The sequence below is a fragment of the Mycena indigotica genome, assembly GCF_014461135.1.
Source record: "Mycena indigotica strain 171206Taipei chromosome Unknown Mind.scaff0008, whole genome shotgun sequence".
NCBI classification, from domain to species: domain Eukaryota; kingdom Fungi; phylum Basidiomycota; class Agaricomycetes; order Agaricales; family Mycenaceae; genus Mycena; species Mycena indigotica.
Window position 1 is genome coordinate 2,898,348 of NW_023503007.1, and position 129,029 is coordinate 3,027,376.

Here is a 129,029-nt window from a genome sequence, read left to right on the forward strand (position 1 = left end):
CGTGTGTTAGTACAGTAGCGCCATACAATTGTTTGAGACAGAGCTGGGACGATGCCTGCTGCTGGCGCAACGAGGAAAGTCGTAGTCGTCAAACTGTGAGTGGATTCTGAACTTGATGCTCAGCTTGATATCCAACAGCGACAGGGGTTGAAGACGCGCACTCTCCCAAGTCGTCATCGAGTAGGTTCATGGTCGTCGCGGTGGAAGAGATGGCTGGCACATAGGTGGTGGAGCTCTGGAGAGTCCAAAGGCTGTGGATGGGGTGCTAGTATGAAAGAGCATACATGTGCAAAGTGTTGTATGCCATGTATTATACTCATTGCGGGTCAATGTAATGTAATTGCAGCAAATGGAGGATTTGATTAAGTATGCCGACTGATTGCCTTCATAGCTAACTTGTATGCCAGTGTTATATCCCGTGCATCTTCGGACGCTCCGAGGGTTATCCTTGGAGCGCAACAGGGTTTTTACGCGATGAAGGTATCTGAGCGTTTCCCTTCAAACAGTTAATCTGCACGCAGACTCTCTCGGACCTGTTCGGACCCTCCGACCATCAACTCGGATCTTTACCCATTTGGACTTGCGTTTGTTTACTTATATCCTTTAGGCGTTCGCCTTGTTTCCTTTGCCTCGTGTATGTCTTCTCGTTCCCCTTACTTACTATGCCTTTGTACTTAACCCGCAGGGAGATCCTGCGGACCACATCGGATCTCCCTGCGAGGTCATATGCTTTATGTTTACCACTTAGTATAAATACTCGTACTCTACGATCCTGTACTTCAGTTTCGTTATTAACGTTTCTTGCCTCGCTCTCCGCTCTCGTCCGACTCCTCCCCGCGTTCTAAGCCTTATCGCCTTCGGCTTCTCCGAACGTATCCGTAGGAGTTCACGTATTTGTTCAGACTTGCTTTCGGCCTGCAAGACGTGTAGTCGCTCACTCCGATATAGTGTTGTGATAGCCACTCGGTTCTACTTCCGGACCTTCCGTTACTTCCTTTCGGTTCTTGCATGGCACTTAACAGCCAGAGAAAATGTCATTGCTCGGATCACAGATCCGAGGGCTACATTTTCTGAAAAATTTCTGTGGCAGAAGATTAGAAATCTTCTGACACGGAAAATTTCCAGAAGATTCTCAGAAGATTGATGGAAAATTCCAAATTTTCCATGACAGAAAATCCTCGGAAAATCTTCAGAAGATCTTCAGAACATTTCAAATTTTCTGTGCATTTTCTGGGGCGGAAAATACATCAATGTCCGTAGTGTTATCGCTCAGGCAGAACGACTATTTGTTGTTTTGTTGTTGGGTTTTAGTTGTGTAGTGTCGGTCTCATCTCCGGTCTCCCCACCCGTCATCCACCCTCATCAACGCCCCGCAGGTACCTTGGTCCCGAATAGCGTGCCGACTTCGGGTATGGCAGCGCATATCAATCGATCTGATCGTGCAACTACCGGAGTCTTCCGGATACAACGCAATCCTCGTGATCGTCGACAGATTGGGTAAAGGGATACGTGTACTCCCGTGCACGGGGAACATCTCTGGGGAAGGAGTCGCTCGGCTATATCGTGATCACGTCTGGAAGGATTACGGATTTCCGGAGGAAGTAACCAGCGACCGGGGCCAGCAATTCATCGGGCATTTCATGAGCGACTTGAGCAAATTGCTGGGAATCAAGGTTCGATCGTCATCGGCGTACCACCCCGCAGACGGACGGGCAAACAGAGCGTGTGAATATGGAGGTCGAGCAATACCTTCGAACATTCTGCAACTTCCAGCAGAGTGACTGGTCTGACTGGCTTTCCCTAGCGGAATTTGCGTTCAACGATAAAGTTAACTCCTCAACGGGATTCTCGCCCTTCTTCCTCACGTTGGGATTTCACCCGAGGAAGGGGTCCGAAGCCCGCAAGAGGTCCCGACCGAAGCCGCTACAGTTTTTGCCGAACGGATGAAAGAAGCTTGGGCCGGCGGCCGAAGCCATGAAAGAAGCACAGGAGACGATGAAGAAGTACTACGACCGGAGCGCTCTCTCGGACCCGAATTACACTGAAGGGGACAAAGTTTACCTTCAGGGGACGAATTTGACCAGCGATAGACCCTCAAAAAAACTGGACGACAAAAGATTCGGGCCGTTCGAAGTCAAACGCAAAGTTGGTAAAACATCCTACGAGCTGGTCCTACCCCCAACTTGGCGCGTGAGCCCCGTATTCCACACGGCACTATTATGACCGTGGAACGCCCCAGTAGCGGATCACCAACGGGCCGCCCCGCCACCCCCGGCAGAGATGCGGGACGGCGAGCCTCACTACGAAGTCGAGGCCATTTCCCGCACGCAAGCAAGGTCGACATCGCCTGAGGTACCTAATTCAGTGGAAAGGTTACCCTCGAGAAGAGTGGACGTGGGAACTGCGGGACAAACTGGAAGGCGCAGAAGAGGCACTCGAGGATTTCTATATTCTTAACCCGTTCGCACCCCGCGAAGAACTCATAAACGGCCGATGGAAGATCCGAAAACAAGACCAGGGGACACGGACCCATAGGGCGTCGAGGCGCCGCCCACAACGGAGGGGGTGATGTCACGGTTCGGGTCGGGCCGTCCGGGCCATAAGGCCCGCACGGGCCCGAACGGGCCCGCATACCGCCGCCCCTTCGACAATCCCCCATTCCTTCAACCCCTTCCCTTCGCCCCTGCGGCCCTACGCAGCGCCCATCCGATCCGCCCTGGGACCTGGCGCCCATCCGATCCATCCCTAATATCGTAGCATATAAAAACCGTACTTACAAGATGTAGTCGCTAGGCTAATATCGTCTATTCTCCGGGCGAATACCCATCTCTCGTGCTCCCAGACCCCTTCGAAGTCGGTTCCCCCGACGCCCCGATACGGCCCGAGCCCGACGTTGACAGAGAGCATCTTTCAGCCACCCCAACCAGGCGTCGCCCCGGCTTTCCCACTCTTTTGGATCAAGTTTCTTGAAGACCAGTCTGAGGAATGGCAAGAGTGCAGATGTTGGGGGGCCCCGTTGTTTGAATTGAATCTTGCCACCAGTTTGGTGAAGTTGGAATGCAATCTCCAATGCACGACTACCAGCAGCAAAAGCTCCTCCGTCTTCGAGGATTTCAGCATCAAGATGGAAACGATAGGCATCCGGATCATCGAGGGACTTGTTTGGAAGAGTATCAGGAAGTTGCTTTAGCAGGTCGCCAATGTATTCGACATGCTCCACAATTGATTGCTTGGTTCCAGTTGATGGCCGGCTGTGGGCCGCTCGTTTAGGCATGGTCAAAATTGTATGATAAGATTGACTGCTTGTTAAGTGTATTTATTTACAAGCAACCACAAATGGACAATACGTGGCAGGTGCATGACTGAAAATTTCTCACAGTGACCGACAAACGACACTTGAGACTGTTTCAAGCATCACATGCCTGTAACAGGCAACAAAGTGAGTGTTTCCTGTTTCACTTCCCTTGCTGCCCGTAACGGTCTCCCCACTGTTTCACCCCTACAGAATGGGTCAGTAGACAGTGATGCTTGTTTGTCTATCCAGCCATAGGCCCTTTCTAGTTGCCCCATCAGTCGCAACATGTGATGATATTGCAGGCCTGCTTCCATCCTAATCAACTTGTTGTGTAGATCGTGGAACCATGCAGGCGCATCAGTTGGGGGAAGAGGTTGATTTCCAATGGGAGGATGTGGTTGCGAGCCGACAGGAGGAATTGGAGACGGTGGTTGCATGCCAATAGGAGGAGGAACAACAACAGGAGGAATTGGGGCCGGTTGTGAGCCGACAGGAGGAATTGGAGGCGGCGGTTGCATGCCAATAGGAGGAGGAACAGCTGGATTTTCAACAGGCGGTTGCGAATCCGGCATTATAGATTTCCCCTTTTTCTTCTCCCTCCGAGCTCTATTAGCAGCCAACGATTGCGACGACTCAATGTCGGAACCTTCAGAGGTCTCGATATCACTACCTGACTGCTGTTGTTTCCTTTTCTTGGAAGTAGTGGCTGATTTGACCTGGGCCTCGCCCAGCGATGCCGCGCTTTCATTGGCTTTTTTGACAGTTGGCGCCTTCCTCGAGGTTGAAGCTTTGGCTTTTGTCGAGGGTGTTGGCTTCTCTTGAGCCTTCTCCTTCTCCTTTGCCTTCTCTTTTGCCTTCTCCTTCCCCTTCCCCTCCTTTGCCTTCTCCTTCCCCTTCTCCTTTGCCTTGACATCACGCTTTTTACAAAGGCTGAACGTGACTTCATCATCACCTGTTATATCCGTGCCGACTCCGGCATTCCGTCTCCGATATCAATTCCAGTATTTGGTTTTTACGCAATGAAGATTTACTGAGCGTTTCCAATTACCCCGACTTATAATCATCTATGCCTTGTTCCTCGTATGCAACTCCTCTTCTACTTTACTTGACTTTGTTCTAATCTCGTGACTTACTTTGTTATCCCTTATTCCGTTTCCATTACTTCTCGTACTATAAATACTTTGATGTATTACTACATACTTCAGTTTGTAAATTAACGTTGCTGGTCTCTATCTCCCAGCGTCGTCTCGACTCCGCTCTTCTCTTCTTGTCTTGTCTTGGTCAACTGGAAGCCCCGGTCACCCAATCATCCTTCTGTGGTGTTCTGCCCCCAAGTGCTCTCTCCGACTTCGATTCCGTTTCCGACTTCGACTCCGTCTCCGGTCCTTTGGTCGACACGGCACTTAACAGTATTTACAAACTCACTTCCTTTTGACCATGTCAAATGTACGCCTCTCTTCTGACAACATTGACCCCGCCAATACTGGTCAACGGCGTTCATCCCGCTTCTACGAGCAAATGGTTCCTCTCACTTCGCCTATGGCAAACTTCACCTACAACGCTGGCGCTCCTGTCACTTCGGTTCCTGTTCCCGTTCCTCGGACACCTACTGGCACGACCAACCCTTTCCGGCCTGGTTTTGTTATGTCTCCGCAGGATCCTGATCCAAGTACTATTCCTATGCCAACGACTCCGCATCCAAACACGGGTCGTTTTTCTAGCGTCAGTTCCCCTCCCGTCTCTCCTACTTTTTCGTTACCGACCCCTCACTCCCACACGCCTTCACGACATCGAAGAAGAAAGCAAGCCAGTTCCGATGTATCAGCACGCTTTTAGCAGGCCCATGAGTCCTGCTCAAGGTCGCTCCGGAAACGGAAACGATTCTGGTCAAGGTCAACCAAACCGCAACCCCTCTCCGACTCTTAGTGGCAAGCCGAGTCCATTCTTGACCTTGCCAACTAGTTGATCTACGACCCCTTCTGGTTTCCCTGGAGGTGGACCTCCTGGCAGTGGTGGACCTGGTGGACCTGGTGGTCCTGGTGGCAGCCCTGGTGGATCTGGAAATCCATTCTGGGGTCCCCCTAGAGGTGGTGGTGGCGGAGGAGGTGGAGATGAAGGTGGTGGTGCCGGAGTCCCTCGAGCTGGCTCTCCGGGCCATGATCTTCAACACGCTATGATTGGCGCTCTCCAAAATTTCCACTAGACGTGTCCAATGGGTGGTTCTTCACCATCAACAGTCTTGATCTTGAGATCAAACTTGCGATGGGGCGGAAGGTTGAACACCTGCTAAGCCCAATTATCTACTCTAATTAGAATGAAGAGCCTACTGGGGTCTTCATTCTAATTAGAAGAGAACATATGAAAATGCCTATGCTGCAGTAAAGCTCACAATAAATCTTCTATAACTGCAATAATTTCACAGCATAAGATGATACTGACCCTAAGTGTCTATGCTGCAAATATTATGACTATACTATATTTACTACAAGACAAGAAGCCTTAAGCTGCAACTAGAGTACTTATGCTGCAAGAAAACTGCAATGATTTCTAGCTATATGACATAGTAACTTCTAAGTTAGTGGCTGCTACATATGCTGCAGTAAGTCCCAGACATTTACTCAAGTATGTAAGTCCAGCTCTATCTAATCGTAAACTACCTGAAAAGGAAATTCCTAATCGTCAGTAAAATTTCAGCACCTGTGCAGGCCAATACCTACCAGCTCTGTACATGCTGTTACAGAATGTGACACAAGGTCACAAGTGTGACATAATTCCCCAAAAGGAAATTTCTCAGTTTAACAGCAGGATGACTAGAGAATGTCACAGATCGTCACAAATCAAAGTTGTGCATTTTTACTATACAAACAACTTTTATCAAGTGACCTATAGTTACAGCTCAATAGCTAGGTTAAAACTGTCCAATCACTGGCCAATAGATAACTGATAGGCCTCTATCTCCATAGATACCTAAGCTAAACATATGGATCAAGTACTAGGTAGAAGGTTCTGAAAGGTATCATTGATCAATGAGATATTTTCATCATCATGATTTGATATAATTACCATATTCACCATTCATTCATAAAAAATGGAATATCTCAAAATTAAAACATGTAAGGTGGCTGGATTGTAGATGTAGATACTATAGACTGAGGCTCTAGTGTGTGTCAGGGGAACCTCCCTTTCGGCCCCTCGGAGACGCCTCCGATTCCGGTCCGACTCCGGTTCCGTCTCCGGTCCGGCCCTCCATCTCGCCCGCACAATCACCGATCCGTCAACGCCCTCCCGACGGTCGCCCTGGGACCTCGCCTGCGACGCCGCCCAAGCCTTCTGTGCCCGACAGCGGCAGCTACGGACAAGCAGTATATAGTCAGCTACCTAGCAGGCGGACCCTTAGAGTTTCTTCTCTTTGGATCCTCCCCTGCTAGGTCAGCTTCATTTGTATTCGCTTACCAATGTTCACGCTTTGGATCCTCCCCTGCTAGGACCTTGATCTCAGGCCTCCGGGGTTGCCCTTACAGCAGAAGAAACTCTCTACGGGATCAACCGGACAAGATTGCCAGGTTCGGCGCTGACTCAGGCTCGGAGTACGAGTCCGTTCCGCCCTCGTCACCGCCCCTGCCACTTGTCCCCTCCTCCTCTACTCCTGTGGTCCCCGCACCCGTCATGCCGTCCGGAGTCACTCCTACCGCAGACGCCCGGCTGGACTCACTCGAGGCGAAAATCGATAGCCTAACTGAGGCCCTTGCTTTACTCACCAACCAGGCTTCCGCTGCCGCTGCCGCCGCTAATAATGCTGGCGGACCCCAAACACCATCGCCGGAGACGTCGATTCCGACTCCGACTCCGGTCCAGGGCGACTCGAAGCCCTTTTTGGCGACATCAACCTCGCCTCAAAATTGGTCTTGCGACCAAAACCCCCGTTCACCTTCAACGGCGACCGGAAACGCGGCCGCGCGTTCCTCTACGCGGTCCGCACCTCGCCCGCCTTGCCCCTGAGGCCTTCGTGGTCAACGGAGAGGCGGCGAGGAAAAGGCTGTCCGCTATCCCATGTCGTTTATGGCAGAAGGACCCGGTCAGCAATGGGCGGAGCGCCACGGAAGCAAAGCCCCGTTTCCGTTTCCGTCCTGGGGCTCGTTCGTTTCGAGTTTCGACTCCGGTTCGTCGAGGAGAATGAGCAAGATCACGCTCTCTCCAAGCTGGAGACTTCCGCCTATCACATGGGTACAAAGGATGTCTACCAGTACACCGACGACTTCGAGGACCTGATGGACCTCGCCGGATTCGAAGACGCGCTGGTCAAGGTGACCAAGTTCCGCCACGGACTTGACCCCCCTGATCAATAACGGAATCACGTCCTCGAACGACCCCCCGGACCTCCGGGATTACCTTAGCTGGCGCACCCGGGCCTTCCGTCAATACGAGGCCCTGGTCCGGGCCAAGCTGATCAAGTCAGCCGCCCCCAAGACGCCTGGCGGTTTGATTCGGACTCCGTTTCCGGTCAACCGCATCCCGGCTCCGGCCCCTTTCCGCCCGGTGGCTCGGTCGTGCCACCCGCGGCCCGCGCCCCGCTCCGGTGCCTCCAGCTCCCGTCCCTATGGAGTTGGATCGCACCAGGGCTCGGGGTGCCCCTCGTCGCGCCTGCTTCAGGTGCGGCGACCCAAACCATCTCGCCGGGATTGCCCCCTCCCCGCCGATGTCCGCTCAATGGACATCCTCGACGAGGTGATCCAACAACTCGGTGACGAGATGTTAGCGGAGTTGATCGCCCGCTACACGGACACAGCTGCCCTGCCGGAGACGGCAGCGGAGTCGATGGCCGGAGAGGATTTTGTCCCCGCGACGAGTGACTGGTGTGCCCTCGTTCGCGTCTATAAATCGTTTTGCCTCTTTGTATGATGAATGCAGTTCCTTGCCCTACAATGAGCCCGAAACGAAAGACACACCCTCTCCTGCCCCCCGTCTCGACTCCGTCTCCGACTCCGCCCGCGACTCCGGTCATCGTCCTCCGCCGCCTCACTGCCTGGGAAAAGAAACTGCCCAAGCAGTACACCGTTGCCGCTGCCCCTGGGGCGAACTCCCTCCACCTCCCGTTAGAGCTCGAGTCCACCACCAGCGCTGAAGCTCTCACTCTCTGGGCTTGTCGACTGTGGTGCCACCTCCGACTTCATTGACATGAACTATGTTGCTCGGAATGGCATTCCGGTCCGCACCCTCGATCAGCCGATTCCGGTTTTCAATGTCGATGGCACCCCCAATGACGCTGGCTCCATCAAACAGATCGCGGACTTGGTCCTGCGCTACAAGGGCCATGCCGAACGAGTTCAGCTGGCCGTCACCCATCTTGGCAAGCAAGACCTCATCCTGGGGTATTCCTGGTTGCGGAAACATAACCCAGAGATCAATTGGGAAACCAAGGAGGTCAAGATGACACGGTGCCCCCGCAATTGCTCGACCTGCCGTGAGGAAGAGCGGGTCGAACGGACCGAGTTGCGGCGACTCCGGTCGCTTCAGAAGCGTCTCCGCTCCGGCCCGTTCCCCTCGGTCTGCGCCATGGACCTTTCTGGGTCTGATGACGGAGACGATTCCGTCTCCGGTGACGACTCCGGCCTGCCTGATCTGACGCCGGACTCCGACGACGACGATGACGATGGTCAGCTTGAAGATGGTGACCGCATCTTCTACACCTCGTTCCGCCCCTCGGAGGAGATACGCTGGCAGTACTGTCTCGCAACGCCTGGCCGAAGCCTTCACCAGGAACTCCGCCCCTCCGCCCTCCGAGATCCCGGACTGGGCTAAGGAGTTCCAGGACGTCTTCAACAAGGAGTCCTTCGACACGCTACCGGAGCGGAGAGCCTGGGACCACGCCATTGAACTCGTCCCCGACGCTAAGCCCACCAACTGCAAGGTGTACCCCATCTCGCCCCTCGAGCAACGCGAGCTCGACGCGCGTTCATCGAGGAAGGGCTTTCGACGGGCCGGATTCGCCCCTCCAAGTCTCCGATGGCATCTCCGGTCTTCTTCGTCAAGAAGAAGGACGGCGGACTCCGCTTCGTCCAGGACTACCGTGCTCTCAACGCGATGACTGTCAAAAACCGGTACCCCCTTCCGCTGATCAACGACCTCATCAACCGGCTCAAAGGCGCTCGTTACTTCACCAAACTCGACGTCCGTTGGGGCTTCAACAACGTCCGGATCAAGGAAGGTGACGAGTGGAAAGCGGCTTTCCGGACTAACCGAGGCCTGTTCGAGCCCTTGGTGATGTATTTCGGCCTGACAAACTCTCCCGCGACGTTCCAAACGATGATGAATGACATTTTTCAGGACCTCATCCTCTCCGGAGACGTCATGATCTACCTTGACGACATCTTGATCGCCCATTCCGACCTCCGGAAACACCGGCAGATTGTCCAGGAGGTCTTACGGCGACTCCGGGAGCACAAGTTGTACCTTCGAGCGGAGAAGTGCGACTTTGAAAAATCGTCAATCGAGTACCTCGGAGTCATCATCTCCCACAACCACGTCGAAATGGACCCCATCAAGGTCGCAGGCGTCTCCGCTTGGCCGACTCCGGAAAACAAGAAGGACATTCAGCAGTTCCTCGGGTTCGCTAACTTCTACCGCAGGTTCATTCGGGACTTCTCGACCCTTGCGCGCCCTCTTTTCGTGCTCACCAAGAAGGACCAGCAATGGACTTGGGGCGACGCGGAGGCCTCCGCGTTCCAAGCGATCAAGGACGCGGTCACCTCGGAACCGGTCCTGGCGATTCCGGACGACACACGGCCTTTCCGACTCGAGGCGGACAGCTCTGATTATGCGACGGGGCGGTTCTTTCACAATCCGCCCCGGACGGGAAGTGGCACCCTGTAGCATTCTATTCCAAAAGCTTAAATGATGTCCAGCGCAACTACGAAATCCACGACAAGGAGATGCTCGCGATCATCCGCGCACTCGAGGAGTATAGACACTTCCTCGAGGGCACCGCGCACCCTGTCGAGATTTGGACTGACCATAAGAATTTGGAGTACTTCAGGAAGACGCAACACCTCAACCGGAGACAGGCCCGGTGGTCTCTGTACCTCTCCCGGTTCGACTTCACGCTGCACCACAAGCCTGGCCGCGATATGGGTCGGCCTGACGCCCTCTCCCGGAGACCCGACCACGGAGTCGATTCCGACAACTCCGACGTCGTCCTTCTGCGGCCTGAACTCTTCCACGTCCGCGCACTCTCGGGCGTTTCCGTTTCGGTCCCGGCTCTGAACTCCTCCGTGACATCCGTGATGCCCTCTCCGGTGAGCCTGACCTGGAGGAGCCCGTCGCACTAGCGGCCCGGCAACTTCTTAAGGTTCAAGGTCAAGCTCGAGGCCCCCGCTCCTCACGTTCTGACGAGTGGGCTGTCTCCGGCGGTCTTCTCCATTTCCGAGGAAAGATCGTCGTACCAAAAGACAAGGACCTCCGGAGACGCATCATCGAGCTCTGCCATGACACCCGAGTCGCCGGACACGCAGGTTGTTTCAAGACCTTGGAGTTGGTCTCCCGGAACTACTGGTGGCCTCAGATGTCTCGCCATATCGGCCGGTATGTTGCGACCTGTGACTTGTGCTGTCGCACCAAGGCACTCCGGAGACTGCCCCACGGAGAGCTGCACCCCACGGAAACGCTCCCGGAACGCTGGCATACCGTCTCCGTCGACTTCATCGTAGAGCTTCCCGAAGCCCATGGGTACGACGCGATCATGGTCGTCGTTGACACCCTCGGAAAGCGCGCCCACTTCTCAGAGTGTCATACGACGGTCGATGCAGTAGGGGCAGCTCGCCTCTACTACCGGAATGTCTGGCGCCATCACGGGACTCCGGAGAAGTACGTCTCCGACCGCGGCTCGCAGTTCATCGCGGACTTCACCCGAGAACTTTGGCGTCTAATCGGCATCAAGCCCGCCACGTCCACCGCGTACCACCCGCAGACAGACGGTCAGACAGAGCGCGTCAACCAGGAGCTGGAGCAGTACTTGCGGATCTTCACCAACTACCAGCAGGACGACTGGGATGAGCTGATTCCGGCCGCGGAGTTCGCCTACAACAACCACGTTCACTCCTCCACGCAGCAGGTCCCCTTCATGACGGACACGGGACGGCTCCCGCGCATGGGCTTCGAACCCGGAGTCCGTTCCGCCATGGAGTCAGTGAACGAGTTCCGCGACCGGATCGCCACTGGTGTTGCTGAAGCCAAGGCCGCGCTCACTAAGGCCAAAGAGGAGTACAAACGCTACTACGACCAGAGACGCACTCCATCTCCGGAGTTTAAGGTTGGCGACCGTGTTTGGCTGGATGCCTCTGACATCAGGACGACTCGCCCCTCGGAAAAGTTCTCCCATCGCCGCCTTGGACCGTTCAAGATAGTCGCGGAGATCAGCAAAGGTGCCTACAAGCTCGACCTCCCTCCGCGCTACTCGAAGCTCCACCCGGTCTTCCCCGTCGTCAAACTCGAGCTCGCCCAAGACGACCCCTTCGACGGACGCCCCGGCTACGACCAGCCCCCTCCGGACCTCGAGGACGGAGTCCCGGAGTGGGAAGTAGAGGAAATCCTGGACGCAAGGGTGAGGTATAAACGGCTGAATTACTTCGTCAGATGGAAAGGCTACGACGCGTCGCATGACCAGTGGGTCCGCTTCGACCGCGTCTTCGCCCCGGAGAAAATCGCGGAGTTCTATCGTAAGTACCCTGGCAAACCACGGCACATCGCCTCTGCAACCTTCGACTCGATTCCATTCCGGTCTATGCGTCGGGACGCCGCATTCAAAGGGGGGGGTGATGTCAGGGGAACCTCCCTTTCGGCCCCTCGGAGACGCCTCCGATTCCGGTCCGACTCCGGTTCCGTCTCCGGTCCGGCCCTCCATCTCGCCCGCACAATCACCGATCCGTCAACGCCCTCCCGACGGTCGCCCTGGGACCTCGCCTGCGACGCCGCCCAAGCCTTCTGTGCCCGACAGCGGCAGCTACGGACAAGCAGTATATAGTCAGCTACCTAGCAGGCGGACCCTTAGAGTTTCTTCTCTTTGGATCCTCCCCTGCTAGGTCAGCTTCATTTGTATTCGCTTACCAATGTTCACGCTTTGGATCCTCCCCTGCTAGGACCTTGATCTCAGGCCTCCGGGGTTGCCCTTACAGTGTGTGACTTCCTAATCCACAGTGAATATGGCACTGAGAATACAATGCATTTGCTCATCAGTGGTATTTGACCTCCATCAACTGTGAAAGATAAGCATGGATCTTCAGCTAGCCTTGGAGGATAAAGCTGGGAGAGAGCTCATTTGAAAGGTATAACATGTCACCATTTCCTGACCCATCCAGTCATATCATCTGTCACCATCACCTTAATCTGTCAACTGCCAAGTATGACTGAATACTGAGGTGAGGAGCATTTTGCTGATATCTTGGGCCCTCATGCATATAATCTCATGATCCAAGTTGATCCAGCTACAGAGGATAGTCCACTATAATCCCACTGATTAGTGACCCCACAGGAAGTGTTGAGGTCACTGAATTTCTAGAGACCCTAGGTGCAATATAACCTGAGATAGAGATATGCTAGAGGGGCAGGGGTACCAGTTTCTGGGAGGTATACTATACCCCTACTATTATATATACTCACACTACGGACATTAATGCATTTTCCGCCCCAGAGAAAATGCACAGAAAATTTGAAATTTTCTGAAGATCTTCTGAAGATTTTCCGAGGATTTTCTGTCACGGAAAATTTGGAATTTTCCATCAATCTTCTGAGAATCTTCTGGAAATTTTCCGGGTCAGAAGATTTCCAATTTTCTGTCACAGAAGATTTTCAGAAAATGTAGCACTCGGATCCGTGATCCGGCCGATGAGATCTTTTCCGGCATATAAATTGGCCATCAAGGCAATCAGTCGGACCCAATCCTCCATTTGCTGCAATTAGATTACATGAATATGGTATACGATACATATATGCTACTTGATACTAATTATTGTCTGCACAGCCTCAACACGCTGGCTATGGCATTAAGTGGGGCCCCCAGCAAGCACTACTACGCTGGTGGTCCCGTTTCCCAAGGGCAGCATTCAACCCTGTTGCTCGCTGTCGTCGACGTCAACAGCCGAGTATAATATCTCCAATAACGGTGAGCATTGACCTCTACCACTTCAAATAGCACTTACTGTCAGGCAGATCACGACAACCGACAACTACAAGCTTGTCTGTTGACTGCAGTTGTGGGTGGTTTTGCGCTGGGTAAAGAAAGTTAGAAGGATAGGAGATGGAACAATAACACACACATTTTAAAAAGCCAGCTGCTCCACCTGGTAAGCGATTTATGCCCCCAAAGCCCTCCGCTGATTCTCCAGCTCCTGCTCGTGGCTAAAGACATTCTTGATATTTGCAGCATGGGTAGGCACCACAGCAGCCGTTTCGTTGGTGTTTCACATCCATCTCCCACATAAAAACCAAAAAGCATGGAAGAAAAAGGGAGCCTAAAAGCCTCTCACCGCCCTCAAATTCTCTATCTCCTCACACCTCAATCCCACGCTTCCCCGTATTCGCTTATCCTCGACACCCAAAACGACCTCAAATGCGCCGACGCCATCCCAAGTCCCATGCCCAAATCCCAAACTATCACACATGCCCAACGGAACCCGCCATGCGCAGACTGTGTGTTGCAACGAGCGCCGAATGGACTATGCGGTCGAGGGGAAAGGATAAACGAGGTTGGTGCCACATCCGTACAATGGCGCTGCGGTTGGTGCCATTGGTATCATGAATACCCTTCGAAGGGATTGCGCTGGTGGGGAGCCGCAGTAGACACTAGCGACCAACTGGGTGACAGATGAGGCGGAGACCCGCCAAAGCCCGTATATGCTTAGTTGGCAATGTCGCGCACGATACGAGACCACGACCCCGATTTCTGGACCCGCTCTTGTTTAATGGTGCACTTGTGACTCGCATTGAGTGTAACGAGAAGGACGAAAGCAGGAGAAACGCCGAAAGCGGGGATATAGGAGGGGGAGAGGATAAATGGGTGGCGCGACAAGTCCGGACAGTTGCGCGGAGACTGTCGCATATACGATAAAAAGACCATATTGGTTGCTGGGGAATTGGTGTTGGCGTTGCAAGGAGCTGTCGACAGAGAGGTAAATGGCCTTGGCGTTGTTGGCGTCATTAGAGGAAGAAACCGCCGATAACGGCGCGCGAGGAAGTAAATGGTGGTGGTGTATAATAACGCGACACCCGCGGATGTTGGAGTATAACGCGCCGTGACAATTGAGATGAGCGCAACATGCACAAAGTACACGTGCGAAGAGGACGATGGCACCTTGAGCAATGGGCCCGGTAGATGGTTCCTGAGACAACATGCATGATAGCGTTAGCGGACATGTACTCGGGCTAGACGTTGCTTGAGGATCGAAGGCCACGGAGCGATAGGAAAACCATTGAGGCCATAGGGAAAATATTGTCGGTTACAAGAACCCGCAATGCAACTCGGTGACAGTTTTCGCCGTCGCATCCGTCTCTGGGAACCTCGGACAAGGTCCAGTTATCATCCGAGGGCGACTAGATGCCGAGAGACCGGATTGATGTATGTATGAGGAGAGGAGGGCTATGACGACCACGACGACAACACTTTGGAATGGTTCTTGTGCGACGGCGGGTGATATAATAGCGCTAGCACATGCGCGGAAGGCGTCTTTCGAGGGATTTGAAGGAGAACGAGGGGAGGAATGCGTCATGGGGATGTTGGCGCCATATTTAGGGTAGAGCACGGGTCAGGGTCAACTCGCAGGGTTTCAGGGTAGGGTCGGTCAGGGTCAGGGTCAGGGTACACCGATTTCTGAACCCGGCCAAACCCGGACCCTTTCAGGGTCAACCCGGAGGGTCTAATAAGCTGTTGTGATGGGACAATTCCCTATCTAAACATGATTTTTGTGAGTTTTTAACAGATAAAAAAAAATCATATGTCACTCAAGTCACTCATGTGACATGTGAGATAGGAGTAAGTCAGATTAAATATGCTCAAAATCTTGAGGAAAAGGTTACATATGCTATATGTAAGCCAATATCATATAGCAAAATGTATATTATGTCAAAATTATTGTCCCAAATACATCTTCTGCTTCCATGTCTGCAACCCGTGGGTCAACCCGGACCCGGTTGGACCCGTACCCGGAAGGGTCAGGGTTAGTCAGGGTCAGGGTCAGGGTCAGCCTTCTGAGACCCGGACCCGGACCCGTGCTCCACCCTAGCCATATTTGACGACAAGCCGCAACATTAGTCTTATGCGGGCTTGTCTGCTGTAGCCAACAGGCAAGATGGTGTGCGCAGAGTCGGTGCAGGGTTTAGGCCCGACAGACACAAGGCCGGCCGCAGCACTGGTGCCATTTTCGGCTCCCTTCTCAAGTATAAGCATAGAGACAGAAATACTAGAGTAAAAACGCACCGCTGACGCTCGAAATGTCTTTTCCGAGTCTTTTCGAAGTCGCAGAGTTGCTCCCATTCTGCGCGCAAATGCTGCTGTGGCGTTCTCCCAGCCAAAATGAAAAGTTTCGACCTGGCACAGTCCCAGCGTGTACCCGTGCATCCTTTGCATGCCGCGGGTGCTGAAAAAAAAAGGCAGAGGATGGTGGTTGAACTTGTAGCACTTGTAATGCCGCCAAATAGTTGGTGGTAACTGAGAAGAATGATAGTGTCAGTACTGAGCAAGGCCAGCCAGCTTGAACGCACCATTATAGCGGGTCTGGCTACCCGTTATCGGCCTCCAAAGCCCCAGCGTATCGTGTTCTGCCGCGGCCTTCTGTCCCGCTCGACCCTTCTGTTCCTCCTCCGATCCGCCCTTGGGCCATGTCATCGACATTCTCCCTTCGTCTTAAGCTCTATCGAGTCGCTGGGTGTCTTGTGCCGGCTGGGAAAAAAGTGGCGGGGTGCAAAGCGGGTGGCAGACCAGTTGACGACATGAAGGACAAGAAGAAGGAGTGATTGCCTTTTCTGCTCGAGGGCGAAGCATCATTTCCAATGACCGCTTTCTCTTATGCTGATTTATACAGTTATCTCTTTTCCTCCCAAGAGCGCAGACGTCGACACCGTGTCTTGCTTGGAGTGGGAACACGACAATGGTATTGTAGGTATTTTGTACGTGTCGAGGACTGGGAAATAATATGTAACTTGAAGTTGCTCGAGAAAATCAATCCGAGATAAGTACTGCAATGTAGGTATTCGTAGGGAAGTATCGCGCGGGGAATGACAGAAACCGAAAGTATATGTGCCATGCAAACAAATTCATGTCAACTCAGACAAAAAGCCCCAAAACCGACATCCTAGATCGGCCCCATCATCATTCCTCGTATTGCAGCCCATACGCCATCTCCCTCAACTCCACGCTGATCTCACAGACAAACGTTAGCATTTGTCATCCGAGATAGGACACCACAGTGTTGTTGCGAAGGTGGCTCTCTGGCTAATACCCGATCCGCTATGTCATCAGAAGCAAACGGCATATTTGCCTTTTGCTCCCCACAGAACGAGCTCGGATAGAGTCTAGACAGTGCTCATGACCTGGCCCAGCAAGTAAATTTGGAATGGGGCCATGATCTCGTTCGTGGGCTCTGGCGGGGAACACAGCAGAGTATTGCGTGTTGTTCAGAGCAGTTGGTCGCGTTGGTGGCTCTGGTGGGAGTGATGGGCTGGTTGCCGCGGTCATCGCCGAAAGCGAGCGTGTTCTTGGTTGAGACTCAAGTCAGAGCCTATATACAACCCGCTGACCTTTTCGCGCTTGTCGTTGCAGCAATCGAGCATGACGGTCGCGTCGCTGCCGGTCGTTCTCGGCAGGAAGTTGGTGTCGCAGGAAGTTGGTGTCGCAAGCCATATTTGTTGGTGCAGACTGTAATGTACTTCGGTAGCCGGCGCGGGGCTGCCGCATGCTTGAAAGTGTAGGCTACTGTGTAGCCCGGAGACGGCAACTTGGATGCGAGGACACGTAGAAGTTGTAAGGGTTGAATTTCCTGCTCAGGCTCTTCTTAAACTCGAGCTGACCTTAATCCAGTTCTTTGCCCAAGCGGATGAGGGCGATGTCGACGATGACCATGCATGCCGCAACTTGAACGCGCTCGAAGGACGCTATCATCTGGGGGGTAAGTCTTGGTGCTTCTTTTGCGTATTAGACAAAAGCTGACCTTAATCCTTGCCTCCAGGCCACATTGTCGTCACCTGGCGCTTGGTGAGTTGTCGTTCAAGTTGTTGGTTCCGGACTTGCTTATCAGCAGAATGCCGTCGGTTGTCGCCTTACATAGATGGGTAGACTGCCGCAGAATGGTGACACGAGTTTTTCGTGGTGAGATTGGGACTTTAAGTTGACCGTAGTTGTCGCATACGAAATCCCGATTTGACCCGTTTCCCATCTCCACAGCCCACTAGCAACAAGAGTGTGGTTGGCGCCGAATGCAAGGTCGAGTAAATGATGGCCGGAAGGACTCTGTTTGGGAGAGTCAACACCGTTGTTGAAGTTGACGCCAGCAGACACGAGTTGATCATGAAGGGACAAGTCACGCTGCGATCAACTCTCGGTCCGATCAACTCTCGGTCCGGCACCCGTCCACGGTATTTCTCTTCCCTCTATGGCGCATGTACAAGCTGGCTGCGAGGATCTTCTGGCCTGCATTTTCCATTCCTAGCATTCGCCTCGTGCTGTTGTGAGCTGCGTTCACTCAGAGGAAATGCCCTGTTGATACCTTTAGAGCGTCGAGAAAGGCCGCGTTGACGAACTTGGTGTCCGCCACGGACAAAACGATAGAGCGACCAGCCGTCATGTCGAATGCGCATCCACGAATAGAGTTTCTTGGAGCAACGCGCAATCTTGCCTTGGCCCCGCTTGTCGAGACCGGAGGCTATGATGTCGTTTTGTTCAGCAACGGTCGTTGTGAACGAAAGCTACCATGATGGAGATGTCGCTCTGTCCGTATAGTGGCACTAGAAAATAGTTAAGTGGTTTTCTACGCCATAAACAGGTAACATTACGCTGCTGGTCGTCGCCAATAAACGCCATCTTCTTGAGAGTTGTCGAGAACAGCGATATCAAGGGAGCATATTGGCCCATTTCAATCTGACAACAAAACTCAGTAAACCACACGTCACCGGGCAGGTCATTCGAATTACCTGGCTCGCTTCATCCACAATGACTGTCTGCACCAGAACCAGCTGTGTAATAACACCGAAGTTGGGATTCGATAGCATACTGAGTGTGCATGGAATGACCTTGGCGCCGAGAAGCTGTCTCTCAACGCCGACAATATTCTTTCTTCTCCAGCTGGTCCATCCTGATTAGGTTCGGGCTCACTTTGTGCCTGCATCTCATGAGAGCGAAAACAATGGGTTTATTGAAAAGACCAACCAGTCATAATGGAAATCTGTCAATAAATTGTTACAATTTGTTAGTTGCATGGCTCAAAACTGAATTCAAAGAAAAGACGCACCTTTCGAAATGATCAGTTTGAAGTCAAGGAAATCTAATGATGCCACGATATTCTTGACCGCGACGTTGCTCTGTGCCACAAGATAGACATTCTGCTTTTGGGAGATGAGCAGCGCATGTATGCTCATGACTGCCGCCGCTATAACTGTTGTTTTCCCGGTTCCCGACAAATAGCAACTTCCTGATCAATCTTGTTCACCCACTGAGTGGCGGCACCGTCAAATGCGAGCGCGTGTTAGTGATGCACCCAAGGAAATGCAAGCCGTTGACCCCGCCAGGATCAAACTACAACGGCGCACTCAGGTTGGCATGACAGTCCCGTCAGCCGCAAACCCTTGAACAATGCCAGTGCACACGCACAAATTTGAAAACTCAATTCTCTCTTGCTCTTCCGGGCCCCGGCACGGCCCGGGCGGCACCCATCGAAGAAGACGACCGTGAGGTTGACTCTGGATTCTGGAAGTATCGTGAGTCGTCTCGTTCTTTGCCAGTCAGCGTTAGCGGACTAACTTTGGACTGACTAGTCTGAGAACCCTGCTCGAAATCACCAGCCCACACGCACCACTAGCGGGGGCCGAGTCTGCACAGATAGTAAGTAAGTAGATGAGCAGCTTGAAACTGTACCGCTGCAGCGATGATTCACCTCGCGCATACCAAAGTGTCAACTTGCTTTTTGCGGCGGAAACATGTATGTGACAGTGTTACACTGTCTTGGAACACTGATTATATAAGGAAGTAGGGACTCCGGCTGACACCGGGCAACCGGGCAACCGGGCGGACAGCGGACCCTGGCAAGATCTGAGCGAGCGGTACGGCCAGCACAACCATCGAGATCTGGCGCCGTTTCCATCCCCCTGCCCCAAGCCATTTACCAGCGCTCTTCACGTCTTCTTCCCTAACGATCAGCTACATATCATCAGCTGTCACGTCACTTGGCGCCAGTGCTAACTTAACTCTCCTTCGCTCGTCTCGAAAGCCGCCCGCCACGAACTCCTCCATGGCGTGTCCCCATTGACCGGTCACAAAACAGCCTCGCGACAAAAAGACAGCGCGACAAGGCACATTCAACCCCCCGCGAGCTTGTTTTCGATATAGATATGACCGATTACGATCCTATCCGAACGTGCTGCTCATCAGCGGAAATATGCAAACGCTGTTGGGCCTTTATTGCCGCTGCCGTACGCATTCTGGACGAGGCCATCCGAGAACAATTTGGCTACGAACACCTGCTATGAGTCTACTCCGGTCGCCGAGGAATACATTTGTGGATCTCAGACCCAGAGGCAATGGTGCTAACCGACGAGCAACGCAAAGCGATCGTCAACTGGCTCTCGGTAGTGCAAAAGGACGAAAGCAAGCGACCGAATATCCGCTTTGGCTCCCGTCCACTGCCTGCCTCTTTGAAGTTGGTAACTCATTGTTCATTTGCCATCAACTTATGTAGTGTCTAGACCTGCACTTGACCACCTTGCCTACGTTTTTGCCGACCTTATTCTGACCGACCAAGATTGCTTCCTTTCAGAAAAGGGCTCTGAAGCGCTTCTGCGGCTAATACCGGACACGCGCATCGTCGAGACTCTGCGGAACGACTGGGCAGGCGAGTCCTCGGGCTCTGCAGCAAAGTGGCAAGCCTTCAAAGCCCAAATCAAGACCTACAAGAAGGATTCGTCAGCACGTGTGCGTTGCCACAATACTAGGAGCGTCCGAAATTCTAAACACCCAACAGGCGCAATTAATTGCTGCGATGGAAGACATCATTCTCCGATACACTTACCCACGGCTCGACGAGAACGTGTCGAAGAAACGAAACCATTTGCTCAAAGCGCCCTTCTGTGTCCATCCAAAGACTGGTCGTACCAATAATCGGTTCATCGACAAGAAGTTCTCTGAAAGTCGAAAGCCGCGCAACCGGAGAGAGCAGCCTAACGACAAGGAGTTGCGCGAGCTCGGGATTGACATTGACTGGTGGGCAGAGCTGCAGAAGGACAACACTTCAAAGAATGTGTTGCGCGATATTTTGCGAGAGCAGCGAATATTGGTTGCGAATGGCGGGAAAGCCCCGACTCCTCCGACCCGGAAGGAGCACAAGCCGAAGAAATATGTTCCGCGTCCAGATTTATGTCGTTATCCACTGCCCCAAGCAAAATATCCCGACCTTCCTCGACTTGCGCAGCGGGTTCACAACGAGGACAAGCCCAAAAAGACCAAGGCCTTCTTCAAAGAAACGGACGACGTCCAAAACCTCGTTGAAGACTGGGTGGACTCGTTCAAAAATTTCCCTCCTGAGGCCCAGGACATTGAATACGTGAGCAAGTTCCTGACGAAAGCGATGGATAGCAAACAGTTCACAGACACGAGCGTTGAGCGGACAATTGCGGTAGTCAAGTGGTGGCTGGAGCTGTTGCGGCGGTGAGTTTTATGTGCGGAGGCTGGATGAACAGGAGGAGGGCGAGGTTGCAGAGGCGTGGTGGAAGGCTTTTCGTGATGTGAAGGAGCAACTGGATATTATTGCACGGAAGAAGTGGGGTGGGCGGTTGGCTATACGATGAGCCGTATTTGCTGTATCTTTATTATTTCTGTATTTACCTGAGCGGACTTCCAATATCGGGTTCATGGCGGAGAAGCGGCGCGTGAATGTGATGTTGACAAGGTGCGAAGTCGGGTTGAAAAATGTTATGAACAAGACCTTGGTCGGCGGCAAGGCGCAGAAGACTTACAAAACTGGCACTCTCGCTTGGGAAGGACGCGTGGAGGCCGTTTGCCTCTTCGTTGAAACAACTCTCTCATCGAGGCGGCTTTCCATCTGCCCTGCATCCCACCTGCGCCTATTTCTTGCTCGTGGCGAGGAGCTGATGCAGCAAGGCCTTTTGACATGTTATATAGTGCTGTCTATGATACGGCCTGACTTCCTTCCACTCCCTTGCTACTGGGTGGGAGAAGAGGGACAAAGGCTGTGTATGGGGCGCAGAGGATGAGTACATGGGTAAAGCCTTTTGTATAATGTATGATACTTATGTGCAATTGCAACAAATTGGAGTGGATTAATATTGTGGTCCGACTGATTGCCTTGATAACCTATCTGTATGCCGGGAAAAAATGTGATAGGCCGGATCACAGATCCGAGTACTACATTTTCTGAAAATTTTCTGTGGCAGAAAATTGGAAATCTTCTGTTCCAGAAAATTTCCAGAAGATTCTCAGAAGATTGATGGAAAATTCCAAATTTTCCGTGACAGAAGATCCTCGGAAAATCTTCAGAAGATCTTCAGAAAATTTCAAATTTTCTGTGCATTTTCTGGGGGGGAAAATACATTAATGTCCGTAGTGTCAGATTCCTCAGATTCACAAAGGTTATACCATGGTGAACTCATCATTATTGGAATAGATAATATTGATAATGGTCCTGTACAAGATCCAGAATAGCTATGAGGTTGATTCAAGTGCTGTACAGGTTTATTTGAAGTTCTATACAATCCTAAGTTCAAGTCTTTCATCATACTTGAAATTAATTTCTGACCAGTTGTAATAGCGAAGACACTCTTTTTTACTCTATAGGTACCTACCCTCTCTTCAGCTACCTTTAGTAGCACAGTCCAGAACCACAACTGATTCTGGTATAGGGTCCTAGTAGACATTCAAATATCTTCATACACCCACCTCAAGGTCCAACACTCAGTTTATAGACCTCACAAATCCTGTAAACCAGTCTTTGCACTTTCCCAGTAGTTGAATGTCTGCCCCAATTCACCATCCAAGAGCATACACTCATGAATCAGAGTATGCGGGTATATGTATATACCTTATTGACTGAACTTGACATATTTTGATCCATAATCAACTAACAGATCATGGCTATATTGCCAATATGATGTATACTAGCAGTCATGTGTATAATGGACATTTACCAGAGATTTCATGAATAAAACAAGATGGGAGGTATTCCATCTCTTAGGGAGACCCACTGTATGCTTATTGCCCTTATTCCATTGGGTACCCCTCACTTCTAAGTGAGTTATTAGGAGATTATAGTAATGAGATATCCACCATATATAAAGGTGAATATGATGCCTAAAATATGGAGGGTTCTCATACCTATGAAAGATATCGAGTAGACCAGAATGCAACTTAGATCAAGCTTATCCATAAATTCCTCATCAAGATATCAAGTGATCATTGTGCTTGATCAAATTCAATAGAGAAAAACTACAGAAAAGTGGTATAACAGTATAGTCTAAAAGTATGAGACCAAACCCATATCAGAACATGTCTACACTAGGTTATTATCTACCTACCAGTATAACAATCATCTGACTTGATACAGTATTGGTGAAGATATTGCTGCATCAAGGTGTGTGATGAATAATCATGAGATGTTCTACATTTATTAATAATATTGTATTGTGAAGGATATTAATATTATCTTGTGAGTACACTTTGTAGTGCTTAAATCATCTCTATAAGTTGTCTACTTAGTGAGATATCACTACATCAGGTGGAGATTAGCAAATGATTAGCCATTACTGAATAATTATGACTATAGGTCACCTAATGAAAGTTGTTTGTATAGTTAAAATGCATAGCTTTGATTTGTGACAATGTGTGACAATCTCTGGTAATCCTGATGTTGAACCGCGGAAATTTCCTTTTTTTGGAACCATGTCACACTTGTCTTGCAACATTTATGTCACATTAATATAGCAGACTGTATGGAGCTGGTAGGTATTGGCCTGCTGCTGGAATTTTACTGAAGATTAGAACTTTATGTAAATCTCCTTTTCAGGTAGTCTATGATTGGATAGAACTGGACTTACCTACTTGGGTAAATGTCTGGAATTTACTGCAGCATATGTAGCAGCGCTGACTTGGAAGTTACTCCATCATATAGCTAGAAATTATTGCAGTTTTCTTGCAGCATAAGTACTCTAGTTGCAGCTTAAGGCTTCTTGTCTTGTAGTAAATATAGCATAGATATTTGCAGCATAGACACTTAGGGTCAGTATCATCTTATGCTGTGAAATTATTGCAGTCATAGAAGATTTATTGTGAGCTTTACTGCAGCATAGGCATTTTCATATGTTCTCTTCTAATTAGAATGAAGACCCCAGTGGGCTCTTCATTCTAATTAGAGTAGATAATTGGGCTTAGCAGGTGAGGTTGAAGGCTTCCGTTTCCGAGAACACATCGGCATAGTCTTGATACTCGGGTGGATGGGACGTCTACCCAAAAGAGGGGGATAAGTCCTATGGAAAATTGAATCCGCAAAATTTTCACCCTATTTTCATGTCTGAACAACTCAACGCCTCTCTCCGTGCTACCTTCCTTGAAGAACCTGTGCTTCGTGCCTCCATCATTCTGGATGTCAAGAAGCTTTACGACGACATCCGCGCTCATATCAATGATGATCCCGCTGCCGTCTCCGGCCTTGCTGCCGCGAAATCTGGCAATTCCTCGCGCTGGAAACTTGATGACACTGGTCTCTTACGCTATGATGATCGAATCTGGGTACCACTCGTCTCCGGTACGTCTCCGGAGTTGCGACTTACTGTACTCTGATACCATCACGACCATATCCTCTCTGGTCACTTTGGCCAAAATCGTACTCTCGCTCTTGTTCGACGCGAATACACTTGGCCAGAACTCAGAACCTTCGTCAAGGACTACTGTGCATCTTGTATTACATGCAAGCGCAACAAGAAGCCAAGGCATCGACCTTATGGTTTGCTAAAGCCTCTCCCCGTTCCTCTCCGTCCTTGGGATTCTATCTCTATGGACTTCATTGAGCAGCTCCCTACATCTGGTGAATTCGATACCATTCTAGTCATTGTTGATCGTGCCTCAAAACAGGTCATTTTGATTCCGTGCCACACTCATATTTCGTCTCCGGAGTTCGCTCGACTTTTCCTCATTCACATCTTCTCGAAACACGGAGTCCCATCCCACGTCACTTCTGACCGCGGAAAGGAATTTGTGTTCTCTTTCTTCCGTTCCCTTGGAGAACTACTCAACATGGAACTCCACTACACTTCGGGTTATCATCCTTCTGCTGATGGGCAAACGGAGCGCATGAACCAAACTGTTGAGCAATATATTCGCATCTATTGTTCTTACCAATAGGATGATTGGCACGAGTTACTGCCGATCACAGAGTTCACACTCAATAATGCTCCTAACGCTTCTACTGGCATATCACCCTTCTTCGCAAAACAAAGGCTACGATCCCTCTATTACGATTCATCCAGAGCGTGATGTGGCTAATGTTTATGCTAAGGACTACGTTGTCGGTCTCCAAGAGCTGCACAAGTTCCTCAAGGAACAGATCAAGTACGCTCAGGAGCAATACAAAGAGACTGCAGACCGGAAACGCATTCCGGATCTGTCTCCGTCTATTGGTGACGAAGTTTTTATCTCGACCAAGTACATCAAGACCAAGTGTCCGACTCCGAAGTTCTCGGAAACACATTTTGGTCCCTTCGAGATCATTGGAAAGCCCAGTGCTGCATCCTATCAAGTCCGTCGCCCGAAATCCCTTTCTCAAGTTCATTCCGTCTTTCACGTTTCCCAAATCGAAATCCACACTGTAAGGGGAGCATGTGATGTGACAGCTGTGACTGATCACGTGACTGGTCCGTGCGCAGATAGCCCTGTACTTAAGTAGTTGGCTGTGGGGCTGTTCCCCCGGCTTTGGTATCAACTAGGCACCTGGACCCTCATCCCCTGACAGCATACCAAAGCCTCTACATCGACTCTGGCACTCTTCTAGCCCCAGTTGATCCTCTCTATCTCCTATATTCGTCCTCACCCTACTGTGCTTGCCTTCTCTCCTCCAATGACGACTCCTGGCGTCCCTGTCGACCTGTATTCGTACTGCCTGCTCCTGCAGAGCGAAATTACTCGCCTCACCGACCGTATCGACCGTCTTGAGTATGGTACGCCTGCTCCACCCCCTGCTCCCCCTCCCCTGGTCCTACATTCCACGGTGTCTGGGACGGCAGTCGCTGGGTTCTTCCAACAATCCCGGCCCCTACCCCCGCCGTCATCGCTGCGGCCCACACTTCCATACCACTTGCCGAAACCTTCCCCCCTACTGCGCCCGACACTGTCACGCGCTTCTCTTGTACGCTTGTGGTGCCTGACTCGGCTGTCGGGCATATCGTGGGTCGTGGCGGCAAGGGTCTCCACCAAGCTCATGACACTTCTGGTGCTCAGTTGCGCGCGTACTCTGATCGCGCTGCGCCTGGCGAGCGCCGGGTCTCTATCCGGGGAACCGACCAGCAAATCGGTGAAGCGCTTATTGCGCTTGGGAAACGGTTCATGCGTAAGCGTGTCCGTGCGAAGAAGCAACGTCAGCCACCGTCTGCTGAGGGACCTGCTCCCCCTCCTCCTGTCGCGCCTGTGCCTGCGTCCCACGCCACTAAGATGGATGTCGACCGTGCTCCGCACCGCTCGTCCACTGTGCCCCGTGGCCAGTCTCAGGTGCCCCGCGCCCCCACTGCCGCACGTCCTGCCGCTCATCCGAGGGCTTCGACTGCCGCCGGCGGGCCAGCTGGGCATTCGCGACTGTCTTCTCCCCTCTTCCCGTCTACCCTACCCCGTCAGCCCCGCCGCCACTACCCAACCTATACGGGCCGCGGCTTCCACTCTCCCTACTCCCCAGCCTAACCCTACTCCCTTCGCACCCTCGGTGGCTATGGGAACTCCGTCGACGTTTACCCGAGTCTCGCATACCCAAGGCACCTCTCCCATGCGGATGGATACCAGTGTGGCTTCCACTCCCATGCAGATTGACGCGGTAGCGCACGGTCGGGCAGCGCAATCGACAGACGGCCCAACGAGGGGGCGTACCTGCGCAATCATCGCGTGTTATAGGCGACAACCTCTATTTCCCTGGCGACCCCGAATACGAGTTTGCAGAACCCTACACTCCGCCTATCCGTCGAGGCGACGGATCTTGAGGAGGGGTTGGTGTAAGGGGAGCATGTGATGTGACAGCTGTGACTGATCACGTGACTGGTCCGTGCGCAGATAGCCCTGTACTTAAGTAGTTGGCTGTGGGGCTGTTCCCCCGGCTTTGGTATCAACTAGGCACCTGGACCCTCATCCCCTGACACACACACTCAACAAATTCCCTAGTTGCGAAGATCCACCACCTGCGGCAATTGAAGTCGATGGAGAAGAACACTTTGAAATCAAACAAATCGTTGACTCCAAGATTGATCGCCGTTTCAAGGGTCCGGCTCGACTCCACTACCTGGTCGAATGGCTTGGTTACGAGAACACTGACGAACAATTCACTTGGGTTGGTGCACCTGACTTGGAAGCAGAAGAGTATATCGAATCCTTCCATCGTCAATACCCCAACAAGCCTAAGTTGGATTAACGTCACTCGACTCATTCTCACTCTGTTCCGGATCTTCGAGATAAGGAAATTATAATTCTAACTACATTTATACTTCTAATTACGACTTCTTTCAATTCCGCCCCGAGGCGTCTCCGACTCCGCTACTCGGCTCTTCCCTTCCCCTTGTCAACCTTTGCCAGAGGCTCCTCGTCCACATCCATCATGTCATCTTCCTCGACCTTCTCTTCGTATGGCTCGCCCTCTGCGTCCACCAACTCCGAGTCCGCCCTGTCCCGAGTCTGCCATCGTTGGCCTTCCTCCTGAATGAACACATCCCAGTGATCGAGGGTATTCTCGATACCCTGTACGTGTTCAGCCACCCCATGCGCCGTTGTTGCCGAATTGATTCCGCCAATGTTGTGACGAATCTCACGCCCAAGGTTCTGCAACAGCCAGCCAAGTTGCTCGTGATCTTGGCTTTGACGTACCAACAGGTCGGCCAGTACCGAGGAAAGCGCCGCGTTGCTGAGCGTCAGAATCGACGACTCCGTGTTTATCTCCGCGGGCACCTCCTCCTCGGCTACTTTTGGCACCACTCGGACCTTCGATGGCCCCGCAGCCGTCTTTTTCTTCGCCTTCTCTTTGGTCATCCCGGCCTCCTTCTTGTCCTTGCGGAAACGCAGGGGCGGGGTACCATCTTCACAGCGTGCCTTGAGCTTGCAGCATCTTTCGCACAACATCTTGCCATGCCAGTAATGAGCTGTCATTATGACCACCATATGAATAATAACATATGGACACCATAAATTCATTTTCATGCACAATAGCTATGGAACATATGGAGAATCTCAGAATAAATGTTGCAAACCTTTGAATCAAATCTATATACACCCGGCCACAAGGCCTAGGCCTGCTCTAGGCCAGGGACTGATCTAGACTCTGAACCGAACCAAGGGTAACATGTCCATATTTAGCAAGTCTGACCCAGGACCTATATTAGAACTTTCCAGAAGCCTGGACTAGAACATTCTAGAACCGGATCAGCGGATCAGGTCACATTGTCACGGATTATGTAATTAATTTGAGAGTAGTATATAAGGAGCCCTGTAAATCCCTAGATTAATAAGAAAGACCCCCCTGGCGGACCTGCTGATTGTGACAGCTACCAGCGTCACATCAGTTAGGTTTAGAGGGGGGATTTCAAACCAATATCAACGTCAGGTTAGGTTAAGTCAAGTTAGGTTAAGTCAAGTCAAGTCAAGTCAAGTCAAGTTAAGGTTAAGGACAAGGTTAAGGTTCAAGGTTAAGGTCAAGTCAAGGTTAAGGTCAAGGTTAAGGTTAAGGTTAAGGGAGAGTTGAGCCATACTGCTCCTCTCAAATCTCAAAACTCTACAACACTGCTCTTCTGTTCATCTAAAGTGAAAACAGTCAAACACAGTTAAAACAACATTCCAAATTCAACTGATATTAATAAGAACATCTGAATCCGTTAGCCGTTTCCTGCGGCCCGAACCCCGAACACAAACCGCACAAAATTAGGATTTGATTAGTTGAGTTGAAGGTCCTGGTGATCTCCTTGATTGCTCATTTTCTACGTGTATTACCAGGTAGTATTGGCCTTCGGCACGCCGCCATATGCACGAGACGCCAGCCTTGACACATTTGAGGCATTTCTCTGCCAAAACGGGTTAGGATTATAATTCAAAATCAATTTTGGCACTTACTTTCGCCTTCTTCATCGTCTCCCGCAATTGACCCATCGGTCTGGGCTTCCTCGGCGTTCTCGGGATTCTCGCCTCGAGCCTCGACTTGGCTAATAATCTGGGCCTCGGCGGCCTCGCGATCACCACGTGTAAGTGGGCCTAGACCCTGGCATAGCCTAGCCTGTACTCGGCCTCGGGCTTGCTCGGCTCGGCGCCTCTGTTTCGCCGCTTTCGCTTCCTCTTTCCGTCTCCACCTAGCCTCGGCCCGTTCCTGCTCCTCGGCTCGACGCTGATGCTCACGGTAACCCAGTGAGATCTGCTCGGCCATCTCCTCCTCGTTGTATTGCAATGGTGCCACGATTGACCCGCGCTCGGATGACGACTCCGATATGCGCTTGTGATTTGCTGGGTCTTTTGGGTCATACGCAAGGCGACTCCCCATCCTGTGTTGGTGGCACAGGCGCGGTAACGGAGAACCTCGTTCTCTCTCCGGAGCGCATCCATCTGCTCCCGCATCTCTACCTGTGGGCCTAGCGTCCCATCAGGCAGGACGTCAGCCAGAGCCTGCCCAAACTCCTCATCCACCCAGTCTCCGACCCTCTCCGTCTCCAAGATCATCGACACGGCTTTGACGTCTTCTGCGAACAGGTTTGGGACGTATTCGATGTCATCGCTGCTTTGCGACATGGTGGTGTGGGTAAAGATGAAGAGATTGATGTCAATCCGGTGACGTGCTTCTTGTCACCCCTTTCCTTTTCCGTCCATCTTGCTATTATCACGTTCTCACCGGCTTCCCAGCTCATATAGCTGTATCTATGCAAAAAATATGGGCAGTGTCCCAGGGGGCTAATGCAAAAGATGAGGGCAACTGCCCAAGAATAAAATGAAATAATATTCTTTGACTGTTTTTGCCTGCTATATCAAGGTATTAGTGATGGGATCAATGGCATACAGGTATGTTGATCAATGTGGAACGATTTTTGATTGCCATCAGAGCTTTTGATGACTATATCTTGCTACATCAACCTTACTTAATCGATTATCAATTTTTTGGTTCCTGGGCTTATAAGTCCCAAATATTACATTGCGACTCATCGGCCTGAAGAAATAGTAATTTCTCTTACTATATATATTTTTGTATTAGTCATATCTTTTGATTCCACTGAGAAATTCATGAAATACATCTGTCTTAACATCTTTTGCATTAGAGCCTTGGGACAGTGCCCATATCTTTTGCATAGATACAGCTATATGTACTGGGCTTCCTCGGTGATCTCGGCCTTTTCAGCTTTCGACTCAAAATTTTCACAAGTCCAACTCTGACTCCGACTCTCTCTGATTCCGACTCCTACCTCTACGACCATTGCTCCTGTTTCTTGTGGGCAAGAAACTTGTGTTGCATTGTCTGTCAGTCGCAGTGTGATTTGTTAAGGAATACGAGTGTCTTGGGCGGGTAGAGGTCACCAATAAGTGCCTGGAATGTTGTCCGTTTGTCCTTGTTGCACTCCCATGCAATACGCGAGACCTAATCTTAAGTTAAGCTGAATCCAGCAGCCTACATAGCACACACCTGTTTGCAACTGAAACCCCGCCGCATCAGAGTTCTACGGATTGTCGACTCGTCCAAATCAATACCCATTCCAACAGCAAGATCGTCTCGCAGCTCCCGCAACATCGAATCTGGTCTACGCTTCAAGCCTTCTAGATACTATGTCACACTTAAATATCAGCGGCCAGTCGACTGAAGAGCATCTGGTACTCACAAATTCGTCCAAGCCCATCGCTGCCCGTGGTCGCCCAACTTGCCCTTTCCTCGGAGGAATGACATCACCCATACTCTTTGGTTGCTGAGGGCACGACGCACAGTCTGCGAGCCCATGCTGGTGAGTTCAGCAATCTGTGTGTTCTTGGGCTCTGTTTGCTTGATAATTGGAAGGACCCTTTTTTGCTCAGGGTGGATGTAGTGGTAAGACATAGTGGCCAAGGGTTGTTGTCATGAGTGGAGCAAACAAGAAAATTGTATTGACATCTCGGCTTAGTAATTACATGATGAAATTTGGAGTGGCCTAGGATTCACCTGTTTAGCCCAAAACCCGCTGTATATTATCAGTGGCAACCTGCACGCTTGCCACTGATAAGCCCCAGGCTTATCACAAATCTACTGAGGGGTGAATAATTGGTGGTGAAGGGGGTGAATAATTGTGAAGTTCAAGGCAAATTTTTCGCCAAGTCCAGTATATAGGGGGGTGAATAAAGGTGAATAATATAACATAGGCCATCTAGGCCAAGTCTCCCAGAGTCACGCTATGTGACATGTAAAAGGGAACTCTCATCACTAGACACTAGAGCTGGTAGTTTTAGTGCTTATGTGATATGGTTATATACTGTAACATAGAGGTATACATATGACAAAATTTCCAGAAAAGGCAATTATTACCGTGTGAGGATACAATCGTCACACAATGTCACAGATCGTCACAAACCAAAGTTGTCTATATTGTCTATATAAACAACCTTCATTAAGTAACCTATAGTGGTAGCTAAATAGTTATGCCAGTACTTGCCTTTTACTATCAGATCTATAACTCATAAGCCCTTATGTCCATAACTACTTAATGGAAATAAATGATTTAAGTACTGTTAGGAAGATTATCAAGAGTATAATCAATAGTCTTTGGCTCCTGATCATCATCATATGATAACATCACTGTAATTACTATTTAGTCATATAAAAGGGAATATCTGGTACTCCAACATTATGAGGTAGATGACCTATATTCCCAGAGACTCTAAACTAAGACTTCAGTGTGTCCACTTGCAGTCCCAAGTGAATTTAACACTGAGAAGGCAAGGTATTCCCTCATCAGCAGTATTTGATCTCCATCAACCCTGAAAGATAACCATGGATATTTAGCTAGCCTGGGTGGATAAGGCTGGGAGGGAGCTCATTTGATGGGTATACCATCCTACCTTGATATTGTCCATCTACCCCACTCATCATGTACCATCACATTAATCTATTGACTGCCAAGTATCACTGAATATAGAGTTAAGGAGTATTTTGCTGATATCTTGGGCCCCCATGCATGGAATTGCATGATGCAAGTTGATATACTTCCACCGGATGGTCTACTATAATCCTACCCATTGGCAACCATGCAGCAAGTGTTAGAGTCAGCCAATTCCTAGAGACCCTTGGTGCTATTTAACTCAGGATTGGGATATGCTAGAGGGACAGGGGCACCACTTTCTAAGAGGTGGACCATACCCCTACTGGTCTATATGCTTTGATCTCGCAGATTCATAAAGGCCATGGCATGGTAAACTCATCATCTTTGAAATAGATAACACTGATAATGGTACTGTGAGGGATCCAGAATAGCTATGAGGTTGATTTAAGTGCTGGACAGGTTCATTTGAAGGTCCATACCATCCTATGTTCAAGTCTTGTATCATACTTGAAATTAATTTCTGACCAGTTGTAATAGTGAAGACACTCTCTTTTGCTCTATGGGTACCTACCCTCTCTTCAGCTACCTTTGGTAACACATACCAGAACGACAACTAATTACAGTACAGGGTCCTAGTAGATATCCAGACACCCCCATACATGCATCTCAATGTCCAGTACTCAGTCTATAGACCCCACTATTCATGTAAACCAGTTTCACATATAACTGGTCTTTGAATGTCCATCTAAATTCATCCTCCATAAGCATTCAGAGATCAATCAAAGTATGTGGGGATCTGCATATACCTTACTGACTCAACTTGACATATTTTGATCTATAATCACCTAGCAGATCATGACTATATCCTCAATATCATGTGCAACAGTAGTTATATATGTATAATGGAGAAGAACAAGCAATTTCATGGATAAAGGATCATGGGGAGCATACCACCTCCTAGGGGGACCCTCTTTATGCTTCCTACCTTCATCTCATCAGTGATCCTGTACCTCTAAGTAAATTATTGGGAGATCGGAACAACAGGATATATGCCATATATACAGGTATGTAGGGTATCTAAAAATATGTGTGTCTTTCAGAGCTATAATGGATGTCTAACAGACCATAACACAACTTAGATCATGGTTATCCATACATTCCTCACCCAGATATCAGGGCATCATTGTGCTTCATCAAATTTAAAAGAGAAAAACCCACAGAAAAATAATATAACAGTATATTTCAAAGGTATGAGACTATGGTCATATAAGACCATATCAAGACAATATGACCACTTACCTACTAAAGCAACAATCATCTGAATACATACAGAAATAGCAGAAATATAGCTGGATTAAGAAGTCTGATGCACAATCATTAGATAGTATGGATATAGTAATAAGATCATATTGACAGGGATATTGACCCTACCAGTCAGGTATACTTAGTAGAACTTCAATCAGCTCTGTAGCTACTCTAGTTGTTGAGATATCATTTTATCAGTGATAGATCAGCTAGTGATTGGCTAGTCTGGACACAACCAATCAGATGCCACTATAGGTTACTTAATGAAGGTTGTTTATATAGACAATATAGAGAACTTTGGTTTTGTGACGATCTGTGACATTCTGTAATAGTTGCATTGTCAAATTGCGGAAATTTCCTTTTTTGGAAACTTGTCATATATATCAGGTTATGTTACAGTATATAACCGCATGATACGGTCACTGAAACTACCAGCTCTAGTGTCTAGTGATGAGAGTTCCCTTTTACATGTCACATACGGTGACTCTGGGAGACTTGGCCTAGATGGCCTATGTTATATTATTCACCTTTATTCACCCCCCTATATACTGGACTTAGCGAAAAATTTGCGTTGAACTTCACAATTATTCACCCCCTTCAACCACCACCAATTATTCACCCCTCAGTAGATTTGTGATAAGCCTGGGGCTTATCAGGTGGCAAGCGTGCAGGTTGCCACTGATAATATACAGTGGGTTTTGGGCTAAACAGGTGCTAGGATTTTGCCAACAGCTGGAAGAAGCTGATGCTTCTGGGTTGGCCGAGTTTTTGATGGCATCTGATTATCAATCACAATGTGATGATAAATTTCCAACTAAGGAAATTATTTTCAGTGTCATTTTGATCGGAAATTATCTAAATCAATCATATCTGATTGATCCGATGATCGGATCACTTCTGAGCATCGGCCAGTATAGAATAGAAGCTCCCTTATATAGGCAGGCTTCTTCAACTTTTTCTTAACTTTTTCCGCACTAGAAAAAGACTTTTTTTCCAATCTGGAAAAAGTTGAGAAAATAATAGGAAAAAGATGAGAAAAAAATTATTTTCTGGCCTGGAAAATAGCAGAAAAATAGCTAGACAATAATTATTTTTCTCAACTTTTTCTTCTCTTTTTCTGGGCTGGAAAAAGACAATTTGCCCCCAGTGTCAAGACCCAGCATGCAGTTTTCTCTGGTGCACTCCCCATTCATCTAGACAGATTGATAGAGTTGGGCTATGTTTGGCAAAGGATAGCTGACTTTGAGAAGCTTGTCAACAAGATTCCAGATCTTATTAGCTTTCCTTATGGACACAAGTCATTCTCAGAGGTGTTGGATGTAAGTATATCTTTTTGACTATTATTATAAGACTCTAAAATACTTTATAGATTATTTTACTTGATATGGCAGCAGAAACTACTGAGTCTCAGTTTACACCTGCATGGCTACACAAATATCTAGGTCAAATGATCGGTGCCTTTGATCATGTCAGACAGGGAGGGACTCTGAAGAGCTATTAATCAGAAACAAAATCACAAGGGGAGAAGAAGCTCAGTGAACATCTGGCTAAAGGAGAAGACTTTCTTGCATTTTTGACTTAGACAAGAGAGAAGGAAGGGGGGAAAGCACCTTTGATGGTCTTCAACAACCTTCCCCCTAGAGCAACTCCAGAACCAGAACTTATTCCAGAACTGGCAGATTCTCCACTTGCTCCAGAATCAGAAGATCATGTTTCTCATGCTTCTTCACCTCTCAGTCTACCACCAGATAAAGAACTAACTATACATCCTACTCTAAGTGGTAAATTCTCTTCTGCTACTTGACAATATCAAATTTATTTTTTACTTCTAGAATTAGCTGATCAGAATGATCATAAGCAAGAAGACATTGTAGATACATTCATGGAGAACTACATGAGTAAGTAAGCCATACAATATATCATATAAAACTAACCAAATTCAGATTTTCCTGTAGAACCAAATGTTGCACAGAGTCTTGCTGAGCAGTTCAACAAGGCAACTGATCATAATACCTTAGACTACAGTGTCATGTTAAGATCAGAGTTATTAACATGTGCTTGGAAGACAAGTTTTTGGAGCACATGACTGATTGATTATATAATTGACATATATCTGTCTTTTACACTCACTCAACAGCTTTAAGTATGTCAGACCTTGCTTTTACCAGGTTAGAGACAGGCTTTAAGAATATGATTCTGCTTATAAATACTCTGACTTAGCACCCAACTTGAACATACCACAAATTCTCCATTATTGGAAAAACTTCCATTTCCAATTGATGGTTTGGATAATGAGACCTGGCTACAGTGGAGGTCTAATCCAGAGTTCAATCAGACAGTCCAAAATATGTCATCTGTGGTAAGAAGACATAATGTCCTGTATGACCCCTTTACTTATCATTTGATTAGACTATTGATTTTGCAGCTACTGCTGTAAGATATTGGCTATCAATTTCTTATCTAGAAAATATGATTGAAAATCTCGCAAAACATATAGTGTCCTCTCACACCCACCTGCTAAGCCCAATTGTCTACTCTAATTACAGTGGGGTCTTCATTCTAATTAGAAGAGAACATATGAAAATGCCTATGCTGCAGTAAAGCTCACAATAAATCTTCTATGACTGCAATAATTTCACAGCATAAGATGATACTGACCCTAAGTGTCTATGCTGCAAATATCTATGCTATATTTACTACAAGACAAGAAGCCTTAAGCTGCAACTAGAGTACTTATGCTGCAAGAAAACTGCAATAATTTCTAGCTATATGATGGAGTAACTTCCAAGTCAGCGCTGCTACATATGCTGCAGTAAATTCCAGACATTTACCCAAGTAGGTAAGTCCAGTTCTATCCAATCATAGACTACCTGAAAAGGAGATTTACATAAAGTTCTAATCTTCAGTAAAATTCCAGCAGCAGGCCAATACCTACCAGCTCCATACAGTCTGCTATATTAATGTGACATAAATGTTGCAAGACAAGTGTGACATGGTTCCAAAAAAAGGAAATTTCCGCGGTTCAACATCAGGATTACCAGAGATTGTCACACATTGTCACAAATCAAAGCTATGCATTTTAACTATACAAACAACTTTCATTAGGTGACCTATAGTCATAATTATTCAGTAATGGCTAATCATTTGCTAATCTCCACCTGATGTAGTGATATCTCACTAAGTAGACAACTTATAGAGATGATTTAAGCACTACAAAGTGTACTCACAAGATAATATTAATATCCTTCACAATACAATATTATTAATAAATGTAGAACATCTCATGATTATTCATCACACACCTTGATGCAGCAATATCTTCACCAATACTGTATCAAGTCAGATGATTGTTATACTGGTAGGTAGATAATAACCTAGTGTAGACATGTTCTGATATGGGTTTGGTCTCATACTTTTAGACTATACTGTTATACCACTTTTCTGTAGTTTTTCTCTATTGAATTTGATCAAGCACAATGATCACTTGATATCTTGATGAGGAATTTATGGATAAGCTTGATCTAAGTTGCATTCTGGTCTACTCGATATCTTTCATAGGTATGAGAACCCTCCATATTTTAGGCATCATATTCACCTTTATATATGGTGGATATCTCATTACTATAATCTCCTAATAACTCACTTAGAAGTGAGGGGTACCCAATGGAATAAGGGCAATAAGCATACAGTGGGTCTCCCTAAGAGATGGAATACCTCCCATCTTGTTTTATTCATGAAATCTCTGGTAAATGTCCATTATACACATGACTGCTAGTATACATCATATTGGCAATATAGCCATGATCTGTTAGTTGATTATGGATCAAAATATGTCAAGTTCAGTCAATAAGGTATATACATATACCCGCATACTCTGATTCATGAGTGTATGCTCTTGGATGGTGAATTGGGGCAGACATTCAACTACTGGGAAAGTGCAAAGACTGGTTTACAGGATTTGTGAGGTCTATAAACTGAGTGTTGGACCTTGAGGTGGGTGTATGAAGATATTTGAATGTCTACTAGGACCCTATACCAGAATCAGTTGTGGTTCTGGACTGTGCTACTAAAGGTAGCTGAAGAGAGGGTAGGTACCTATAGAGTAAAAAAGAGTGTCTTCGCTATTACAACTGGTCAGAAATTAATTTCAAGTATGATGAAAGACTTGAACTTAGGATTGTATAGAACTTCAAATAAACCTGTACAGCACTTGAATCAACCTCATAGCTATTCTGGATCTTGTACAGGACCATTATCAATATTATCTATTCCAATAATGATGAGTTCACCATGGTATAACCTTTGTGAATCTGAGGAATCTGAGTATATATAATAGTAGGGGTATAGTATACCTCCCAGAAACTGGTACCCCTGCCCCTCTAGCATATCTCTATCTCAGGTTATATTGCACCTAGGGTCTCTAGAAATTCAGTGACCTCAACACTTCCTGTGGGGTCACTAATCAGTGGGATTATAGTGGACTATCCTCTGTAGCTGGATCAACTTGGATCATGAGATTATATGCATGAGGGCCCAAGATATCAGCAAAATGCTCCTCACCTCAGTATTCAGTCATACTTGGCAGTTGACAGATTAAGGTGATGGTGACAGATGATATGACTGGATGGGTCAGGAAATGGTGACATGTTATACCTTTCAAATGAGCTCTCTCCCAGCTTTATCCTCCAAGGCTAGCTGAAGATCCATGCTTATCTTTCACAGTTGATGGAGGTCAAATACCACTGATGAGCAAATGCATTGTATTCTCAGTGCCATATTCACTGTGGATTAGGAAGTCACACACTAGAGCCTCAGTCTATAGTATCTACATCTACAATCCAGCCACCTTACATGTTTTAATTTTGAGATATTCCATTTTTTATGAATGAATGGTGAATATGGTAATTATATCAAATCATGATGATGAAAATATCTTATTGATCAATGATACCTTTCAGAACCTTCTACCTAGTACTTGATCCATATGTTTAGCTTAGGTATCTATGGAGATAGAGGCCTATCAGTTATCTATTGGCCAGTGATTGGACAGTTTTAACCTAGCTATTGAGCTGTAACTATAGGTCACTTGATAAAAGTTGTTTGTATAGTAAAAATGCACAACTTTGATTTGTGACGATCTGTGACATTCTCTAGTCATCCTGCTGTTAAACTGAGAAATTTCCTTTTGGGGAATTATGTCACACTTGTGACCTTGTGTCACATTCTGTAACAGCATGTACAGAGCTGGTAGGTATTGGCCTGCACAGGTGCTGAAATTTTACTGACGATTAGGAATTTCCTTTTCAGGTAGTTTACGATTAGATAGAGCTGGACTTACATACTTGAGTAAATGTCTGGGACTTACTGCAGCATATGTAGCAGCCACTAACTTAGAAGTTACTATGTCATATAGCTAGAAATCATTGCAGTTTTCTTGCAGCATAAGTACTCTAGTTGCAGCTTAAGGCTTCTTGTCTTGTAGTAAATATAGTATAGTCATAATATTTGCAGCATAGACACTTAGGGTCAGTATCATCTTATGCTGTGAAATTATTGCAGTTATAGAAGATTTATTGTGAGCTTTACTGCAGCATAGGCATTTTCATATGTTCTCTTCTAATTAGAATGAAGACCCCAGTGGGCTCTTCATTCTAATTAGAGTAGATAATTGGGCTTAGCAGGTGTCATGGTCGTCGTTGACACCCTCGGAAAGCGCGCCCACTTCTTGGAGTGTCATACAACGGTCGATGCAGTAGGGGCAGCCCGCCTCTACTACCGGAACATCTGGCGGCACCATGGGACTCCGGAGAAGTACATCTCCGACCACGGCTCGCAGTTCATCGGGGACTTCACCTGAGAACTTTGGCATCTAATTGGCATCAAGCCTGCCATGTCCACTGCGTGTCACCCGCAGACGGACGGGCAGACAGAACGCATCAACCAGGAGTTGGAGCAGTACTTGCGGATCTTCACCAACTATCAGCAGGACGACTGGGATGAGCTGATTCCGGCTGTGGAGTTCGCCTACAACAATCATGTTCACTCCTTCACGCAGCAGGTCCCCTTCATGACGGACTCGGGCCGGCTCCCGCGCATGGGCTTTGAACCCGGAGTCCACTCCGCTATGGAGTCTGTGAACGAGTTCCGCAACCGGATCGCCACTGGTGTTGCTGAAGCCAAGGCTGCGCTCACAAAGGCCAAAGAGGAGTACAAACGCTACTACGACCAGAGACGCACTCCATCTCCGGAGTTTAAGGTTGGCGACCGTGTTTGGCTGGATGCCTCTAACATCAGGATGACTCGCCCCTTGGAAAAGTTCTCCCATCACCGCCTCGGACCGTTCAAGATAGTCGCGGAGATCAGCAAAGGTGCCTACAAGCTCGACCTCCCTCCGCGCTACTCAAAGCTCCACCCGGTCTTCCCCGTCGTCAAGCTCGAGCTCGCCCAGGATGACCCCTTCGACGGACGCCCCGGCTACGACCAGCCCCCTCCGGACCTCGAGGACGGAGTCCCAGAGTGGGAAGTAGAGGAAATCTTGGACACAAGGGTGAGGTATAAACAGCTGAACTACTTCGTCAGATGGAAAGGCTATGACGCATCGCACGACCAGTGGGTTCCCTTCGACCGCGTCTTCGCCCCGGAGAAAATTACGGAGTTCTATCGTAAGTACCCTGGCAAGCCACAACACATCGCCTCCGCGACCTTCGACTCGATTCCGTTCCGGTCTATGCGTCAGGACGCCGCATTCAAAGGGGGGGTGATGTCAGGGGAACCTCCCTTTCGGCCTGGAGACACGTCCGATTCCGGTCCGATTCCGGTTCCGACTCCGGTCCGGCCCTCCATCTTGCCCGCACAATCACCAATCCGTCAACGCCCTCCCGACGGTCACCCTGGGACCTTGCCTGCGACGCCGCCCAAGCCTTCTGTGCCCGACAGCGGCAGCTATGGACAAGCAGTATATAGTCAGCTCCCTAGCAGGCGGACCCTTAGAGTTTCTTCTCTTTGGATCCTCCCCTGCTAGGTCAGCTTCATTTGTATTCGCTTACCAATGTTCACGCTTTGGATCCTCCCCTGCTAGGACCTTGATCTCAGGCCTCCGGGGTTGCCCTTACATAGACCAGTATGGCTTTGGTCAATGTCTGGAAGGGTGAGGAGCCTCTTCAATCTTCCAACTACTTCTAGAGCTGCTGAAGACATAATACAATTATATAATCAATCAAATCTTCTTTCTTACCATATCGAATGGACTTATCAGCTGTGTCCTTACGATTAGACCTGGCTATCCTGGACAAGGATATTCTGCAACTTCAAGAGAAGCTGAATTATTATCTTATAAAATGAAAGCAGACAGCTGTAAAACTTTCTAAGATACTATATGGCAAGATTCTTGAAGTTCCAACAGAGCTTATAAGCTATATCTTCAAGCTTCTGCTACATCCTCAAGCACAGGACAAACTCTTTCAGCAGCTTAAAGCTCTGCTATTTGTCTGTTCACACTGGAATAATATCCTCATCAAGGATGATCCCAAACCTGGCACACACCACCACCGAGCGGCCAGACGGAACCAGCGTCCCGACCACCGTGTCTTAGTAGTTAGTGTACTTGTTGCGGTATATAAATGCAGAAACAAAAAGAAAAAAAAAATGGAGGTCACATGACTAGCTACACGACACATCTGTAGCTAACTTATCCCACGATACTCTTGAGCCGCTCGTGCCTCGCGTCAAGGATATCTTGAAATTTTACAAGAATGGCATGGTTGTTGTCTTTGATTGGCATACCCCGTAGCGTAGCACGAGCTTACGCTAGTATAATACAGAATTGTGAGATTTTGTTTTCTCGTGACAGTTGGTCAATCAACACCTTGGTCACACCCAAATTTTTGCTCTTTTCCTCCATGTTCGCCTCCGTCCTCCGCCGTCAAGCCCGTACCGCGGCGGTATCATCTTATGACTCTCTCTTCTCCCGTGTTTGGCAAACTACACACGCGCCATGTCAACGTCCAACGCGTTTTCTCTCTTTTTCGGCCATTCGTAGGTTTGATGTGCCGGTCGTCCAAAAACAGTCCCAGCATCCCCCCAGTCAACAATTATTCATTGGAAACCTTCCATATGAGGTTACAGAGGCGGAGGTGCGAGAAGCCCTGGAGTCTTATGGGCACATTAACAGTCTGCGACTAGGTATGTGCCCACGTCCTTCGATGTCAAGCAGTTCGTTAAAGCGTGCCAGTGTTAAATCCAGATGGATCGAGTCGAGGCTTTGGCTATATTACATTCAGCAGTGTCCAAGAATCCACGGCCGCTTTCAACGCAGAAATCAAAATACTCAACCGACTTATGCGCGTTGACTACACCATGGCTCGGCCGTCTCATGCGAGCGGCATGGCCAGTATGCGTTCACCTACACCGCCTTCGTCTACCCTCTATGTTGGAAACATGCCTTTCGGCACCAATGAGGCCGAAATTCGTGAAAAATTCGAACCATTTGGTCCTCTTCGCAGTGTGCGGCTTTCGCTTGACCCACAAGGCACATTCAAGGGATTTGCGCATGTGGAATTTGAGAGGGAAGATGACGCTGTTGCGGCCCACGACAGCTTTGCAGAGGAACCCCTCTACATGCTTGACCGTAACGTGAAAATCGATTATGCGGCCTCCAGAGCAACTGGCCGCAAGATGCCAAGCCCAAGTCTCTACTTTTTCGATTTTCGGGGTGACGGTCTTGCCCTTCGCCATTCACTCTCAGCCTTTGATCAAGACATTATTCGCACCTATTTTTTGCGAAGCAGGGTAACAGGCGAACTGACTTCGACGGGATTTATCGAGTTCAAGTCCGTCGAGGCGGCAACGGCGGCCTTGCAAAAACACAATGGTCGTATGACGAAGTTTGGACCCTTGAACCTCGAATTTGCTGTCAGTTCTCGCCAAGACGCCAACCCTCAGGACCGATACAATGCTTCAGTTGCTGCCCGTGCGCAAGCTAGTGACCGTGTTCAGCGTGGGTATGGCGACAGAGATTTTTGAGTCCTATTGTAAATGCACAGTTTAATATAATCAACATGCTCTTCTTATCTTACTGTTCTTGTAAGAACCAAGAACAAGAGAAACCATTGCATTGGTCTGGATGATTGTCTTGAAACATTTGGAGTCTACGGTCTACGGTCCTAGCAATCTACTTGGAATGGATAGAGGCCTAGTTGGCCTTGTGTTAACCCCCCAAAGCCTATTGCCTCACTACAGGGAATAGCGCAAGAGTCAATAGACTTCGAAGTACAATTCTGAGGGGTTGCCGTTGAGGCAACTCCACCACTTTCTGCTGTCGAGGATCGATATTGGAGCGAAGTATCGGAATACTCGCTCTCCTACTCTCTCGTCGTCGTCCCACTCGCTCATCGTCGTCCCAAGTCCCTATATTGTGATTGTTCACGATATCTAGCTCAGTCACTGAGGGCGGCTAGGTAGCTCTAGGAATCAAGCTTATGAGCGGGTTGAGTTGAACCATGGAAACGACTCGCCTCCTTCTCTTGTAGGAATTCAAGGTATGTTAAAGCAACGGCGATCCAGAAGCTCGACTCGATCCCAAGCATTTGTTCCTCAAATTGCGATACAATGAGGAGCCCAGTGATTGCATGCACAGTCATAGTAGGAGTCCGGTCAGTGAATGTCACCAGCGGAGACGGTGCCTCCGACGTCACAGTCGTTGTAGGCGGCGGAGCTTGTGATGTCGTAGAAATAGGTGCGATGCGCCGGAGGGTGAAAGAGTAGTCAGGACCCGCGCTATTTTTGCGAATAGTATTGAGCGCCTTGTGGAAAAAGCTAAGCTCCTCCGACTTGTTGCCATCGAGTTGATGGGGTGTCAGCACAAATTGGGTTATTGTTTCTATGAGGATTCGCCCGTTTTCTGGTTGAGTGTGAATAATGGTTGGTGTTGCGGACTGAACAACGGGACCTTGTCCAGGTGGGGAAGTCGGTGGGGGTGGATATGAATGCATCAAGGAAGGCGTGTTGGGGATAAAGGCATTGGTGCGAGAGGAAAAAAGTAAGGACCCAGGCGGATGCGCACCAGCTGGTGGTGCTGGTGTTAAGGGAATGTAGACACCTGCAGTACCGCATCGGCAACACATGAGCATGAGCACAATCGTTGCAACAAGAGCAAACCAGGAGGAAAGGTTGGAGAACGGATACGAATATACCAGCCACTTCTTGGACGATGCATAGTCCATCGGATGAGCCCCGACTCTTTGTGCTTCAATTTATGAAAGGGTTGAGGGATATAATTCATAAAACTCACAACAAGTCGCTCGACGATCTCTTCGTCGTCCAAAAACCGCTCCTCCTTCGATGTGTAGACACACGCAAACAACCACGAGCCACACACACCTTGAACCATAAGACCTTGTCCGAACCCTCCTCCTTTACATCGATAACCAAATGGTCTAGCACATCGGAGCTGCTTCCAATTAAGTGTCGACTATAGGAGCAATAAGAAAAGAACCTCTGAACCACATAGCGGGTCATTAACGGAGAGGCGGAAGGGCCGGAGTTGCTCATTCAACCGCGTCAGACAGAGGGAATCGGTAGACTGAGAAGAAGAGTTCCTTCTTCGCGCCCCAGAGGTGTGAGATCCAATCAAACGTAAACCACCCAAATGCGGAAATTCTGTGACTAATTTTTTTTTCTTTTTGAATCACATTTATATTCCGTACGTTACTGGCAGCTAGCCGGGGCGAGGAACGAGCCGCGGTTACAGGGTCTTGCATAATGGAATGCAGTCCGATTTTTGATTTCTCGCCATTTTTGATTGATTTTTGGCATAAGTGTGCCATCGGCTGGCATTCCCGAGCCTTTCCGAGCCCCCTTATGCCTGATTTCAGCCCAAAACAGGTGGCAGCTGTCACACAAATCCAAAATCACGACTGCACTCCATTATGCAAAAGTCTGTAGCGAGAGATAAGCTAGCTGGAGAGCACTCAACGGCGGCCATCAGCTGATATGTCACACAGGTCACTCCCATTCATCCTTAGCTCGGCACCACCATCTAGCCTCGCCTTCAAGACTTTTCGCGCGTTCTCTGGTTCTCTACCCTCTGTCTAGGTTACATCTCCCTCTCCTGAGTCCTTGTGACTCCTTTCTCTTTCTCTCTGTCCTTGAGACATGTCCTTGTGATATTTTATTTCCTTCTTTACATTGCTTCTGTTCCTTCTTCATTTCTTGGTCCTTGAGACCAGTCCTTGTGATATTTTAACACTTTCCTTCTCTTTTGTCCTTGTGACACTTCCCCTTTCTTGTCCTTGAGACACCTCCCCTTCTTTGTCCTTGAGACACCTCCCTTTCCTTTGTCCTTGTGACACATCCCCTTCTTTGTCCTTGTGACACCTTCCCCTCCTTGTCCTTGAGACATTTCCTTTTCTTGCTTACTGGCAGCACTATCTGGTCTTGCATCAAGCTCACCAACTCTTGGGTCTCTGTCACCTCAAGCACTGCTAGAGCCTCCTCTTAGGCTGAAGACAGCTGTCCCTGGGTTTTCCTAGGGTTGTGGTGCGCTTCTATCATCCTGTTCTTCCTTTCCTTTCTCTTCTCCCACTTCCCCCTTCCCTTTGTCGCAGCACTCCAGGTGGGGTGCCTGCTGCTGCCTTGCGTTTGCCGGCCGCGCTTCGCTTTGGAGCGCTGCTCCTTTGGGGGGGGCCGGCTGCTCGCTTCTGGCGTCGGTTCCCACCCAGTCGTGCGTCATGCTGGCCGCAGGCTGCCTCGAGTTTGGTCTCCCGCCCAGAGCTGCCTTGTTGCGCTCTTGTGGCTGGGAGCGCCTCAGGTGAGTGTCGCCCATTTCCTGGAGTCGCCTCAGTGCGCTCAGGGCTGGGGGCGCTTCATGTAGCCTGTGGCCGAGCCAGGCACATTTCCATCTATGTATAATGCGCTTATGCATTCATACATGAATTTTTATCTTCCCCAGTCTCTTCGGAGATATTACTTATCATATTCCTTCTACCTACATCCTATATACTACCTACATAATGCTAGCCGAGTATGACCAGCTAGCTTATAGCTACTAAGGCGCAGTGATCGTATGAGCAGCCATCGGGGGTGTCAGACATCGTGGCAAAGCCGTTCAGCTATGGGGGTTTATGGTGGAGATGTAAGAGGGGAGGTTGTGTGAGCCAGTGTCTGCTGGCTGTATCGGTTGGGTGTTGTCCGTCATAGACATAAATGCATAGGTTTTTGGGCTATAATGGCATGTTCTCCGGGTGTGCTGTTTGTCTGTGTGGGCCTCCTCTCTGTTGTAGTCCCATCTAACCATGGTTGTCGTCGTTGCCTGCGCCGTCTTTGACTCTTTGTCATCAGACTCGGAGATGTCTGGTTCCAGTTCCTCTTCCCTCCGTTTGTGTCCGGTCTTTGTGAACGCACCAGATTCTTCTAGGAATTTAGTGAGTGCCATTATGCCGCCTTGTGTTCCCAAGATCTCTGGGAGTGCGATATTGCAAGAGTGCTTCCAGAGGATCTGGCGATGCTCCTTATATCTGGGGCATTCTCAAAGATCTAGAATATGTGTTCATGATCATGTTTGAACCTGTTCCCCACAGAGCTAAAGTGGTAGTATTTAGACAAAATACCCTAATAGTAGCCAGGTAGTTAATAGCCTAACTTCAGCCATGCCCCTGGCTGTGTTGGGCACTTTTTGTAAGGTTCAACCTAGCTTCAAATAGCCCCAGGCCACCACTGATGGCCTGTATTGTCTGATCCAGTTGATCCAGTGATGGCTACTGATCCTGGAGCGCAAATTGATGATACTATATTAGAGCTTATTAGCAGCCTTAAATTTAACAAAAAATAGCATGTAGATCCAAAGGAAATCCAACTATTTCATTGCTCCACTTAAAGAAAATGTGCCAGAGGGCCGCCAGCCATAGATCTATAATATATACATTGTCTTGCTCCATAATTTATTTACTGCTGGAACTGCTGCTGAAACAGCACAAAGGATGAAGCAGACACAATAATGTATGTTTAGGAGCAAATAATTTAATATCTGGTCTAGAGAGTAGAGAGTCTGTACAGCTACACTCTTGGACCATGCTCCCGACCACTTACTATCTCCTTAGGTGCGCGGAGCTGCTCCCTGCTGCTATTTGATGGGTCTGTTGACTTTGTGCCACATAGCGTGACAGGCATTGGAACAGCTGGCTGAAAAAAAACCCCGATTTGGGTTCAGTATTTGCCATCAACAGGTGCCACACGGCAAAAAATATTTGAAAACAGAAATTTTTGCATAGGAGATGTGTCACACACTAAACTGCTCGGCGCAGGTGCCGCTCAGAGAAATTTACACTTGAGGAAGGCTCATTTTGCATATATAAATAGTAGGAATACAGTCAAGGGGCCCGCGGATCAGCAAGCCGAGACATTATGTCACGCTTGTGACATAGGGTAGGGGGGGTCCCCAGACAAAAATTTCATGTTTTGGACTTTGTCTGAGAAAGGTCCGAGGATGTCCAGAAGGACCATCTTTTGGTCTATAGATACACTATGATCTGTTTGCAGCAAACATGGCATGTTCTGAGGCAGACATAGTGGAACCTGGTGGAGGATAATGAAGTTGAGTGCTGCAGTCCTGTTTGCCAGAAGACTAGCACTCTTGCAGTGATTCAGCGTCTTGGTCTAGGATATGGTGCATAGGTACTGATTTTTACTTCCTGTCAGCTAGCGGGGCGAGGCACGAGCCGCCGCTACCGTGAGATAAGCTAGCGTGGGAGCGCTCGGCCAAAGCCGACACTGACATCATCTTTTAGCGACTGACATCATCTTTCAGCGCTTGCTTGACACCACCATGTTGTGTGGCTTCAAGACTTTTTGCGCGTTCCCCGCCCACCCTCCTCACGCGCTTCTGGGGGGTCCGGCTGCTCGCTTATGGCGTCGGTTCCCACCCAGTCGTGCGTCGTGCTGGCCGCAGGCTGCCCCGAGTTTTGTCTCCCGCCCAGAGCTACCTATGTTGCCCTCTTGTGGTTGGGAGCTCCTCGGTGAGCGTCTCCTTTTTCCCGGAGTTGCCTAAGTTGCACTCTCGGGGGCGGAGCGTCTCATTGTGGCCTTGCGGCCAAGCCCGGCACATTGACACCTATGTATCATGTGCTTATGCGCTCATACATGAATTTTTGCCTTCCCCATCTCTTCGGAGATTTATGTACTTATATTTCCTACTGACATGTACTACCCCCGACGGCCGGGCGTGACGAGCTAGCTTATTGGCTTATTGGACTGATCTGTGATTTGTGATGACAATAATTTCCTTTTTGGGAAGTCATGTGGCTTAGTCATGCTTAGTCAATAGGGTAGGGAGGGTCTGCTGGTGCTTATTTCACTTTTTCGACCCAATGTCTAGGATTTTTTTTGCGCTGGCCCCTTGAATACAGTACAGAGATCTATTCAAATCCCTCTCTTTTCTTTTCCTCCCGCCTTCCTTTTTTGGAATTTTCATTTTTCTTCTTTCAGCTGCCCACAACACCAGTATTTTGCCCTTTTGGGGACAACTTTGCTCAGTGCAATTTCTTTTGGCTAATTTTAGCCTACTTAGGGATTTTCCCCAAGGTTGGAAGCAAATCCGCACAAATTTTGCTGACTGGGGCTAGATTTGTTCAAAATCCGGGCAAAAAAGTTCCACTCCGAAGTTTGGCAATCGCGATCACTGATTTTAGTATCCAACCTCTTGGCATACCTTTCACACACCACGATTATTTTCTCTGTAACAGCTATGAGCATAGATCCTCGAAAGGTGTTTCGCTTTGGTAAGGACCACTGCCATCGGGGTTAGGTGGTCTTAAAAGGTCATTAGCGCTTCCGGAGGACCCAATGCACGATTCTGAACTTGAAAATGCATACAACCAACAATATATCCGCGATCGACGCGTCATTGGTGTGCGTCGTGCTCTACCTCTCCACGACTTGTGATATAGGAAGTAGTATGATCCACTGGTGCAACCTGCCCTACTCCGCCATGAGATCGTCTCTTCTCTCAAGGCTCAAAAGACCATTGCTTCGGCTCGTTACTCTGTGAGAAAGTGAATTCGTTGCTGTTCACAGTCCCATCGGATCTCACAGGCAGCCCGAATCCTCGCTGGCCACGATGACCGCGTTTTGGTCATTGTAGGACCATGCTCGATTCATGATCCTCAGCAAGCAATGGAATACGCAACTCTGCTCAAGTCAAAAACCTTCGATTGGCCGAACTTGCTGGTTATCATGCGGGCATACTTGTGCGTGCTACATACATTTTTTTCGATCCAACCTTCTCGATCTCTTTTAGCGAGGTAGGAGCCGTTTATGCTCGGATCTGAGTCGTGAGATCCTTTATTAGAAACCGCGCACCACAGTTGGCTGGAAGGGGCTTATCAATGATCCAGATATCAATGGTGTAAGAGTTCTTTCGTCCGAGACAAGAAGTGGTAACAACCATTCGCAGTCTTTCCAGATTAACAAAGGCCTTCGCATTGCCCGACAGTTATTATGTGACATTGCAGATTTGGGCCTGCCTGTTGGCTCTGAGTTGCTGGATACTATTTCACCCCAATATCTGGCAGATTGTGCGTTTAAAATTTACTCGTAGCTTTTAACTATAATTGTAGTGCTATCGTGGGGCGCCATCGGAGCAAGGACAACAGAATCTCAGCTCCATCGCGAACTTGCCTCCGGCGTTTCATTTCCTATTGGATTCAAAAATGGTACAGATGGAAGGTATGGCTCATACTATGATGACGGTGCTGCCTGTTGAGCAATCTGCCAGCGTTTCTGTTGCTATAGACGCGATGCACTCTTCCGGGTCGCCTCACGCTTTCATGGGCGTCACTGAACAAGGGCTGGCAGCGATCGTCAAGACTCGGGGAAATACTGATACACATATCATTCTTCGTGGCGGAACGCAAGGCCCAAACTATAGTAGTCAACATGTCAAACAGGCCATCGAAGCAATTACCGACAAGAAGGAATGGGCCAGTATCATGATTGACTGCAGCCGTGAGTCTCCTGCAGGCTCCTGGTTTTAATACACATACCTCCATAGACGGTAACTCCAGAAAAAACCACCACAACCAAGCATTAGTGCTCACCGACGTTTGTGATCAGCTTGCGGCTGGTTCACGAAACATCACAGGGGTCATGGTTGAGTCCAATATAAATGACGGGCGACAGAATGTCCCCATTGAAGGTCCAGAATTCCTTCAACATGGTGTGAGCATCACCGATGCTTGTGTGAATTGGACGACGACGGTGGGTATGATGGATGCGCTTAACAAGGTATATTTTCAATCACATGCTGTTCTAAAGAGTTAGTTACCTGACAAAAAGGCTGTGGAACAAAGACGTCAAACGAACACAGGGGTGCATGTATAAACGCGTCAAGATTGTAGTGTGCTAAAGAACGTACAAAAGCATTGAGCGGAGTGAGATGACGAGAGAGACAGATAATGGAACAGAAAGAAATGGAAAGATGCGATACGATATGAGAGCAAAGAAATCACTGCCAGTATTGCTGCTGCCTGCCTTGATATGGATAGAACTCGTTTTGTGTCTGTGAATAGCCCAAATGAGCCGCTTGGTGATGAGTGCTTTGCTGGGGGCCAGTTGCTCCAGAGCCAACACTACCCCCAACGCCACCAAAGCGATTCCCTCCATAGAAACCCTGACCTGGGGGAACGCCCTGTCCTTGCCCTGAGTTTTGAGGTTGACCTTGCGACTGTTGTTGTCCAGGCTGAACTCGAGCTGCGACGCCAACATCCTTCCCATATGGCTTGTATTGTGTCTCAGGCGAACCACCGCGGGCGTTAGCTTGGGGGCCAGCCGCCGCACCTGGTCCACTGAGTCCAATGAAACCTTGTCCGCCCCCATAGAGAGGTTTCCCATAATCTTGTGTGAGACTGAGTGAATGCTGCTGTGGCTGTGGCTGTGGCTGTGGCTGTCCAGGGTAATCGTCGTAGCCCGATTGATACAGGCCTTGACCTTGACCCTTGAGAGTATTCTGAGATTGTTGGTTGGGAGCCGGTCCATTCGCGGGCCCAGGTGGCCCAGGGAACATAGCGGGGTATTTGACGTAGGGCGGGACACTGTAACCCGAGTTGTATGGTGCGCCGTAGTATTGATTTTGGGGGTAGGGGTAGTAATAAGGAACTGGTGGCGCATATTGCTGACCCTGTGGTCCACCATTTGGCGGCGGTTGCTGGCCAGAATTCTGGCCATTACCATGTTGACCCGTAGAAGGCGCGGGCGGCGGTAGACCACCCGTATTCGGTTGTGTCTGAGAAGCACTGGAGAGTCCTTTGACGTCATCGTGGCTCAGCGCACCTCGGTTGAAGCCGGATGGCTGATATGACTCATAAAAGCCCTGGGGGATAGAGCGTCAGAACCAACTAAAGAAAAATCAACAACTTACTCGTGGGCTATCGTGACCGTAGTCTTGGCCAAAACCAGCCAAATGACCGCCTTGACTTTGATGAACACCGAGTTGACCAAATGCGCCATATGGTGTATCGGGCCCTTGGTTGGCAGGGGGCGTCGCCGCATGAAAGTAAGGTGTTGAAGCGGCCGAGGTGTGATCGTTTCTGAAATAACTCGAATGACCAGTGCCAGATTGATGCTGCTGGGCTGGTTGAGAGGGATCAAGGTGAGTCGGTAACCCGTGTTGCGAATATTGGTGAGTGTGCGTTTGCTGCGGATGCGGCTGCTGCTGCTGCTGTTGTGGTTGTTGTTGTTGTTGTTGTTGTTGTTGTTGTTGGACATGCGGGGGAACGTAGCCTCCAGCAGCCATATGCTGTTGCATGTATTGTTGTTGTGGGGTTAGCTGATTTAGTTCCTGGGAGGACTGTGAATCGATTTTTTGCTGATTCTGAGAAACGACGGGCTGAGAGATGGAGCTCGGCAGTGAATGTGAAGCTTGTGGAGGCAAACTTTGTTGGAATAGAGCGGAACCCAGAGAGGCCGACGATGGTGGGACTGTAGCTTGAGGCGGAGGGTCATGGTGAACTGAAGTTACCACTGGTGGAGATGTCGTTGAAGGTTGGGGTTCTGGTGCAAGATCCGATTCTGGCCTAGAAAAAATGCATTGTATGGCAATGAGGGCAAAGGCGAAGTGGAAGTTGAAAACTTACGTGGCTTCAAATGAAGCATCGCTGCCGAGACTGAGACTTCCAAATTGCATTCCCACTTTCTCGAGACCTGTACCAAACGAGCTAGGCATGACTACCGCTTGATCAGAGAGCTTGTATCGCGCGCTGTTGCGATGAGACGTGGGTGCAGGTCTAGGGGGGCTTGACGGAAGGGGAAGTAGTCAGAACGGGAGTATCTGGCTCTGATTGCAAAGAGGGGGGAGGATTTGCGTCAACCACAGATACTTGCTCAAGTCGCTCGGATTCCGGTTGCTTGGGCTCTTCAACATCGGTCGCCGTGACAGCCGACGCCCAAACATCGGCTGCAGAGGTAGATGTAGATGGCTTTATGGTTGGTGCTTCTTCTTCCCAGGGAGGTGGTTGAACAGTTGTAGGCTCTTCCCAATCGGTGTGCGCCTTGGGCTCGGGCTCTAGAATAGGAGTGGTGCTGGGTAGTGGGGGTGCTGGTACTGAAACAGGCTTTTCTTGAGGCCTGAGTACGGAGTCATCATGATGTAACTAAATATTTCAACACCATACCGTGCAATTTGAGCCCAGGACATTTTGGAGGTCGCCGGAGTCTTCGCAGACACCTTGGGAGTATCGTTGAGCTCGGGTTCTTTCGTGTTTCCCCAAGATGCCGGAGTAGCAGATACACTCTCGCTCGGTTCAGTCCAAGATGAAGTTGGAGCTTGTTCAGGCCATGGGTTGTCGACAACTGCTGCTGTTGCTGGCGGTTTCTCAACAGACTTGTCGATAGCAGGAGGGTTATCGGTCGACGTGATATGGTGTTGACCGTTAGTTGTCCGCACTCCTCCACGAGCTCGAGGGACTGTACCGCCTCGAGTGGATCCACCCCGTCCGCCACGTGCGCCGCCTCTTCCACCGCGAAAATCGGTTCGGGTGGTGGAGGCGGACTCCTTCGGTGGGTGCGAAAGTCCATTCGGCTTCTTGTCCTTTTTGCGAGTCACCGCTCCCCATTGCTCGGCATGTCCTACAGTATGGACAATGAGAACATAAACAAAAACGACAGAGAAACAACTAACCCTCGCTGATACGAGTCGCAGCTAGTTCAACGTCGCCAGCAACCTCGTGCAAAAGAGACTGGAGGTCTGGAGACTCAAAATGAAGAGGCGCGTAAAACCTGTACAAACGCGTACACACCATCATTGGACCATGAAGGGAAAAGTTCTTGCAGTTGTCGGGCTTGTGTGCGGTATCTGTTGTTGTCAGGTCCAGAAACAGGGACTGCTGGACTCCCAATAGCCGTTTTATATTGGGACATGGCGAAGGTCAGAAAGTAGTGGTGTGTCACCAAAGCGTGATATCGTGACGCCCAACACCGATGAGTTCGCGTGCTCCTCGCAAGGGGGAGAACTGTGCGCCATCTTCCACTTCATTGCGCCGTCCTTTCCTGATCGAAATTAGACGAACTCTCAGTAGATTTAAACTCAGGATATGCAGAAAAGAGGAAGGATGCAATCAAGCGTGTCATTGCTTCGATGACGGTCGGAAAAGGTCTTTATTCACCACCACGAAAGAGCTCCTTTAACCTATCATAGATGTTAGCGGACTCTTTCCAGATGTCCTCAAGAACATGCAAACGGAAGACTTGGAGCAAAAAAAACTAGTCTACCTCTACTTAATGAGTGCGTCGCCGCCACCACCACCACATCTCAATCCTGTTTACAATTTGGCATAGACTATGCCAAAACGCAACCAGAATTGGTGCGTATATGAGTTACTATGCCCTGGATCCACAGATGAAACAACTGGACGTAGGTCATTCTCGCAGTCAACACTTTCGTCAAAGACTCTGACGACCCGAATCCCCTGGTTCGAGCCCTTGCCATTCGGACCATGGGAGTGCTGCGCGCCGAAAAGATCATTGACTACCTGTGTGACCCTCTAGCGAAAGCCCTACGTGGTGCGTTGCTTGACACAAGAGCAACGTCGTCTGACTTCATAGCAGATGAGAATCCCTACGTACGCAAAACAGCCTCCTTATGCGTCGCCAAACTGCAAGTAATCCATTCTAGATCTATCAACCAAATGATCGAAACTGTCTAGATATGACCTCAAACCGGAGCTGGTGATTGAAAACGGTTTCTTGGAGCAGTTGAGAGATATGATTGCGGATAGTAACCCCATGGTGAGTCAACTGTGAATTTGATCTCAAAAGGAGAGTCCTGACCAAAAGAAGGTTGTTGCGAATACAGTCGCTGCCCTCACTGACATTCACAACGCTGCTTCTGCTCGACCTTCCAGTTCAACTTCCGACCCTGGCATATTCATCATCTCACCAACAATTCTTAACAGGCTTCTCATTGCGCTCAATGAATGCTCTGAATGGGGACGCATTGCGATTTTGAATGCCCTTGCCCGATATCAAGCTCAAGATGAGAAGGAAAGCGACCACATATGCGAGCGGGTTGTTCCTCAATTGCAACATGCTAATGGCAGTGTCGTACTGGCTGCCGTCAAAGTACAGTAACCACTCTTTCTCCTGTTGATTTTGCTCAATGGTCATCTAAGGTTGTGATGATCCATATGCGCGGTGTGCGACGTGAAGATCTTACAAAGCAACTAATCCGGAAAATGGCCCCTCCGCTTGTGACTCTCCTTTCTTCCCCAGCAGAGGTGCAATGGGTTGCACTGCGAAACATCAATCTTCTCCTACAAAAACGTCCTGAGACTCTATCAACAGAAATTCGCGTGTTTTTCTGCAAATACAACGACCCACTCTATGTCAAAGTAGAGAAGTTGGACATCATGGTCCGGTTAGCCAATGAGAGCAACGTTGATGCGTTACTCAGCGAGTTGAAAGAGTACGTGTCACATGCGATTGCTTTGCTTTATACTTATTTCAGGTACGCGTCCGAGGTGGATGTCGATTTTGTGCGGAAGAGCGTCAAGTGCATTGGACAAACGGCTGTCAAAATCGATGCTGCGGCGGAACGATGTGTCCATGTTCTCTTGGACCTAATTGATACTCGAGTAACCTATGTTGTGCAAGAGGCCATTGTCGTCATGAAGGATATTTTCAGAAAATATCCTTCAACATACGAAGGCGTTATTCCTACACTCTGCGCAAATTTAGACGAACTCGACGAACCTGAAGCCAAAGCTTCCCTGATATGGATCATTGGGGAGTATGCCAACAAGATCGATAATGCGGACGAACTTTTGAACATTTTTGTGGATACCTTTGTTGAAGAATCGTATTCAGTGCGTTGACATCTCAAGTGCCTTCCTTTCCTCAATTCAAAACAGGTCCAATTACAAACACTCACCGCAGTCGTGAAGTTGTTCCTCAAAAAGCCGGATTCATCTCAAGGAATCGTGCAACTCATCCTCAATAAAGCCACGGCTTGTGATAGTCCGGATGTTCGTGATCGGGCCTACATCTACTGGAGGCTACTATCGACTGATCCCGGCGCTGCGAAGGTGAGCGCTTGAGAGAGAGAGAAACAGGTAGCCGGGTTAACAGCCACTCCAGGCAGTTGTTCTTGCGAACAGGCCCCCTATATCAATTCCTCGCACGACTGTCTCATCCGCCCTCCTCGAAGAACTTCTAGGCGAAATTTCGAACCTAACAAGTGTTTATCATAAACCAGCAGAAACATTTGTTGGAATGGGTAGAGTCGGAGTTGAGAGTGTGCAGCATAAAGAGGCAACGTTAGTATTCTATGCGGACCGTCCTGTTATTGACCTGCAGACAGATTCAACGATGAGGATCCCTTTTCAGCAAAGAAGGCTTTGCAAACAGTAGCTGCAGGACAATATGTGGAAAACTTGCTGTGCGTATGTCTCGCACACCATGCCAAGCTAAACAACCCGTCAGTGATTTTGGCAATGAGGCCACTCTGGATGGACAGCCAACCGGACTTGCAGCAACCGAAGTGCTCACCCAACCCGCGGCCGCAAATCTGATGGCAGGCGTTTCGGCAAACCCCTTAGATGATTTAGTATCTATATTCGCGGCGCCAAGCACGAACGTCATCTCAAGTGCTTCCCCGCCAGCACCGCCAACGCAACACCAACAGGAAGATCTCTTGGGATTATTCTAGTCGCCTGCAGACTGTAGTGATTTGTGTACTTGTAGAAATTGCTATATAGCTATTCAGGGTAAAGTATGACCCATTTCGGCGTTGAGAAAGGAATCTACATATTGACAAGTTATGTTTGTCTGTCATTCGCCACTCTGTAGGTTACCAGGTAGCTCTCCTTTGACTACTTATCTCTGATTACGTACCATCACGCCTGCCATGGCCTGCATCTCACTTCGACAATCTATCCAGTGGTTTCCAACCCCAGCGTCTGAATCCACCCAGACAGTAGTTTTGTCGAGCCTCAAGACAGGTGCATTTCTCGACGTTAGATTCGATAAGAGTACGAGAAAGCTTGATTGGGCCTTTGCAGGCTTTCGAGTAACGGGTGAGTCGGTAGTCAATCCAACATCTTTTAGACCGGTGCTTCTAGAGCTGGGGACGAACAAGACGCGATTCCAACATCACATCGACTCGAACACACTTGTGAATAATTACCAGCACCTGTTTTCTAATACTCAGCCGCGACTAGGATCCTCTCAGCGTCGTCGATATCGGAGTCAACCAGTCCCTGCCAGATGGCACTATCCTTGAGTCTGGCGAGATGGTTAACCCTGAAACAGGTCTTGTCGGCAAATATGAAGAAATCTGGCTTGATGAAGAGTGCAGTAAAGGGGTGTTTGTACGCAATGCAGACAACACAACTTGGCGCGCCTGTGTCGGTCGAAGGCAACTTGCTTTGGGAAGAAGAAGGTCTGATCTGGAATTTTGGGCATGGCAAGCATGGCAAGCAGAGGATGGACAGTGGATGCGAGGGTACTCGACCGACCACTCTGTCGATGGCAACACTGATTTCTTACCGGGAGATGCAATTGATTGGGAGCGCTTTGCATTTACTGAATGGGCAGGCGACCGGTGGGAACTGCTTGGATAAACTTTCGTAAGCAAACGCTTTATTGTAACAGCCCTGACTGTACCTGTACCTTCTCCCAATGTGAAGTATAAAGCCCAGCTCATTCTTCTTCAATATGCGCAACAAATGCATTTACACTCCGCGGGCCTGTTGCTATGGCTGCTTATCCTCGTCAGTACCGGCTTGGTCGCCTCACAAGCTGCCACATATGACCCCAGCCCTTTCAATTTCATCGGTATTATTGATGCGTGCGTTCTTCTCCCATCATTCTGATTCTTGAGCGACCCAATGACAGGATGACTTTGGACAATTCCGAAGACCCTCTAGCGGGCGGCACTATCACCGTCAATAATTTTCATATCGTTATCCCCACAGTCAGGGAAAGCTTTAATGTTTATGCCTCGACTCACGACCAATAGAATCTCTTGCTCACGCTTCCCTCAATCACTTGTGCGTGGTCGGAGATGTTTGATGAAACTGGGAAGCCTCTTCTCCCGCTTTTCTTATCTGAAGGTGTTGCATGGGAAGCTACTGTGAGTGACCACCACTGGCAGCCTTGTTCAAGGACAACTCCCGTGCACCCGATCAGGTCTGGGGCAACCAAGTCAACGGCACACGAATCGCCGGCTTGGTGTATATTGCGCAACAGTCAGTTCAGTCGCTGCAAGGATTTATCACTTCCATCGACTACACCACCGGCCACTTTTTCATCGACAATACCGAGGTAGTTCTCAACGAGTGAGTAGTAATTAAACCGACCGGCATTGACACTCGGACTCAATCTCCCTCAGCCCTGTGGGACGTTTCGGGCCCATGTACAAGGAATTGCCACTCTTTACGGTCGATGCCGATAATCCATCAATTCGTTCTTCAACAGTAATGACCTCTTTCAAATTCTAAGTTAACTGAATCAGTTTAATCATGCTAGGGTTTTCCTCTGTGTATTCCCCGAAATGCAACCGACCCGGAATGCCCTTTGACTAACCGGTAAGGCTTAAGTAACGGATATTCGTCGCAATGCTCAAATGTCAAGGCCGATGGACATTCATGGGTCATATCTGACATCCTTGTGAGTGCGGTGACTGTGAAGACTCTTGAGATAATCTAACTTGAGTTATTAGCACCATGCCCGACCCGGCTCATATTGCCAATGGCAGTGTAGGACTCGATCCGCGCATTATGGTCCCGCTTGTTGTTGGTGATTATGTCACCTACAGTGGAACCAAAGTTCCTGGAGACTTACTTGCGATTTATTCGCTGGAGGCCAATATAGGAATCTTCACGACCGCGGGCACGCAGCCAGCTTACATCACTTGTGCGGCTGCTCAGTATGGCATAGTGGTACCCGATCCAACGGTTGAGACTGGCGAAACCCGTCCGTATTTCCAAACCTTACTCTCTGAACTGATATCATACAGGAGCAACTTCATTGGTAATAACGTTGTTTATGACTCGAGCCTAAAAAGTTACCTTGCACTGGCAGTCGACAGATCCAGGGACGACGGTACAATGGTTTGCTATCGACATCGACCCATGCACAGGAGAACAAACAGAGCGGAACCTTGAACTGGTGCAACCTTCGAGTAAGGTGCCAATTGGACGCAGCGTGTTCCGCCTAGGCAAGGTCGATGCATCACCTGCCACTCGTTATGTTGGTTTTCGATATAGCAATGGTGTCGTCGTATGTTTGAACTTGTCACGATGATCTCTTTGTGATGACCGCTAACGGACAGGCTGGCCCACGGGGGATCATTGCTGGCCAGTTCATTCAGCCCATTTTCGACTACATATTCCCAGAACTTGTATCGTTTGGCAGCCCGGAACTACCCAAGTAAGCTGTTTTACGTTCAATTCAAGGTATAATTATATAATCTACTTCGCATAGCCAATTCGACTTGATACCTTACCTGAGCGCTGGGGGTGGGCCATTGGTCTACGGCAATTATCTGGCAATTCCGCCTCCGACTCCCCTCGTCGTGGGGCAACTTGATCCCTGGCCGGGATTTCCGAGGCCAACCCCGATTTCTTGTCCACCTACTAGCACGCAACCAAGCGCTTCAAATACGCCATCCAGCACAGCTACAGGTTCCGTTGATATCATCACCATCCTTTCAGTGACGACGCGAAACCAGAAAGGTTAAAGATATTCGGCCCCATACCCTTTGATGCTGACGTCTTCTCCAGGGATGACGATGATCACAGTTGTCGCTCTGACAAATAGTGATCTTTCACAACTGTCTCTTTCAGTTGTCGGCGCAGATATAGTAAAGCCACAGCTGATGACACCACTTGGCTTCAATGAGTTCACATTAACTATCGCTACCAAGGGAAAACCAACGGCAGTCATCGTAACATCCAGCTATGGAGGCTCAGCCACCCAGAACACATAAGATTCAAAAATCGACGCGGAATATTTCGTTTATTGAGATTTTGTATACGACAGTATAAGTAGGCACTGAGTTCGTATACTTGGAATGACTTGATTTTTCCGACGCGTGACTTGCAGATGTAGAATTAAGTCGCGTCACGTCACGGTTGAGATCTTGCCGCCTGATGATGTCCAAGTCTTGCACAATCTCAGTGGTACTCTCGGATGAGACATCTGCGACCAAGAACCGCCACCTATTTCCAACTCGCGCTGACGCTGAATGGCCCAAAAACACTCTTTTGAGTACGATTCGCGGCGCTTTGCACGGTTCACCCATCGAGCTAGCTGAGAGGCGACGCGCGAGTTTGGTTGACGATGACTCAGAGGAAGAGGAAGAAATACTTTGGGACTCCTCTGTCGTTGTTTGGCGCTCGGGCGGTATCATTCGCAAAACCTGGTCATTCATCCATGAGGGAGAGCAAGTACAGACTGCGACTATCGGCTGGCTTGACCACAGCACCGATCCATCACCTTCAACAACACTAAGTAATGCTACGGACCCCTCATCGGCAGCGACCTCAGAACGACCGACATTTGGTCCATTTGCACGTTATCAACAAACAAAGCACCAACCCTCTCAGGACCAATCAACTCGGGAAGTGGCCATCTTTGTATTTCTGCGCAGTGTTGGGAAAATCTTCCTCAAAACCGGCCACGACTACACGTTCTCCCTCCCATTCGTCGTCCACAAAGTATGGCCGCTCTACCCACATGGAGCTATGATCCAGCGACACATAGAACCAGCCGAAGTCGCTGATTTTGCGCTTACTGGAGAAAGCCTGCTTCCCACTATTTTCTCCCTGACGAGTCCTTTTGCTGAACCCTGTATAGTTGGGCTAACATCCGGCATATTGGGTGATTCATCCATCGACCAAGCAACGTTGAAGGATGAGGATGAAAACTCCAAGAAGCCAGTAAAAGCTATACCTTCCGGCCAAAAACTTGTGTGGGCCTCGAACCGAGCTTCCAGCGGTACCTGCGATGTCATTGTGACCATTGACACCGAAACTAGGCAACTTTGTATATGGAGATACGTCTATATCAAGCCAAAGGACACCCCAGTCCCATTGGGGCGTGCGCGGGTCGCTCGTCACCGTCAGTCAATGTCAACAAACACCACGAGGCGATCATCTGCCGTAATCTCTAGCTTAGATCGAATTCCACTACGATCCCCAAAACCCTCAAGTGTGCCGCCTACGGCTCCAGTATCCAGCTTCCCCGTGTTACCTTCTGATATGCCGCCACTATCTTCCCTTCCCGGAATGCCTCCAGCTCTCTCAACGACAACCACAATGAGCTCTATTACCCTCGAAACATCTTCTCAATGGTCAGCACCACTCAGAACACGAAGAAACACACTTACTCGGAACGAACTGAGCGTTACGATGGATCGTATGGCTCTTGGGGCTCATACCGAATTGGAAAGCTCTCTCATCCCCCTTGAACATGCACGCATGAAAACTTGCTACTGGGCAGAGAAACTTTTGACATATGATGCAGTTACTGACGAGTGAGTCTCTCACTAACTTTCGGTACTTTCGTAAACTGACTTGCGTTTAGTTGCGACCAGTGGCAAATGATCAGTTGCACACTCTTCGATGGTCGACGCATAGGAGCATCTCGCATTGCACTACTCTCTGTTCACCTCCCTATCTCTAACAAACTACTCATATTCGAGGTGTCAGAACAGGATAATCATTTCAAGGTTCACTTAATCCATCGGCTCTCTGCATTAGCTGCGGTGACCGCGCGTGTCACGCGCGCCAACGTTTGGGACCTCCTCGTCCTGCGACCAGATCATCAGCTTACTGTTCTCACTCACGGCACGAAAGAACTTTTGATTCAACTCCGAGTCAAACACGCGCAACAATCCAACTTATCGTTCGACGTCGTTGGTCTTAGACCACATTCCAGCCAATCTGTGTCCTTGGTCTTCAAGGATGATAATCTTCAGCAACACGAACACCATTTGTCCCTCAATTTGATACCAACAGATTACCTCACTCATCAAACACTCCAAATTCTCGCTTTGACCATCCCTGCTGATATTTTTTTCGAGTTGCACCAAAATTTTTTGTCGTCGTGGTCATCACGAGCTCTACTGGGCACCGAAGACATCCAGTTCCAATGTCTTGTCGACGCATTAACGCTGACCTTCGACCTTTCCTCTTTCTCACAGACAACAACAACTGAGAATGCTTGGTCTGCCTTGGCAAAATCTTCCTCGCACTATCGTTTCCGTGAAGAAGAGTGTTGGCGTCACCTGAAGACTCCTAACCGCCCCCTCAACTCGATAACTCAGTCCCACCACCAGACACCGCGAAAATATCTTCTTGCTCCCATTTTGTATGCTCTGCACTCTATGGCCGAGGACCTGCGCCTTCGAATTGACCGTTACAACGATCTTTGTCGAGTTGCGCCTATCATATGCAAAATTGCGCTTGCTGTTCGGCCGGAGTGGGCTGATTATTGGAAGCGATTATGTCCCAATGCAATGGCGGGCTGGCCTCGTCCGTCCACCGAAGGTGCTTCATGTTACGTCATACTTTTTTGGCCTTCAGTAACATTTCATTAGACTATCAGGTCGACGATCGCCTACCGGTTTGGCCGCCCGACGTTTCCGCTATTCTATACGGCCGTATCAGCAATCCTGAATGGCCAGTCCCATGGCATGATACACAACATATCGCAAATCGATTCCATTTACAGCCTTCATTTGCCTTCGGTCACATGGATCCTTTGACCACTCTCACCAAACTAACAGCGGTCTACAAGCTATTGGCGCTTCCCGATACCGAGGAACCATTCAGTCATAAGCGCGCTGAAAAGGCCAATCTTCAGATGGTTCAACTCAAAATGGGGCCTGACTTCCTTGACCGTCTACCTCTCGGTGTCCTTTCTCCAATTCGAGAAGCCATGAGAACGTGTCAAGTGGCTCCCCCAGGAGACTGGACGATCGATGCCTATCGCGCTGTTGGGCGAAATGATGTCGCAGCCTCTGCCAGTAACACTCCGGAAATGCTTTTTACAGATGGTTACAAGTCGCCAAAGCAGTTCGTCGTGAGTATTGCTTACTCAATCTTACCCTGTTGAATCATTTTCCGTGAAGACAACGTTCTCTGATCGCCCAACCGTCCAAGACATCATCGCCCAAGCTAAAGTGGTGCTAACAGGAGAAGACGATGTCGTTTCTGGCGTCGAACTTGATCTTGACGAGTTCACGAATATTCGATTTGGACAGGATCGGCGAATCGACGAAGTCGCGCGGCTTCTTTGTTCTTCCAACATCCCGTCAGTCAAAGTCGTTGAACGTGTCGATCTCAAGTTAGTTTTCCATTTATTGTTTGATGCTGAACTGATACTTCTCAGCGAGCATGATCAGACTAAGGAACAGCAACAACAAGTCCTTCGGATTGCCGAACGGACTTTGGCCCTTCCGTATGGTCGAGCTATGTTTACGTTTGGGTCCCTGCTTAGTGTCTCCAAAGAGGCGTACACCATACCCAAAATGGAGTTTACTGTTCGTCTTCAGCCAATGAACATCACTGTTTCCCCGGAAGCTGGTAAACTACCACCAGAGTCCATGAGCTGGGGAGATTTCCATAATGGAGTTGCCGCCGGCCTTCGAGTGTCCCCGACCGCACTTGGAGTGGAAAGCTCTTGGATCGCTTTCAATAAACCATCGGAACTTACTCCAGAACATGCTGGCTTTCTATTTGGACTAGGTCTCGCTGGGCACCTGAAGCAAATGCTGACTTGGCATACATTTAGTTATCTGACCCCGAAGCACGATTTGACCTCAATGGGTGTCCTTCTTGGTTTAGCTGCCGCCAATGTTGGTACCGGCGAAAAGCACGTCACGAAACTACTTGCTGTTCATACACCAGCGTTGCTCCCCACGCCCACCGTAGATCTCAATGTTCCTCTGATGACGCAAGCGGCGGGTCTCTCTGGAATTGGCCTGCTCTATATGGGTACTAGGAATAGGCGGATGGCTGAAGTTTGCCTTGGTCAGATCAGCCGGCATGACCTTGCCCAACCTGACCTTAGCAATGAGTATCGAGAAGCTTATACCTTCTCAGCCGCTCTTGCCTTTGGAATGATTATGCTTGGCAAAGGAAGTAGTATTCCTGCCGATGCTACGTTCCTCGATCGACTGACAGTCTTGATTCACGGAGAGCTCCATACCAAACAGACGCCTGGATTCGACATCAACCTTACTTCTCCTGCTGCAAGCCTAGCGCTGGGCCTAATGTATCTGCGAACGGAGCGTCAAGATATCGCCGATATGCTCACAATTCCTGAAACAATTTTAGCGCTAAATCGTATCCAACCTAGTTTCTTGTTGAACCGAGTTCTTGCAAAGGCGTTAATAATGTGGGATGCTGTTGCACCGACACCGGAGTGGCAAGCTGCTCAAATTCCGCGAACAATCCGAGAGGCAGTGGACGCACGGACGAAAAGTCAACAACCGATCGACGATGCGATTGAATTGGCATATTATAACATTCTCGCTGCTTCATGCTTTGTTATCGGCCTCAAGTTTGCGGGAACCGCACGACAAGAAGCCTATATGATGATCATCCGACATTTTGATGTCTTCACTCGCCTGGTTTACACGAACAGTACGTTGAACATTCAATTACATAATCCTGCTTAATCATGGCTAGGCCAAGCTTTCGACCAAAAGATTCGCCGCTCCGCGGTCCGCGATGGTCTAAATCTGATTTCGATAGCCCTCAGCATGGTCATGGCTGGCACGGGAGAAATTTCCTGTTTGCGGCGGTTGAGATTTGCTTATGGAATGTACACCAGCTCGATGTATCATCCGTCCTTCAAATACGGGACTCATGTGGCGACCCACATGTCCTTGGGCCTTCTTTTCCTGGGCGGTGGCCGGTTCACGCTGGGGACCTCGGATGCAGCTATTGCTTCAATGGTCACTGCATTTTTTCCCCGCGCTCACCATCTCTCTTCGGACAACAAAAGCTTCTTGCAAGCACTACGTCATCTGTGGGTGATGGCCGTCGAGCCTCGATGTTTAATTGCCCGCGATGTAGAGACGGGGGAGGTAGTTTATCTTCCCGTAAAGGTATCAGTCAACGATGGGCAGGACACAGGGACTACACAACTCATCTCTCCTACCCTTATTCCTGATCTCGACAAGCTTGCTGCCATCCGTGTTGACACGCCGCGCTACTGGCCATTCCATTTCGATACTGCCAACATCAGTCGACATCGAAACAGTCTGTTGCGAAGTCAGACACTTTATGTCAAACGTCGCACTGCGTTTCTAAGCTATACGGAAGACCCTCGAGGAAGTCGTAGCTTGTTTGTCCGTTCTCGAACTTCGACCGGTGAAGCCGCCACACTTGATTTTCCCCGGCTTAGCGAAACGAAGATCCATCCTGCTGGCGATCTTTCCGAGTTCATTACTTCGTTTTCGAACGATGTACTATTCCTAGCTTTTGCTGATCATATGGCGCGAGACATGGGTGCGACTGATGGCGAACGATTGCTGCATGCCTACAGTCATGCCAACTTGCTCGATAGCATTCTTCAGGGCAAACCCCAGACGCTACAGTCGCATCTTACATTATTTCGCTATCGCATCATGCCACCGACGTCCAGATACTTTCAGCTCAACCTTCAGGATTTGCGCTTTGCATCAGACTTTTACAACAAAATATACGAGCGCCGATTCAGCGGTCGCAAGGAGAATAATCACCGGATCCCGCTTATTCGCGATGGCACCGTTTCGGGCGCACTTTATGCACTAGACAAAGAACTTGACCTGATTCGTATTCAACCCCAATTTCTCGCTGCTTTGGGTCGATACTCTCGAGGGGAAGAGATCGAGGAAAATGTCTCGCAAACACTTGCTTGGTACATGTTGCGAAACAGTGTCCCAGTGTCTACTCTGCTCGTAATCCTCAAAGACCTTGCCCGCGAATCGTATCAGCGATGCCTCGATATGTCGGATGGTTCGACCCTGCTTGAACAGGGTATCAAAGAGGTCTTGCATGCAACTGGCACTAAGCTAACAACAGCACTTGGCGCTGGCTGGTCCATGCGCTCGCTCAACGAAATAGTTTCCGAGTGGATTGTACACGTTGAATCATAATAATTAAGATTTTACTTTTGCTCTTTGCGTGACGTGACGTGACTGTCAATCACAATCCGCCTTTGCTTTCAACGAGCAGTCCTGCCGTCTCCTTCTCCTTTCACGACCCAACGGGCCCGACCTCCGTCGAAATCCCGTGACGATGAATGCGACAGACTTGCTCGCGAATACGCTATCGTCAGGTCCGTGCCACCTGCATTTTGTGGTAAAACTGGATCTTCACGTTGTTCTCAGATGCAAACACGCGTCAAGATGCTACACAAAAGCTTGAGACGGCCTCCCGGGAGAATTATGTGTGTGTTGTTTTTGGGAACCATTGACTCCATTCCTCATCGCATTTAGCCCGACTATATGCTCATGCTCTCCAGCGTACTCGTCGATGAGAACTCCCAGATCCACATACGGAATGCTGCAGGTTTGGCCTTGAAAAACGCTATTTCTTCCCGCGTCAGTTTTTCCCTCCTCCTCTTGTCAACCAAGTTGACAACAATGTAGGATCCTGCACGGGTCGCAGAATATGCAAACAGGTGGATGGTGTTATCGGTGGAGGCAAAAACCAAGATAAAAAATGATGCTCTCCTTACGCTGGGATCGACTTCGCCCAAGGCCGGCTCATTTGCAGCCCAGGTTACTGCTGCGATAGCGGCGGTCGAGCTTCCTCATGGCCAATGGGGAGATCTCATCGAAATTCTCCTTGGATTTGTGAACACACAGGCCAATGTTAATTTGCGGATAGCAACCTTGCAGGCGATCGGCTTCATCTGCGAATCAATAGTGCGCCATCCTATACTAATGGGTATTGTTACTGACCGGTAACGTCACAGAAACCTGAAATCTTGACATTGCGTTCGAACGAAATTCTTACGGCCGTTATCCACGGTGCTCGAAAAGAAGAGCCCTCTGCCGAGGTTCAATTAGCGGCGATCCATGCACTTTTCAACTCTTTGGAGTTCGTGCGGGACAATTTTGAGCGGGAGGTGGGTCTTTGTTACTGACAGAGAAGTCAGCGTGACAAGAAATGCCAGGGTGAAAGGAATTACATCATGCAAGTTGTGTGTGAAGCCACACAGAATCCCTCCGTCCAAGTTCAAGTCGGAGCCTTCGAGTGTCTCGTTCGCATCATGAGCCTTTATTACGAGAAGATGACCTTTTACATGGAACAGGCGTTATTTGGCGTTGGTCGCCCTCCTTTGCTTGTGTTGAGACTGATATATCGTTCAGTTAACTGTTGTCGGGATGAAGCATGCTGATGAACGGGTTGCCTTACAGGCAGTTGAATTCTGGTCGACGGTTTGTGAGGAGGAGATGGATTTAGCTATTGAGGCACAAGAGGTTTGTGGCTGCCGTATCCTCAGCGAAATCTCAATATCGACAGGCTCGCGAATACGGCGAAGCTCCAGAGACTGAATCCAAGCATTTTGCCAAAGTTGCATTGCCGGAGATTGTGCCAGTTCTGCTCCTCCTGTTGACAAAGCAAGAGGAATTCGCGGACGAGGATGAGTGGAATGTCTCTATGGCGGCAGGCACTTGCCTTTCACTTCTCGCATCTGCGGTTCAAGATGCGGTAGTTCCTGCTGTCATTCCATTCATCGAAGCTCATATCAAATCGACTGACTGGCACCATCGGGAGGCGGCAGTTATGGCCTTTGGCTCTATTCTCGAAGGCCCGGATCCCATCGTTCTTACGCCCCTCGTTACGCAGGCGCTCCCTTTACTTATCGACATGATGACTGATGCACACACTGATGTCAAGGATACTGTAGCGTGGACTTTGGGTCGAATATGTGAACTTCTCATCCAGACCATCAAGCCTGACGTTCACCTCCATGCCTTAATCTCAGCACTCGTTGGCGCGTTATCGGATGAGCATCACCGTATCGTTGCTAACTGCTGTTGGGCGCTTATGAATCTCGCCGACCAATTGGGTGCTTTCGATGGCGATATTGGTGAGCCTATCCAGACCGGTCCCCTCTCGCCCTATACGGAAGGCGTTGTTGCTGCTTTACTGCGTGTGACGGAAAGGTGGATCTCTCTCTGCGCCTCGAGCAATGGACTGATCGAATTTCCCAGCGGCGGCAATGAACATAATTTCAGGACAGCCGCATACGAAGCCATCAGCGCTTACATCAGTGGCGCAACCGTGGATGCCATTCCAGTTGTACAGAATACTGTTGTGGCCATCCTAGGAAGGATGGAGCAACTTTTGGGTATGCAGGTATGCTCCAGTGTTGGTGCCTTTGAAAGTTGTCCATCTGAACATCGCTTCAGAACCAGATTCTTGGTGTTGATGACCGCAACAACTGGAATGAACTACAAGGAAACTTTTGTAGTGTTGTCGTTGTAAGATGCTTTATATGGATCCTGTTACTATATCTAACCTTGCATAGGCTGTGATTCGCAAACTTGGGGCTGGCATTCAACCTTTAGCGGATCGCATTATGACACTACTTTTGCAACTTATTCAGGCGGCTGGCAGAACGTCGACCGTCTTGGAAGATGCCTTCCTCACGATTGGTGCTCTTGCTTCTGGTAGCAAAACCTTTTTGTCAACCTCCCAATTGCTAACAAGGCATGAATAGCTTTGGAAATCAATTTTTCGCCGTACATCCAGGCGTTCCTTCCTCATCTTTACCCGGCTCTCAAAGCCCACGAAGATACTCAACTTTGCACTGTCGCCGTTGGAATCATTGGGGATATTGCTCGGGCTCTGGGACCTCAGGCCGCTCAATATGCGAACGATTTTATGACAGTTTTACTTGAAAACCTCTCAAGCGATGTTCTAAATCGAAACGTCAAGATTAGCATATTAAGTGGGTTTGGCGACATTGCAATGGCAATCGGTCCAGCTTTTGAACCATTCCTTGCGACTACTATGACGGTCCTGAGACAGGCCGGTGCTTTGCAGCCGAATCCAGTATGGCTACATTTATTGCGTTTGTCATGTTGACTCACCTTTGATAGCTGGACTACGATATGCTGGATTATGTCGGTCAGCTCCGAGAAGGAATTCTTGAAGCGTACACGGGACTGGTGAGCGGCTTCAAAGGCACTGCAAAGGGTTGGTATGGTTTCTCCGTGTTGAGCATCAACTAACGGGACGGACAGTTGCTGTTCTCCTCCCTTACGTCGAATCAATTCTCGAGCTGATTCACCGCTGTGCTGCCGATGAGGACCGAACTGATCCACAGATGAAGCTTTCCTATGGTCTTCTTGGTGACCTGGCTGAAGCGCTCGCCGGGAGCCCTGAAATGAAGCAGATGCTTATGAAACCTTGGATAGCTCAAGAACTCCGCACGAAACATAGAATGCCACCAGAAATGAACAAAACGCGGCGATGGGCAAGAGAAGTAAATCGTATATCCCTAATTTTTTTGAACATGAACTGAATGTGTTGGTAGATGGTCAAACTAGCTACGCAATGAACTACTTCTCTATCCCGTTTTCCCTTTTCTCTCTCTCTCTCTCTCTCTTCCGGTGACCACGCATGCGAACTTGCCATCTCAAGGAGGCCTAAATGCATGTCTTAGACGGCGGCTGGTTAATCAAAGTATCTTACGTACTCCACACTCCAACCTATATCTCTACGCCGTCCTCTTACTCGCTACCATTTGTTGTCTGTTTTTCCCACGCATGTATCCACTACAACACGTCCCTGTTTTCCTCATTGAATACTCCCTCCACATTCCGTATCTAACAACGAGTCTTTTTCTGTCCCCGTCTTCAGTTTGTATCAATTAGGAAATTCTAAACATTATAATACTCGAACGCAGGGCTCCCGGGCTCAGCAGATTGAACAACACTTGCTGTGAATCCATCTTCGCTCCTCGCCAATGCTTCTTCTACGGAGTAAACCTGAAGCTTGGTTAATCCAAGGGACCTCTTCAGATAAGCTTCAATGTCTGAAAGCACATCGCGTTCGGAATACGGCACAGTGCGGCGAAAAGCAGTTTGTGCCCCAAATTGTGCCATTCGTTTCTGATAGAGAGTTAAAAAAGCACTGGTCAAAGGCAAAAGGACTACTAATACCTTGAAGTCTTGCACAAAAGGCATCACACGCTTGTCCTTGATCAATCCACCCGCCGTCAACAGACCCCTCACTTTTACATCGTCAACTTGGTCCGTTGCAGGATCGTAGACCTCTTTGATAATTTGGACACAGGCATCCTGCCACTGCGGAAAGGTCGTCGCGACATATATTCGGACTGCCTTGGGCTGTTTCGGGTCATATAGCAGGCGAGCATCATTGCCTTTCTTGCCCTTGTTCTTGCTAGTAAACTTGATCAAGGCAGCCTCCGAATCACGCATCTGCTTGGTTGTTCCACGCATGTAGACACCAGTCTCAACTATCGTAGGATCAACAGGTGGAGGCGTGGGCCACAATGCTTGTTGAATCGATGTTGACGACTGTAGAATAGTGCTGTAGATGTGTTCGGCAAAGTGCGGCGCAATGGGAGCGATCAACAAAGCCGATATTCTGATCCAATAAAGGACCAATTCGGTATGCATGCCGATGTCGGAAGTGACTTCGCGATACCAGTCCCGCGCGGTTTGGAGCTCATAAAAGCCATACTTGAGAGCATCCTTGTAGTTGGTGCTAAACGGGATGACCATCAGCGTGCGTGCTCGCCTAAAAGGGAACTGGTCGTACGCTTCATAGTGAGACTGTGTGATGTTGACCAATTCGTTAACTTCATGCTCAAAAACCTTGTCGTGATACGAAGACTTCGGTCCATGACGAAGATTTGCTTGTTCTTTGACCATTTCCTTTGTACTTGTGGTGAGCAGCAAGACTGATTAATGAAACTGACTGACCTCACACCATAAAACGAGTGTATGGACCCGAAGAATGTTGGCGTTGGCGCTCTTCTCGTCGAAATTGGCATCTTCAACGCCATCACCGGCATCTGCCAGACTGAGTCGTGTGGCGTCAGCACCAAATTTGTTGATCGCTTCGCGCAAAGTGAGCGAATTGCCTTTACTTTTCGACATTTTCTGCCCGTTAAGCAGGAGATGGCCATTTGTACGCATACTACGGGGCCAGTTTTCTGGAGAGAAAAGCGCGACGTGGTTGTACAAGCAGAATGTGAGGTGGTTCGGCACCAGATCTTTGGCAGACGAGCGGATGTCGAGTGGGTAAAAGTAGTTAAATTCATATTTGAGTGCGTCCGCTTTGTCTTGTGACAGAGGTGATGGTGTTGGGAAAGGACCGTCGCAGAAGATGTACTCCCAGATTTCGTCGGTCATTTGATCGGGGGTGATTCCTAACGGCCCTGGTTTCAAGCCATACATATCGTTTTCTGTGAACTGGTCAGAAGCTGCGTTATCACAAATCTGGTGGCCGACCATGGAGGAGTTGGGCAACCGTGTAGTAGCTCATGTATATCGTCGAATCAGTTAAAGACTCGACCAAAAAGTGAGGGTCCCAAGGAAGTTGCGATCCCAGTCCATATGTGCGGGCGCAAGCCCATTGGTTCAACCAAGCTAAAGATTTCTCGAAAGAATGGCGAGTTTCAGCTTGATATAGCTCCATGTTGTTGACCAACCTAAACAAAATTAAACCCGAAATGTCACAACAAGCAGAATTTACCGTTCAGTCTCTGTCCGCCAAGTCGTTTCACCGTAGTCCAAATACCACTGATCCATCAGCGCAACGATACATTCATCGCCGCTCCTGCTGACAATCAATCCTTCCGGCTCTGCGTATGCCATAGCCAAGCCGGCCTGAATCATTGCCTCCCTGACACGAGGTTTCGCCTCCTCGACACGCATACCTTTGAACTCGCCGACAAGCATCACACCGTTATAGAAGCCTTCTTTATATGCGATTTCCTTTGCTTCCGCCAGCTGTTTAGCATCTTTTTGGGACTGGATTTTCATTCGTTTGACGAGCTCTGGCGCAATCAGGTCGCCAAACCCAGGAGTGTTGATAACAGGTGTCGGAGGGAAACTCGCCCATTCTGGTTTGATCTTGTAAAAGGCGGGCTTCTTGACCAGGTCAGTCAGGGTGGCACAGTCGTCTGGCGAGTCCGATGGAACTGAGGTTACAACGCCAGTGCCTTTGGATGGCAAGACAGTGTCCATGGGCAACACATAAACTTGAGGGTTCAGCGAGAATGGGGCATTGACCAAGGTGCCGACCAGGGCAGAGCCGGAAATCTCTAACAGTTGCTTGATTTCTCCTCGCATTTTCGAGATGCCTTGGAAAGCCATGTTGCGTGCAGCACGATAGGTGCAAACAAAAGCCTCTTCATCATTCATGGCGAAGACACCATACTTGAGGGATGGCCCAACGAAACAGTTGGTCTGCCCATACCTGACAACACATATCAGAGGTCGAAAACTAGTATGGATCGACCACCAACATCGTTTCCGGTCTCAACGTCGCGGCGACCAAGAAGACTTTGCGTCCACTAAGTTTCTCTACAACCGCGAGGTTCGCGGCTTCGCTCCACTCGACAACTTCCATTTTTATCGCAGTGTATTCTTGCGGGCCAAGACCTTCGCCATCTGACCTGTCGTGGTCCATGCAGGGCTGACCGTCTTTGGGGCTATAAATTGTATATCGTTCGCCAAATTTGATTTTGCCCAGTCGATGAAGCTTATTCATCTGCCACCGTACAAATGCGTCATAGTATGGGTTGGCGGGGGTAGTCAAAAATTGTCGCCGCCAGTCAATGCGAGAACCAAACGCCGTGTGGTCTTCCTGTTGAACTTGAGAAGTCTGTTGATGAATGCAGTGGTTTACGCACGATAGCAATGGGGGGAAAGTATTTTAGCCAGTGTTGAGGGTCAGCAAACAACTTGATTTCTTCCGTTGGGATGTTGATGGATTGGAGGATTTGGAATTGATATGCCAGTCCTGTCGATTTCGCAACTATCTTTCCCTTTTTAGCCTTGGCTTTGTTGATGGGACCGTCTTGCACGACCGCAATAGGCTTTTCCGTCTCTTCGGCCTCGGCTGCCAGCTGTTGTGAGACTTCCTCAAAGTTTTGGAAATCGGGCCCGAAGAGTTCCATCTCACGAATCAGTTTGTCTGCTGAGGCCTGTTTGACTCCTGTTGTGTTCTGCTTGTTGTCAAATATAAACGACGCACCTTGATAGGCAAACCAGTAACGTGAAATCCATGGGGAAAGAGGGCAGTTTTCCCGAGCATACGCTGATATCCAGCTGCGAACTCGATTTTGGAGATTGTGAACGCGTGGCCGAGATGTAGACTGCCATTCATGTAGGGATATGGGAAGGTACCGAACCACTTGGGATGTTTGTCGTGGATTTCTGGAATCGATAGCCCAGCAACAGACTCGATTGGGGGAGCATTGACCTCGAAGATTTTGTCGCGGGCCCAAGCTGCCTGATACCGCTTCTCTAGGGTGATCAGATAGTCGCGTTTACCGGTCTGCGATGCTTTTTTAAATGTGCGCGACTGCGTAGACAAACACCTCACCTGAACGAGTTCGATCGGTTTGGTGTCTTCCGTGGCCATATTCCGAACTCGCAAAGGGTGACAAAGAGTGGAGTTAGGCCAGCGATGTTTTACCACAGCTCTTGTGCGGGAAGCTAGATGTAGAATCGTGATTATGTAGGAAAGCGGACCGAGTCAACTAAGGCTGGTCCGAGTCAAGGCTTAGACAAAAAAAAATCATAATGATTTTTATGTAATTTGCAGTGATGGCAGATACAAGCATTAGATATTGAATAGATAACGACATCAAAGGCTACTTTCGCAGCCCTTGCGGTCCATGAAGTTTGGTATGACAACTAGCACACAACGGCTCACCGTCGTGATCTCTGAGACGATTCGAATCGAGCAGGGTGTTGCATTCAACACATCGGAGACAGCCCTTGTGGAATATCTTGCCAACGGCTTTCACTTGCTCGGCAAAATAGACAGCTTTGGTACACCTTGCACACTTTGGATTGTCCACCCCAAATGTCCTTCTGGGAGAAGGTGAACCGCCTGTCAAGGAGCGAGGGATTGGTCGTGGTGAGGTAGAGTCGATACCGTCACCTGTCATGTGACGTCGCTGGATTGCTGCTGCAGTTGCATATCGTTCCGCCACCGCATTGACTGGAGAAGTCTCAAGAGCGGTGCTTTTCGGACTTTCGGATAATGTCACGCCTATGGGTACCTTGCGGGGAGGCGTAAGCAGTGGGTCAACGTTACGGTGGCCAGGATTGTGTGTTCCGAAATTCTTGGAATGACAGGATTTGCTGGCCTCGTCAGGTTGGTCTAAATGCGCTGAAACGCAGGAACACACCAGTAAGGCTGTAAGATTTAGTGTCATATACGCCAAGAAAATGAACACTTACCTCTTGATCGTGCTCTAGAAGCGACAATGAGTCCAGTCGCTTTTTGCAGGTCATACAAGATAAGCAAGGCTAAACTTTCGTTCAGATCTACGGACGGCCGGTGAGCCGTAATGTACCTTGTGGTAGAACTAAAGTCTATGAGCTCTAGTTCTACGAGAAGATCATGAAGAGGAACCTTGCGACCTGGACCCATGATTTGTTCAGCCTGATAGACTGTCTATACTAGATGAACGAAATTCAAAGACTCAAATTGGCCAGTCTCACCTTGTCGCATCGCGGGCATATTGCTGAGCCACCAAATGAAGAAGACATGCAGTAGATAATTTCGGATCCGCTAGCGGCTATGCAGTGAAGACGGAAACGAGCACAACGATCACAAAGACTCAAGTGATGTCAAGACCTGTCACGCGTAACGGCGATTGAAAAGTCGCAGAGTTTTCACGCCTTGCCCTTAGACTATTACATCTCACCAGCACGGTGCAAAAGTATCCCATCCCTCTACCGCACGACAATCTCTCGTAACTCGTTCTACTTTATCACTTGCGACGATTTACTAACTCGCTATGCCCACAGCTAGCAGCCATGTCCGACGATGAAGCCCACAACCAGACCTTTGAGCATGTCTGTATACGATTTGATATTTTCCCCCTCGCATACTGATTCCATTTCTCCATAGGCGAACGCTGGGGCCTCGTTGACTTTCCCTATGCAGTGCTCTGCCCTTCGCAAGAACGGGCATGTCGTGATTAAGGGTTATTTGTTATCGCTCCCCATCGGCAAGTCTTTTCATACATTTCCAGGCCGTCCTTGCAAGATAGTCGACATGTCCACCTCCAAGACCGGCAAGCACGGCCACGCGAAGGTCCATCTGGTTGCTATCGACGTGCGCCGTTATTTTTTTTGAGCGACCTATTTGCCTTACGACTATTTAGATTTTCACCGGCAAGAAACTTGTGGGGACTGATGGGTTGTGTAACGTATGGCGGCTGACCATCGAGTAGGAAGATATCTCGCCTTCGACTCACAACATGGACGTCCCTAATGTTCAGCGTAATGAGTTCACTCTCGTGGGTTTTTTTTTTTTGAATTGTGGGATGGCTTGTTACTGACGGTATATAGGTCAACGTCGACGACGGCTTCCTCAATCTTATGACTTCCGATGGAGCCTCCAAAGACGATGTCAAGGTTCCTGAGGGTGATCTTGGTAAGCAGATCCAGGACGAATTCGACAGTGGCAAGGACTTGCTTGTCACTATTGTGAGTGCTATGGGCGAAGAGCAGGTGTGTCTTGCGATGTCTACTTGTTGTGGTAATTCATGGCGAGTAGGCTATCTCCTTCAAGGAGGCACCCAAGGGTTCCTCTTGAGCCTGCCTGTGTTGTGCGTTTTGTCTTTTCCCTCCAAGTATCCCGACTAAACAGTGGAAAGATACGTTCCTTGTCACACCTCTCTCCTCATGTCCTACCGCACTCCTGTTGTCATCTTCCTCCCATCTGTGTGTTTAGGTAGCTGTAACTGAAATATACTGAAACTCGAAGAGAAAAAAAAAACCAGTTGTTGATCCGGATTGGATTGTGGGTTGATGATGTGGCTTGGTCACAACCAAAACTCCTCATAACTTGAACTTTGCGACGATGAGCGGAGGCAAGCTGCATCGACGACGGTCTAGCGAAGATGAGTCGCTCGTTGTGATCACGCCTCCGCCGGAGTCAATATCCAGCCTTCCCCTCCCATCCTCCTCGTCTCCCACACGGACCAGGCATCAACGCAATGCCTCCATATCTGGACTCCCGCTCAATATTTCCAGCTCACCCATGTCCGCTGGCCCGTACAGAACATCGTACCAGACTCCGTTGTCACCATTCAGGACTTCCTTTGGTACGCCTCACCATCGAACGCGGTCTGTCTCGAGCCCCTTCTCCCCGTCATTACCATCGCCATTGTCAACGAGCACATCATTCGCAGACCAAATACCAGAAAGGCCGCCAGCTCCTATCATTCCAACTTCACATTCTGCGCCGTCTCAGGTGCAACTGCCAGAGTCTGCGGATGTCGAGAGCGGCATTCCAACAACGCGGCGAAGTCATGCCCGTATTCATTCTCGCAATCTCTCAGTGTTTTTTCCTCGACCAGGATCAACGCCCCAGCCGATGACAATAGACGAGGATGGTGCACAAGAAATAGAAGTCCCGCCCACACTTGGTGCTGGCTTCACGTTTGGTAAAACCCCGCCAGGCATACAACCTCCCCCAAAACCTCCTTCTGGAACTGCGACACGAAGGGGGCATCATCATAAGCACTCTGTCTCGCATACCTTCTTTTCTTTCCTCGAACCTCAACCGACCAGCGAAGCAGACACGCTGGTTACTCAACCAACACCAACACCGATGTCCCCTTGGATGCCCATCTCTCCATTCGTCCCTGAAACACTTACCACTCCGACTTTCAACGCTGAAAACGGACGACAGGAAACAAATTCACCGACGAGCTATTTTGTCGCAGCAATTGCTCAATTCTTCATCGGGGCAACACTTTGGGTTCAGGGACAGCAACGAGGGACTTTGGCCGTAACAGCGCTTGGCTATTGGGCGGTATTCGATGCTATCGGTATTGCAGTTCCACACGTCACTTTTCCAAGTGTCTCCAAGCCATATGGCGCTGCCCGTGCTCAGCCAGTCCTGCTTTTCGCTCAATCAGTATATCTCATGTTCTCTGCGGTGTATGTTTGCAAAGAGGCGCTTGAACATCTCTTGCTCAGCGCCAGTGCAGGAGACGGACATCATCATCACACTGGCGATGAATTCGATGGGATCGAGTTTCCTCTCTTGACGGTCTTTGTTGCATTGTTCGCGTTTGCAACCAGTGGAATACTGGTAGACAACCACGCACGACTCGTCTCTCTGGCGGACAATCGCATACCTCCACTGCGCGCGTTGTTATCGTCTCAGTCCGTGTCCATGTCGGAACCTTCTTCTCCTTTTGTCCGAGCCCTATCCAACCCATACTGCTTAGTACCTCTGGCACTTAACCTGGGTATCCTTATAGTTACTACCATCTTACCCACCACACAACACCGACCATTCGATCTCGGGTTGGCCGGAGCGACGAGTGCTGCCACTTTTAATGCGGCATATCATGCTTGCACCGTGCTCGGGACCATCTTGCTGCAGACCGCGCCAAGACGGGGGCTTCCTGGCGGCAAAATGGAGACTTTCCTGCGAACTATGCGCGACATTGAGCGACATCCACAAGTCCTTCACCTGCCCGCCCCCCATATCTGGCAACTGGCCGCTTCCTCCAATAAAATCGACGAGTTCGTGGTGACGATGGAGCTTCACGTGGCAGCGACCTTGCCAGATGATGATGTTTTCATGTTGACCAAGTGGGTGAGGGATAGGGTGACTGCAGCGCTTGGCGGGAGCCAGTTAGGCAGGGAAGCAGAGGTGACCGTTGGGGTTGTGCGGGGTTGATTTGGGCACCTATATTGTACATTCACTCATTCCCAACTATCTGACCAATTCATTCTTTTTCCGTTCAGGATTAACAGTTAACTCGGTATCCGTAAGTAAAAACAGGTGGGTAGCGCGAGAAAAAAAGAATGGATGATAGAGGATACACAACTAGTATAACAAGGGAAACTTGGAATTAAATACAACATATCGAGTGAAAGCAGTTCACAACCTCTTGAGCGCCTTCTTCCGCTTCTCTGCGCCGTTCGAAACGAGACTGGTCGCCGCACGTTTCCCAGTGACGGTTTTCGTCGTCGTATTCTTGTCTCCCCGAACAGCAGTCGCAGGAGGTACAAGACCATTCCCGGCCATGACAACATTCGAGTCTGCAGTGCTGAGGGGAGCAGGAGCGGGTGAATTATGACGAGGATCTTTGTCTTTGCTAGCGGGAAGCGAGACAGCACCGTCATTTTCACTCGAGTTTGGTGTAGATTTAAGAGGGAGGGCGTGCGGGGGTGGGGCACCGCTGGAAGAGACGGGCTTGGCACGGGTAGATATATTGAGTGGCTTTGAAGGCGAAGAGTTCATCGTCGTGGACTCTGATGAAGGAGTGTCAAATTCGATAGGACGAACGCGTGGGGTGGCATGGACGCTTGTAATGAGTTTCGCACGACTGCAATAACTGTCGTAGTCTTCGAGCAGAAGCTTGCCTGCCTCTTCGTCGAGGGCAGATTCCGGGTTGGGGTAGATGAGGAGACACTTGACAGTGACTAATATGTGCTCGATTCCGTACGTTGGCTTCCAGTCCTTCTTCAGGGTATTGACGCAAATCTCACCAGCGCCAGATACGTTAGGATGAAATATCTTGGTAATGAAGCGACCTAGAAAGAGTTTAGACATGTTGAGGCATCAGTGACTTTCACACACATTTCGGAGGAGCAGCAGGAAACTCCTCGGTGAAGTTGAACTTGATTCTGAAGTACCCTCCAGCATAAGGCGTACTCTCTGCATCTGGTCAAACAGCGTTTTAGATACGCGTGAAGACGACGTGCCTGGGCCCTCGATGATACCGGTCAGGTCAAACATGTTATCTTCACTTGTTTGGACACGAATCCCTTCAGGTGGAGCAGTTTTGAGTTGAGTTATTTCCCTCATGAGTCGGCGCATGGTAGTGGGTGCGAATGCCTGTCCAAAAGCTATGAGATGTTAACATGTGATGACGACTACCATATAGTACCATGTTGGGGCGTGGGTGGCGACAATGAACGATGGGGCAAGGAAGGGGTTTCCGAGGGATGGGAGAAGGCTTTGGGACTCGATTGAGTGGTTGTTCAAGAGCAACTCTGATGGTGTGACGCTTCTGTGACTGACATCTTTGTCATCACTGACACCGTCTATGTTACTCTGGCTGCTGCAAAAGAGCTTGCCTTCGCCCAATAAGAACGTTGGTGGTGGGGCGGAGTCATTAGCCATGAATACTGTACATAAACAAATACATCTGACCTGCTGCAGCTAACTTGACCATATTCTGTGGCCCTCGTATGGTCTTCCCTTTTCGTAGCATTGACAACTTCTCCAATCATGAGAGAGGGACCGAACTGGAAACTACACTTTGTCACTCAATTATTGGGACGCGACTTGGACAGGTATCTTGAGATCACGCGTACGGAGCTGCTGGTAGTATAGTGATGCTGGTGTTACAGTACAAGTGGTACAGAATAAAAGATACGGAAAGTGAATCTAAGCCTCCTGTGAGGCCTTGCCCTTCTTGCCCGTACTCGTTGGTAAGAGAGCAGCGTCTAGGAAGGAAAGTAAGGGAACTAGACATAAAACGCAGAGGAGATTACACACCGATGTGGGGTACGACACCACCTTGCGAGATGACGACCGAGCCAAGCAGTTTGCCCAACTCCTCATCGTTGCGGATGGCGAGTTGCAGATGACGGGGAACAATACGATGTTTCTTGTTGTCGCGGGCCGCATTCCCAGCAAGCTCGAGAATCTCGGCAGCTAGGTATTCAAGAACAGCAGCAAGGTAGACTGGGGAGGTGGCATTTGAATATGGGAAGAAAAAAGCTGAGCGGTTGCACACACCTGGTGCCCCAGCACCAACACGCTGAGCGTAATTGCCCTTCTTCAGGAGACGGTGGATACGACCGACTGGGAATTGGAGACCGGCTTTCGATGAACGGGACTGGGCTTTTCCATCGCCTCCGCCGCCTGCTGCTTTTCCCGACTTGGATTTGCCGCTAACTTTGCCCGACATTGTGTTGTGATTGGGAGGGTGGTGGTGGTTGGTGGTGGAGTCGAAAAGAGTTGAGGGAGTGTGACCGTGTTGGCGGACCTTTATATCTTTTCGGTGTTGATGATATGATCCACAAGAACGCGACGCGTTTGTTGACAGAACCAAACAAGACCATCGTCACGCGTTGGTATAAGAAGCCGCAACACGCTGATGGCGGGCTTTCAACACTTTTTGCACTCGACCTCCATCATCGTCACTCATGGCACCTAAACCCGCATCGACTGCTGGCAAAGCCCCGGCTTCCACTGCCTCCAAGGCCCCAGCCACTGCCTCGAAAGCGCCTTCAAAGACAACGGAGAAGAAGGCTGGCAAGAAGACTGCGAGGGCAGCCGCGCCTGCTGATGGCGAGAAGAAGAAACGCAAGAAGACTCGTAAAGAGACTTACTCTTCGTACATCTACAAGGGTGCGTTTGGCATGCAACTCCACACTCGTTTTCTGACCTGCGACCCAGTCCTCAAGCAGGTCCACCCCGACACGGGTATCTCGAACAAGGCCATGGCCATCCTGAACTCGTTTGTCAACGACATCTTTGAACGGATTGCCACCGAGGCTTCCAGTGGGTTTCCTGTGTTTTCTTCCGTCCCCTGTTTTGACTCCAATTGGTAGAACTCGCGCAATATTCGAAAAAGTCGACAATCTCTTCGCGAGAAATCCAAACTTCCGTCCGCCTCATTCTGCCTGGTGAACTTGCTAAGCACGCTATAAGCGAGGGTGTACGTCCTCCGCTTCCTCTCACTTTCGCTTGACCGACGCTATTCTCTAGACCAAATCAGTGACCAAGTTCTCCGCCTCGCAGCCATCAAAGTAGACGATGGGCTTGTATTTCGTATCTATCTCTTTGCATAATTCTGTATTCTATCGGCATGTACTTTCGGTATTGGGAATTGACTGAAGGTCTTCCTCAGCCTGTCTCCGTCTGCCAGTGAACAAACACGATCACGTGAATAACGCTGCACTGGTAGCACTGAGCAGTCAGTACCAAGCACTACCGGTCGCCCTGACAAGGCAATGCTATGACTTGTGTTAGCTTGCTACCCAGAGTCTCTTGGAATCTTAGAATGCGTGCAGGTTGTGGTTGCATCGGACTGTGAGCTATGAGAGCCAACCATCATTGATGAGTCAATTCCTCGCTGCTTCCCACCTCCATGTTGACTTTATTCTCCAAGGCGCCTCCCACTCCTCCTCCAGAAAACGCGGATGTTATTCCTTGCACCGGCATCGATCTTGCTGCGCGACGAATGGTCGTCACCACAGGCTTGATTGTTGACTGCAAGCTAGATCCAAACAAGCTCCAAACAACACTAGCCTCATTAGTCGAACACAAATTTCCGAGGGCAGGAGCAAGGCTTGCGTTCAGAAATCAAGTGGGTGCTTTCCCTCTTCTGGCTCGGTTGATGAACATTCTGCAGGTCTGGGAGTTCCATGTACCGCACCAATTCGACGAAACTACGCCACCGATAGCGTTCACATCGCATGACTATGCAGAGCTTTATGCAAGCTCGAGCCGTCCCCATATCGAACACATCAGGCGATCTTCCTCACTAGAGCCTTTTGTTTGTGACCTGCCGATCCTGGACAGCTTTCTTCGCTCACCGAACTGCCCAAAAACAACGGACGGTTACTTGGCCCCAAACACGCCTCTGCTTCAAGTCCACGTGTCGACCTTTGATGACCTCACTTTCCTTGGTGTCACTTCCACGCACATTCTACTTGATGCTGTAGGAACTGGTCAACTTCTACGGGCTTGGACGCGCCTTCTGGATGGCGAAGCGCTCGAGGATATACCGGGAATGCCGAGAGATTTACAGCCCTTCGAGCCACTAACGCTAACAACGACGAATGAGACCAATATACCCCATATGCGTGGGTGGTACAAGTTAGGGCTCTTCAGCACTTGCTTGTTTTTGGTAAATTTTCTATGGAGGCTCTGGCGCGAGCCTAAGGAGGAGGTGAAACTTGTCAGAGTGCCCAAAATTTTCCTGGAACGGATGAAGAAGGAAATCTTAGATCAATTGGCCGCACACGCTTCAGAAGAGTGGGTAGGCAGCTCAGATGTGATGCTTGCTTGGTGGTACAAGGTAACGTTTAGTGGTGCATTTTCAAATTATGAAGACTGACATCAACGCAGACAAGCTATAATCATCGGTTTGACTTGACCCGTCTGCATGTCCACCTACCTGTGAACTTGCGCGACATATCCTTCTTCTCAAGCCCAGAATTCGGAGACGAGCTAAAAAAGTCTGTCCACCCCATATATCAACAACGCCGTTGCATCCATCGCAGTTCCACCACTCCCCATCTCAGTGTTGCGCAGGTCCCCTATTTCCCACACTGCCCTTCATTTTCGACGAGCTATACTTGCCTATCACGCCGATACCTCTGGGATCGCGGCGGACATCCGTTGGCGTTGTTCCTATCCACTTCGAGCTCTAATGCCATGCCCCCCTGGAGCAGAATATGCTATACAGTCAAGTTGGCGCATGGCCCGGTTATCTGAGTTGGACTGGACTGGCGCAAAAGCAGCGAAAGACAAGCACAAAGCATCTGTGGTGGCAGTTATTCCAATGATGACCTCAAACAAACAACGCCCTCTGCGCGGGAGCGGGGCTATCCTGATGGAAGATGAGAAAGCAATTTGGATGAGCCAGGTATGGAGCTCAAGCGACTGGGAAGCCCTGAGGAGGACTGGGGGGGTTCGGTTTTTGGATGCAGAACGATGGTTTTTGTAAAATTATTCTTCTGTTGTACGCGGACATATGTAACACCTGTAAGTAGTGTCGTGGTGTCGCGGAGTAGAGGAAAGCCGAAAGCGGTCACGCGGACTGGGCTTGCAATTGGACGTCATCAATTTGGGCGATGAGAACACTCATCTTCCGGCTTTCTGGCTCCCTTTTCCCCCAACCACTTTCAGTCCGACTTGCAAGAATGGCTAGCTCGCAGGCGTCTGTAGTCCGTCCCTCAATATTCCTCGAAGTACCCACTTAACGAGCACAGTTTGGCTTGAAAGACTCGAGTTTAATCAAGCAGCAAGCGTTCATCGATGGCAAATGGCTCGATGCAAACAGCGGAGAGACCATTTCTGTGACGAGTGTGTTGACTACCCACTCTTTTGTTTCAACCAACTGTAGATAGATCCCGCAACCCGCGAGGTTTTAGGAACCGTCCCTGAGATGGGGCTAGCAGAAACAAAGCAGGCTATCGATGCAGCAGCCAAAGCTTTTCCCTCGTGGAGTGCAACGACTGCGAAGGCAAAATGAAGCTACTTTCCTCAGTCAAAGGATTGACATATTTACATTCAGCACCGACATGATACACTCATGAAGCTGTTTGCGCTTATGAACCACCACCATGACGATCTTAGTCGTATTATTGTGCGCCAACTTGCTTTTGCGTGACTTCGGCAGTTTTACGCCAGTTAGACGCTCGAGAATGGGAAGATTCTCGCTGAAGGCAAGGTGCGTGCAGAAGTGATGGACCGTTTACACCCTCATTAACCCACAGGGCGAAAACACGTATAGCGCTTCTTTCATCGAGGTGAGAGACTCCCTCGAGCTCGCAGCTTGCCAATTCAACGACGAGACAGTGGTTTGGTAGGCTGGATGGCTTCCATTTTCTTGCTGCGTACTGACTTCTCTCCTGCAGCTGAGGAAGCAGTTCGCACATATGGAGAACAAATTCCCTCCCCACTTCCTGGCGTTCGCAACGTCGTTATCAAACAGCCTGTTGGTGCGTATATGCCCTAGTAGCTTATCAACGTTAAACTCCTCCAACTTGAAGGTGTTGTGTGAGCTTTGTTGTTCTCTAGCTTTTTGAATCTCACAAATGGCACAGGTCGATTTTAACACCATGGAATTTCCCTTCCGCCATGATCACGCGCAAACTCGGTGCTGCGTTGGCAGCTGGATGTACCGCCGTGATAAAACCTCCACCAGAAACGCCGTTTTCCTGTTTGGCTCTCGTCGAGGCAAGCAACTTGAGACACCCAAACCTCTCTTCTTGATGTATGCTCTAGCTGGCTCGTCGTGCTGGCGTTCCTGATGGTGTTATCAACGTTGTCACGACGCAAAAGAATGTTGGAGAAGTAGGAAAAGAGATGTGCGAAAGCAAAATCGTCAAGAAAGTGTCATTTACTGGTTCAACTGCTGTTGCCAAACTTTTGGCGGGTATGTCGGCCTCCACATTGAAGAAGTTAGTTCTCTTCCGAACTCTCCTTGGTCTCATTCGTTGTGTCAGGGTGTCGATTGAAGCTGGTGGCAATGCGCCTTTCATCGTTTTCAATGACGCAGACATGGACCAAGCCGTATCAGGTATGCTCTTTGTCTGTCTCGTGCAATGGAATCAATTATTAAACCGGTGGGTAGCGGCCATTCTATGTAAATTCCGGGGGACGGGTCAAACATGCGTTTGTGCCAACCGTATCTATGTGCAGTCGGCTGTTTATGCCGAGTTCGCGTCTCGTCTGGCAGAGAAGGTTTCTCAGTTCAAGATTGGGAATGGACTTGATGAATCTACGTAGGGATTCGCGGCTTTGTTTGGTTATTGGATTGGAAAGTGACCGTAATTCTACAGAACACATGGTCCTCTGATTCATGATCGCGCTGCTGAAAAAGTACAGGCTCATATTGCAGATGCTGTCTCGTTAGGCGCACAGGTTCTTGTTGGCGGCACTACTGTCGAAGGCACCTCTTTCTTCAATCCTACAATCTTGTCAGATGTTCCTGCCAATGCGCGTTTGAACAACGAGGAAACATTTGGTCCACTTGCGGCATTAACCAAGTTTGAATCCGAGGAAGAGGTCATTAAGTTGGCCAATGATACAGATGTCGGTTTGGCTGGTTATTTTTTCTCAAGAGACATCGGCAGAGTATGGCGGGTCGCAGAGAAGTTGGAGGTTGGAAGTAAGTGTGACACCAGCTCATTCGTCTTGGATAATAATAATTTGTTTCTGCAGTGGTTGGCGTCAATACTGGGCTCCTCTCGCAAGCGGTCATACCGTTCGGTGGCATAAAAGAGAGCGGTTTGGGCCGTGAAGGTGGCCATGGAATCGACGAGTACATGAACACCAAACTAATCGTATTTGGCGGACTCGCATGAAGAGAATTGTGCTGGATCATGTATTACTAGTAGCTATCTTCCTTGCTCTCAATCCAACGTTTCTTTCATGCTTGTACACTCTTCATGGCTGCTGAACTAATCACTATCTCGTCGATGATTATGTGCTCCCTCTCTTCGAGTCCCGTCGCACCTCGCAAAGCTGTCTCGTTACCCAATTTGTGATACTGTTGTTTTGAGTAAGATTGCATAGGCTATAGTAAAAACTGACCTTCTTCACTGCGGTCCAGTCTGTCAGACTACCGAGCCTTTCCAACGGTATTACCGTGCCTTCTATTGATGCACCCATTGCTAGTTGCAGTTCTGAACGAGACAGTTCGGGCCCAGCAACGCGGACTAGGACTAGCGAAGTGCTTGTTTCAGACACGCCATAACGACGAATTGCTTCGGAAATCTGGTTGGCGTTTAGAAGAGTCTCCTTTCAGGCAGAATGCGCACGTTGTTTGTTGGATTGAGCGTCCATAGAATCTCGGAATGGACCGTTTTAGTGAGCAGCCTCTCTTGCGAGGCAGCCAAAGTTGCACTATAAATGGCGGTCTTGAGCAATCGAAGACTAGTTATCTGTCCTTACGGGCCAGTCAGCACTAAAGTCACCAAGCTTAAGCCATACTCACCAATCGCGCATCGATGAAAGCAAAATTAACGGCGTCGCGTTCACGCTCTCCTTCCTCGCCCTCGGCTGATGCGGCAGCGATGAGGCGCTTTTTCAAGACAGCAGAATTTGAAACATTAGTATACAGAGCGATGTGGATGTGGGATAACTCGGGAGGAAGATGTAGAAGCTGGTATGACTCCATTTCGATCTCGTGACTTGGCGAAACTTGGGCTCAACAACCATTCACCAAATGCTCTCATGCACATAAAGTGCGCGTGCCTGGGCCAAAGGGATCACCTATTGAGTCAACTGTTTGTAGAATGAATCCCATCCACCTCCCCGACGAAATCATATCGCAAATACTCATACCAGCGCTTGAGATTCCAGACAAAACCTTTGCTGATACTTCTGTCGAGTCTCCTTTTGCCAAGTACAGAACATCTAGCAGCATATATCTCTCCGTTTGTAAAGCCTGGTACCGTGTAGGTAATCAAGTTTCTGTCTTTCCAGATCTTTTGACGTCAACGCCTGTATGTAGGCACTCCGAACCTATACCAAACCGTCATTTTACGCTCGAGGGCTCAGGCCGCCGCCCTGGAATGGACATTAAAGCGTGTGAACGGCCTCTTTGGGCGTTATATTCGTAAGCTCCGATTAGAAGGAGCTTACGGGACCGCAATTCGGACTATTTTACAAGCAGCCCCCAATATCAGCGATCTCTTCGTCGCCGTGAACTTGTGGCCTGGAGACGACTCTACGGGTCTATGTCTTGTGCTTGCCGACCTGAATCCTCGACGCGTCATTCTCTTCGATACTCCCAACCATGGCCCGCGTACAAATGACGGCGAAGTATTGCGGCAGAAGCTCAAACACTGTATTAGAATGTGGCAGAACCTGGTCAGTTATTTGGTCAAGTCTATGGTACCCCAACTAACAGGCACGCCCAGACAGTGTTCGAATTTCCTGATGCGTGTGCGTCCCAATGGTCGCTTATGATTGATTTCTCCCCGCCGCTCAGTCTTTCTTCAAATATCAGGACAATTGTTATACCCTTTACGCCTATTTTCCTTCATGGGCAGGTGGCAGAACATCTCGGTGTCATGGCTCAGAGTCCAACATTGCAACGCATTTTTATGCGCCCCCCCAGAGAATGGGATAACAGGCTGATTATAAGTTTCGAAGCCATAACGCAAAGCCCTGTGCTAGCAAGATTGGTCGAACTTCCTAGTCAGAGGTAAACAACCATGGCCAATTACTGCAATTTCATCCACTGAAGAGTGGCCCAGAATGGCCTCCACCACGCTCTTCGACACAGTGACATTGAGATTCTCTACATCCGGTGTCCCTGACCACATTTGGAATCGCGTTCTGTTCTATGCACTCTCTCTTGACCCGAACAAACCTCAGCCACTTGAAAGGAAACCATACCTCGGACTGGTCACCGTCTGTAAGCGGTTTGAAGTTTGTGATCTGCAGTGTGATGTCAACGGACACTAATCTTCTACAGCGTCTTGCTCAACCGCATCTCCACTCCACAATGGTTTTGCGCGGCAGTTTCGCCATGATGGACTTCCTCCGACGCCTCGAACGCGACCCTTGCATTCGTCCTGCACTCAGAGCTCTTTATTTTGAGCTTCCCGATACAGCTTGGACTGTCAGTCTAGATCAACTTTTTGAGGCACAACCCTCGACTTGTTCGCTTAATTTGTTATCTCTTATCGGTCTTGAACCGTTCTCGCTATCTGCTCGCCTCTTCAATAGCTTCGCACAGCACTCTGGTCACTCCCTTGCTCGCATCGAAGGACTTTTACTGACCCGAGATCATGGGAAGGAGAGTCCCGCTGTTTGGGGATCATTCAAGGCACTCAGCGTAATAAGGCTGGATAACCGGGTCTTCTGGCAAGCCACGTCGCAGGAAATACCGTTTGACGCTCTTGCCAACTTAAGACGTTTGGAACTGGGATGTCATCATCCTGGGACTGAATCGTTGATACGAGTATTTGCGGGGATGAAGTAAGTCGGCGTTGTGGGGAATATGGCACATCGACTGATATGTGCTTAAGCCTTCCTGCACTTAGACGGGCTGCATTCACGTTTGTTGCCTCAAACAACCAGATTTCATCCGTCCAATCGACGGACAAACTATACATCGCGATCAAACGTTTCCTGGGTCGTCATGGACCAGGAAAGCTCGAATGGCTCAGCGTCCCATCTAGCTTTCTAGAACAAGACGCTGTCGCGCCAGTGAAATGGCTCAAAGTCTTTGAACTATGTGACAAAATGGCTCATGTAGAGATAAGTTGTTGGGGAGATGTTCGTGCTTCTACTCTCCAACTTCCTTTATTTCTTACGCTTTTTGTTAGGTTTCTCGACCAAACATCTTCAAGTCAACCACGAAAACGAATCTCGCACTTGAGAAGGTGTCATTCCGGCTTGGCGCCGATGGTCATCGGCAATGGCGAACGATGGAACGCCAGTGGACAGAGTTTTTGGAAGCATGTGATCTCAGTCTTTTTCCGAACCTGCGCGAGATCTGGTTACCATGCGTAAAATGGCCTACAAACGAGTTGGTCGATCCCTTTGTTCGACGCATTCTCATTCAATTCTGATGAATCGGAATCTAGACACGAAATAGCCAAGAGCATGTGGGTCGATACAGCAGAGCTGCTACTTGACGCTGGCATCCGGTTGTTGGACCAAGACGGCTTGGGCTGGAGAAAACGGCTAAACGGGGTTCTGGGGTAACATTTACACGAGGTGTGTACTATATATGCGAGTCACAGAATCCATGTCGATACCAGTCGCCCTTATCCCGAGGAAGATCCTCCCTTCCGTTGATGTACGACTCTAAATCAACAGGCCATCTTTCCTGATGAATATGGCGTTGGGCTATAGATAGTCCAGCAAGCTGTGCGTGGAGACTGCTAACCGCTGACTAAATCCAATGAGCCTCGCGCAATAATCGGCGAACGCGGGCGTTGTCTGGCTTCAGGTCACCAAGCAAAGGAGCGAAACATCTCCTGAGCTTGTGTCCGTAGCTATCGCTGTATTTGACGTCCCAGTAGACGAGGTTCTGCATCGCCTCAGGTTCCAGTCTGGCAAGCAAACCAATGCTTACATCAGAGGAGCGAATCTTAGGGACTGAGCTCGGGAAGATGCGGCCCGCGATCCACTTGTCGTGATTTCTAATCCAAACACGCTCATTAGGCTAGGAGAAAGCATCAGATGAGAATGTCATTTGTGATTCTTGAACAAAGGACGGGCGCACTTACTTTGAAAGTGTAAGCTCTGGGTTCGTCCAAATGGACTGGGCCAAAGGACGAATTATTCTCATCGGCATCGGTGTCAAGGTCTTCGGGAAACGCGGGTCGCGAAGCTACAGCAGCGCGGCGGCGGAGTTTGCCCTTGGACGAGCTTGAGCCACTGGTTGTTCGGGAAGGCATATTACGAAATGGATGGGGGACGGAAGAGACAAGATGGTTGTGTCGCGGTCGCCTTTATAGCAGCGGCCGACGGGTTTGAGTGGGTGGTGATGTGGAGATGCGGTGCCACTGACTGACCGTCTTCCTTTTATACGACAAGTGTCACACGCAGTCATGTCCGATGTTTCTTTGTTTGGCAACAAGGGCCGAGATGCTACGAGAACAATGCGGGCTTGTAAGTGCTCTGATTCGTTGCGGTCATAAGTACACTAATACTCCTTCCCCCCCGAATCATTGCCAACTTCCAGTTTGAAGTTGAGTCTGCCCTATCATCGTGGGCGGAAATCAAACTCGGGATTTTATCCTCGAGTAGTCGCACTTACATTATCATGATATGATCTTGGCTCTTGACATCATGACTCTGAGATCTAGAGAGTACAGCAGACTGGGTTTATCTGTTGCTCAAGATAGCTTCGAGTGCTAAGACGCCAAAGAACGAGGGCACAACTTTTGGCGAGCAACAGCATGCATGGACAACTCGAGGCGCAAAACGTGGTGGCCAGGCGACGACCGCGCGGAAGAAAACCTCATGTTTGTCCGAGTCGGCCAATTAAATCGACATCGTCAAAGGTTGGTATTACATTATTAATAGTCTCGAGTCCAGGAGCCTTCAGTTTACTTAATCATACATTCCGGGCCCACCGTTTCCACCAAGGTGCCGGTTTTCGGGATGTGCGCCATGGGCAACTGCCCGGTCTCGTCGCATTTGGGCCTCCCGTTCGAGACGCTCGGCTTCAGCGAGCTCAGAAGACTGCACTTTGAGGGCACGAGCTTCCCTTTTCCCAAAAAATGTCAGTCAAAATTGTACTGGTGGGTTACAACAACGTACTCCTCTTTCTGGAGACCCTTGGCTTTCAGCGATTTGCTACCCACGATGGAGCCGACAGCGTGTTCAATCTTGCCGGTCATTGATCCGCCACCGGAGCCTGTGCCGGTACCAGCATTTACCGCATGTGTTGGAGGTATATGTTGGCCACCCGCTGCGCCGTAAGCAGGCTCAGCAGCTGCATAACCCTGATGATGTCTTCCGCCACCAGGCTAAGATGATTGAGTAAACGCAGCGAGGAAGCATTATGTAAGATATACCATCATGTCTGTTTGGCCCATTCCAGCCGTATCGCGGCCAAGGTATGGGTCATCGTTCATGCCAGCCATTCGAGTCGTGTGGTGGCCAGTCGTGTGGTGGCCAGTTCCTGTGGTCGCATAGTCTGAACTTGTGAGTTCACCAGCGCCAGCGCGCTTCTCGAGCTATGCACAGGGTTAACAGCGGTCTCGACGTTGTCGGATGAGGCCTTGCCTTGTTTGGGTTGTTGTTGTTGTTGTTGGAGAAAAGAGGCATTGTACTGTTTGATGTTGCTTGAAATCGAGCAGGCAGTATTTATGCGGTTGGAATTGTACTAGATGGAGCTGATGACGCAGACTACGTGGATTCACGGTAATTTTGGAGTAATTGACGAGTTACCCCAACCTGACGTGGGCCAGCATGTGACCGCGCACCACATCTGCACCGATCTGTTTCCTCATTCGAGCACGCTTGAAGATGGTGCGATGATCACTCGCGGCATACTTGCAGGTTGATGGAATGGAGGCAGGGGATGTGTCGTTACCCACTGACTGGGAGCCCTATTCGATTCAGCCACTAGGTCAACCTAGTGAACGACTGTCTTCACGGGTCAGAAGAAAGGATTGCGAGCGAGACTAGCCAACCTACTGTATCGCATTCGCGGTCGTTTGCTGTCAGTGCCAAGTCAACAACAACATCCAGCAACCCAGAAAAGACAGTTGAAGGTGGAAGAGGAGAATCAAGTTCGGGCGGCGTTGGCTAAGCGAGCCTTCTCCCTTCACTTGCAGTCTGTCTGATGCGTTTTGGGAGCGTCCTTCCCCTGCTCGCCTCTATTCAGTGCGCGTTGGCTGTGTACTACATCGACGACCAAGACCCAAGCATCACTTACAACTCGAGCGCTGGGATAGGATACAACACCAAGTGGCTCAAGTATTCGCGAGAAGGGTCGAATGGACTGGCTGTAGCTGTTGACGAGAAAAAATGCTTTGGTGGGACTGCGTGAGTGCAAGAGGTTCTTCTTCTTCGACACATTTCCCAACTTCTATGCAGGTCTTGTGTGTGTTCTCCTGCGATGTTTTGTCCTTGAAGTGATACTATCTCACAAGATACCCAATGCTCGACTTCTGACCACTGCAGTCTCACAATTCCTTTCAACGGTAAGTACCACTTTTGCACCCGACCATTCATGCATCTCGCCTAACTTGTGTTCAAGGCACGGGAATAACACTCTGCGTGGCCATAGACTACGGCGACATCTACAACACTTCGATCTCCCTTGACGGCCGCGCCGCGGAAAACCACTTTGCCTACAACCAGCCAAACATAGAGGCGTACAATTTTACACTGTACAATATCCAGAATCTCACCTGGACGACCCATACCCTTGTGGTCGCACTCGAGCCCGGTGTGTCGAGGTTGTTGTTCGACTATGCAGCCGTGACGGGAGATGCGCCAAGCGGTCAAAGGGCAAGGAAGAACGACGAAAAGTCAAACAGCTTCTCACTTTGGTAAGCGGGTTTTGAGATACGGGTACCGCTCATGGTTTTTCAGGCTCGTGATGTCGATTCTGGCTCTAAATTGGGCATTTTGTTAGGCCAACCGAGAAAGATGTTCTCCGATCCATTTGGGCATTTGCTCAGTGCTTACCGCAGTTGAATTCCATGCTAAAAAATACAAGGCTCTAAACAAGTAAGATAATGTGTTATCGATGCGCACGTTGTTTGTCCACTCTACGGTTAATTCCTCCAATCAGACACTTTATGATACCATCTGCTGTGATTGGATGCAGTTTCGTATAGGGTGTTGTGTCAACGATATCCTAATCCAAAACTCAGTGTACGCTGAAAGGAGCTTCAGAGCATGTGACCTACAGGAATCCCGTTCTCCTGCGCGAGGTCGTCATCTAACCGACTGAGTGCCGCTGTCGCGTTGGGGTCGTCTCCGATTTGCACGAATTGGATGCCGACCTGAATTGGACAGATATTACGAATGGCGCCAAAACGCTTTGCTGCATGCACAATGACCTCCGAAGGCTCGTCGGCTTAGTGCGCCAAATCAATGAAAGGAACGAAGTGCTCGAAGAAACGTACTGGGCTGCCCATCCGTTATGACAATGAAGTTGACCCGTTTAATTTTCTCATTTGTTTGGCGGTTTCGTGGCGTGCCATCAGCGTCGATTTTGGCTTCTTCGAGCATCGATATATATGGCTTTAGCAGTTGATCAAGGCGATCTCCGGTGGGGGTGGGTCCACGGGGCGAAACTTCGTTGAATACCCGTCTGACCGCCTCTGCAGTCTGGAGACAATTGTTACTAAGAGACCAGCAATAAATAAAACAGACCCTCAAATGTTGCGAGCTGTTCTGCATATGAACATGATTTAGGAAATGGATGTCAATGCCGTCCGCATCATACTGTGCAGCGGTGGTGGCGAGCTGCGCAAGAGCATCTCCAGCCTAGGAGAGAATTATTTGAGGCGTGCCACTGTAATGACTCTTTTTGCTACCTCTTGCCAACGAGTTTTGCCATGAGAAGAGGACAGTTGCATCGAGCCGGAGTCATCCACAAGGATAACAGTATCATACTTGACAAGAAGCTCGAGCGCATCCTCCAATGTGCTCTGCCGCATTGGTTGTCTTAACCCTTTTAACGCGTCAGACCACAAGAGAAATAGGTGCGCATGGCAAACAAACATTGTGGATTATCGTATTTGCTTTCTCGACTGGATGTTGAACGCTTGAGAGAGGCGTCAGGGACAGCCAGAGAGTCATTGTAAGACGGAGGAGGTTCTCGAGAAAGACGCCGAGTATCTGCAGAGCGGCTGCGACGGTGACCAAAGAAGAAAGCGCTCAAGAAGGATGGCATGGTGTGGACAAGTCAGAGCCTTTGTCGCAGGCTTTTATACACACAGGAGTTGTGGCGGTGTGTGTGGACGAGAAAGTTCTTCGTGGGTGTCACTGCTGATCGAAGATCGTGTGATCGTGACTGGGCAACACCGCCAACCTCCCAAGTTGGTAAAAAACTTCGAATTGGAAAGTCAAAGTCAAAGGCACTACATAGCGTTGGTCGACCTGTTAGGGCTTGCCGCTATGCATGGTGGAAAATGGACGCCGAGCTTCCGTTTTAACATTTTCTTCAGGTTTCATACTAGTAGAATCTGAATTCGCGCGCGCCGACAACAATAATTGCAGTGCGCGTGATGCGATTCTTCAGCCCAGTGCGTAGTTATTCGTTGTCCTACCTGTCGAGCACACCAGTAGCGGTCTGTCTCGAACCCTAGTAGATGTGGTTCATAGCGGTATTGATCATTGAACGCGGAAATCTGTTCATTCAACTTCACAGTTCTTGACATCACATGTGCTGAGGCTGTAAAGCTGTTGATAGGGCGGGCCGTTCAAATTCGACGCAAATCGGAAGTCCCGATTTTCCGGTGCCTACCAAGGCTGTAAGCCAAGGAGCCTATTCACTGAGACCTAATTGAATGGATGATATAGTTTCGAGCTGGCCGTTCAAGTTGAAGAGGAGTTTTAAAGCAAGCGTGCGAAATCCGATATCAGTGATTCGATCAGTCAAGTTTCTGACTCATCCGCATTCATCATGGCACCAACTTTGAGTTAGTCAGTCCACTGCCAGTGGCACAGTAACCCGACTCTATATTCAAGCGCCTGCAGTATTTGTGACAGGAAATGCGAACAAACTAAAAGAGGTCAAGGCCATCTTGTCTCAAGACAGTAGCCCGATTGTGATCGAATCGCGCGCTCTCGATAGCAAGTCATCGCCTTCGCCATTCTAGGGACCTCTAATGCTATATGCCAGTACCGGAAATCCAAGGAACTACCCAGGAAGTCGCTATTGCCAAATGTCGACGCGCAGCTGAGCTTGTCAATTGCTTTCTCCCAACTTGAACTTTACTTAATCATGTTTGCTAGTAGCTCGGTGGCCCATGTATTACTGAAGACACGGCACTCTGCTTCGAAGCTATGAATGGGCTCCCTGGGCCTTATATCAAGTATTTTCTGGCCGATCTTGGACACGAAGGGTTGAATAGGATGCTTGATGGCTTCCCCACTCGCGCGGCCTGGGCTCTTTGTACATTTGCCTACTCAGATGGACCCGGTCAACATATGTCTTCTGTAATCCTCCGATCGTGGCTGCTTATTATGCCATAGATTCAGAGCCTATACTGTTTGAAGGCCGTACAGATGGCTCGATTGTTGCTGCACGTGGGCCGGGGGTCTTTGGTTGGGATGCTGTCTTTCAACCAAATGGAGCCAGCCTGACGTGCGTTTTTCATTGAGTTTTGAACTTGTTCGAATGAGGCTAATGGTTTTTCAAGTTACGCTGAAATGCCTGCCGACCAAAAAAATCAGCTTTCTCACCGCTACAAGGCACTGAAGAAACTAAAAGAGTACCTCTACAGCAAAGGTTCCTGTTCCACCTTATCTTATCTCAGGTTTGATCTTATCTTAGTAGAATCGTAGCTTACGCAATTATCTGAAGCTCGGAATACACACACTGTTGTTGTGACACACGCGTGTTTTGAATATGGCTTTGTTCTGGACCACTGTCCCAATTTGTGCCAACTTCAACGACACCAGCCTGGACCGGGCCAATTATAACTCTGGCCAGGACTCTCAGCCAACGAGAGCTAAGTACTTACTCTGAGTTGATGTCTCGTGAAATTGAAGAGAATGTGTGGTCATGACCGCCATTGGCCGGAGCCAACAAGTCGACGGCATGAGACTTGCATGAGACTGTGCGCAAAACAGAAAATCAATCATGTGCAAATGTCTAGACCGCAGTTCTCGGCCGCCCGGAATAGGATCAACCGGAAATATACCCCAACAAGCTCATCCCCAACGAAAAAATGCGACGATTTAAATACTGACGTGTGGACGACTTGGAATCCACCCACTCACCAATGTCTTCCGTTTCGCCGAAAACGGGTTTACCTGGCCTGCTCGAACCAGAAGTCGAGAGTTATGTCGCCCACAAGATCAAAAACACAAAGCTTCGCCCACCGATTACTACCTGGCGCGATTTAATTGGAGAAATCTATTGGTTCCATCTTATCCTCCTCACGACTGTACCAACAATCGGTTTAATTGGGGCCTGGTACACCCCATTGCGATGGGAGACAGCCCTTTTTTCTGTGTTCTATTACTTTTACACGGGATTGGGTCTGCTTTTCCCCCAGCCTCTATTCGCTAAAACTCATAGATTTTGACAGGAATTACGGCGGGCTACCATCGTCTATGGGCGCATCGATGCTATAATGCTACCCCATTCCTCAAGGTTGTTCTTGCGCTCGGCGGTGTCGGAGCGGTCCAAGGGTCCATTAAGTGGTGGTCCAGAGGACACCGTGCCCACCACAGGTGAGCAAAAACTGCCTTGAACCTCTCGACGGAATATTAAACATTTTAGGTTCACCGACACAAAACTCGATCCTTACGACGCCACCCAGGGCTTTTTATACAGCCACATTGGCTGGCTCATTGTGAAACCCAGACTTCGTCCTGGAACAGCAGACGTCAGCGATCTTTCCAAGGACCCGATAGTTCGCTGGCAACACAGATACTATTTCTTGCTCCTTCTCACGATGGGCTTTGTGGTTCCAACCGTCATTCCCTGGCTCGCGTGGGGTGATTTACGAGGCGGCTATGTCTATGCTGCTATTCTGCGCCTGACATTCGTACACCACTCGACATTTTGTGTGAATTCTCTAGCCCACTGGCTTGGGGACTCGCCTTACGACGACAAGCATACACCGCGAAATCACTTGATAACTGCATTTGCGACGATTGGCGAAGGATACCACAACTTTCACCACCAGTTCCCCATGGATTACCGGAACGCCATTCGATGGTATCAGTATGACCCCACTAAGGTGCCTCAAGTTCCAATACATGTTCTTCGAGCTGAACATCCTTTTAGTGGTTTATCTGGGTGTGCAAGCAGCTGCGATTAGCTTCGCATCTCAAGGTTTTTTTTTCTATAGTGGCCCAAGCTCTGTACCTGACCAATGTTTCAGACTTTTTCTGACAATGAAATTCGCAAAGGCGAACTCACGATTCAATTAAAACGTTTGCGCGAGCAACAAGACCAACTCGTATGGCCACGCGATGGTCACGACCTACCTGTCGTGGACTGGGAGACATGTCAGTCAAAGTTGCATCCTCTCTTCCCTTGGTGGCGATTGAACGTTTGTCAGACCAAAAGCTATCTGCGGAGCGTCCTTTGATTCTCATTTCGGGCCTTATCCATGACGTGTCCACGTTCATCGAAGAACATCCCGGCGGTGCCCCAATCGTTGCGAAATATATCGGAAAGGATGCCACAACAGCGTTTTTCGGTGGCGTTTACGACCATTCTAATGCTGCCCACAATGTAGGTTTTGTTAGTATGTGTTCCCCTGGCATATTCAGACTCTTTTTTTAGCTGCTTGCCATGAAGAGAGTTGGTATTTTGCATGGTGGAATGCCACATGGAGTTGATGATAAGGTCATCCCCCCATCCCAACGCCTCTGGGTTGCTCGATATACTGAGCTGGGTTCAAGCTCGGCTTATTCTGACAGCGAGGCAGGCATGCCGCAGTAAATCAGACTTGTTGTTGTGTCTAGCAAGCAGCGGTAATGTCTAAGGGTAGACTAGGTAATGCTTTGTAAGATAATGAATGCCTGAAGATGATGATATATATGCATATTGCGCGAGGTGCAGGAGGACAGCGAAGACGACATTGCGAAGTGCGATCAATCAAATATATACCATACCCACTGGGCAGAAACGGTGGGGGGGTCAGGGAGCGTGGTCAGAGAGGTTGAATGTTGCTGAGTCAGGTTCCGGTGATTTGGGAGTTGATGCAGCGGTTTCGGCGACTAAAGGCGGCGAAGGCGAGGGAGACATCGAAACGGAAGTCTCATAACCCGTTGATAGTGACGGGGTCGGGGAGCTCGTAGGACTAGTCGATGCAATGTCAGGAAGTGGGTCACGTGCTGCTCTATGAGGATCGTGGCCAAATCTACTTGATAGAGCCGGAGGGGATGGGGTATGAGTAGGAGCCGGCGCATAGATCGTGGTTTCGGACTGCAGCGGCGAGCTTGATGATGGTACATGTACACGTGTTGATTGTTGTTGCTCAGAAAATACAGATTGTGCGTGAGGTTTCGGTGTCGGCGCATTGGTAACAGATGAGGAAGACCGCGAATGTGTTTGCACGTGTTGTGACACAACACGTGTCCAGGATGGTGACGGAGGATTCGTCGGTGAAGTTCTGGGCGGACCAGGCGTTACACTCAATGGTGGATGGTTTGTTGGAAAAACGTCATGTGGTATAGATGCCCCGTTACTGGCAAGGAATGTGGGGTATTGAGGAACGCGCGACGACGGTGAGTGACTTGTGTTCGGATAACACGAAGACGGAGAACCATTTGTCGAGGGGTATGCATTAGGCCGCGGACTAGAATGGGGCGAAGTTTGATAAAATACAGTGTGTTGATTGTCAAAGCGAGAATAGTGTTGTGGCGGTGGTGGTCCAATGGGGGAATGTCGGGAATGTGGCGAATCTGGAGAAGGGGGTAAAGGAGGGAAAGATGTGACTGGGGTAGTCGAAATGGAAGGTGAGCTCCAGATAACACTTCTTGGGGGAGGGGGCCCGGATGACGAGCGACGTGAACTCGAAGGACTTGGATCCATCGTCCAGGTCGGGATCACGGCAACGGCAGCTGCCGTTCTCTCCCTGTCTCGTTGATTCCGGCCACGGGCACCTGTGAGACGTCCAGGAAGTCCTGGAAGGGGGGAAACTTCAACTCCAAGGATTGGGGGTCTTGTCACGTGCCAAGAAGGACGACGCCATGCACTGTGTCCTCCCGTTTCTCCGACGGCAACCCCTTCGGTGTACGAGCGAACAGAAACGACATCACTGCCAGCGTCACTAACACTTGTATCAGTGTCAGTAAAGACCTCGCTTGTGCCCTCTGATGCTGATTCGCTATGAATCTCTGACGACCAAGATTCGCGGTCTCGCTGCCTGGCCGCACCAGTAGAACTGGTGGCAAGTTCAAGTCCTTGACCAAGATTAGTTTCGAATTGTTCCCGCGCATCCTCTGATGCATCGGGAGGAGGGGGGCTTGTCCACTTGCTTCGTTTCGCCGCCATATGGGCAGACGTAGGCAGAGCTGGAAGTCCTGTCTTGTTGACATCAAACGTATTTGGTGTTGTTGGTGTTGGGGCTGAGATTGTTGGTGTGACTGAGGCTTTTGGTCTAGCACTTCCACTACCAACCGTATAAGGAGTTTGAGGTGGAGGTCGTGAGACCCCGTAGTTCGGTGCGGTCACGAGATCTTCATCCGCACGTTCCGCGCATAATTCAGCGAGGGCAATCACAGCCCGTTCTGGCCGATTAGCTAGAATGCGGGAGGCCCTCATAAACTCTCCACGAATCTTTAACACATATCAGAAGCACATCTAATAGTAACAGAACGGCTTACGGTATAGATACCATCTTTGCTAACGCACCGTCCAACGTTAAAGTCGAGCTCGAAAGGATCCTGGGCAAGTTTGAATCAAGTGCAATAAGGCATCATCTCCACACGAACCTCAATACAAAGCCGATTTCGTTCACGAGAGTCGTGGAACCGCGAAGATAACTATTAAGGGTAAGTTGTTTTTGTAAGGTGCCCTTAAACGACGACGAACATCATTTTGCCACCCTTTGGAAGCCTTTTTCAGGAAGCCCGCCCGTATTGAGGCAACACCGGTGTTGTAGCTGAAATCTCGCGCAAAGTAACGGAAGAAATCAACCAATCTATTTTTGAGGCACATCACTCTTGTGCAGGATTCAATAGAAGCTGGTGCTTACAATTCAGCGACGCTGTCATTGTTTTCAGAATGCCAACGTGTGCGGAGGAGTTCAACGTCGTCAAAAAACCACGTGTTGTAGCCAGCAACATGGGTGTCTTCCTTGGATATGGGGCGTAGCGGTGGCATCTGCTGTAAATTGGGGAGCACCGGAGGGTTTTTGACGTGAACGAGGAAGTAGATGACGAGGAGGACATATCCATATGACGACAAGGTTCCCTTGTAAGGGGAGTTTATTTTCCTCCGCTTACTCCAGACTTTGACTGTAGATGAAAATGAACTAGGGCAAAACAGAGGTAAAAAGACGGACGGAAAAGGACCAAAGTCCGAACACGGGTTGGGTCAATCATAGCATAGCACATGAGGAGCCGTGTGTTTTCCAAGGCCAGTCGATTTTCGAAGCCGATATCGCAAGCAATACCGAGAGGAAGCCCTGGCGAAGGGTCGAGAGAGAGTTTGACGATTGGAATACGGGCATGGGGTAGCGGTTTGACGTGGAATTTAGTTTCTGAACAATTTAGGATGGGGCATGAGAAGCCTGTCTTGGTACACACCACGCTCAAGAAGGTCACCAAGCATAGTGACCAGATCAGACGCGGAGAGTCGCTCATCCGAGTCGATCAAGCAGCACAAGTCCATGTCTGTAAATCAGCTAGACTTGAGACTGGCGAAACAAGTGACAGGGACGAACCTGAGTTTCGTAGGCTGAACCCATTCGCAGTGCTCCCGAAAGATAGTAAGCGACTGCTTGGTTCTATCGTCCTTATAAGGCGTTCCAGTAATCGTCGAACATCCTCCTTGACTTGTACTTCGCTCTCTGTGGGTAATAGTTGGATGACAAAGTCGAATAAGCATTGAGAAAGGTCGCCGAAGAAACGCTGTCGACTGGGAAGGCGTCGTTGTGATACCACCTCTGGAAGGTCAGTTGGTGGGTAGGAAGCCATGGCGAGCGCTCAAGTTAAGCTGGCTGCGAATTGGTCACGTTGATGATCTCACTCTTCTAAGTAAGTAACTTGACTTGTATCGGACACCTTCAAACATGAAACTAGTAGGGTCCGACGTACATTTCTACCACTAGCTTCCCAAGCAGGCGTATCCAGGGCACAATAGACAAACTCTTCCGAGTCTGCGCCCTTGGTATCATAATCCGAAGCTTTTTGATGGCTCGGCAAACTGAACCAACAACTCAGCCAGTGCAATCGGACACAGTATCCGAAGCATCAAAACAGGGACCTCACTGGTGTTTAACAACCTTCTCGGCCGATGAAACTCGACATGAACAAGTCGTGCGCGCTACCTGCAAGTTGTATGTGGATTGGTGGTTGACTTCCACGAAATAACCTGAAAAGACCTGAAATAACTCCCAACTCCCACAGCTAATCTTTGATTTCCATTGCTCTATGTCGGTTTCTTTTGGCGACACATACATAATGGGCCCATCCATAACCCGGCCGGCCACTGCGTACCGGGTTTCCGCACGCAATCGGCGCTTTCGGATTTCCCAGCTCTTTAAAAGTGGACTACGCATTCTCTTGTCAGTTCCAACTTGAACCCTCTGCATGTCCGAGGCCCGATTCAAAGACGTGGGCTCCAATGCGAGGGCGGAGTCTCTGCGCGTTGCGGACATAGAACACATGCCAGTCACCGACGATCCCCGAGTATGGACAAGCATTCGCAAGGTGAAGAGAGAACGACTCCCTCCCAATGAACATATACTCATTGTCGTTTTAGAGCGTCGTTTTGTGGCTCATCGCGTCTGCCTCGATGATTGCCGGCCTTGCCACCAACATTCAGAACCGTAGGTATTGGCTTAATACTGATTCAATTACCGACCCTGAGCACACTAGCCGCCATCGAAAACATGGAGCAGGATTTGCCTGCGACGGCCTCACAGATCAGTCTCTCTATCAGTTTGTTTATTGCGATTCAAGGTGCGGCCAAGTTATGTCATCTTTGTCTCATCACCAAAACAAACCAGGATTTTGTCCGCTGCTCTGGACAGCATTGAGTGAAATAAAGGGCCGCAAGGTTGTCTACGTAACCTCTATCGCAATATTTACCGGGGGTTCGATCGCTGTCGCACTGAGCAAGACAATTACTCTGTGAGTCTTCACTTGCTTTATTCTCTGTTTGTTTGTGAACTCTGGACAGTGTGATTGTCTTTAGAGTGGTCCAGGCTGTTGGGTATGAGACAGACAACTCTGAATAACGCTGACCATCTCTTCTAGATCAAGTGCAGTCATGTCTATCGGTCAGTTTACAGTAGTCTTTGCAACCTATATTTCTCATCAAGGCCAGGCGCGGCAACTCTTGCTGATATTTTTGATCCGGTGGAACGAGGGACCAAGGTATGATCTTTTCCCCTAATCTGAAATTTATCCTGGAATCCAAACATAGCTCGGTGTGCAGCAGTAATAAAAATACCGTGACTAAAAAAAACTCACGCGCTGCGTCAGGTGCATATTATCTTGCTCCTTTAGCTGGGGTGCGTCTCATCGTAATACTTTTTTGTGGTTTGACTTATGTCCTCAGCCATCTCTCGCACCGATAATGGGTGGGGCTCTCACAACACGGTTCAACTGGCGTGCACCCTTTTGGTTTCTCGCAATTGTCTCCGGAACAAGTTGCATTTGCATCCTCTTGTTTTTCCGAGACACGTTCCGAAAGGAACGCAGCTTGACGTACCAAAGTGTGTTGAAGGCGCGAATCGCCAATGCTTGCGAGAAATCCGGGATATCTGCCAGTGAGCCAATCACCACCACCACCACTCCAGTTGGAAAGGAGGCGGACCTAGAGAATCAACAGCTGACAGTCGCAGAGGCTAGCGCTACTCTTCCGATGATCAAACTCACCTTCCGCGACGTCAACCCGATTCAGCCGCTATGGATCGTGATGCGAAGACCAAATAATCTGGTGATTTTGCTCGCCTCTGGTTAGTCCAGCGCGACCTTTTGAAACTGCCCTCTTACTCAAAGTCTAGGATTGATGTTTGCTTTCAACTTCGTTGTGGTTTATAGTGCATCTCGTGCTCTCGAAAGCTCGTATGGATACAACGCCCTACAGACAGGCTTTATCCTGTTGTCTTTTGGAATCGGCTCGTTGGCTGGTTCCCTAGTTGGCGGTCGGTACTCTGATACCATTCTCGCTCGACTCAAAACAAATAACGGGGGTGTTGGCCAGCCAGAGATGCGTTTACAGAGCACGACAATCGGCTTAATTTGCCTACCGCCGAGCGCTCTGGCATTTGGTTGGGTGACTTCAAAGCACATCCATGTCGCCGCGATCTGTGTTTTCCTGTTTTTGTGTGGGTTTTTTGGCATATGGGCATATACGAGTACCCTTGCCTACATAGTGGATGCAAATAATGGTCGCTCATCGACTGTGGTCGCTGCCAACAGCTGCTTCCGCGGAATCAGTGCATTCGTGGCCACAGAAGTAGCAGTTCCGCTCCAGGTACGCTCGACCAAACCAAACCGATCTTTTATGAAAGACTTGGCAGGAATCGGTAGGCGATGGATGGCAATATACTATTTGGGCCGGTTTACTCACACTAGTCGGGTTGTTGATTTGGATGGTCGCCTCGAAAGGTGGCAAGTGGCGAGAAACAGCAGAGCTTCGAGAGAACTGCAGCGATGGGGGTGCGAAATAGATCTATCATCTAAAGCATGATTGTAACACCGTAAGTATATCATAGACATTCGAAGCGTGCTCCTTTTCTGATTATGTAGCTGTCACGGAACATCACACACCTCACGACCTCCACGCCGAGCAACTTGCCGGCTGAGCAAGGGCCGCTCGCGCGCGTTAACTTCCTTCATGGCCTTTTTTCCAAGGCCCCAATCAGCCGCTATCAAGATCGTTCGGCCTGAGGCAGTTGCTGAACAAAGTTCTCTCCCTCCATCTTCCAAAGTAGCGAGTCAGAAGGGTAACTCTCTAATTGAGCTCACCTCACGACAACTTATGAAGTCAAGATTCTGTGCAGCGGCAATGTCGAAATATTATGATATATGGGTCTTGCAAGTTCCAGGACAAAGGTTGTGCCTATTACCACCCACCGGCGCGTCTTCCTTGTGCTTCCTCTCTCTATTCTTACCCATTCGACAATCCAGGCGCCAGACGCTTTATCCATGTTTGTGTTGAATTTCCTTCCCCAAACACCCGTCTTACCAATTCCAGTCCCAGGGTGACCTCACCCGCGATAACAACATCAGCATCTCCGCCTGTGATCTCAACTCCCCCGCCAACCCTCGCTGCCAATGCAATTAATGCCCCTGTCTTTGTGCCCAAATTTCCGACTCGCTTACACACGCAAAGTCCAGCACCAGCCTCAAGTCCACCTCCTCAATCGTTCGTTTCCGTTTTTTTGCTGAACTGCCATCGACTGACGAATTTACAGCCCTTATCCATCCGAAATGACATTTGACGACTACACGGACTATCCGCCTCAAGTTGACGAGGTAATCACTTCAGCTCGTTCTTATTTCAAGTTTCACACCGTGCTTACGATAGACATCTAACGGATACTACCATGATCCAAACGCGTACGACTCATACCCCCCTGGACAAGAGGACTATTACATGAACATGACGATGCCAGTTGGTCCAGTATTCATCCGTCAACCGGTCAGTGTTTTATATGACTGGTATTTTCAATGAACGTACCTTCCCCAGTTGAACTACCATCTATATTCAACACCAGTTCCACCATCATTCCTTGCCAACTCCACGGATACGCATTTCCTCTCTCCTTCTCATGAACTTCGGACGCTCCTTCAGACGCGCAGTGAAGACTTACATATGGCCGCGACACCTGGTTCGTCCCTTCCACATGTAAATTATGACTTGATTCTTATTTGCCCAGGTCTCGGGCTTCCAGAAGAGATGCAGGGTTATCACTCCATCATCCCACTCGATAACCTCTCACTGGATCGGCGCAAGTTTGGAAACTGGAACTCGACGGTTTATCGAGCAGTCAATTCTAAAGACGGAGCTACATACTGTCTGCGCCGAATCGAGAGTGCGCCGTGCTTGGAAAATCACACCTGCTGCTGAACTCTGATAAGATTTTCGTATGACCAACCAAAGCGCGTTCACGGCAATCGAAACATGGAGCAAACTTCGTCACCCAGGGATTGTCGCTGTCCAAGAAGCGTTCACCACTCATGCTTTTGGGGACAGCTCTTTGGTTGTCGCGTATGCGTATTATCCAAAAGCTAGAACACTCCTCGAAACACATCTCAAACCTGGCTCTTCCCACGCTCATCATGGACGATATCAACCGCCTACAAACCTTTCCCTTCCCGAGCGAACACTGTGGTCGTACATTGTGCAACTTGCGACCGCAATCAAGTATGTTCATGATGCCGGCCAGGCTCTACGTATGATCGACGCCAGCAAAATTCTCGTCACTGGAAAGCATCGTTTGAGGGTTAGCTCTTGCGGTATTGTCGATGTCCTTCTCCACGATTCCTCTCAGCCACATACCCACTCGCATTCTCATCCTATCGCTCAGCAAGACATGCATTCTCTACAACAGGAAGATTTGACGATGTTTGGGCGATTGATTTTTGCTTTGTGTTCGGGACAGGTTCTAGGATGGAGCGGAGGCAATTTCCAGAAGACTATTGAAATGATGGGAAGAGTCTATAGCCCGGAGGTCAAAGCTGTCGCATTGTTCTTGATCAATAAGGGGGCCCCCCACAAGGCTTGTGGTTTATGTCTACTAGCCTCTTGACACTGACAATTGCCCAGAATATCAACCAGGTTATGGACATCATCAGCACAAGAGTTGCCGATGAGATGGCTGACGCTCTGACGTAACATTTGAACCAACCTTCATCATTATATGACTCATATCGTCCCTCCAGAGCCACGGACGTCCTAGAAAATGAGCTGATGACGGAACTGGAAAATGCCAGACTCGTTCGGCTTCTCTGTAAACTGGGCTTCATCAATGAGCGACCTGAGTTCGTTTTTGAGACGCCTTTGATACTGAATGCTGAACTGCACTAGATTCGCGCGCGACGACCGATGGTCCGAGACTGGAGATCGCTATATCGTCAAGTTGTTCCGCGACCATGTCTTCCACCAGGTCGATGAATCCGGCAACCCAAATGTCAACTTGGGGCATGTCCTAGCATGTTTAAACAAGGTTTGTGAAGCTGAACATTCGTATTAGGCTCTTACTGATCAGAGTACAAGCTCGATGTGGGCACGGATGAAAAATTGATGCTCACCGCACGAGACGAACAAAGCTGTCTCGTCGTCAATTATAGGCAAATCAAAGGATGTGTGCAATCGGCGTTCGAGTGAGTGCTACATGCTCTGCTGTTTTCCGATGGCTCATTTGCGTTAGTGAGCTGGCCCGCCCCTCCGGCAATGGTGGGTATCGCTGATCGAGCAAACGGGCCGTTGGGTGGTTGGGGAGGTTATAAAATAGGTACAATTCAGAAAAAGATTCGAAAAATAGATACAAAAACATGACTGCTGTTATCTCTCTCTCTCAGCGCTGCTTTCTATTCGGGGGCAAGGAATGGGTTTGCGATCTCCTCCGAGCCATCAACAGGACTGACAAGGGTGATTGTGGGGCCACGGAGGACGACCAGTCCAAGTTGTCGCGTATGAAGGTCTGGTTCTTAGATTGTGTTCAGACAGTAAAGAAACGAGCGGCCGATCACACACACACCTTGCATTTGCTCCACAACATCATCAAGGACAAGATTCAATAACTGGTCGTATCCTTTGAGGACACCATTTACTGTCGAGGGAGGTGTCAACAGCCACAGTAACAAAAAATGAAACGCACCCTCGCGACCACCAGTAAATTTGACTCGGATTCTCTCATTGACGTATTTGGACAAGTCGAGGATGGCTTCGCGTTTGGGTTTCTCCATCGACGACGACGGTCCCCCACCTCTTGGCCCACCACGCATACCCCCTCTCGGAGCTCCTCTTGGCGGCCCACCACGTCCCTGACTTGGACTGAGCACTGAAAAATCTGAGATGGGGCCAACATACGCGGTCCATGGTTGTTTTCTTGAAAGCAAGATCTGCGAAGGCACGTGATAGGTGTGAGAAGATGCGATTTCGTCTTGATTGGATTTCTCAATCCGAAATTCATCCAAGATAGTAGTCTTAGGTATATCCTCTACTCGACGACAACTTTGTGAGCAGCGCGTGAGCCGAATTATGTGCTCGAAAAAATGAATGTGATCTTCTTGTCCAAATTTGGATAATCACGAGATTTTGAACTTTACTTGGAATCTGGATGTCCAAACTAGTGTCGACGTTGCACAGCAAACGCTCTCAAAGAGCGATGGAAATTGACTCGCAGTCGCCTGCGTATGATGCCTCTGAAGAGGACAACGATCCGCTGTCCGAGTCGGACGGACCCCACCACCCGCCAACAAGGAAACGAGCATTGAACAACAGCAATGCGACAGCAAAGAGACACCAACTCGCCCAAAGCATCATATCTGACTCGGATGGGGTCGATTCACCTACCTACGATGGGGATGTTGAGTCGAGTGCGACTGCAACTTCGACGACAAGGCCGCATCTGAGGGAGCACCACCATACGACGTCAACATCAACTTTCGAGGGAAATGAAACTGTGGAGCCAGCAACTACAGATGACGAAGAAGAAATGAAATTAGCCGCCTCGACGTTATCCGAGCCAGCGCCAGCTCCAGTCTCGACTGCTGCCTTCGATCCAGCTGCCTTGACCCCTGAAGATATCAGAGACTACGTACAGAAAGCCATTAACGGAGACGATGGAAGGGTCTACAAAACCAACCCACCGCCACTCGATAGGCCAGCGAGGATTTATGCGGACGGTGTGTTGGCGCGGGATATCTTATCTATTGTCTGCTTAAGCACCATGTTTCTAGGTGTCTATGACCTATTCCATTTCGGGCACGCCCTCCAACTTCGTCAAGCTAAACTCTCCTTTCCCTCCGTATATCTCCTCGTCGGTGTGAACTCGGATGAACAAGTTCGGGAACATAAGGCGCGCGGTATCATGACGCATGCTGAGCGGTGCGCCATCTACCTTTCCACTTCCCCCCCTTACTCATCAAAGCACAACAGTTTAGAGGCCGTTAGACACTGCCGTTGGGTAGACCAAGTAGTCCCTGATGCGCCATGGATCATTGACCAAGCATTCATCGACAAACACCAGATTGATTATGTTGCACATGACGAGGTCCCTTACGCAGCTGTCGGGCATGACGATGTCTATGCGTTCTGCAAGAAGCAAGGTTTCTTGCAGCCCTCCTTTTGTCTCCTCCGTGTCCTCAACCCATCACAGGCAAATTTCTCCCAACAAGGCGAACACCGGGCGTCTCGACGTCCGAATTACTCGAGCGCATCGTGAGCGGATATCGGCATCGGATGTTTGACGAAAAGCTAGAGAAGATGGGTCACAGTGAGCTCAAGGCCGAAGGTAGTGACTATGATGATAGTAGGATGGGCAGTCGACGAGAAAGTAGAGTTGCCAGTCCAGTGCCAGTATGGCCGGGTGTCACTCCATCTGTGTGTTAACTAGAATCTGTATCCATTCACGCGTGGGCCGCCTTGCCGAGCCACGCACTTGTAGACTAAGCAGCCTCATCTAATCAAGCCTTATATATTATCAGATAAGGTATGTTTCCTTCAACATGCCTACCGACACGCTCCGCTTCTTCGGTAAAATCCTTACGTTTGGCTTCCCGCTCATTTTGACCGCGGTTGGGCGACGTATCCTTGCATTCGTCCACCGCCTGACGTACAATCCCTACTCAACTCCAAGAGATGATATGACAGAACCTCAACCCTATAGTGACCCGAAAAGCAAAAATATTGTAGTGTTGGGCGCCTCCTTTGCTGGCATGCAAGTCGCACAGCGTCTCGCGGAAACACTGCCTAGCGGATTCCGCGTGATCTTGGTAGAGAAGAACAGCAAGTTTCACTTCCAATGGGTTTTGCCGCGCTTTGGGGTCGCCCCAGGGCTGGACAGATGGGCGCCATTCATTCCATATGACGGATCGATGAAGGGGGTGACGATGGCCGCTGGGTCAGTTGAGCTGGTCTTTGGAGAGGCAAGAAATGTGAGCGCAGGGAAAGTATTGGTGGTGTTGAACGATCAAGGCCGGGAGGCGGTAATTCCATGGGAATTACTCGTAATCGCAACTGGCTGCACGCAGTCTGCACCGGGGAATGTCCATAACGAAGCAGAGCTGTCGGCATTCCAGATTAAGGTCGAATCCCCTGCAACTGATCGCATAGCTATTATCGGTGGGGGAGCAGTTGGTGTGGAGCTTGCAGCAGACATTCGAACCTTCTTCCCAGAGAAAAAGCTCGTCAGGATATATCAGTCCAAGGGGACATTGTTGTCTTCCTTTGGCCCGCGTTTGGGACAGCATGCGGAGAAGGTTTTGAAGGAGTTGGGAGTCGAGGTGGTGTTAGGACAGCGGCCACGAATTACTGGAACCACCACATTGACGACAGACGACGGCGAAGAGACTTTCGATCTGGTGGTGAGTTTGATCAAAATTTCAGCACCCAAGTTATTGACAACGATGAAGATCCCATGTACCGGACAAAAGCCCAACTCGGCCTTCCTGCAAGACATGGCTCCAAATGCAATTTCCAAGGAAACAGGTCACATCATTGTCCATCCAAGCTTGCAAATTTCCTCCTCAACTCTCGACGACGATTCCCATTCTCGCATCTTCGCACTTGGCGATGTTGCGGCAACTGGTGGACCCAAAATGGCCCGTGCAGCGCATTTCCAGACGGAAATTGTAGTGAAGAACGTTAACTCGATGATCAGAGGTGAAAAGCCAAAGCACGTCTATTCACCAGTTCAAAACTATTTTCTGGAAGGCTCCATCAAATTGACATTAGGAAAGGGCAGATTTGTTGCATATGGCGAAGAGAGTACGGAAGGTAATGGGAATGTATTAGTGGAAGGGAAAGAGAAGAAGGACGAGTTGGGCGTGAGGATGTGGTGGTGGCGGTTGGGCGCCAAGTATCAAAAGCCAAGCAGCTAGTGGTCAGCGAGTTTGGAATTGTTCCAAGATGTCCTGAACGCGCGCAAAATTGAGCTCCTTCATCGTTTGTGTCCATAACAAGTCAGTGAAGTCCTTCCCGGCCTTTTGGTGGATGACTTTGGGAAAGCTGGAAATTGGGTAAGTTGAGTGCAAACGTGACGGAAAATCTTACGGCCTGATTTCCCAGTCTTGGAGGTAGCAGCCATGGGTCTCACTACCAGTGATAGCGGCAGCCCAGACGTGCATCCATGCACCGTCCTCTGGTTTACGCCCAAACATGCCTTCGAAGGCCTTGACAAGCAACTTTATCCCACCACGAGCGTCACGAGACAACTCGGTGCCCTTGCAATAGCCTGGTTCAATCAAGTTCAGCACAATCCCGTCCCGATCCGGAGAGATGAACTGGGAAATGCGGACAAAGAGAAGTGTGAGGAGAAATTTTGATAACGAGTAGCGCGATTGGTTGAACGATTTTGGTGTGTCAAGGGAGGCCAAGATGAATGCATCCATATTTTTCGGGATCTCGGCGATATATGATAGTGCGGAGCCAAGCATGGTGATGTGTGTTGCTTTTCCAGTGGCGGAGGCCTTCGATTTGGCACTCAGGACGGGGAGAAGAAGGATCAAGAGTAGCACGGTGGAGAGGAAGTTGACCTAAGACGTATTAATTAAAATATTCATGTCATCGCGAAAATGTTGGCTGGTTGTTTACCTGCACCATTTCTTCGTGGCCAGTGGATCCAACCCTGAACTTCATACCTGCTACACCAGCGTTGAGCACAACCATATCCACGCGAGGTAGGTCTTGATTGACACGTTTGGTGAATGTTTCGATCGCGCCATAATCAGTCATCTCGAGACCGCTCCAGACATCGATTCGGGCATGAGGAAACTCTGCTTGAAGCAAGACCTTTGCTATATGGCCTTTGTCCCGCGAACGAACCGCCATTATGAGGTGAGAAAGGCCCAAACCCAAAAGGTGACGGGCAGCATGAAGACCGAGGCCGCCACTCGCCCCAGTAATGATTGCTACATGTCCAGAGAGATTGGTGTTGGGAGGAGGAAGTTTGGGGGTGGTACGAAATTGAGCACGGTAGAAAGTTTTCAGATAACTTTCAGAGTAGGGCCCCAAGGCAATCGAAGCAGATTGGGATGCCATTTGTGGTTGACTTGACCGAATATTCCGGGTATATATACTCCTCAGAGTCGCATGTTGTCAGCAAGAAGACGAAGACAGTACGTAGACACGGCATTGTGTCCTCCAACGGAGCGAGGGGAGAAAATATAAGTGTGACCCGACGGATGAAGGCGTTACAGGAGAGGTGAAGTAGTCGAACATAGGCGAACGGTCAACGCTATGTAGGTTCAAGATGAAACAGAAACTGAGTCGAGCTTGTTGACATTGAGGAGCTCGAGGAGTTGTAACCAGCCGCTTTGAAACAGAATTTGATGTGCTGTGATTGATCTACTCTTTACTCTGTGGCTCGATGGCCACTGCGAAGCGAGGACGTCCGCCAAACTTGACGCTTCAAGCGGCCCCGTCATCCAAGGCGTCAACCATAGAGCTGGAGTCAGCTACGCCTGTTGACCTTGACGATGAAGGATTAGACCTCGCGGCGGACAACGACAATGGTCTGCTCGACTCGCCTGATCCTTTACTGGACGATGATGACGGAGACATAACCCGGTCATTAGAGCGTCTGGAAGAACTCAGGAAAAATGTCCAACAGAATCTTCGACTTCGTCCGATCCGTTCTTCAGGCTCTTTACCCAAAGTTCAATTGGGTGATTCCTCGCCTTGGGACCCTTCCTTTGGCAGTCCAGCGTCGAGTCTATCGGCATATTTTACCCCAGATGGGCCACCGAGTGCACGCTTTATAGGTTCTTTGTCTCGCGAACCCAGACCCGTTGGCCCGGCATCCCTCATTGAACGCCTCCGCCACTCCCGTCGTCCGCTCCTCATAGACACACGGCCACAAGCTGCGCACAAGGCCTTCCACATTCGACACAGCATCAACCTCGTCATTCCATCCCTCATCCTTAAACGCTCCAAGAAGAACCCATTCCAATCTTTGGAAGCTTTGCGCCAATATGTTACTTCTGAGCAAGGCAAGCGCGACTGGGACCAACTTCTTGGACCGAATGGACCATGGGATGGAGATGTTGTGGTTTATGGTGAAGAAGAAGACAAGTCGCTGTTACCCATCCTCACTCCCCTTACACCGTATGGTGTCGTCGACTTTTTGCAGGGTGGTATATCGAAGGCGGGGCATGCACTAGAGTCGTTGATAGTATCCGGAAATGACTCTGAGCAACAAGCGAGTGGGTTGTTCCAGCTGGACACCGTCGCTGCTGTCCGGTCAAAAACGCTGCCAGAAATCGACACTCGTTCGTCAATGGAGATTAACGCATCACTTGCGGCCTCTCTAGCTGCAACGCTACCAGCGCCTCCACGCTCACCACTCCCGCTCATGTCGTCCATCATATCGTCACAAACACCAAACCTCATCGATTCGTCTCCTTCACCACCACCATCACAATCAGGTTTTCGGCGACCCCCGCCTCCACCACGCCGACCATCTGCGCCTAATCTACGTAAACTTGACACCAAGTCGGCAGAACGACTCAAGCTTTCCGTCCGCACTGTCCCTCTCAAAGCAAATACGTTAAATATTGCGCTTGCTCCTCCTTCACCCTCTTATGGCGCGACTTTGCCTTCACCCTCTACTCCTTGGACACTCTCTTCTCCTATTTCTGGCGGAGGCGAATTCCCCACGGCGTATTATACACCACCGCATACACCAGGCACTCCTAGAGGTGGCCCTAATGGTTTCAACTTTGGTCGAGACCCACCTGCGACGGCTCGGCCTGACGAACCGCCTACAACAGAAGAGCCAGTACCTGAATTTGCTATCAGCACCATCCTCCCTGGATTCTTATTCCTTGGCCCAGAGCTTACACAGCCTGAACATGTTGCTGAGCTCCAATCCTTTGGAGTACGACGAATTCTCAATATTGCAGCTGAGTGTGACGATGACCACGGCCTTCATCTCCGCACCATCTTCAAATACCATAAGATCCCAATGCGAGACACAGTCGAGGAGGAAAATATAGCAAGGGGGGTTCGCGAAGTATGCGAAATTCTTGGTGCGTTCACTTAATGATGCTGCCAGTGGTCTAACGTTGCGCAAAAGATGATGCTCGTCTACACTCTGCAGCCACCTATGTCCATTGCAAAGCGGGCAAGAGTCGTTCTGTCACAGCTGTTATGGCTTATCTCATTCACGCTAATCACTGGACACTATCCAAGGCCTACGCATTTGTCCTTGAACGGCGCAAGGGCATCTCCCCCAACATTGGATTCGTCAGTGAGCTGATGACATTTGAGGAGGAAGAGCTTGGCGGGAAAAGTGTCGGGGTTCAGCCATCGTCTGCAACAGATGAAAGCAACTCTCATTCTCAAGGCCATGGGCCAGGCGCCGGGCATAGTCACAACGCCAATTACAATGTTGCTGTTGGTGGTCGACGTGGAGGCCATATCCGCGAAAGTTTACCACCCATTTTTTCGCAATCCCAGTCATTCTCAGCAGTCGGGACAGAGGGCCCCGTGCAACCCATGGACGAGTCGGTTGGGAATGTAGGCCAGGAGATAGAGGTGAGGAATGCCGCTGGGCAGTATAGGCATGCGAGAAGGGCTCCAGTGAACGAGACGACATTGCAGCCGATGAGGAGAGTTAGTAAGGCTGGGTTGGAGAGTGCGGCGTATTCATAACGATGGCATTGGCCGACGAATGCCGTTTTTCTTCTCTGTATCTACTTATTATATCCTTTCCCTTGGTTCTGCTTTGCTGTTAGAATGTCAACTGTACATAACAACGAATCTCTTTTCCAAATATGGAAGGTTGTGACGTTCTTGTTTCCAACTTTCACGTTGTTTATGCCTGTTGTGCCTCATGGCATAACCTCTCAACTGCAACCGCTCATCGATAAATTTGCATTTACTCAAACAAACAAACAAACTCGCAACAGATAGGCATCTTGCTGGGAACAACAACTGGGAACGTCCAACAAAATCGAGGCATTCTCTTGAGGTTTCGTGAAGCTATCGTCCATGGCATAAGCTTACAATGGTTGGTGGCTCGTCTGGAGCTCAAATTTACATGCACCTGAAGGGATATTATACCTTCTCTCTTCTGGTCACCTCATACTAGTCTCTTGGCATTTGATAAAGATCGACGCCCAACTATGAGCGGCGCACACAAAAACATTCAGCTTCAGTGTCATTCATTATCTTCCCTTTCCTCCCTCTCGCCTTCTTCTTTTTTGTCTCGCCAATGGCTCTTGTCGTTGCACGAGTAACGGTCGCGCAAGCAGCCACCATCATCAACATTATCATCGCGTTTCTGCAGTACACAGTCGGGCTCAGTCTCATCGCACTCTTCATTTATTTTCTACCGCCAATAAACCCGGCGGTAGCATGGAACGTCATTGGGAGAAAGCTTCACTCAAGTCTCTGGCCGACTTTACTGCGCTCCGACACCTTGAAAGGTGCTGGTGGACGAGTTGCATTGTTTTCTATGCTGTCCTTCGTCACGACGATACTTGTCGCGGTTTCTGGAGTGATTATGCCTCTTGGACTTAGCGACGGACTTGATATGTGTGCACCCGTCAGAACAGTGTCTGCAACCTTCGTGCAAGACACCTCGCCGCTGGGACTTGCGACTTCTCCGCGACTCGACTACTTGTACGGTCGGATATGCGGGGCATTCAGCATGGTGGTTTGCCCAGGCGGAGCGGTCAACACTACGGTCATCCCACAGGTGATTGTGGACAAGTTCAACTCAACTCCCTACGGTCCATTCAGTATGCAATTCAGAAGATACTATAACGGTACTTCAGGTACTAGTCTTTCAAATCTTATCCATCCTTCTAATCCAAATTAGGTCGAAATTGGACAACTTCCGTGCCAATAGTAGCTACGACCCAGTCCCTTATTCTACGAACAGGCATCTTTGCAGTGGGCGGTCTGGTCGTGGACTTTGACAATCCTGGTGTCGGTCTTTGGAACCACACGCTCCCAGTAAATCTCAAACGGGGGGCAACCTGGGCTGAGGACCTGATATGGTTGGAGCCCGTTTCTGCTTGCACAGACACCAACCTCACAATCGACTACACCCTCCAAAACCACAACGATGTAATCCAAGTTAATGATTTCAATCTAACAGACAGAGGAGGTATGACCTGTTCTTCGTCTCTTGTTGTGTGCTAAGTTTTTCCGGAGGGTTTTACAATCTCACCCACGACTACCCCATCCTCGATCGAGACGGACAGAATAATTTGGACCTTCAGCATCATGCCTACAAAGGCGCCGTTCTCAGCAATTTCTACACCATGATGAAGCTCAACTTGACGCGCAATGCGTCCTATGCCGGGAGGGTGTCGCCCTTAAGTTGGACCAAGACCAACTTCTTTCCCGGTAAAAGTCAGCCGATTCCGCTCTTATATCTCGGTCAAATCACCACTCCCGATAATATCACGGTCACTCGATCGGATGTTCAGACTGCTTGCGAAGGTTATGGTGGGCAGGACATTGCCAATATTTCGAATGTCGCCGTCAAGTGCGCCATGTTCCTGGGTCCTCCTCAACGAACGGATGGTGGAGACGAGCGTGTTCCTGCTGATGGCTCGACGTGGACACAACGGATGTTTACTTGCGCCGGCTCGACTCGCGCTAGAATGCAGCGGGTCGAGTTTTCGTATAATGGGACTCGAGAGCTTGGCGCTATCAACATAAGACGGAGCAACATCAACACTCCTGTACTGTGGGGAATGGAGAAGGCCGATTTGAAAATCACTGACGTCGATTTGCTCTGGGGACGTGTCGCAGATGGTTCGGAAAGCGACTCAGATTTATGGACGGTCCGAAGCGATGTTTTCTATGTTCCTGCCGGCAGCGCAGACGTGTGGGGTCTCACGACTGGTGGATTACCCAGTGTCATGCCAGGAATCACTTGGGCTCAGATCTCAGGTGTCGTTGGAGTGTCGCAAGTCGTGGACTATTCTGGCTTGTCAAACTACGCGCTCTTGCACAAGTACCAGGAGCTAATGCAAGCTGATCCCACCAATGGTGTCAAGCAAATTCGAGCGCTCATGTGGACTGATGTCATGGCCAACAACCTTGTCGGTACCGCCTCACGCACTGAGCTTCAAGTGACCGAGCATGTTCCTTCTGTGGCCTATGACCTACGCTATGCGATCCCTGCACTTTTACTGTGCATTATTTGGCTACCAGCAGTCCTCAGTGCCGTTTTTGTGCTTCTCACAGGCTTGCTGAAGATATCGTACCTCAAATATCTTTTGGCTCACACCTCGGCAGGCAGGATAGCGTTGGGTGACTCAGCGCTCCGGCCTATGAATATGTCTGTGATGCAGACAACATCCAAAGCCAGAGGGGACGAGGTAGAGTGGGCAGATGGGCCTGGGCGGACTCCAGTGTGGATGGAAGCTGCCGGGGAACATGACTATGAGCAGAAGGGCATTTTTTCTGCAGTATCAACACGCGATCAATATTAATAGGCTAATGAAAAGCTTTTTTTGTTGAAGTAAGTGCATTGTAAGTGTGTTGTAGGTAAGGGTTTCGAGGAAGTGACTGCTGTATGTGTAAGGAATATGTGTGAACGCGAGAGGAGTTGGTGAGCGCTTAAGCTGTGAAATTCAGTAGGATGATTAGAAAGCACTTACATCTTTTCTATGTGCTCTGCTCACTGCATACTAGCATATATAGCTATAGGTCAGGGATGGCCTACCACCTCACCATCTTCGATGTTGTAGTCGGTGAGTAGAGCGAGCCTACGCAACACCCAGTTGATCCCATCATAAATATTGATTGCATGTCACACATCCCATCACACACCATCAAAAACTTGTTGGCGACTCATCTCGACAACGGCTGCATATTTTGTGACGATTCTTTCACTGCTGGGATACCAGGGATGCCCTCTCTGGCATTCGGAGTGTCGTTACCACCTATGTCCATTGGTCATATGACTTGGGTAGAGGTGTCGCCATTTCACATGAATTCACTGTCTATTCCTACTACTTGTGTATTACTTACAAGTACCTGGGGTCAATCTGCTAAGTACAACAAAGTCTGACAAAACATCACTTCAGCCATCCAAGCTTCAACGCTCGAAGATACCAAGCAGCGCGCGAGAAATGATGTGGCATAAAAAATAGCGACTCAGCTTCCATGATCTCTGATGATTTGCAGGATGCGCTCTTGCAATGCTCACACTTTTGGCCAGCGGTTTTCAGCTTGCCCATTCTCGCTCCATAGTTTGCCTTTGTTGCCTTGATGACACAATATGTCCATTGCGGCTTGTCTCTGTCCTTGCCACGGCAGCTCCCAAAGAAGAGATTTGGTTTACCTATCCAAAAGCAATCAGTTTTTCAATCATGAGATGATCAGGAAACTCACGTTCAGTAAGCCAGCCCTCCAGCTTCTTGCTATTGTCGCTATCCCACGCCCTCCGGCTGAACTTCAATGGTTCAAAATGGGGAGGAGTCTTGGACTCAGAAGAGCGAGATTGGCTGTGGAGAATCCGGTCGACGGCAAGAGTGAGAAGGCGAAGGGGGGAAGTCATCATCTGGTTTGTGTAGACCACTTTGTCAGCATATGCTACTGACCCCCACATGATAGCGTTGAAATCAGCATTCTGTGGTAGCGCTTCCCTCAACGCATCATCCTGACCTTCCAGCGCAAAGACTTGACCAACAGTATACTGGACCAGCGAGTCATCCACATCGTTGGCTTGCAGTTCCATTTTGACCCATAGCTCCTCCAGGTCATGGACGTAGAGCGTTCGTTCCAACTTGGAACACAGTTTCAGGTCGATCCTGCGGCTCGAGCCAGAACACTCATGTGAGGCATAATTGGTATCAGCTGCCAGTACAGCATGACAGCTGTTGCCATCGCAGATTCCAAACCGTGAGCACTCCTCCAATTTTCGGGTTGGTAGGTCCGTAGAGAGCGTGCATGCAAAGGTGACAGCATTTTGAAGGTGTCGTAAACGCTTTGCCGCTTCGTCCTCTTTGCTTGCTATGTTGGGTCGATACAATGCGATATCATCACGGCTCTTTTGGGATGCAGCAGCTGCCTCAGCCCGTTTTCCCGTTTGCGTTGGCAGAATAGATGATTTGAATCCCCTCCTTTAACCCCATGAACCACTCATACCACTCTTCCGAACCGATTTCCATTCCAAAGGGCTCGACATTGTGAGGGTCGTGCCAGAGGCCATAAGACTTCAAGCGCTCAGCCAGTTTGACTAGGCAATATGCTTGTTCAGCTCGAGGCTCACCAAAGCGAGCTGTGATGAGCCCACTACGTCGTGTGATAGGTCCCATCCCCCAGCGAGCTGAATTTTCCTCCACTTGCAGTTGGAGTTGCTGGTAAGAGGTCGCCAATGAGGAAAGGAAGTTGTTGGTAAACACGAGGGCCCGGGCATCCTCCTTTGCCGCTTTCAGCCGCTTATAGACATTGCTGAGATATTTATCCGCCTCAATGAGAGTCGCTTCAAGCCAATGTCGTGTCTTGGTCTCGTCGTCCCAGTCCATCTCCAACATTGGCACCTTCTCCAGTTGCTGCGCCACAATGCGTTTGAAGCCGTAGACGACCAGCTCGGACAAATAACAGACAATAGAAAGACTTTCGTAGCACTGAGGACCATATTTCAGCAGCCCATAGTGCAGCAGTGGCAGATGGATGCAGAGTCGAGCACCTGGCCCAATTGGTAGTATTCTCGGAACACCGACGATTTGGAAATACTCTTCATCCGTAAAGATCTTGGGTGCAAGGTGGGGCAAAGACTGGACAAACTCTTCCGTTGTTGTACCGTTTTGGAACTGTATATTTCCTTGGAATAGTGCTTCACGATCTTGGGCGAGAATCCCAGACTGGAAAGTTTTCGCCACAGGGTTGGACTGTGTTACAACAAGGATTGGACGTATAATGTCCAGGATGCGGGTGAGAAATAGGACATGAAGGCGATAGAAGCGTCGGCAGGGTCGGATTAGGAATTTCCAAAAGTCAAGGAAAACACCATGCAGTTCCGCAAGTATTTCCACAGACAGGTCGCCAGTCAAAGGAATTAGAGTGTCAATTAGTGCTTGGAAGTAACGGTGTTCCATTGGGCTTATGCCGGTGAGCTCGTCAAAATAGCCATTGATGCGCCCATAGAAACCTTCTGAGGTTATGTCCTTCATGACGTTAAGCGCAACGACACGTCCATAATTGTGTCGCAAAGCACCTAGCCAGAACTCTTTCACATAGTTGATGTGTTTATCAGAGGCGATGTCGTCAGGGAAGATGGATTGCAGGTACTGTATTTCATCATCAAACAAAGATTGAACAGCCTTCTGCTTGTCTGGGACCTGCTCCTGACCCAACGGATATGGTGGCGAGGGGAGTCGGGAAAGAACATCGTGGTGAATTGCCAAAAGCTCAGGGCTTGGTGCATATAAGGGTTTGACGCCACCAAAGGCTGAGTTGAGTGACATAGATCCCATGAGTGCAATTAGAATCCGTTCGCGGTCTCCCAGGTTTCGGTCTACCCGGGTGTCGAGGCTTGAGGTGATTGGGACGGCAAGATCAACCACCTTGTATGTCTTCACATTTGAGGAGGAGATGTCGTTTGCGTTGCAGGAGTTGGTGAACCTGTATGGGACGCCACCCTTCAGATCGTTGACAACACGCTGAGCTGGGTCTTGCGTGGTCATGCCCGCATATAGCAGGCAGTTAGGCTCTGGGTGAGATGAGGGCATGGAATCATGGAGAACTGTTACATCCGGGGCTTCAGCAATGATATCGCAGAGTTTGGTGGCCACCGTCTCCAGACCAAGAGAGGGCTCCAAGCGTTTTCAATCACTTTCCAAAAACTTTCAGGACCATATCCAAGCATGGTGAGCTTGGTCAGTGAGTTGGGGGCTTCTTGAGGGTGAAGAGACCAAGCCTTGGTCACAGCATTGGCCATTGCCTGTCTGCCATTCATTGGCACGAAGCGTAAATAGAATTGGCAGTTCTTGGACTCCTCCTCCATATCGCCAGTACATAGCTCCAAAGTGCCATTTGCGACAAAGGGCTTGGGATCAAAGTGTCCACTGAGAGAATACTGCACCAGTGCAACAGCGAGATCAAGAGGTACGTCTTGCCAGGCAGGTGAGTTGGTAGGAATGACGATTTGTGAGTGAGACTTGATCCAACAGTGAGCAATGTTCTGCACGTCGGCCAATGTTGTAAAGCTCTGAGTGCTCGCAATTGCTCGTTGTCGGGTTGCTTCCGCTTCCAGACGGTCACGTGTTTCATAAATGAGAACTGGGGCCACGCGAGGTGCAAGTTCGCGTCCTTTCTGGCGTAGTCGTTGCAGCTCTTGCTGGGGATCGTATTTCTCTTGTCGCTTGGCGCGTCGTTGGGCAGCAGCCTGTGATGACACATTGGCACGTTTCGCGTCGATTGCTTCCTGTTTTGCCTTCTAAAGATGGATAAGACAACCAGATACATGAGAAGAGAGGCTCTTTACCTTCGTTGGTAGTATTGGTGGTTTCCCCACTTTCTTGACATGCCCAGTTGACATCTAATCAAGTTAGTAATAACCTAAGTAAAGTGCTGGGCCACGCACCTCAGCAGAACTCTTTTCTCTATTAACATCCACAAGCTTTGGCTTCTTGTTTGTTACAGGCTACCAGCATATCAGTTTTGCGCAAGAGAGAAGCAGTTGACAGACCTCTGGAGCACTGGAAGAGCTCTGAATAAGATAGTTAGCTTGACGCATAGATAAAGGAACAACGCGTCTATACCTTGCGTTTATTAATGTTTTCCATTAATTATATTTGTATTGGGTCGAGGCAGGGTAATGGCACAACGTCCAGCGTGCTCTTAGGGTACGTCGAGTACGGAAAAGAGGCAAGCCTCAATCAATATTCTTCTGTTGTCACAATAGTCACACATTTCTGTTTGAGACGGGCTTGATATCCGCCTTCAATGACGCAACTGCTGCCTGCCCATGCTAGCTCTGTGCTGTTGTCACCAGGCGTCCACGCAAGACACCCCCAGACCAGGTACAAGTGAGGTTCGTGCAGCCAACACAGAGCAGCAGGCAAAAAGCAGTGGAATATGTCAGATGGCAAGAGCGAACTTGACCATTGACGGAAGGTAGAGACAAACTGCCTAGCTCTGGTTTCTTTGGTGAGTTGGATGCCTCCAGCAAAAGATTCACTCACCTTGTGGATAGCGTGAACCTGCTCGTTTGTCAGCTGACAAAAGCAGATAGGAGGTACTAAATTAAATTAAATTCACAGGCGCATTACTTTAGATACAGCAAGTGAGCTGCAAAAAAATAAGCATTTGATCTCAGCCCGATTGAGAACACACCAAATAAGTAACAGTCGTCCGATTTGTTTCTCCATTCCGGGCTTGGATTGTTGGCCCGAATTCGTGGCCAACCCACAGTATTCTTATTGCAGATCCGTGGTTGTGTATGAACTTGAAAGCTGAACGTTCGTCGGAGTTGTTACACCAGAATGGCAGCGAAACCAGAGACTGGCCATGGGGGGGATGTCGGTACGGTGTCGACACTTGTTCCATCATTCTGACCAAACATTTCGCTTGTTCTTTCCACGCAACCCGTCGGTTCCGTGACTATGAGAACGTTCAAGTCGGGAGCTAAGTCGGCCAACTGGGGAAGCCACCTTCGCCGAGTACGACTAACGGTGAGACATGAGGGGTCCAACACAATGGCGCGGGGCAGAGATGACTTCGGTCAAGCTTCGTTGCGTCGCAGGGCCGGCGTCGTCACGTGTTCCGGTGTCGAGTGGAAATTTGTTTTCCAACGTAAAGCTCTGGGAGCGACTTTGTCCAAGAACTTCACGTATAAGTTCGTGGGAAAGGTGATGGTAGGTTATTCAGATTTCACTCTGAATGGATTATTTGAGAAATGGTTATTGGGGGATATAATGAACCAAGATAGAGTCAATTCTGTAAATGACTAATTCTGGCTTGCTGAACTAAAAAAAACAACTGGGTAGAAAACCTTAATGCGCACCAGGGCAAAACAAGTTCTCAATCGTAACGTGCAGAAGTAGAAAATTATGCTAATCCAAACACAGCAGTTCCAAATGATGAGTCAATTTAATGAGTGATCAAGTTGGGCTGACTAGGTGCTTGCGATCTAACAATTATTCTTGTTCGAAGAAAACCTTATGCGCACCGGGGCAAAGCGAATTCCAGGTAAACGTGGCTTGCGGGGATTAATTCCAGATAACTGCCTTAGCTAACGGAAACCAATCAATTCGTATATCGTACGTACAAGTCTACCAAAGACTTGTGAAGGTCAGAAATACTAGAGGACTGCCAGTGAGTACCCCTAATATTCTTGGGGGTTCTAGCTTATTTAATCCTTATCGTTTGATGGGATCAAATGTCAGATCAAAATCGTCCAAAAGAGGTAAGATGTATTCAAGTGTACACACAGTAGTGTCAACTCAAATGTGAGGATGAGTGGGAGGGAAAGTTTAGTGGGGGTTATCTACTCTAGCATCCAAAACTGAGCTCCTTTTATGCTGTTTTCAAGGTATGACATCATTGCGGAGCGTTCCCAATGATGTCATAATGATGCCATCTGTCACAGTGACACATCACGTGACTTCCAGCGGCCAGCTTGGTTGTTCTTTTTCTTTTGAAAGGAAATTACAACTGATTATGTTTTTCCTCTTTATGCCAAACACTTTTCAGGCTTGACATCCGCGGCGAACAGATTTTTCAACTGCCCTCAGTTGATAGAGGAAAAACATAAGCAAGGCTAAATCCTTTCAAATTCAAAAAGGAGCATCAGTCGAGGGATCGTTCATCTACACAAAACATATATGTATCGTACGTATAGCTAAAATGTCAAAAAGATTGCGTGTTTGTATCCCCTTTTTCGAAGAGCACTTGGACCACATGTTTCACAAGGCTATAAACGTCTCGTTGGAAAGCCTGACCTGCACGACAAAGCTTAGTAATTGCTTGAGAGATTTCTTCGGCCAGCCAGTTGCCCACCATAGTACCAGACACCAAACGAGCATTGGCGTATTCATAGCTGATGCGAACCAGTGCCTCTTCCTTCCGCTCTGAATTGTAGAGCTTGACGTGCGCCCACCAAAAATCAGACGTCCAGATGTCTTTTACCTTCCACGTCCCCTCCAAACCTTCGTGGGTGACACAAGTGTCGCCTCTCTTGAGTAGGTATGGCAGACCGGTCGAAATACAAAAATACTTCTCCCCGGTCTGGCTGTCGGTATAAACAGAGATGGCCACCTGGTACGCGTTGCCACACATGACAGGATTCAAGGCGGCAGAAATGAGCTTGTTATTAACCGCACGCTCTTGGAAAATCTGTTGTCGCATAGATGGGGTTACAACTTCATCAGGTTCAGGTTTGCAGACTGATGGTTTGGGCTTGACCTCTCGTTCATCGTAGCGATTGTGGTGGACCTGTGAGAATAATGGTAAGAGGGTGTTCATAGCGGCTTGGAGCGCTACGGCAAGTAAGGCTGTATGCGTACAGGAGTGTTGGTTCGTTCAATGGTTTCTGAGGTCCTACCCAACCAGGAGATCCCCAGGTTTTTCGATGAAAAACTTAGACAGTGGTTCAAGTCTGAGTAATCGTTTTATGAATGTGGATTTGAATGGGAGTGTTAGGACGCGCTGGGCTGAAGGGTGGGTTCCTTTATATCGCAAGCCGGGTATTCGTGGTCGTTGATTGCCTGATATAAAAGTTCAAGCCCTGATAACTTGATGAGTCACGTCTGTATATGTTTTCTACACAGGCGACATACACTATCCTCCTCGGGTGCTACCTCGCTGATCGAGTTATCGTCAAGACAGATGCGATAGGCATTGTGACTGGAAGCTCGGGCCGCTTCCAGCTCTAGGAGGTCCTCAGCAGTGAAGGACGAAAAACGAGTTACGAGCACTGTTGGATGGCACGACAATGGTACTTCCAGAAGAAGAAAGGGAGGCCAGAGAGTCTGTGGACTTGTGGCGAGTGATTTGGGTTGGTGGGATCATGGTGACTTTGAGGGAGGAAGGCGGAGTGGGTAGTTGCATGTTAGGTACGCTTCAAGGCTGACTTCCTTTTAATGGTTATGGTTTTACAGAGTCAGCCGAGCATCCTCCTTCTCGGCATGGAATCGCCGATTACTCGTTATCCGAGTCAATTTCCTCCTCACTGGAGCCGTCGGTGTCATCCGAAGAACTTTCGCCACTGTCAGATTGCATGAATGGGTGTCGTCGGGTAATATATGGGTAAAGACGAAAAGCGGCTACTGGATTCTGAGTAAAAACGGCTCCGTCCAGTTCACTAATGATATAGGCTCCTCCTGCATTCTTTCGCACCACTTGGTATGGTCCTAAGTATCGGTCCTCTGTTTTCCGTTTGATGCTCATTTGATTTTCAATGCCCACATTTCGTAACAATACAAGCTCGCCTGGCTGGTAGTCACTCTTCAGCAGCCGGTGGTGGAAACGCCGTTCAAAATGCGCTTTCGATCTAAATCGGGACTGAGCAAGCATGTTTGCAGCACGTTTCACATCAGTATTGAGTTTGGCCAGTTTGTCGTATTCGGAGAGCAAGCAAGTCAGTAGTGCTCATATTAGGTTTAAATCCTGTGACTAGAAAGGTGGCCTCAAAGAGGTCAAAAGGTAATATGGGGTCTGTGCCATGAAGTAGTTGGTAAGGGGAAAAGCCTGTCACACGGCTGACAGTGACTCTATCGGCGAAGATTCCCAGAGGCAATTTATTAGGCCAGTCATCAAGGTTTTTCCCACAGGCTCGTACGATAGCTTCTCTCAACGTAAAGTGGCCGCGTTCTACAACTCCGTTAGCATGCTTATTATAGCCAGAAACCCGGACATGAGGAACACGCAGACGTTGCATAAGTTCCTCAAAACCTGCTTTAACTTCAGGTCCATTGTCAGTAACTACACGGCGTGGACATCCATAGCGGCAGTAGATATGTGTCCAGAAGAAAACGTGCCAGAGTATTCGCAGTGGCGTCTTCAATGGCCATAGCCTCGCATGTACCTGTCAAGTCATCCCGGGCTGCAACAATTTTCGTAAAACTGCCTGCTTTAGGCATATTCATAATGTCTATGTAAACTTTCTGAAAGATTGTCACTGGTGTTGATATGGAGAGAGGTTTTTCCATCTTCCAGGTGTTTCTAACTTGGCAGGTATGACAGGATGCCACATGGTGGGAGATGTCATTGTGTATTTTTGGCCACCAGAATCGGTTACGTAATAGCTCCCAGACGGCGCGGACTCCTTTGTGCCCCAAGTCCTCATGTGACTGTGTGAGAATTCGTAGGCGTATAGTAGGATCAGTAATAACTTGCAATGGAGGCCCATGTGAGTTCCGTTTATATAGTTTGTCTTCGTTAACCATAAACTGTGTTGCCTGTCGTAAAAATCGCTGATGCTTTTGCGGTGTTAAGAAACTTGGGGCTTCAAGTGTTTTCAAAAAATGTTCAATGTTGCGCAAGTCCATTTCCTGAGTACTTCTAGCAAGATGGCAGGATGGTAGGTTCAATGCTTTATCTGGGAGGGTAGATGGGTGTACTTTTCTAACAAGAAGAGCAATTTCATCTAGCCAGGTGTCATCATCGTCTTCGGCAGTTTCCCCAGGTGCTAGCCCTCTTCGGGATAATGCGTCAGGCCCATGAAATTTTTCTGCTGGAACATGGACTAGTTCAAAGTGAAACATAAGAATTCCTTGTATCCACCTGTTGACAGCTGCATCAGGTTGCAAGTCAGGACTATTGAGTAGCCCTTGGATAAACTTGGCATCAACTTCTAGACGAAGATTTTGAGCCCCGACCAAATATAAACGCCAATGCCTGAGAGCTCGGTATACACCAAACAGTTCAAGTTTTGGCTGAGAATATCGGGATTCACGCTCACTCATAGGTAAAGAACCATACCGGGCAGGTCGCCGGCGTCCTTCTTCATCTATTTGTGACAGTACCATACCAGTGCCATACTTACTAGAGTCAATTGACAATATTATCTGCCTGCCTGACTTGTAGTCTATAGGTGTGAGGGCTGGGGCTGATGCCACTAACTGTTTGATTTTCTCAAATGCTTGCGATCTCCGTTCATCCCAGACAAAATCAACAGTTTTACGATACAATTCAGTAAGTGGCCGAATTATAGTGGAGTATTGAGGTATCCATATACGTACAGTCCCACAGAGTCCAAGAAATTGTCGGACTTCTTTGGGGGACTTCAAGGGTGGCCAATCTAAGATAGATGACACTTTCTTACGGTCAGGTATACGGCCCTCTGGTGAACATAATTGTCCAACAATTAGTGCTTCTCGTCGACATATTTGTACTTTAGTCCCTGAGAAGGTACCTCCTGCTAGCTTGACTTTGTGCATAATTCTGTGAACATCATTGGCATGTTCCCAGATAAAACGACGTATCCCAGGGTTCTCTGGCAAGGTCTCTGGCTGTCCATTTTCATCTAGATATGCAGATACTGGTCCTTTAATAGGAAGGTCATCTATAAACACATTGGCTATGTGTGGAATCTCATCATGTAGTATAAAGACCATACACTTTTGAAATTCTGCTGGAGAGTTTGTATACCCAGTTGGCATTGAAGTGATTCTAAGAAGTCCTAATGGTGTCATGAAGGCTGTCATGTCTCTGCTCTCTGGCTCCATTTTGCGGGCATCAAAGCCCCAATATAAGTCAAAGACTGTATAACACTGGCGGCCTGCAAATCCTTCCACAAAGTCATCTACAATTGGAAGCATTCCTGCATCCCGGATTGAGACCTTGTTAAGTGGCTGGAGATCATGGACTATTCGCAATTTTCCATTCTTTTTCATGACACAGAACCATCTTGATCTGTAAGATGACTGGCATAGTTCATATACTCCTGCCTCCATCTTTAACTTCAGTACATCAATGACTTTGTCCAGTATTCCTGGGGGTATTGGAATATTTTTATATTCCCAGGGAACATGAGGAATAGTTGCTATCTTATATGGTGAGAAATACTCATCCTTGAATGAGCCTCTTTCTCTATCTTCAAATGCTAATGCTTCTTCATTAAGCTTGAGAACATGTAAGATCAACTTTTCTTCCTCTGAAGAAAGGAATTTGTCAGAGTTCACCTCTAACAAAGAAAGTCTTTCTGTGGTGATCCTTTCAGTAGGTACAAACTCTGGTGGTTTGGTTGGGAGTGAAGGGAGAGACTTGAGTGGGTCTTCTGGAATTTGTCTTTTGACTTCATACTCAGGAGAAAAGGTAGTAGATACTGGTCTGATCTTTTTATCCACCCTTTTATACATTGTAAAGGCCTGATATGCTTTCCCACTGGAGTCCTTCATCTCTACTGGATAGAAAATAAGGTCATCATCTTCTTCCCAAATATCAGAGTCACCTTCTGGTGTGAAACCCAAGGATTGAGTCTCACAAGTTTTGTTTATCCAGTTTGAACTTGAACTGGGCCAATTTTCACAAGTCTCAGTGTCTAGCATCAGAGTTGACTCATTACTCAACTCTAAGTCAGAAACTGAGAAGAAGAAATTTGAATGTGATGTTTTGGTCTGAAATCCAATTTTGAGTCTTACTAAGCTCCAGTCACTTAGCAGCACACAAAGATACCCAAAACAAATAGTGAATTTGTTGAGTAGAATCACAAACATTCTGAGTATAAGTACAAGACAAGCAAGAGTTAAGTCCATAGAGACGGGGGAGGATAAGGAAAGGTAATGTCCATATACATGTCCATTGGATGGGAGGGAAATTAGGTAGACGGTTCATAGAGGCATATGATAAGTAAGTAGCAGCAGGGGAAGGGAAGACATGGGGGGTAGGAAGGTGGGGTAGCAGGAATAAAATGGAAGGTATTGTCCAAGTTAGATAATATACATACAATGTTGCAGTTCGTTGTGGCAGAAAGACAGGATGAGACTGTTGATCTCCGGGTTCTGCAGCGCTAATCAGTTGGCGGGCCGCGGCGAACAGAGATGATAAATACCAGGTATGTTCAGGTTCTTCGATGAATATCAAGCACTGGAGGATAGTGAGCGCAGTTGCCTTGCAGAACAGGTATATTTTCAACTCACCCAACCTATGCCTTGGCCCAGAAGATCTCGTTACCATAATTGATGGCCTGCGTCGGGCTCTCGACCAGGATCGTCTCGTTATTTACGATCACCAGTCCAGAAATTATCGCCTTCGCCAAGAAATTCCTGCCCAAAATCGATAAGCTCATCGGCAATTTCGCGCAGTTGAGCCTCAGTGTAGTTGGCGAGAAAGTTGTTTTCTGTCTCATCGTTAGGCTGAAGGAAGGGAGGGGATGGGGATGCGGCTGAATAACCATCAGTGTCTCGAAAAAAATCAGAGGATGCTGGTGATGGTGGCTCACCAAAGAATCGGGCATCCATTGGGTCGATGAATTCGATGTCACTCGAGCTGAGGTCACTGTCGCTGTCAAATGCATCGAGGATGCTTCGAAACCCAGGGATATTGCGAGTCCAGACTTCTTGGTCGCCAGCGAGATGATTGATGTCGAGGAAGCCATCGTTGCGGAGTTGTTGAAGCTTAGCTTCAATCAGAGGGTAAAAGCGAATGCGTAGAATGCGTCGGATGAGCTCGGCCTGCTCTACAAAGCCGAGATAATAAACTTGTTGGTAAGCAATTTCTCCCAAAGCATGTTGATCGCGCGAGAGAATGGGGTGGAGGTAGTTGAAAGCCCGCGCGTTGTCGTGGTTGTGATGTACGAGGTGTTGGTAGGCTGCTTGGGTCGGGTTGAGCCCCGCTCGCGCAGCCATCAAAAGCATGCGATGAACTGCGGTATCCCAGGTACCAATAAACTCCTGCGCTGTCGCAAGGAGGTTAAAATGAGTTCCCGCTGACATTGTGTCAGTGCTATCCTGTGTTTCTGGACTGATAGTCTTACCAAAGGGTCTCCGCTTTCCAGGACTTACTTCTCCATCAAGCTCTAACCGGAATTCGTTCCCGATAACAAACTCCATACGCTGCCCGTCGGGTTCTCGGCACATGTCGGGATCGTAAGCGGTGCCTAGGCCAGTCCGCCCATAAACCAGGTTGTGGCGTGGCGGAGGGGCGCAAACGTGTTCGCTGGAAAGTGAGTATGCCAGTTTGTAAGGCTCAAGGTTCGCTTCATAACCTGGGTTACCCCCAGCAAACCTTCCCGTTTCTCGATAGTGGTCACCGCTTCTTCGTAATGAGTTTCCAAGGTTGAGAACTCATACGGGGTTCCATGCGGCCAGAGGCGAGTCAGGATAGTTCAAGTTGCCGATGAATCAGATGAGTTTTCGATGTTGGGTGAATCGAGGTCGCCAGAGAAGGGTAGCACGGAAATGCGCCTGCTTGCTCGTACAGTCGCATCGGAATGTGTGGTTGATGAACGAATGAACCATGTGGGTGGTAGACATGTCGCCAAAGATTGTGCATCTCGAATCGTCGGTCCGTTCGTTCCCAAGACAGTTCTGGGTGAAGAAGGCTATATGGAGTTTCTTCTTCGTTGGTGACGACGGTGAGACCGAAGCGCGCTGTCGAGCTGAACGCGAGGCGCGGCAGTAGTTGAAGTGGTGGCGGGGTTGGTTGTGGCTTGCGGCACAGAAGGCAAGACCAGATAGGCGGCAATTGGTGGGTGGTGGATGGAGCTGCGAACGAGCACAGGTTCGTCAGAAAGGGTATAGGCTGGTGAGTCCGGAGTAAGTAGCGAGGGCATGTCAATGTCCATGCCCGCGCGCACGTCGTCCCGTATTTCCCTGTCAACCAAATTAACACGAGTTGTAAGCTGTGAGCACACATACCCGTCCTCTAGCACGTCCTCTTCGCTATCCGCATCATAGGAGCTTTCGCTGTCTCCATCCATGCTCTGATACCACTCGTCGTCATCACCATCTCCCGCGTTTTCGACAGACGTGTCTTCGGGGTGAAGGTCGGAGTGGGAAGGGAAAGGGTATTTGGCACGCTTGTACAAAGCTTGCATGGCGCTCACCCATACTCTACGCGCTTCTTCATGTTGCCCAGCGTCATGTAGTTCGGTAATTCGATTTATTTGCCAGTGGATAATAAAGTCGGGCCTCTGGAACGTCGTTGGAGTCCGCATCTGGTAGCACATTTACTTGGTCAGTGCTGTTTTTCATCATCCGTGAAGCACACTCACTATCAGCTCCCTCTTCCTCTACCATATACTTCCTTCGATCCGCAAGCAGCGTTTGCGCGTAGGGGTAGTCGGGCAGCAGCGTTGGCCAGGCATCGAAGGGTGGGGAGAAACCAGGATTTCGGGCAGTGACTCCGGTGTGACCGCCACGTGTGGTCCCGTGTCACCGGTCATCGTGCCGGACACCTCCTTCCTTTCTTCCGCCATTTGCTGGGCCTTTCCGACACCAAAAAGACGCTCCCTGCATGCCAAGTCAGTACCAACACCTGGAAATGCAAGAGGCACATACAGTTCGCTATACTGCAGGCTAAGCTCGCAGGCACTGACGACCATACCTTTCCAGGTCTCGTCATACTGGTCGTCTGCTTGCAGCATGGCCATCACCCTCCGACAGGCAAAATCATCAATACGCCGCAACCGTTCTCTCCTGCCCATCCAGCGGCAGCCCAAAGGTTAGCATGCCCTTGGTTACCGTCATCGATGGCTTGCTGATAAAAGACTTTCAGCATTTCCTGAAGAGCGTGAGCGTGCTCCTGAGCGTGCAGAACATGCATAGCTTGCATGGTAGCCAGCTGGCAGTCCCACGCGGCAGCCCGTGCCTTGCCAAACGCGTCGCTCTCTTCGATACCGCGGCGAATGAAGTTCACCGCCGCACGATCTTCGTTGGCAACATCAGTGGTTAGTGGCGCGGAAGCGGTTGACGGGAGAAGTGGAGCGGGGCCAAACCAGAGAACCATTGGCGTAGGCGGGGGCAGCGGCTCGGTCAAGTTGTCTGGTGCCTTCACCGGACTGCTGGCCGTTAAGCCACCCTCGCTTATCCGGAGATGGTCCATGGCCTCCACCAGACCGCGACGGAGAAGCAACGCGTGCTGA

The 129,029-nt window shown here is 49.2% G+C and overlaps 33 protein-coding genes across 33 annotated transcripts; 21 read left to right on the forward strand and 12 right to left on the reverse strand.

The window, feature by feature from the left end:
• Positions 1–20,068: 20,068 nt before the first annotated feature.
• Positions 20,069–21,195, forward strand: MIND_00940700 (REV1-C domain-containing protein; the record flags this gene model as incomplete). The annotated part of the gene is made up of 3 exons (XM_037366025.1): positions 20,069–20,187; positions 20,234–20,459; positions 20,509–21,195. The coding sequence occupies 3 exons, from the start codon at positions 20,069–20,071 to the stop codon at positions 21,193–21,195; spliced, it is 1,032 nt and encodes a 343-aa protein (XP_037217437.1).
• A 4,413-nt stretch (positions 21,196–25,608) lies between these two features.
• On the forward strand, positions 25,609–26,441 carry MIND_00940800 (uncharacterized protein; the record flags this gene model as incomplete). Its single annotated transcript, XM_037366026.1, has 2 exons — positions 25,609–25,703; positions 25,775–26,441. The coding sequence occupies 2 exons, from the start codon at positions 25,609–25,611 to the stop codon at positions 26,439–26,441; spliced, it is 762 nt and encodes a 253-aa protein (XP_037217438.1).
• Positions 26,442–40,962: 14,521 nt separating this feature from the next.
• On the forward strand, positions 40,963–42,100 carry MIND_00940900 (uncharacterized protein; the record flags this gene model as incomplete). Its single annotated transcript, XM_037366027.1, has 2 exons — positions 40,963–41,260; positions 41,310–42,100. Exons 1-2 carry the CDS (start codon positions 40,978–40,980, stop codon positions 42,098–42,100), a joined length of 1,074 nt encoding a protein of 357 aa, XP_037217439.1. The 5' UTR covers positions 40,963–40,977.
• A 413-nt stretch (positions 42,101–42,513) lies between these two features.
• Positions 42,514–43,627, reverse strand: MIND_00941000 (uncharacterized protein; the record flags this gene model as incomplete). The annotated part of the gene is made up of 7 exons (XM_037366028.1): positions 42,514–42,540; positions 42,592–42,977; positions 43,026–43,175; positions 43,235–43,322; positions 43,368–43,409; positions 43,457–43,526; positions 43,572–43,627. The coding sequence occupies 7 exons, from the start codon at positions 43,625–43,627 to the stop codon at positions 42,514–42,516; spliced, it is 819 nt and encodes a 272-aa protein (XP_037217440.1).
• A 4,150-nt stretch (positions 43,628–47,777) lies between these two features.
• Positions 47,778–49,450, forward strand: MIND_00941100 (Phospho-2-dehydro-3-deoxyheptonate aldolase; the record flags this gene model as incomplete). The annotated part of the gene is made up of 10 exons (XM_037366029.1): positions 47,778–47,850; positions 47,898–47,980; positions 48,026–48,115; positions 48,164–48,322; positions 48,420–48,476; positions 48,525–48,645; positions 48,688–48,796; positions 48,846–49,075; positions 49,122–49,354; positions 49,406–49,450. The coding sequence occupies exons 1-10, from the start codon at positions 47,817–47,819 to the stop codon at positions 49,448–49,450; spliced, it is 1,161 nt and encodes a 386-aa protein (XP_037217441.1). The 5' UTR covers positions 47,778–47,816.
• Positions 49,451–49,574: 124 nt separating this feature from the next.
• On the reverse strand, positions 49,575–52,483 carry MIND_00941200 (CUE domain-containing protein; the record flags this gene model as incomplete). The annotated part of the gene is made up of 8 exons (XM_037366030.1): positions 49,575–50,438; positions 50,487–51,141; positions 51,202–51,351; positions 51,388–51,401; positions 51,445–51,691; positions 51,739–52,192; positions 52,245–52,302; positions 52,343–52,483. 8 exons carry the CDS (start codon positions 52,481–52,483, stop codon positions 49,575–49,577), a joined length of 2,583 nt encoding a protein of 860 aa, XP_037217442.1.
• A 60-nt stretch (positions 52,484–52,543) lies between these two features.
• On the forward strand, positions 52,544–55,268 carry MIND_00941300 (Rho GTPase activating protein 22; the record flags this gene model as incomplete). The annotated part of the gene is made up of 14 exons (XM_037366031.1): positions 52,544–52,577; positions 52,627–52,716; positions 52,761–52,847; positions 52,901–52,926; positions 52,981–53,125; positions 53,171–53,219; positions 53,269–53,350; positions 53,402–53,683; positions 53,734–54,026; positions 54,069–54,426; positions 54,472–54,645; positions 54,698–54,876; positions 54,921–54,998; positions 55,043–55,268. 14 exons carry the CDS (start codon positions 52,544–52,546, stop codon positions 55,266–55,268), a joined length of 2,103 nt encoding a protein of 700 aa, XP_037217443.1.
• A 198-nt stretch (positions 55,269–55,466) lies between these two features.
• MIND_00941400 (uncharacterized protein) lies at positions 55,467–58,550 on the forward strand (the record flags this gene model as incomplete). The annotated part of the gene is made up of 16 exons (XM_037366032.1): positions 55,467–55,733; positions 55,780–55,870; positions 55,917–56,162; positions 56,213–56,408; positions 56,456–56,534; positions 56,580–56,693; positions 56,750–56,898; positions 56,952–57,036; positions 57,089–57,147; positions 57,194–57,229; positions 57,282–57,535; positions 57,579–57,592; positions 57,644–57,841; positions 57,894–57,991; positions 58,046–58,296; positions 58,345–58,550. The coding sequence occupies 16 exons, from the start codon at positions 55,467–55,469 to the stop codon at positions 58,548–58,550; spliced, it is 2,343 nt and encodes a 780-aa protein (XP_037217444.1).
• A 163-nt stretch (positions 58,551–58,713) lies between these two features.
• Positions 58,714–64,712, forward strand: MIND_00941500 (APC1-C domain-containing protein; the record flags this gene model as incomplete). The annotated part of the gene is made up of 6 exons (XM_037366033.1): positions 58,714–60,098; positions 60,149–61,113; positions 61,164–61,648; positions 61,698–61,912; positions 61,958–63,213; positions 63,259–64,712. The coding sequence occupies 6 exons, from the start codon at positions 58,714–58,716 to the stop codon at positions 64,710–64,712; spliced, it is 5,760 nt and encodes a 1,919-aa protein (XP_037217445.1).
• A 67-nt stretch (positions 64,713–64,779) lies between these two features.
• On the forward strand, positions 64,780–68,134 carry MIND_00941600 (Importin N-terminal domain-containing protein; the record flags this gene model as incomplete). Its single annotated transcript, XM_037366034.1, has 14 exons — positions 64,780–64,894; positions 64,947–65,005; positions 65,055–65,159; positions 65,208–65,486; positions 65,537–65,689; positions 65,738–65,887; positions 65,934–66,044; positions 66,088–66,927; positions 66,981–67,052; positions 67,100–67,241; positions 67,292–67,626; positions 67,674–67,770; positions 67,818–68,059; positions 68,111–68,134. The coding sequence occupies exons 1-14, from the start codon at positions 64,855–64,857 to the stop codon at positions 68,132–68,134; spliced, it is 2,649 nt and encodes an 882-aa protein (XP_037217446.1). The 5' UTR covers positions 64,780–64,854.
• A 322-nt stretch (positions 68,135–68,456) lies between these two features.
• On the reverse strand, positions 68,457–72,195 carry MIND_00941700 (uncharacterized protein; the record flags this gene model as incomplete). Its single annotated transcript, XM_037366035.1, has 9 exons — positions 68,457–68,687; positions 68,739–69,476; positions 69,525–70,009; positions 70,056–70,255; positions 70,300–71,025; positions 71,075–71,415; positions 71,462–71,755; positions 71,806–72,108; positions 72,157–72,195. 9 exons carry the CDS (start codon positions 72,193–72,195, stop codon positions 68,457–68,459), a joined length of 3,357 nt encoding a protein of 1,118 aa, XP_037217447.1.
• Positions 72,196–72,427: 232 nt separating this feature from the next.
• MIND_00941800 (Cysteine and glycine-rich protein 3) lies at positions 72,428–73,403 on the reverse strand (the record flags this gene model as incomplete). Its single annotated transcript, XM_037366036.1, has 3 exons — positions 73,287–73,403; positions 73,023–73,239; positions 72,428–72,978 (listed from the first exon to the last, which is right to left on the reverse strand). The coding sequence occupies exons 1-3, from the start codon at positions 73,332–73,334 to the stop codon at positions 72,428–72,430; spliced, it is 816 nt and encodes a 271-aa protein (XP_037217448.1). The 5' UTR covers positions 73,335–73,403.
• A 201-nt stretch (positions 73,404–73,604) lies between these two features.
• Positions 73,605–74,388, forward strand: MIND_00941900 (Eukaryotic translation initiation factor 5A; the record flags this gene model as incomplete). The annotated part of the gene is made up of 6 exons (XM_037366037.1): positions 73,605–73,643; positions 73,699–73,905; positions 73,955–73,975; positions 74,024–74,089; positions 74,142–74,303; positions 74,350–74,388. The coding sequence occupies 6 exons, from the start codon at positions 73,605–73,607 to the stop codon at positions 74,386–74,388; spliced, it is 534 nt and encodes a 177-aa protein (XP_037217449.1).
• A 231-nt stretch (positions 74,389–74,619) lies between these two features.
• On the forward strand, positions 74,620–76,491 carry MIND_00942000 (uncharacterized protein; the record flags this gene model as incomplete). The annotated part of the gene is made up of 1 exon (XM_037366038.1): positions 74,620–76,491. Exon 1 carries the CDS (start codon positions 74,656–74,658, stop codon positions 76,489–76,491), a length of 1,836 nt encoding a protein of 611 aa, XP_037217450.1. The 5' UTR covers positions 74,620–74,655.
• Positions 76,492–76,695: 204 nt separating this feature from the next.
• MIND_00942100 (Ubiquitin-conjugating enzyme e2) lies at positions 76,696–77,710 on the reverse strand (the record flags this gene model as incomplete). Its single annotated transcript, XM_037366039.1, has 4 exons — positions 76,696–77,351; positions 77,398–77,475; positions 77,523–77,655; positions 77,708–77,710. The coding sequence occupies 4 exons, from the start codon at positions 77,708–77,710 to the stop codon at positions 76,696–76,698; spliced, it is 870 nt and encodes a 289-aa protein (XP_037217451.1).
• A 500-nt stretch (positions 77,711–78,210) lies between these two features.
• MIND_00942200 (Histone H2A) lies at positions 78,211–78,890 on the reverse strand (the record flags this gene model as incomplete). Its single annotated transcript, XM_037366040.1, has 4 exons — positions 78,211–78,269; positions 78,322–78,510; positions 78,565–78,814; positions 78,888–78,890. The coding sequence occupies 4 exons, from the start codon at positions 78,888–78,890 to the stop codon at positions 78,211–78,213; spliced, it is 501 nt and encodes a 166-aa protein (XP_037217452.1).
• Positions 78,891–78,974: 84 nt separating this feature from the next.
• MIND_00942300 (Histone H2B) lies at positions 78,975–79,584 on the forward strand (the record flags this gene model as incomplete). Its single annotated transcript, XM_037366041.1, has 4 exons — positions 78,975–79,179; positions 79,228–79,332; positions 79,383–79,489; positions 79,540–79,584. The coding sequence occupies 4 exons, from the start codon at positions 78,975–78,977 to the stop codon at positions 79,582–79,584; spliced, it is 462 nt and encodes a 153-aa protein (XP_037217453.1).
• Positions 79,585–79,912: 328 nt separating this feature from the next.
• On the forward strand, positions 79,913–81,273 carry MIND_00942400 (uncharacterized protein; the record flags this gene model as incomplete). The annotated part of the gene is made up of 3 exons (XM_037366042.1): positions 79,913–80,140; positions 80,186–80,854; positions 80,905–81,273. The coding sequence occupies exons 1-3, from the start codon at positions 79,922–79,924 to the stop codon at positions 81,271–81,273; spliced, it is 1,257 nt and encodes a 418-aa protein (XP_037217454.1). The 5' UTR covers positions 79,913–79,921.
• A 428-nt stretch (positions 81,274–81,701) lies between these two features.
• Positions 81,702–83,870, forward strand: MIND_00942500 (Succinic semialdehyde dehydrogenase; the record flags this gene model as incomplete). Its single annotated transcript, XM_037366043.1, has 15 exons — positions 81,702–81,725; positions 81,771–81,864; positions 81,909–82,024; positions 82,076–82,147; positions 82,196–82,231; positions 82,278–82,310; positions 82,360–82,366; positions 82,419–82,502; positions 82,554–82,560; positions 82,608–82,740; positions 82,789–82,964; positions 83,010–83,083; positions 83,138–83,288; positions 83,346–83,674; positions 83,728–83,870. The coding sequence occupies 15 exons, from the start codon at positions 81,702–81,704 to the stop codon at positions 83,868–83,870; spliced, it is 1,479 nt and encodes a 492-aa protein (XP_037217455.1).
• Positions 83,871–83,935: 65 nt separating this feature from the next.
• On the reverse strand, positions 83,936–84,685 carry MIND_00942600 (uncharacterized protein; the record flags this gene model as incomplete). Its single annotated transcript, XM_037366044.1, has 4 exons — positions 83,936–84,055; positions 84,100–84,282; positions 84,327–84,454; positions 84,499–84,685. The coding sequence occupies 4 exons, from the start codon at positions 84,683–84,685 to the stop codon at positions 83,936–83,938; spliced, it is 618 nt and encodes a 205-aa protein (XP_037217456.1).
• Positions 84,686–84,708: 23 nt separating this feature from the next.
• On the forward strand, positions 84,709–87,228 carry MIND_00942700 (F-box domain-containing protein; the record flags this gene model as incomplete). Its single annotated transcript, XM_037366045.1, has 9 exons — positions 84,709–84,752; positions 84,803–84,969; positions 85,022–85,380; positions 85,431–85,717; positions 85,770–85,944; positions 85,991–86,496; positions 86,547–86,796; positions 86,847–87,049; positions 87,108–87,228. The coding sequence occupies exons 1-9, from the start codon at positions 84,742–84,744 to the stop codon at positions 87,226–87,228; spliced, it is 2,079 nt and encodes a 692-aa protein (XP_037217457.1). The 5' UTR covers positions 84,709–84,741.
• Positions 87,229–87,335: 107 nt separating this feature from the next.
• On the reverse strand, positions 87,336–87,926 carry MIND_00942800 (uncharacterized protein; the record flags this gene model as incomplete). The annotated part of the gene is made up of 4 exons (XM_037366046.1): positions 87,336–87,372; positions 87,420–87,556; positions 87,602–87,691; positions 87,756–87,926. 4 exons carry the CDS (start codon positions 87,924–87,926, stop codon positions 87,336–87,338), a joined length of 435 nt encoding a protein of 144 aa, XP_037217458.1.
• Positions 87,927–90,072: 2,146 nt separating this feature from the next.
• Positions 90,073–90,622, forward strand: MIND_00942900 (uncharacterized protein; the record flags this gene model as incomplete). The annotated part of the gene is made up of 4 exons (XM_037366047.1): positions 90,073–90,116; positions 90,166–90,185; positions 90,242–90,536; positions 90,580–90,622. The coding sequence occupies 4 exons, from the start codon at positions 90,073–90,075 to the stop codon at positions 90,620–90,622; spliced, it is 402 nt and encodes a 133-aa protein (XP_037217459.1).
• On the reverse strand, positions 90,619–91,891 carry MIND_00943000 (uncharacterized protein; the record flags this gene model as incomplete). The annotated part of the gene is made up of 7 exons (XM_037366048.1): positions 90,619–90,692; positions 90,745–90,847; positions 90,900–91,069; positions 91,119–91,323; positions 91,369–91,482; positions 91,533–91,669; positions 91,720–91,891. The coding sequence occupies 7 exons, from the start codon at positions 91,889–91,891 to the stop codon at positions 90,619–90,621; spliced, it is 975 nt and encodes a 324-aa protein (XP_037217460.1).
• A 714-nt stretch (positions 91,892–92,605) lies between these two features.
• Positions 92,606–93,507, forward strand: MIND_00943100 (Inosine triphosphate pyrophosphatase; the record flags this gene model as incomplete). The annotated part of the gene is made up of 7 exons (XM_037366049.1): positions 92,606–92,639; positions 92,698–92,793; positions 92,843–92,907; positions 92,959–93,142; positions 93,196–93,307; positions 93,363–93,451; positions 93,500–93,507. Exons 1-7 carry the CDS (start codon positions 92,624–92,626, stop codon positions 93,505–93,507), a joined length of 570 nt encoding a protein of 189 aa, XP_037217461.1. The 5' UTR covers positions 92,606–92,623.
• A 440-nt stretch (positions 93,508–93,947) lies between these two features.
• Positions 93,948–95,623, forward strand: MIND_00943200 (Delta-9 fatty acid desaturase protein; the record flags this gene model as incomplete). Its single annotated transcript, XM_037366050.1, has 7 exons — positions 93,948–94,206; positions 94,257–94,401; positions 94,451–94,913; positions 94,961–95,008; positions 95,058–95,184; positions 95,238–95,413; positions 95,465–95,623. The coding sequence occupies 7 exons, from the start codon at positions 93,948–93,950 to the stop codon at positions 95,621–95,623; spliced, it is 1,377 nt and encodes a 458-aa protein (XP_037217462.1).
• A 198-nt stretch (positions 95,624–95,821) lies between these two features.
• Positions 95,822–98,835, reverse strand: MIND_00943300 (uncharacterized protein; the record flags this gene model as incomplete). The annotated part of the gene is made up of 8 exons (XM_037366051.1): positions 98,574–98,835; positions 98,437–98,523; positions 98,193–98,390; positions 97,884–98,145; positions 97,721–97,829; positions 97,621–97,671; positions 97,513–97,572; positions 95,822–97,465 (listed from the first exon to the last, which is right to left on the reverse strand). Exons 1-8 carry the CDS (start codon positions 98,824–98,826, stop codon positions 95,822–95,824), a joined length of 2,664 nt encoding a protein of 887 aa, XP_037217463.1. The 5' UTR covers positions 98,827–98,835.
• Positions 98,836–99,441: 606 nt separating this feature from the next.
• MIND_00943400 (PAN2-PAN3 deadenylation complex subunit PAN3) lies at positions 99,442–104,277 on the forward strand (the record flags this gene model as incomplete). The annotated part of the gene is made up of 27 exons (XM_037366052.1): positions 99,442–99,561; positions 99,614–99,680; positions 99,730–99,813; positions 99,861–99,984; positions 100,034–100,066; positions 100,111–100,133; positions 100,181–100,230; positions 100,280–100,293; positions 100,339–100,367; positions 100,415–100,571; positions 100,627–100,814; positions 100,863–101,186; positions 101,235–101,335; positions 101,382–101,520; positions 101,727–101,847; positions 101,910–102,011; positions 102,059–102,229; positions 102,279–102,339; positions 102,392–102,505; positions 102,554–102,695; positions 102,744–102,899; positions 102,946–103,555; positions 103,609–103,698; positions 103,750–103,848; positions 103,895–104,033; positions 104,084–104,190; positions 104,238–104,277. The coding sequence occupies 27 exons, from the start codon at positions 99,442–99,444 to the stop codon at positions 104,275–104,277; spliced, it is 3,405 nt and encodes a 1,134-aa protein (XP_037217464.1).
• Positions 104,278–104,397: 120 nt separating this feature from the next.
• Positions 104,398–104,908, reverse strand: MIND_00943500 (Sm domain-containing protein; the record flags this gene model as incomplete). Its single annotated transcript, XM_037366053.1, has 4 exons — positions 104,398–104,516; positions 104,568–104,639; positions 104,688–104,853; positions 104,900–104,908. 4 exons carry the CDS (start codon positions 104,906–104,908, stop codon positions 104,398–104,400), a joined length of 366 nt encoding a protein of 121 aa, XP_037217465.1.
• Positions 104,909–105,146: 238 nt separating this feature from the next.
• Positions 105,147–107,913, forward strand: MIND_00943600 (Cholinephosphate cytidylyltransferase; the record flags this gene model as incomplete). Its single annotated transcript, XM_037366054.1, has 6 exons — positions 105,147–105,717; positions 105,772–105,919; positions 105,971–106,140; positions 106,191–106,414; positions 106,519–107,397; positions 107,446–107,913. The coding sequence occupies exons 1-6, from the start codon at positions 105,150–105,152 to the stop codon at positions 107,911–107,913; spliced, it is 2,457 nt and encodes an 818-aa protein (XP_037217466.1). The 5' UTR covers positions 105,147–105,149.
• A 3-nt stretch (positions 107,914–107,916) lies between these two features.
• On the reverse strand, positions 107,917–109,072 carry MIND_00943700 (NAD(P)-binding domain protein; the record flags this gene model as incomplete). Its single annotated transcript, XM_037366055.1, has 3 exons — positions 107,917–108,040; positions 108,086–108,567; positions 108,626–109,072. The coding sequence occupies 3 exons, from the start codon at positions 109,070–109,072 to the stop codon at positions 107,917–107,919; spliced, it is 1,053 nt and encodes a 350-aa protein (XP_037217467.1).
• A 328-nt stretch (positions 109,073–109,400) lies between these two features.
• On the forward strand, positions 109,401–111,685 carry MIND_00943800 (uncharacterized protein; the record flags this gene model as incomplete). The annotated part of the gene is made up of 2 exons (XM_037366056.1): positions 109,401–111,060; positions 111,108–111,685. The coding sequence occupies 2 exons, from the start codon at positions 109,401–109,403 to the stop codon at positions 111,683–111,685; spliced, it is 2,238 nt and encodes a 745-aa protein (XP_037217468.1).
• Positions 111,686–112,247: 562 nt separating this feature from the next.
• MIND_00943900 (uncharacterized protein) lies at positions 112,248–114,486 on the forward strand (the record flags this gene model as incomplete). Its single annotated transcript, XM_037366057.1, has 3 exons — positions 112,248–112,812; positions 112,857–113,147; positions 113,195–114,486. 3 exons carry the CDS (start codon positions 112,248–112,250, stop codon positions 114,484–114,486), a joined length of 2,148 nt encoding a protein of 715 aa, XP_037217469.1.
• Between the last annotated feature and the right edge of the window lie 14,543 nt (positions 114,487–129,029).